This window comes from Neoarius graeffei, chromosome 18 (genome assembly GCF_027579695.1).
Source record: "Neoarius graeffei isolate fNeoGra1 chromosome 18, fNeoGra1.pri, whole genome shotgun sequence".
NCBI lineage: Eukaryota > Metazoa > Chordata > Actinopteri > Siluriformes > Ariidae > Neoarius > Neoarius graeffei.
The window spans coordinates 3,079,035-3,205,000 of record NC_083586.1 but is presented as its reverse complement, the minus strand read 5'-3'; the positions used below and the strand labels follow the sequence as shown (position 1 = coordinate 3,205,000).

Genomic DNA, 125,966 nt, shown 5'->3' with positions numbered 1-125,966 from the left:
GTTCAGTATTTCTATTTGTGGAGTAAAGCTATGGAACAGTTTGAATGTGGAGCTCATGAAATGTACAACTATAAACCAGTTCAAAAAAAGGTATAAGGAACAGATCTTTATGAGGTATAGGGAGGAGGAATTACAATAACATGCTATTGATAATATAAGTGTATATATGTGGGTATGGGTACATTCGGATATATTATATAAAAAGTGAGTATTTTTGTGTATATATACAACCCCGATTCCAAAAAAGTTGGGACAAAGTACAAATTGTAAATAAAAATGGAATGCAATAATTTACAAATCTCAAAAACTGATATTGTATTCACAATAGAACATAGACAACATATCAAATGTCGAAAGTGAGACATTTTGAAATTTCATGCCAAATACTGACTCATTTGAAATTTCATGACAGCAATACATCTCAAAAAAGTTGGGGCAGGGGCAATAAGAGGCTGGAAAAGTTAAAGGTGCAAAAAAGGAACAGCTGGAGGACCAAATTGCAACTCATTAGGTCAATTGGAAATAGGTCATTAAAATGACTGGGTATAAAAAGAGCATCTTGGAGTGGCAGCGGCTCTCAGTAGTAAAGATGGGAAGAGGATCACTAATCCCCCTAATTCTGCGCCGACAAATAGTGGAGCAATATCAGAAAGGAGTTCGACAGTGTAAAATTGCAAAGAGTTTGAACATATCATCATCTCCAGTGCATATCATCATCAAAAGATTCAGAGAATCTGGAAGAATCTCTGTGCGTAAGGGTCAAGGCCGGAAAACCATACTGGGTGCCCGTGATCTTCGGGCCCTTAGACGGCACTGCATCACATACAGGCATGCTTCTGTATTGGAAATCACAAAATGGGCTCAGGAATATTTCCAGAGAACATTATCTGTGAACACAATTCACCGTGCCATCCGCCGTTGCCAGCTAAAACTCTATAGTTCAAAGAAGAAGCCGTATCTAAACATGATCTAGAAGCGCAGACATCTTCTCTGGGCCAAGGCTCATTTAAAATGGACTGTGGCAAAGTGGAAAACTGTTCTGTGGTCAGACGAATAAAAATTTGAAGTTCTTTATGGAAATCAGGGACGCCGTGTCATTCGGACAAAAGAGAAGAAGGACAACCCAAGTTGTTATCAGCGCTCAGTTCAGAAGCCTGCATCTCTGATGGTATGGGGTTGCATTAGTGCGTGTGGCATGGGCAGCTTACACATCTGGAAAGACACCATCAATGCTGAAAGGTATATCCAGGTTCTAGAGCAACATACGCTCCCATCCAGACGACATCTCTTTCAGGGAAGACCTTGCATTTTCCAACATGACAATACCAAACCACATACTGCATCAATTACAGCAGGGGTCATCAAACTATGGCCCGTGGGCCGACTCCGGCCCGCCACCCCCCTTTGACCAGTCCCCCAGCCTCTCTGCCCCCCACCACTTGAACCGACCCTATGAGGCAATCCCCAAAAGTAGTCATGGCCTATTTTTTTTAAATTGCTTTTTGGCAAATAATAACATGTCTGCATCTTGTATTTTGTTGATTTTATCCATTAAAATTGATATTTAGTTATAAAATGAACTATTCATATTTTCCGAATTTTCGTCATATGCTCGCAATCAAGCAGTGACAGGCAGCGCACACGCAGAGAACTGTCAGTGTTCAGGACAGCAAAATGGCTAGCGGTAAGCAAAAAGCTGACAGAGAGTGCAGAGTTTTTAAAGAACAGTGGACCACCTGATTATTTTTTTCATTCAGTGTAAGGACCATGCAGTTTGTCTTGTATGTAAAGAAAGTGTGTCGATTTTCAAAGAATATAATCTGCGTCATCACTACAAAACCCGCCACAAAGAGTATGCTAGTTTGCGAGGGCAAACAAGAGAAGACAGGATTTGGAGGATGAAATGCGGACTGGCTGCACAACAGAATGTATTCCTTCGCCAAACCCAGATCAACCAGGCTGATGTCCGAGCTAGCTATAAGGTAGCTCACCTACTAGCTGCCCATGGAAAACCGTTTACTGATGGGGACTTTGTTAAAGTACGCATGCTTGCTGTGGCCAAGGAGGTGTGTCCCAACAAGAAGGATGTGCTCAACGCGGTGAGTCTCTCCGCACCTACTATGACCAGGCGAACCGAAGATTTGGGGGACAACGTGTATGACCAGCTGAATGAGAGAGCGTCAGAATTCAAGTTTTTTGCTTTGGCCATGGATGAGAGCAATGACGTGCAGGACACGATCACAGCAGTTGTGATCTATTGATCTATTGCTCATATTATTATAATTTCACTGGTTTTTTTAAATGTATTTATTTTATAGGCCTATTTATTTGACCTTTATTAAGTGCTGCACACAATTATTATTAATATTATTAATAATATCAACAGGCCTACCTACAATTTATAATTTTTCACTCACCTTTGCCAGTGTCAATCACCTCAACTAGGCAGATGTTTCTTACCTTGACAGCTTTGATGTTATTTTTATTAGAAAATAAATAAATGGAATATCTGTGGTATTTCAAATTAAAACAAAGTGTGAAGACTCGATTACTACTTTTGCAAACCACTAGTAAAGATAAACAAATATGTGCCAGGAATCAAGTGTTGATATAGTAGTGGGGATATAGTAGTATGGATATAGTAGTGGGGATATAGTAGTGGGGATGGCTGTGCCAGGCTAGTAATCTCTACTACACAATGAGGCCTGCTGGTGGTCATATTTGTCTGGGTCATACAATTCTATGTTATATAGCTGACCCAACCCCGGCCCCCCATCACAGTCAGGAAAGACAATGTGGCCCCCAGAGAAAAAAGTTTGGTGACCCCTGAATTACAGCATCATGGCTGTGTAGAAGAAGAGTCCGGATACTGAATTAGCCAGCTTGCAGTCCAGATCTTTCACCCATAGAAAACATTTGGCGCATCATAAAATGGAAGATATGACAAAAAAGACCTAAGACAGTTGAGCAACTAGAATCCTACATTAGACAAGAATGGGTTAACATTCCTATCCCTAAACTTGAGCAACTTGTCTCCTCGGTCCCCAGACGTTTACAGACTGTTGTAAAGAGAAAAGGGGATGCCTCACAGTAAACATGGCATTGTCCCAACTTTGAGAGGAAAAATCAAACTCTTGGTCAGGTTTACTTTATAACCAGAAATCCTACCAAAATCTGATATTATTTGTAGTACTTCAGGTAAGGAGTTATTTGGAGTAGAAAGAAAAAACATTGAGTCATCGGTATGCATTGAAACCTTATATATACAGTCACCTCTTTTTACCCCGTGATTAAAGGAGATCTCCTAATAGCAATAGCAAGTGGCTCAATGCCAATGTCAAAGAGCAGGGGGGATAGGGGACACCCCTGCCTGGTGCCTCTACAAATGGGGAAGTAGTCTGACAGTACCTTATCAGTTCGCACAGCTGCCTGAGGGGCAGCATAAATTATTTTAACCCAAGCTTGAAATATAGGGCCAAACCCAAACTTATCCAATACCTTATACAAATAATTGTGTTCAATGCGGTCAAACGCTTTCTGTGCATCTTATGAAATAAGTACTTCTGGGACAGGGGATGTATCAGAGGAATAGAGTAAATTAAACAATCTCCGCAAATTGCTAAATAAATGTCTACCCACCACAAATCCTGTCTGATCTATATGTATAAATTTGGGCAAAACAGATTCAAGTCTAGAGGCCAGTATTTTTGTAAGTATTTTATAGTCACATCCTAGTAAACTTACTGGTCTGTAAGATCCACACTGTAAAGGATCCTTAAGTAATACAGATATTATAGCATGGGTCATTGTGGGAGGGGTGTGTACACTTTTTATATCCACTGTATGAGTTTTATTTATATGTGTACACACACACATGAGGGTAAGTCAAAAAGTTCTAAGACAAATGAAAAAAATCTTTATTTATGAAAGTAAAGCTATTTCTCTACATATCCTCCATTTAAGTCTTCTTCTGCAAGCGATGTTTCCATGGGCGAATTCCTTCTTTGTATTCCTTTTTTGAATTCTTTTGAAATTATAGCATCTGTCTTAGAACTTCACTTACCCTCATATATAGTATATTAAGTTATATTAATTTTATTTTATGTTTCTTTATAGGGCACTCTTTAATTGGGGCCCAGGTCTGTTGTGTGACCCCCACCATAATTTTGTTTCTTATTTTACTTTTTGAAAGTTTAATAAAACAAAACAAACCATGAAGACCACTGATGCTTTGTTATTGTTCAAAGAAATAGGCCAAGACATTTTTCATAAAAGGAGAGATACGGTGGTGCTTGAAAGTTTGTGAACCCTTTAGAATTTTCTCTATTTCTGCATAAATATGACCTAAAACAACATCAGGCTTGTACAGTTATATGGGGGCTAACACCATCTGGGCCTGCTGATTTTCCTGCATGGAGTCTCTTCAGCTGTCTTCTCACTTGCTCCTCGCTGATGATCGGTGTGGAGGTGGGGGAGGGATGAAGATGTTTCTGGGGGCGGGGTACTCAGCCAGGGGTCTGTTGAGGAGGTGCGACCGAGATTCTGAAATGGAGATGAGGTTGGGCAAGAAGAGGCGGGGGAGGGGCGAGAATGTGAAGTGTGTGGTTGTAGCCATCCCGCAGAAGAGTGGTGGTGGTGGGTTGGGGTCACGCCATCAAATCTGTTGAAATAAAGATTCAGCTCATTTGCCGTTTCCACATTGCCATCCTCTCCTTCATTGCTGGTTGGCTTGTAACCAGCGATGGTCTTCATTCCACTCCACACCTCTCTACACCGGTGGGTAGACAGCAGGTGTGTTATGCTGCATGAGCAGCAGTTCAAATAGTTGCAGTCTGCTGGCTTTATGTGCCTCAGAGGAGTCTTCTTTATTATTCCGCCCATGTTGTGCTATGCATCAGTTCCACTGGAAGCAAACAGCCCCAGAGAATTTTAGCTTCTAGCAGAAAAAAAAACCCAGCACAGACATGTTCAGAACAACCAAATGGGTCCAGACATGAAACATTACACTTTTTAAAATGACATTATAATTGTTATTTGTAGAAATGTGTGAGGATTTGGTTGGGAAAGGCGTCCTCCACCCTGAAACTCCACTCCAGTCCAGGTGGTGGCGCTAACGCGTCCAGTAGCTGCTTCTCCAACCGACAGAAAACACTGGAGAAGAAAAAGAAGAGGGAAAAAGAAAAAAACCGCTGCTTCCGTGAACCGCATCAGCCCCTCGGTTTATAAAAATAAAAGCACGTTATTGTGTCTGGCTCTGAGGATTTAAAACCCTGAGGTAAGTTAAACTGAAGGTGTGTGGTCGAATCCCAAATACAGTTCCACTTCCTTGTTTTGGTGAACTCCGTTCAGTATGAAATAATGCCGTGTGCACCCTAGATAGTGCACTATTTATCCACTCAGGAGAGAGCTGTAGTTTGGCTAACCTGTTTAGTTGTATGTTTAAAGTATTTAAATAATCTTCACTTAAAGCTCACGTTATTTTTTTCTAAATTGCAACTTCCAACTTTTATTTCTCAAAATTCCGACTTGATTCCTCACAGGCTTTTCCCCCCTCTTTTTTATTTATTTTATTTTAAATATTTTAAAGCCAATCAGGCAGCCTCACCCCCTCTGCAGTGTATTAAGCAGAAAGCTTTACACATTGAAAATGAAGATGGATGAAATCATAGGGGACTGTTTTAGGCATGGTTTCCCCAACCGAGAAATCTTGTTACTGGAAGAAGCGTATGGTGTTGAGCTCTAAGCCTCTGATCCCTGGAGAGAGAGAGAGAGAACTCTGTCTAACGATGAGCTCTGGCAGCAACGAAACTTCTTACTTTAACTCAAGGCTAAAGGCCCAACTCGCAAAGCTCTGTGTTCTGTTTCCGCGCTGGTTTTATTCTTAAAGTTAAAGTGCCCAGGAGTGATTTGTGTCTCCACTGCTCTGATGCTTCTTTCAGGAGGTTGGTCTGCTCGCTGCGATTCTTCATCCGCCATGCTGTCTTCTGTTCACAAAACCAAAAAAAAGTTGCATCTGTAAGAAGTGTAGATTGTTGGCTGAGGGTAATCCTAATCGCGTCATAACTGATCATGATTTAGCTGAGTTCATGTGGAGAGTTTGGCCAACATTATTACCTCTGCTGAGGAGGTTGTGCATTCAGTGCAGTTTATTGTCCAATACATTGACTTTATTTGTATAATCCTTTTAACAATAGGCATTATCACAAACCAGCTTGACAGAAAAATACAGATTTTAATTATATGACTTAATTAGCACCCTGGTATAATGATGACACTCGCACTTTAAAACAGACCACTCGAAAATTGGAATGTAAATGGCATCAAACAAAATTGGTAGCCTTCAAATTCGCGTGGAAGGAGAGCTTCCTGAAGTATAGAAAAGCTCTTAGTGCTGCGAGATCAACATATCTCTCCTCCCTAATAGAAGATAACAAAAATAATCCTAGATTCCTATTTAATACTGTAGCAAAATTAACCAGGAATAAGTCCACTATAGACGCATGCACACCTGCAGTATGTAGTAGCAACGACTTTTAATGAATTTTTTTCAACGACAAAATTGAAAATATCTGACAAAAAAAATTCTAACTACTAATTTAAGGTCAGGCAATTTAAGTAGCCCTGTAGTTAACAATATAACTATTATATCAGCAATTAGAATGTTTTACTCCCCTTATACAGGGCTCGACATTAACGGTTGTCCGCTTGTCCGGGACAAGTGATACTTTATGGCTACGTTCACACTGCAGGCTGAAGTGACTCAAATCCGATCTTTTCGCCCATATGTGACCTGTATCCGATCTTATATTGACAATATGAACGACACAGATCCGATTTTTTCAAATCCGACCCAGGCCGTTTGGATATGTGGTCCTAATTCCGATTCCTATCCGCTCTTTTCATATGCGACTTCAGTCTGAACCGCCAGGTCGCATTCATCCGACTTACACGTCATCAACAAGCCACAAACGTCACTATTCTGCGCTGAAGTAGGCGGCGGGTCTCTCAAAAAAAGTTACAACAACATGGCGCATGACATCAATGCGAGGGACGCTTCGGGCTGTGAAGGTTCTGAATCTTCTCAATGGAAGGACGCAGAGGTTAGGGAGCTGATTTCCATTTGGGGGGATACAGCTATTCAAGCTAGATTGGATGGGTCATACCGCAACCGGGCGGTTTTACTTCCGTAAACAGTGGCCATGCTCACTGAGTGTGACATCGCCGTATCCTGCAATGCGCATGCGGAACACTTTTAGGTCGCTTTTCGTTCATACTGAGGATCACATACAAGTCGCATATATTTGTTAATGTGAACGACCTCACAAAAAAATCGGATTTCACAAAAAAATCGGAATTGAGCATTAAGCCTTGCAGTGTGAATGTAGCGTATGTCGGACAAGTTCAGGGTTCTCCACGGATTGAAAATATAGGGGGGTGGGGGTCAATCGGATGACCTTGAAACAAATTTACATAAATTTACATAAATTTACATATTTCATTTGCATAAAACTTGCATAAAATACTCTCAAATAGTAATCATTTAGAATAGAGGAATCAATTGGACTGGTACAAAACACATCATACATCAAACATTACACACTTACACATCATATTCAGACACATTGTTTGAAATGGAACTGGAAAAAATATTTTTTTTTATTTATCAAACTACAAAAAAAGAACAGAAAAGTACAGAAAAGTTTTTGTATTAACTATATTCACACTGCTCCACAAAAGCTGACATTGTTTGAAATGGAAATGTAATTGCAGGCACCACTGGGGAAAAATAATTTTTTTTAGAGAATAAAGTACATTGAAAAGATGTTTTAACTATATTTACACTGCTCCATGGCTATATTTACACTGCTCCATCCATGTTCACCAGTTAACAGTCTAAGAAGATAAAAAAGAAAAATGACATTGTAATTTAAACTCATTCATACAGACTCAAGCAAAATGCATTGTAATAGTTACACAGCCTAACATGATCTCTAAAGCCTAGGTTACAACCGGACGTACAATTTTTTGGCCGTGCGATTTTTTTGGTGTTTCCCAAATCGCTGCGTTTTTTTTTTTTTTTTTTTGTTCATGGAGAAAGACGCGCATTGGCCGTAAGTTTGTCTTGCAACCTGAAAAAAAACGTAAGCGCCCGTAGAGTTTGTTTGACATGACAAAGAACCTCTGCGGCCAGTCTACGGCTCGAAAATCAGCACGTCACATGCGCGCCCTCCGTGCGTTACACGCGCGCCCTCCGTGCGTTTTTTGCACGTAGACCGGCTGTAGGAGCACGTACGGCCGGTTGTGACCAAGGCTTGAAATATGGTTGCACAAAATGCTTTGATATTTGAAAGAAACTAACTCAAAATTACCTGCTTTCCTCTTTTCCTAAACATCCACTTCGAAGGTGATCTTCCTGTTCCTAATGCCTGCCCATAGTTTTGCAGCTTTGTGAAAATCAAACTCCTCTGGTGGAGGCCCCTGGATTGGAACGTGCAGCAACGTGCGCAAGAACAATGTGTCAAAAACGCCGAAGTGTGAAACGCTTTTCTTAGACTATAATCGTCAGACTGACTAAACTAATTGCTGGTAAATGAGTTTCACACTCGGGTGTTGTCGCGTTGTCGGTACTCCAACAGAGAAAGGCTATCTGTCACAAAGAAAACAAAGGGACGTTTCTTCCTTTTGTAAAGGGGTGGCAGAAATTAAACGGGGACGGGAATCACAGAAAGGGGGACGGCCCGCACCTCTAAAACCCCTCGTAGAGAACCCTGAAGTTCATCGTCTCAGTTACTTGTCCGATCGGACAAGTGCCAAAATACGCCGATATTCGGGTTACATATCAAATTTCAGTTTATTCACACAATTAATTGTATGAATAAACTCGACATATTGTTTTGATGAATCGCCGGATGTTTCTCTTCGGAAAGAGTGATGTGCGCATGCGCAATATTCCACTCGTGAAACCAACCAATACCGCTTTGTGTATTTGAGCTGAAAAGTAAACAGTCGTTTACCAGACCCTCCAGGATTTCGCGATGTTGCGATTTTCAACTTCAACGCAAATTCAACCAATCCCCGTGAATTCAGGGCGGTGTTGCAATTATATCCAATCACCGCAACTTTCCCACAAATTTGACCAATCGTTGGCGTTGTCTTGAGGTGACATCGACAAACTACCTTCCGCCTTACTTCCGTGTTTCCGTTCAAGAGAAGCAGCATGTGTGAGTCAGTGTTTATATAGGCTTAAATTCTGTTACTGAAAGTGTTATGTTTACAGTGAAAGACTGTGCGCACTTTATTTTTTTACTTAATACAATAAATTAATGGATGCCAACATTTTTGCCAAAATGGTATTTTATTTTCCATTGTTTAGGCAGCTTCAGCATCATACTGTGAGATTCTGTTCAAATTGTTTTTTTTTTTCTTCGATGAAGCCTGAGCCATTTATTTTATTAGTTTATAATTATTGTTTAATTTAGTCTTCAGGAGAGACTGCCTGCACACAGTACTAGTATTAAGGTTTTTTTTTTTCCTTACATGAAAGCTGAGGCATTTATATTATATTTTAAGGTAACTTCATGTTGTGCTGTGAGGTTCTCTGCACTTTAACTTTTGAACCAGCAGGTGCATTTGGATAAGTAAAGCCTATTTTTCTGCATTTTTGTAGTCCTGGTAATCTTTTATATTGGTAAAGTTGTTTATAGGACCATTTCTCAGTGTCTGTTTTTTTTAATCAATAGTTTTTCAGTAATAACTTAATATTTAACATATCACTCAATTTTAATCACAAAAAGAGAAAATCGCAACAATTTCTTGCAACTTTCACTTCCTCCCGCAATGTAATCGCAACAAAAACCTAAAAAACACCGCAACTTTCATCGCAACCATTAAATACCATACAGGAGTCACAATGAATAATTAGACAACAACAATTAATCAGTGGAGGATATATATTCAAAGTTAATAATTTAAAAATGAAAATATACTGTATAATTTTAATTTTCTGGTTTTCAATTTCTCATAAATTAATGATTGATTGAGTCCAATTTTTTTCTGCAGTGAATAGATTGTGTAAAAGTAATTCTGGTGAAATTAGTTTATTACAAATAGTTTTTTTTGTTTTTGTTTTTTTCTCAAATTTTTCTTTGGACAAGTCAACTTCACATTCGCACAAGTAAATTTCCTTTCAACTTGCCCGACAGGACAAGTGGTTTCAAAAGTTAATGTAGAGCCCTGCCTTACACCCCTTTTCCACCAAATCAGTTCCAGGGCTAGTGCTGGTTCACAACTCGTTCAACTTGCGAGCCAGCTGAGAACCAGTTTGCTTTTCCATAGCTCAGGGTGCTAAGGGGAGCCATGTCCGTTACGTCGCTGTATACATCAGTTACGTCGCTGCATTTGCATAAACCTTGGTGCGAATATTGAAGCAACAACAACATGGAGAAGAAGAAGCAGCAACAACAATAATGGATGACTTCGCGTTTGTACAGCTGCTGCTTCTCGTTGCTTAAAAATGGCGACCTTTCGTGGTCTTGCTATTGTTGTTGGTCTTAACAACTCCGAGGAGCAGTAGAGGTTCAGCATCTCGATCCCAGGACCGACATGTAACTCAGAGGGACAGGTTTTGGGGGGAGGGAGAGAAAACACAGGTTGTTAGGTATGCCCAATGTCACCTGACTAAGTGTAGGCAACAGGTGTCAATGTCTAAAAATGACACAAGTATTAAGTCTGTGTGGTAGGCTCGCAGAGAGGAGAGTCCTGACATCAGGCATAATACACAGCAATGGCATGTTAATCTGGTTAAAAAATATCATGACCTGCTCTGGCTGGATGCTTGATTGGGTGATGGGAGCACACTCCTCAGCAATGAGACAGTTGGACTTATAGATCAGAGTGAGTGCAGGCAGATGCAGATGGGACCCTTAGGGCTGGCCAAGACAATTCAGTTACATTTCACTGGGTCTGGGACATGCGACAGAATGTCTGACTGCTGATTCCCTGCAGGCTACGAGAGCCAGTCGAGGTCTCCACCAAAAGATTTGGGCCATTTTCAAAACATTGTACCAATTACGGTAAAGAAATGAAGAAAAAAATTTTGTCACTCTTTCTTTCTATAAATGTACAAAAAGATTGCCGATTGATTAAAATCAAGTCCTATTAATCAGCAAAGCTAGATTCCTATTTTTTATAAAAAAATTAATTTTTCTGAAATTGTGGCTTTCTTTACTGTTACCATACCAAAAAAGCTTTTATTATATTTCATCTGGTACACAATGACTTAAAATATTTTAAATTCAATTCTATTTGCCTATTTGGCCCGGAAATCTAGAGAAAAACAGACATTTATGCCTGATTTTCTCTTTACCGTTACTAGTTTCTTTACCGTTACTAGGAATGGTAATGGTAAAGAAAGTATATGGTAACGGTAAAGAGGTGTCTCATTTTCTTACAACACAGCATGACAGTTATGCTTTCAAATAATTGCTCATATTTCATCACTCAAACTTAATCAGCAACTACAAATAGTTTCTATTTGATCACTGATGTCTATAAGATGATCTGTGCATCACGGTAAAGAAAGTATATTTGTGTGACATGAGTAACTAATGAAATGTTTTGCTCACCTTTCAGCCTCCACTACCTCAAAAAAATTCAAAATGGAGTCCCAACATCCTGGCACTTCAGGATGTCGAACAGCTCCCTCTTTAGCAAGCACTAGGAACTAATTATTTTCAAAAATGTTTTTGGGTAACGGTAAAGAAACTAAAGTAACACAACAATATTTTTTGAATTTATAAAAAAAAATCAGATAATGTACTCAATGCTTTTGTTTAAACACTTAGTTATTTTTGTGAAAAATAAAATTTACTCCTGAGTAAGTTCAAGAATGTAAGATATATTTATGAATAATTAGTTTTTGCATTGATAACGGTAAAGAAAAATTATAACATAAATCACTCATTTTTCTTATTAAATAAGATAAAAACTTCAGTATGAAAATTTAGAGGTTTTTATTGTCTATGCAGTTATGTGAATCATTTTTCAATTAAACCCCTCTGTTCTGATGAGAAACTGAAAAATAAGTGAAGACGACTACTTTACCGTAATAGGTACATTTTTTTTTTTTTTTAAATGGCCCATTTCCTGTTAACTCCATGTAACTCAGAGGGACAGATTTGGGGGGAAGGGGGAGAGAAAACACAGGTTGTTAAGTATGCCCAATGTCACCTGAATAAGTAGGAACAGTATACTGTACATATTGCACTGAGTACAAGCACTGAAGTAAATGAACTGCTTCTAAAAATAATAAATTCTTCTGGTTCGTGGTTGGCTATGTACCCAAATCCTTTAAACTTGCAGTTATCAAACCCCTGATTAAAAAAACCTGGCACTGATCCCTGTCAGCTGTCCAATTACTGGCCAATATCAAACCTCCCCTTTATCTCCAACAGCCTAGAAAAAGCTGTGGCCCAGCAGTTATGCTCATATTTACATAGGAATAACGTCCATGAAATGTATCGGTCAGAATTTAGACCTCATCATAGCACTGAGACAGCTCTGGTTAAAGTAGTAAATCAGGGTTTCTCAAACTTCTTTGCTCTGGGGCCCAGTAATGTTAGGCCTTGGTGCCTACGCCTCTGTGCACCCCCTGACCCCCCCCCCCCCCCCCCCCCCCCCATACACACACATCGTGTGCACCTCCATAGATGGATGAATAGATACATACATACATAGTTTATTATTATTATTATTATTATTCATTTTATTTTTTTTGTTAGTAGTACTTGTTACAAGTAGCAGGCTTATACCAGCATAACAATATTTTGGCTAAATAAGACCTAACAGGAGTGCATTGGCAGAATTGTAGAAAACTGCCAAATGACCAGTAACTGTCCAAAGATATGCCATAATAATAATTTATTATTATTAATATTAGTAGTAGTAGGCCTATTATTATTATTATTATTATTATTGTTGTTTAGGCCTAAACTATTATTAAACAAGGGAAACTAACAGAAGTGCTTTGGCTTTGAGATTATTGCCAAATTACAAATTATATGTAGGCCCAATAATTTGACATTATTATTACCATTTGCGTAAGAACCATTAAACCAAGATTTTTTTTTTTTTACTTTTGTGTTTGAGATTTTTTTTTAAACTACATCTTTGAACTTGAAGCACTGCCAAACAGTGCCTCAATAACATATACACACTTATAAAAAGGTCTACCAGAAACATGGGACCTCAAACCGAGAACCCTAAAGACCCACTGTAGCCCTAATACTGACTGATTACACAGTCCCAGTATGAAGAAGGGTGAACTGAACGTAGGCTACGTGCTGACTTTTAACCTCAAATGACAGGCCCAGTCACCCACAGAGATTTGGTAAAAGAAAAGTCAGCATTCTAATGCGAAGGATGTGCCTGCTTTCTCACCACTAACAGGTCGAAACAAGGAAGACGGTGACAAGGCCACTCGGAGCGTGTTTTCTGAGTTGAGCCTGTTTCGGTATTTTGTCTTTGTGGCTGTCAAATGTGAAAATGCGGTCTCGCAGAGGTATGTTGAATGGAAAGGCATCAGTGTTTTCACTGCCATCTCACTCAGCTGGGGATATTCATCACAGCATGACAGCCAGAATTCAGACAGAGAAAGTCGACCAAATCTCGACTGCAGACCAGCATCGCACGAAAGCTCCAGAAGTTTATCCTGCACCACAGGTGGCAGAGCGCTTGTTTCTGGGTTGGTGAACGGATCTCTTACCCATTGCTTTTCCGTGAGATGGGATTTTGAGGGGAAGTATGAGTCAACATGATGCAGTGTTTCGGTAAGGTGTTGCGCGATCACTGCCGGCACCTGCCCCAAATCCACACCATCAGCCAGAGACGACAGACAGCCGAACATGTCAAACACACCTCTATTAACTCTGTAGGTCCAGACTGAGAGCTTCTTTTTGAAAGCCATGATTTTATCATTGGCTTGAAAAATGTCACACGCTTGGCCTTGTATCGACAGGTTTAGCATATTGAAATGGTCCAGGATGTCAGAAAGATAAGCTACCTTTATAAGCCAAGACTGATCTCGCAGGTGATGGGCAAGATTGGACCGTTTATTAGTCAAGAATGCCTCAACCCGTACACTCTTCACCACTTTACCCCGTGACAGCCAATGAACCACAGAGTGCAAGAGCAGATGAACATGATCTGCACCTATCTCATCACACAGAGCTGTAAATAGATGGGAATTTGTCGGATTGGCCTTAATGAAGTTCACTATTTTGACCACTTGATTTAAAACTTCATGAAGCTCTGTGGACAGGTGTTTAGAGGCAAGTACCTCTCGATGAATAACACAGTGCGTTGCCTGCACTGATGGTGAAACGGCTTTTACCCGAGCAACAACTCTGTTGTGCCTGCCAGTTATAGCTGCTGCCCCATCTGTGCAGACACTGACGCAACGCCCCCATATCAACCCATGCCCAGAGATGTACCCATCAAGCATACGGAATATTTCTTCAGTGGTTGTGGTCCCTGGAAGCACCTTACAAAACAAAAAATCCTCATGAAACCTGCCCTCATGAGCATATCTGATGTAGACCAGAAGCATAGCCAAGTTCGAGAGATCTGTGGTCTCATCCAATTGAATGGCAAACCAGTCAGATGACTTCGCTCTTTCTAAAATTTGCATTTCGATGTCTGCCGCCATATCATCAATTCGACGACGGATTGTGTCATTTGACAGAGGAATCTCTTTTACTCTGGCTGCAGCAGCCGGACCCAACACCTCACTACAAGCAGTAACAATTCAATTCTCTGTATGTCCTGCACATATGGCATTATTGATAATAAAGTTGACTTGAACTTAACAATCGAAGGCATAATTAGCTTCTCCTCAGTTGTGAAGGGTGCCTGACATTTGGAAATGTGGTGTGAAATCATGTATGATGCCTTTTGTTAGCTTTTCATTCTCGGTCAAATTACTTTTCAGCACTTTAGTTTGGATGGCCAATTCATCACGTTTACTTCTGAAAAAATCCTCTGATTTATCCTTGAGATGCGAATGTTTAGTTTCCAAACGCTGGCGTAATTTGGATGGCTTCATAGCATCGTTGCTGAGCATGGTTTGGCAGATAACACAGATTGGTTTCAGGGGACAACTATCACTTGAAATAAAGCCGAATTGTATGTATGAAGGGTCATTATTGCGAGTGAATGGGCGATGTTTTTTTGCCTCTGGCTCATATTATGTATCTGCACTGTCAGATGGACGCTTTTCCAAAGAAAGAGTCAAGAGTAGTTTGCTTTGAACATGCCATGATATTGCTCTCATAAAGCGTGTGTGCGTGAATGACTGGACTTGGGACAGAATGAATGAATAAGTGCAAATGTGCAACCTCGCGCGGGCGGGAACGCTTAACATTCTAGAATGGGGGGAGGGACTTGTGCTACGTGGCACACAGTGACAAACACTGAGAGCAGAGCCAGCCAATTGCTCTTCTACATAATCTGATTGACAGTGACCAGTAGTTTGAAATTATAATACTGACTACTAGTGCAGAGGCAGGCTTGCGGACCAACGGTAATCATCTCACGGACCGGTACCGGTCCACGGCCCATAGATTGAGAAACATCGTAGTAAGTGACCTACTGTTGGTGTCTGATCAGGGCTGTGTCTTGCTGCTTGTGTTACTTGACCTTAGTGCAGCATTTGATACCATTGATCATTCCTTTCTTTTGGATAGACTAGCAAATGTTGTGGGAGTTAAGGGAATGGCCCTCTCCTGGCTCAGGTCTTATTTAACTGATCACTGTCGGTGTGTTGATGTAAATAGTGATTTTTCTAGACATACTGAGGTAAAGTTTGGTGTTCCACAAGGTGCTGTCTTAGGCCCACTGCTTTTTTCTCTATGCATGTTATTTCTGGGTGATATTATTCGTAACCATGGTATTAGTTTCCACTGTTATGCTGATGACACACAGTTGTATGTTTCTGCAAAATCAGATGAGACACCAGCTTAATAGAATTGAGGAATGTGTAAAGGACATTAGACACTGCATTGTTCTCCACGGACTCTTTTAAAGTGGCGCACCGCCACGTTATAATTCTGGCCCGCCACCCTTCCTGTGGCCAAAAAAAAAGAGAGTAACTTATCTAGATCTATCCTTGCGTTACACTACACCGCACTACATTACACTATACTGACACATAGTAACGTTGGAAGCTACAAGCTGCAGCTAGCCAGCAGCTAAATAGCTTTGCTGGTGTACACGCAGGTTGTTTGTAGCGTTATCGTCTTTTCTGACCATACACAGTTACAGTAATCATATAACAGTGCACACACACACACACACACACACACACTGGTTAAGTTCAGGTCTTTTATTTTATGTATCTGTGATTGTGTAGGCGAAAGCTGCATTTTCCCGCTGCTTCACTGTGTTTGTTTACTGCAGGACTTCCAGGTTCCTGGGTCAAAGGACCCGAACTACGGAGGCCGGGGTGGCTTTGTAGTGCCAGTCTCGGGCACGCGTACCAGCTCTTGCATGGATTGTAGTAGTTCCACCCAATTAACATTTAATTATGTGTATTGTAAAAAATGTATGCATTTATTGTAATTGGGTGTTTTGTTTATGAATTATAGAGATTATTGGCTGCGCTTAGACCTGAAATTATGTAAATGTATGATTTATGCAATGTTGGTAATATAAAGTAATTGATATCTTCCAGTGGGTGGGGACAGGCCACTATATCTAGCCCTCTGAAAGGAGGTGGACAAGTTGGGTCATGGTGCTGTCTGTTATGTAGTAGTCCTGTAATGTGCATGTCATCAGGCGGTGCAAACATAGTGCAATACAGTATTCTGTTTTGTAGACAGTTTTTTAAATTTTTTTTAAATAATTACTTGAACTTTTATTATTATAACTTTTGTGTTAAATTTCTGCTGCTACTTTGGGAACCCGGTAGGGTTGTGCCGATGGACGATATCATCGCCCATCGTCATTTATGACTAACCATCGCGATGGATAGTAACCATCGCGATGCCACGCCCCTTTTTTGTCAGAAACATGCACTGACCTTATTTAGGCCTGTTGACCTAAAAATTTAGCAGGATTGCACGGTAAATGATCAAATCACGAATATAACTAATATGCATTAGAGTTTAAGTAGTCAGACATGACAATTAAAATACTGTGTGGCTACAAATAGGACTAATTAGCCTATTATTATATTATTATTATTATTATTATTCTATTATTAATAGGCTATTATTATTTATATCTTTAGGCTATACCTTGCCTTCATTTTTTTTCTACATGTCTGTATTAATGTTAAATATTTGAGCAAATAGAATAAGCCTGGTCGTAGTGTGTCGGTAAACATGCTCATTGTCAACTGTATGACGTTCAACTTCAGCGAAAGCATTAACTTTGCAGTGCAAAATGAATAGGCATGAAGGTGTTTCTTTAAACACGTTTATTAAAAGTTGAACAACAAATCAAGGTCAAGATAACGGAAGGTATACACGAAATGCTGCCACAACGACAGAACTTTTAAATGGCTATGCCATTTTTACTGCAAAAGCTTTAAAAGACATCGTCATGCAGTTCACTATATCACAGCAGAACAATAAAGAACCAGAGAACATGGGTATAAGAGCAAGCAAAATAATAAAACAAACAGAAAACATGGCTTCCCGAAACGCGCAAAAAATGTAATAACTTAAAAGGTTAAGAGAGCCGTGTATTCCAACATGTTTAAATTTCAATGTTTCTGGCCAAAAAACTAACATGTTAACCTTCTCTGGCTTTAATAAGCTGCGGATTGGGGTGACTACACTACCCGCGGTGCTGAAAACTCTTTCTGACGGCGTGCTGGTAGCGCATATGCACAGACATTTTCTTGAGATGTTTGCCATTAACGGAAACCTGCACTGATTATTTTTCCACCATATCAGTGGATCCTCTTCCCCATCGATTGCACTTTCCTGCAGGTAGATGGCCATTTCTGCTTCAGCTCTTTGCTAGTCAGTGAGCGTGGATTCTCTGGCTCCCCTCTTCCCTAAAAGGCTCCCCAAAGACGCCTTCTTTTTTTGGGGCACTGCCGCGGCGCTTTCTCCCGTTTCCTCTTCTCCGCCTTGTGCCGGGCCGGGTGTTGCACTTGAATGAATGATTTCTGCCACGACCTCTTCAATCAGCTCACATTTTGTACAGCAAAGTGCTTGGGGGCTCATGTGGTCGCCTCTGTACCTGGGGTCAAGCAGTGTGGCTTTACGCAGCATCCTCTGAATGGTGTCATCATATCTGCGTTCCATCTGCTCCAGGACAACACGCTTCAGGTTGGCTGTCAATTCGGAATCATCATCACATTTCTCCAGCACACTTTCTAAATGGCCCAGCATGGGTACCAGGGAGGACACAGTTACATAGTTTTCCCCAGAAAGAATATCTGAAATCCGCCACTGGCTTCAGCGCCTTGTTCACCGATTCTAGAACACTTGTGTCCTGCCATGTCAGCTGGGGCAGTGGGCGGCGGCTTTTGTCTTCAGCAAGCACACGTTTGATGGCTTGTGCTTGCTCCAGTATTCTTTCCACCATTTGCTGTTTTGAGCCCCATTGTGTGGCACAATCCTGTCAGTAAAGACACAGGCCTAGTTATCCACTTTAAGTTAGCCTAATGTCAATAAGCTGCACATTAAATGATAAAATAATCTAGCCTATATTTGGCCCTGAATATGCTAATTATTTTAAAAGCTATATAATAATTTAAATACTATTTAGTTGTTAGAACTGTTTAAAATATTACCGTGATCAATGAATGCTCAGGGAGGTTCATTTCCACCTGCGCTTTCCGAAGCTCATTTCGCCGTAGCCAGCTGTGGGAAAAGGCAGCGTTGACAGCTCAGCAAACTCCAAAAGCGTGGTCTGTGCTCGCCTTCTGTTGCGCCAGGGATTTGTTAATGGCCAGGTTCAGGTTGTGGCCAAAGCAACTCAGCCATTGCCATTTCAACTGCCGGATGGCAGCAACGATATTCGCCCCATTGTCAGTGGTTATGCAGGCGATCCTTTTCTCCTGTATGTTCCACTCCATGATCGTGCTGCGCAGAGCATCCTCCAAATTGTCCGCCGAATGCGTCCCTGGCATGAAGCTGGTCTGTAGACATTTGGACTGCATTCTCCACTCTTGGTTGACATAATGTGCGGTCACTGACATGTATGGCATCGTTGCAGCTGGACCACATGTCAGTTGTCAAGGCCAAATATTCCACCTGACCCAGCTCGGTTGCAATGCCACTTCTTATCTCATTGAAAAGACTGGGTACAGCCGTATTAGAAAAATATTTGCGACCTGGCAACTCGTACTGCCTGTCAAACGTGTGTAGCATGGCCTTGAAAGTGGGCTTCTCCACCGTGTTGAACGATACCATTTCTTTGGCCAGGTAGCGAGTCACAACACCTGTCAGCTCCCTCCACCTGTCACTGTCAGTTTTATATTTAGTGCTTTTCGCAAACATCCCAGATATGGTCGGTTGCGGTTTTTTGCAAGGCCCTGTATGCACGGACACATTGAGGGTCGCATATTGTTCAGGATGGTGAACACGCAGGTGATCGCGCAAATTTGTTGTCTGTCCATCTTTGACACGGACCACAGATGCGCAAATCTTGCAGACACATTTGTTTATGTCCTTTGGTTGCCCACGCTCATCTGGTTCAAAACCAAAGAAATTCCAAATGGGCGAAGTCGTGCCCTTCTTTCCAACCAACTCCTGCGTCATAGTAGGCTGCCAGCTGTTCAAGTGAAATGAAACGAGCCTTTCTAACAAAATTGGAAGCTTTTAATCGTTAACATTAAAATTTCAAACGGAATGGAACGACAGCTTTTTATCACGCGCAGCGCGCCAAAGCCCAGGAAGAGTATTGATTAGTAAAATAAAGTATATAGTTTTTAAAATGTATTACCATTAAATTATCGTTATTAGTAGATTATTTTTATGTAGGCCTAATTATTTATTTAGTGTTACAGTTAAGTAAATAAATATATATAGTATGGGATAGTGACATTCTCAGTGCACGGGCCATTCAAAGGCAATGGAAGGGTTTTTTTTTCCTTACACATTAAAGCCCGGGAAGTCTGTAGTATCAATACCAAGTAGCTTATATACTACTGTTATTTTATAATTATTAATTATGTTTTTATATAGTATTAAATTTGGTCATGAATTCCGCAAATCACTCAAACCCCCCCCCCCCCCCCCCCAATCCTCAGACGATATCATCGTCCATCGCATTGTTTCACTGTAAACATCGTCATCTGCCAATTAAGGAGACATCGCCCAACCCTAGAACCCGGACCCAATAAAACATCTTGTATTAAAAGTTCTATCTTTGGCCGTTGTCCATCATTGTCACATTTAAGAACCTACGTGACACAGATATACGAGGGCATTCTACAGTTAAAACGATAGAAATTTTACAGGTGCATCAGTCTCAACTGAAATGTCACTGTAATGAGTCTCATATTGACAAAGATATGTACAGTAAGTGTGTTAATTTTTTGTAAAATGATTTTAACAATGATTTGCCATTTCCTATCCATTTATTGGCCAGTTTCACTGTCAAAAAGCCCAGTCCATCAGCTTCAGGGGGGCAAACCCCCGCCTCCACCTTTTTATTTTTGAAAAGTGGAGAACCCTGCACTGGATGCTTATTAATTTCCTTCTGCTTAAAGGGGAACTGAAGGCAATTTTTTTTTAATTATCAAAGTTCTATTTCTCATATTGTAAAATGCATTTCTGACAGCTATTTTGTCACTGCTATAGCAAGTTATGAGTTTGAAATATGCCATGTAATATATCAGTCCATATGTCAAAGCAACGGCTGTAAACGAGATTCACTGAGACCTGTGCGAAACTTTGTGGGATGGAAGTAAAACGTCCAGCGGAAATCAAAGTGACCAACATCTGCCAATGTTGTCAAAAGACGTGCTCCCTCCTTCGAATGCTGACATAATCAAGCCGGAAGTTTTCCCTGTGTCCGAAATCGCTCCTTACTCACTTTATAGGACACTATATAGTGGGGACGCCATTTTGTAGTGCTGTCTGAAATCTTAGTGACGACTGTGTGGGAAATGCGCTCGGTATAAAATGTATTTATCACAAAAAACATGCATGTATTTATTATTTTGAAAACCCACCAGCCACCTGATCTGGCACGTTTTAATTGTTTGACAGTAATGAGGTAAATACCAGTGCGACGGACTAGTCCTTATCCTGTTGTCTTTCCAACTCTTCGCAGTTGGTTCGAAGTCATATGGAATAATCTCTGTGTCACGTATGCGAGGGAGGCGGATGTATGTGCAGAAGTATACAGTTTAATAAAGTGCAGGGGGGAAAAAAAACAATCCAAAATGACAGACATAACGACTCCGGGACCTTCAGGATCCAAAGTGTCATCGCCTGGTCTGCAGGCAACGCTAGCAACTGAATGAACTTAATGAGCACTGTTAGACACGTTATAAAATACAACAGGAATGATGTGGATGATATTGACGGAAGATACCGTTCAACAGAATAAGTGAGTTTTCTTGGTGTCTTTCTAGTTCAGAAAGTTTAGTCAGTCAGCAGCACAGCTAGGCTCGGACCTGGCACTATGTTGATGTTGCTAACATTTGCACCCGGCAGCGAAAGTTCATAAAATGGATAACGGAAAGTTCATAAAAATTGATAACGGTAATGGATAACGGAAAGTTTTTATGATCCATCCTGATGCCCTATGTCTGGTTGGAGTCTCATCACATCGCTCCTGTAGAGGATGGCTCCATACAGACAGTTGAAAGTCACACTTGGAAGATGTTCTGGACACTTATAGTAATGCTTTTATGGCTGAGGACTACAGTTGACCTGCTAACTTTAGGACTGCAGTTGTCATGAACAGTTTTGCACTCCTATCAATGAAGAGTTTATAACATCAACGAAACAGACTTCATGTTAAAACTGTCATCACGTTGTCTGTTATCACCCAACTGAGGATGGTTTCCCTTTTGAGTCTGGTTCCTCTCGGGGTTTCTTCATGTCATCTGAGGGAGTTTTTCCTTGCCACTGTCGCAACAGGCTTGCTCATTAGGGATAAAATTAGCTCATGTTTAAAGTCATTAAAATTCTGTAAAGCTGCTTTGCGACAATGTCTCTTGTTAAAAGCACTATAAAAATAAACTTGACTTAATAAATGTATCCCTAATGAGCCAACCTGGGGCAACGGTGGCAAGGAAAAACTCCGACATGACATGAGGAAGAAACGTCAAAAGGGAACAACTCCTTATTTGGGTGATGACAGATTGCATGATTATAAATAACTCGCTGCTAAAAGTGTGTCCTATATGGTCAAAAAATGCCATTGTATAACCAGGAAATTCATTTGAGTTTTAACATGAAGTCTATTTTGTTGTCGTTATCAACTGTTCATTGATGGACACTTGAGTGCAAAGCTGTTCATGACAACTACAGTCCTAAAGTGTATGTTTTGACTGTCCATATGGATCCATCCTGCATAGGAGAACAGTGATGAGAACCTCAGCTAGAAGTAGGTCATCAGGATGGCTCAGGGGCTGTACATATGGGGTCATCCTTGCAGATGTGAAGTGATGAGAACTCCAGCCAGAAGCAGGGCATCAGGATGGATCAGGCAGGTCCAAAGAGCAGGAGAGGTCAGCATCACTGGTATCCCAGGAGTGACATGTAACTCGACAGAGAGAGAATGAGAGAGGCAAATTGTTAGGTTTGCCCGTTGTCACCTAATGGTTAAAGCATATACGCAGAGCCATGGCCTCATTTTTGTTTATAAATGCCTTGAGACCTCAAGAATGGCACAGGAATAGTTTTAAGCATCAACAATAAATGTAATATAGTAATTTTTACAATTAAAGTGATTTATATAGGTAGTGGTCTGAGTGAATGACCTTGACATCCATAACGTCACAACAGGAAGCAGGGCTCTACATTAACTTTTGAAACCACTTGTCCTGTCGGGCAAGTTGAAAGGAAATTTACTTGTCCGAATGTGAAGTTGACTTGTCTGAAGAAAAATTTGAAAAAACCCACAAAAACTATTTGTAATAAACTAATTTCACCAGAATTACTTTAACACAATCTATTCACTGCAGAAAAAAAATTGGACTCCATCAATCATTAATTTATTTATGAGAAATTGAAAACCAGAAAATTAAAATTACAGTATATTTTCAATTTTAAATTATTAACTTTGAATATACATCTTCCACTGATTAATTGTTGTTGTCTAATTATTCATTGTGGCTCCTGTATGGTATTTAATGGTTGCGATCAAAGTTTTGGTGTTTTTTAGGTTTTTGTTGCGATTACATTGCGGGAGGAAGTGAAAGTTGCAAGGAATTGTTGCGAATTTCTCTTTTTGTGATTAAAATTGAGTGATATGTTAAATATTAAGTTATTACTGAAAAACTATTGATTAAAAAACAAGACACTGAGAAATGGTCCTATAAACAACTTTACCAATATAAAAGATTACCAGGACTACAAAAATGCAGAAAAATAGGCTTTACTTATCCAAATGCACCTGTTGGTTCAAAAGTTAAAGTGCAGAGAACCTCACAGCACAACATGAAGTTACCTTAAAATATAATATAAATGCTGCAGCTTTCATGTAAGAAAAAAAAAACTATTAATACTAGTACTGTGTGCAGGCAGTCTCTCCTGAAGACTAAATTAAACAATAATTATAAACTAATAAAATAAATGGCTCAGGCTTCATAGAAGAAAAAAAAACAATTTGAACAGAATCTCACAGTATGATGCTGAAGCTGCCTAAACAATGGAAAATAAAATACCATTTTGGCAAAAATGTTGGCATCCATTAATTTCTTGTATTAAGTAAAAAAATAATGTGAAGTGCACACAGTCCTTCACTGTAAACATAACACACTTTCAGTAACAGAATTTAAGCCTATATAAACACTGACTCGCACATGCTGCTTCTCTTGAACAGAAACACGGAAGTAAGGCGGAAGGTAGTTTGTCGACATCACCTCAAGACGACGCCAACGATTGGTCAAATTTGCGGGAAAGTTGTGGTGATTGGATATAATTGCAACACCGCCCTGAATTCACGGGGATTGGTTGAATTTGCGTTGAAGTTGCAAATCGCAACATCGCAAAATCCTGGAGGGTCTGGTTAACGACCGTTTACTTTTCAGCTCAAATACACGAAGCGGTATTGGCCGGTTTCTCGAGCGGAATATTGCGCATGTGCACATCGCTCTTTCTGAAGAGAAACATCCGGCGATTCATCAAAACAATATGTCGAGTGAGATGCTTCGGAAATCGTGTGAATAAACTGATAAATTTGGTATGTAACCTGAATATCGGCGTATTTTGGCACTTGTCCGATCGGACAAGTAACTGAGACGATGAACTTGTCCGACATAAAGGATCACTTGTCCCGGACAAGCGGACAACAGTTAATGTCGAGCCCTGAGGAAGTCTATCAGTCTCGTCACCATTTCCTCTATACTAAAACACAGAGCTGACTGCAACTCCGATCCTCCATTTTGAGCTAATTTATTGCCATGCCACATAGATATGTTGCTGGCTGGTGCAGCAGTATGACAGAAGCTGGATTTACGTTACATTCATGGCCGAAGAATGTTCAAACTGCAAAGATTTGGAGGCGTTTTGTGAGTTGTTCATGGGCACATTGGGCACCTACTCAGTGGTCTCTCCACTGCACATTTTACTGAAGACTCGTACGAAACCTCTGATCTGTTGAGGAGCATTGGCTATAAGCCCGTATTGAAAGAGGCTGCAGTAGGGCTGAACGATCTATCGTTTTCGACCGAAAATCGCAATCTCAGACAACACGATTTTGGGATCGTCAAAGCCGCGTTTTTTCTCAGTGCTCCTAAACTGACCCATGTTTTGTTTCATCAATAATTTCACACATGTATGCTCTGCGTATTGCCCCAGCATGGTGTAAAAACACTCTGTGTCACAGCCTCTCTGTCTCTGCTTGCAGCGTGCGGGTGGGGGAGGGGCTGCTCTCTCTCTCTCTCACACACACACACACACACAGGAGGGAGGGGCTGCTCGCTCTCTCTCTCTCTCTCTCTCTCTCACACACACACACACACACACACACACACACACACAGGAGGGAGGGGCTGCTCGCTCTCTCTCTCTCTCTCTCTCTCTCTCTCTCTCTCTCACACACACACACACACACACTCACACACACACACACACACACACACACACACACATATATATCTACATACACACACACACACACACAGGAGGGAGGGGCTGTTCCCTCTCAGAGAGACTCAGGTTTGTAGCTTCATGGCAAATCTCACATTCACACAGTACAGTGCAGCTCCTGCAATAGCGACTACTGCGCGCATTGCATCTCATCTCATTATCTCTAGCCGCTTTATCCTTCTACAGGGTCGCAGGCAAGCTGGAGCCTATCCCAGCTGACTCACTCTCACAATTTCCCATAGGGGAATTGTTGGCTGTAGTTATAATTTATAATGCTTATGTACATTCTTTTACAAAAGTGCAATATTTTGATGCTGCTGAGCCATTGATCAACCTTTTTTTATGTCTGATATGTTGTAGATGGGAAAAGTAAAAGAAGCAAAAGTTTACTTAAGAAAGATGGCTCTCTATTTTTATTTTAAGTTATTATAACTTGTTCCTCAGGCACTCAATGTTAATAAACAGGCCTACATTTGAAATCTGTTGACCTCAGTTTTCATTCTTGCATTAGCTTTATGGAATTAATTGTATTAATTAATTTGCACTGAAACTCGATTTAAAGAAAAAAATCGTGGTCGAAATCGCAATATCTGCCAGAAAAATCGCAATTCAAATTTTTCTTAAAATCGTTCAGCCCTAGGGTGCAGTATCAACAATTAAAGAAAACTACAAGAAAAGGAAAGTATTTATTTATTTTTAAAGGAAAGTGAGTTCAGTTGCACCAGACGGAACGGGAAGGAACATATCGCTCGGACAGTGACCTCCCTGCAGTTGTTGCTAAAACCGGTGACATCCCGTTCTGTCCTGGGTTTTAGTAATTGCCTGAGCTGAGCAGTAATGGCGGAATACACAGTATGAAGAAAACAGTGAATGAGTGGAGAAGCCATCTTATTTCTAAACTGGATATTGCTGCCATCTCACCCTTACGTGGAAGAATTGAATGAACAGAGAACTGAACGAACAACTGAAAGTCAGATTGTTTCAAAAACAATCGGTCACAAGATCGGCCTTCAAGAAGTGAGAACACAGACGGGTAAGGTCCGACTCTCATCTGGATTAAAAAAACAACACGTTTATGGGCAATTCCATGTAAATGTCAACCTCACCATGCGAAAATAAAGCAACATGTAATACATCAAAACCACTCCCAGAGATCTCACCTAGGCCTGTATTTTACAGATGTGAATAAGTTGAACCAATTTGTAACCAACCTAATATGTCACTGTCAGTCTTTCTTTCTTATAATGTAAAACCCAAGCTAAAACCAACTTTGATCATGTACAATTCTATATTATTGCCACAAGCCACAGAAATGTATGATAAAATCCACAAAACAGCAAAACAATAGCCATCCTAAATATTAAAGAACTTTGATAGTTTTAGCTGATATTTAGAGAGTTTTTCAAAGGGTTATGGTGGTTAAATTGCTGATTTTCTAAACATATGCCATGTCTATTTCAGACGCGTCACATCCATAACGCTGACTTTTCCTTCCGAAACTCTGCATGAAATACAAAATATTTTAAACAAAGATTTTTTAATATTCACCTTGGACCCCCCTATCAAATGGACATCTCCATTTCGACATTAGGTTTACAATTTCAGAGTTTGATAAAAATGTACAGTCACCCAAGAAAAGTGATACTTTTTCTGTCACATCCATAACGCATCTTTTATTGGTGTTTTCTGGCATGCCCTAGATGTACTATGGGAATTGTTCTTGTTCTATCACTTCTCCAGTATGGTACAGCCTTAAAATATGCAACACCTGTTTAAATACTGGGAGACAATAAAACATGCCCTGGGTCATTTGTTGCCATTTGGAGTTCAAGTGTCACGTCCATAACGCTGGAATTGCTCTTATCTGCATTTAGATTAATACATGTAACTTGTGTGTTTAGATTCCCGGTATAAGATTTAATTTGCTTCAGAATGTGATTGTCTCAGTTCATCTGATTACTTAATGAGCCTTTTACGTTTTATCAGTGAAAATGCATGCATGTACATGTATGTTGCATAAGTTATAACACCCATCCTGTTTTAATGAGTCAACCCACAATTAGTGAAGTCAAATCAGTCTTAGTTGAGCAAGTCGGTAACGCTATTTCTTACTTTCACCATAAATCTTTATTTATATGACTTTGGTCTATAGCTGTCAAAGGCCCTGGCCTTAAAACCGGTTACCGCAGTGATGTCATGCACTCAGACATTCTAGCTCAGCGGGGCAGCTCGAATGCCAAATTTGTGGTCGAATTTCTCTCTCAGAAATATAAATTTTTTTATTCCCATTTATGCAGCATACAAGAGTCAAGGATGGAGATGCTATCCGCTCCGAAATTTATTTAAAAATAAAGGTTCTGCGTATCTCCTTTAAGAAAAGTGTACGTCATGTTCTGAGTGTAAGCAGGGACTCCGTCAAGACCAACTATAACAGCATAGCATACTTGCCAACCCTCCCGATTTCGGCGGGAGCCTCCCGATTTTAGCCTCCGACTCCCGATCATATTTGTTAAAAACTGGATAATCTCCCGGTTTGGGGAAATCCCTAGCGCCAAGTTAAAAATACTCCCGATTATGTCCATTGAGAATCGTATGAGAAACACTGCTGACGTCAACTGATTTTTAACCAATCAACGAACTGAATGACAGTCACTTCCGTAATGTAGGATTCACCCAGGCTGTCTGACATTTTTTACAAGCAGTCATTCATCATGGCCACTAAACCCAATACCAAACGGCAAAAATATGAATGCAAATCCCAGGTTGCATGGGAGAATGAATTTCCATGGATAAGCAAATGTTCGACCAGCCAGTTACACATTTTAAGGTAAAGATACCTTAAATCAGAATATAATGGACATTTGAGTGTGAAATTAAACTAGTCTTCCGTAGCATTTCAGAAACAAACTGTACAACTTCTAAAGTGTTTAGTGAAATTTTGCAGGACAGAGAATGTGTTGGGTGAGTGTATTTGAATAGTGTGGGAGTGTCTTAGTGCTATTTTGAATTTATGTTTGAAAGTTTTAAGTGAAAGTTTACAAGTGAATTATCTGGAAAGGGATTGATTTTGATCGAGTTTTGAGGTTTTAAGTGAAAGATTACTAGTGAGTGTATTTTGGTCGTACTAAAATTTTGCATTGGAGTTAATTTCTTTGTGGAGTATATTTTGATAGTATGGTAGTATTTATAGTGCCATTTTTAAATTTTGTTTTAAAACTTTCAAAGTTTGCAAATGAGCAAATTCCTTTGATGCATTCCGATAGGATTTTGATAGGATTTCTAGTGCTTTTCAAAAATTCTGTTGGAAAGTGTTTAGTGAGAGAGATGCATTTTAGTCGTACTAAGACAGTGCAGTATTTATTTAATTGAGTTGTTAATCTCATCTCATCTCATCTCATTATCTCTAGCCGCTTTATCCTTCTACAGGGTCGCAGGCAAGCTGGAGCCTATCCCAGCTGACTACGGGCGAAAGGCGGGGTACACCCTGGACAAGTCGCCAGGTCATCACAGGGCTGACACATAGACACAGACAACCATTCACACTCACATTCACACCTACGCTCAATTTAGAGTCACCAGTTAACCTAACCTGCATGTCTTTGGACTGTGGGGGAAACCGGAGCACCCGGAGGAAACCCACGCGGACACGGGGAGAACATGCAAACTCCACACAGAAAGGCCCTCGCCGGCCACGGGGCTCGAACCCAGGACCTTCTTGCTGTGAGGCGACAGCGCTAACCACTACACCACCGTGCCGCCCCTGAGTTGTTAATATTTTGGTTAAATCTTATTAAAATTATTTAATTTATATGAGTGATTCCACGCTTATGGGTACTGAAATGGGGACATGAACTTATTTTTAAAAATTCACCTAAAACCATTTCTTTTTTTACCATCAGGTCACAAAACATGTAATCTTTAATGAATGATATGTTAAAAGATAACTTTAATTTTCTGAGATGTAATAAAAACATATTTATATGCCAAAGTCAAGCCTATGAGTTCCAAAATGATGTCTGTTACATTACTTCTGTTACGATTGTCCATCTCGCGTCTGTTACAAATTAATTACAATCTAGCTATATACCATGTTAATCTTATTGAAAGAATGTGTATGTTTATTCTACTACACATGTTTATTAATTATATTTGCTAAAACATCACCTTCCTATGTTTCAAAAAGCCAACCAGTCTTTTTACATTTTTGTATCAGGCAATGTCATTCTATTGGTGTCAAACATCATTAAAAAAAGCTGATGTAGATTGCTACGTTAAAAAAACCCTCACTGTTATATTCTAATATATCATTACTTTATCTATACATAATAAAATACAGTTATAAAATAATTCTACATTGTTAAAATTGAGAATCTATATGTCCACAACACTTCTGTTACGTTCTGACTTTGGCATATAAATATGTTTTTATTACATCTCAGAAAATTAAAGTTATCTTTTAACATATCATTCATTAAAGATTACATGTTTTGTGACCTGATGGTAAAAAAAAGAAATGGTTTTAGGTGAATTTTTAAAAATAAGTTCATGTCCCCATTTCAGTACCCATAAGCGTGGAATCACTCATGTATGATGATATTAGTTCTCTGTATTTTTACATGAGCTTACAGAAGGAAAACACATTTGATGCAATCCAATAATACTTTCATTCACTGTGACTATTTTAAGAAATGATAAACATTCTTCTAAAGCATCGCTTGTGTTATTTTCTGTGGGTCTCTGTATGGATACAATATTCAGGCAGGAGATTTTTCAGCTCAAAATCTGATTTAAGCAGACTTCCCTTTCATTGTTATTATATTAAAATTCAAGACGAGCATTATTTCAGATTTTTCACTCTGAGATCTCTCATGCCTGATACATGAATCCCGTAACCTATAGTAATTGATAGAACAATATCAACAATTCAGAAACTCTGTATACATTTCAAATGGTTTGCAATTAATTGGGATCCACTCTTTTTGTTTCAACCGCGCATCATACCCTCATCCAATTGAAAATGTCTTTCACGCACTTTTCTCCCCCATGAGAATTTTGAAAAGTTGGCAAGTATGGCATAACTAAAAGGGAAAGCCAGAAAGTAACATGAACACGACGGAGCCCTGGGACATAAAGCAGCAGCCACTACACCATCAACAAACCTGAGTGAACGTGCGAGAGTGGGGTGGGGTGACAGTATCCATACATCTCAGTTTACCAAAACACCCTGAGGACCTTCCAGACCTACTCCTTTACCTCATAAAAAACCTATTAACAAAAGGCTTGACTAAAAAGATGCGTTTTCAGCCGAGACTTAAACACTGAGACTGTGTCTGAGTCCGGAACACTACTTGGAAGGCTGTTCCATATTTGTGGGGCTTTGTAAGAAAAGGCTCTGCCCCTGATGTATCCTTCACTATATGAGGTACCAGCAGATATCCTGCAGCTTTTTATCCAAGTCAGCGTGATGGGTCATAAAGGACCAGAAGTTTGCTCAGGTACTGTGGTGCGAGATCATTCAGTGCTTTTTAAGTCAATAGTAGTATTTTATAATCAATATGAAATTTGATTGGGAGCCAGTGCAGTGTGGATAAGATAGGGGTGATGGGGTCGTATCTTCTAGTTCTAGTAAGGGCTCTTGCTGCTGCATTTTGAACTAACTGGAGGTTGTTTATGCTCCAGCTGGAACATCCAGACAGTAAGGCATGGCAGATTCCACAGAAATTGTTCTCATTAGATAAGTTTTCTTGAAAAGCCTTAAAAAAAAATCTCTCACAGTTCAGGGGGGAATGACAAAGTCCTACTGCTCCATTATACCTAATGCTTTTATTTTATTTTTATATGGGCATACTTTGGTTTGAATTAGAATCTTTTTATTATTTTTTAAGTAAATCAAATTTATTTACTTTAATCACCAAACCCGAAATTAGAAACCGCACAGAGATAAAATCATTTGAAAAATGCAGTAAATTTGATGTCTCTCAAAGATAGCTACTATACACATTAATAAGTAGCAAAAAGTAAAAAAAAAAAAAAAAAGATATGCTTGCTTTCTGTCCTCAAGTTGCAAGTTTTCCGTCCATGTAACATTAGCACGATGGTCGAACTTTTTTTTTTTGCATGTAGTCCTAAGTACAGGCACTTCTGTCTTGTCAGAGTTAAGCAGAAGGAAGTTAATAAGTATCCAGTGTCTAATGTCCTTTATGTATTCCTCAGTTTTATTAAGTTGTTGTCTTATCTAGCTTTGCAGAAACATACAATTGTGTGTCATTAGCATAACAGTGGAAGCTAATATCATGCTTATGGATAATATTACCCAGAAGTAACGAAAATAAAGCAGTGGACCCAAGACAGAACCTTGTGGAACACCAGACTTTACCTCAGTACGTCTATAAATATCACCATTTATATCAACATACTGATAACGATCAGTTAAATAAGAGCTGAGCCAGGAGAGGGCCATTCCCTTAACTCTCACAACATTTTCTGCAATGATACACTCAAACTTTAGTTTGATATGCATCACGATACTGACACCCCAGTTCGATTAATTTTGGTATGATACAAGCAGATCTGGTTTTTGCGGTTTTTTAAATTCATAACAAACTTAACAATTAATAATAATTATTTAAATACATCACATGACAATGTCAAATAAGATATTTACAAGACTAGACAAAAGTCAGTAGTGGTAACGACATGAACGCGTCATGAAGTCTCCCTTGCTTTGGTCTAGATTTTAGAACAGTACAGATGCCACATTACAGTGCAGGGGTGGCCAAAAGAAATGCAGAATGTCGCCATGCACAGACTACATCAGGTATTTTCATGTTTTTTGCTAAGAACACAAACATTGCAACATTCTAACTTGAGAGACAAGCTCTCTGTGCAGTTACAATGTCCCCAGCTGTAGAGAACACTCTTTCACTGGCAACACTGGTTGCTGGTACACCTAAGGTTTTCTTTGCAAATTGCGAGAGGATTGGGTATTTCCCCTGCACAGACATAGCTCTCCACCAAGCAAGGGGGTCTGAATCTAATTTAAGAAGCTCTTCTCCTTTCTAATTCTTAATTTCAGATTCAACTTGGTCAAACAGGCTCTTGGCAGGTTCCACTTTTGTCACAAAAAATCATCAAATAAATCAAGAAGAGCACTGTTACTGTCTTTCTTTTTTAATCTTTGCAAGTGGTTCATCACTTTTCTCTTCTTCAAGGGCTGGGGTAGCAGGTAGTGCAGCATGGTTTCTCTCCTCAGTAGAAGTTCCTGGTTTTTTCTTTACAGTTACATTCTGAAATGTTCAGAAAATCCTTGGAAGTTTTTTTTTTTTTTTTTTTCAATGCTTCTGGACAGCACAGACTGAGAATAGTCAGTAAAATGATTTTAGTGGTAAATAATGCACATACCTTTGAGTTACATGGTCCACTGCTTCCATTGCAAGAGCATGGAAGCATCATGTCCGGCGGCATCATCCAGGTAGGGAAGGCTTTTAAAGTGAGGGTCAAGAACAGATGCCTGAAGAAGGAACTTCAATACAGAGATCCTGTGTACTTATCATAAAAACAGGAAATTAATTAAACAGATTTCCCAGTCATAAAGATCACAAATGGAATTCTTTGTAATTTTTACAGTCTTACCATTATCATGTGACATTATTTGCTAATTAAAGACCAAGACTTACCTTGGTCTGAGAGCTGAACTTACAGTGGTGCTTGAAAGTTTGTGAACCCTTTAGAATTTTCTCTATTTCTGCATAAATATGACCTAAACATCATATTTTCACACAAGTCCTAAAAGTAGATAAAGAGAACCCAGTTAAACAAATGAGACAAAAATATTATACTTGGCCATTTATTTATTGAGGAAAATGATCCAATATTACATATCTGTGAGTGGCAAAAGTATGTGAACCTCTAGGATTAGCAGTTAATTTGAAGGTGAAATTAGAGTCAGGTGTTTCCAATCAATGGGATGACAATCAGGTGTGGGTGGGCACCCTGTTTTATTTAAAGAACAGGGATCTATCAAAGTCTGATCTTCACAACACATGTTTGTGGAAGTGTATCATGGCACGAACAAAGGAGATTTCTGAGGACCTCAGAAAAAGCGTTGTTGATGCTCATCTGGCTGGAAAAGGTTACGAAACTATCTCTAAAGAGTCTGGACTCCTCCAATCCACAGATAGATTGTGTACAAATGGAGGAAATTCAAGACCACTGTTATCCTCCCCAAGAGTGGTTGACCAACAAAGATCACTCCAAGAGCAAGGCGTGTAATAGTCGGTGAGGTCACAAAGGACCCCAGGGTAACTTCTAAGCAACTGAAGGCCTCTCTCACATTGGCAATGTTAATGTTCATGAATCCACCATCAGGAGAACATTGAACAACAATGGTGTGCATGGCAGGGTTGCAAGGAGAAAGCCACTGCTCTCCAAAAAGAACATTTACTGCTCGTCTGCAGTTTGCTAAAGATCATGTGGACAAGCCAGAAGGCTATTGGAAAAATGTTTTGTGGAAGGATGAAACCAAAATAGAACTTTTTGGTTTAAATGAGAAGCGTTATGTTTGGAGAAAGGAAAACACTGCATTCCAACATAAGAACCGTATCCCATCTGTGAAACATGGTGGTGGTAGTAGTATCATGGTTTGGGCCTGTTTTGCCACATCTGGGCCAAGACGGCTTGCCATCATTGATGGAACAATGAATTCTGAATTATACCAGCGAATTCTAAAGGAAAACGTCAGGACATCTGTCCATGAACTGAATCTCGAGACGGTAGGTCATGCAGCAAGACAATGACCCTAAGCGCACAAGTCGTTCTACCAAAGAATGGTTAAAGAAGAACAAAGTTCATGTTTTGGAATGGCCAAGTCAAAGTCCTGACCTTAATCCAATTGAATTGTTGTGGAAGGATCTGAAGCGAGCAGTTCATGTGAGGAAACCCACCAACATCCCAGAGTTGAAGCTGTTCTGTACAGAGGAATGGGCTAAAATTCCTCCAAGCCGGTGTGCAGGATTGATCAACAGTTACTGGAAATGTTTAGTTGCAGTTATTGCTGCACAAGGGGGTCATGCCAGATACTGAAAGCAAAGGTTCACATACTTTTGCCACTCACAGATATGTAATATTGGATCATTTTCCTCAATAAGTAAATGACCAAGTATAATTTTGTCTCATTTGTTTACCTGGGTTCTGTTTATCTACTTTTAGAACTTGTGTGAAAATCTGATGTTTTAGGTCATATTTATGCAGAAAATATAGAAAATTCTAAAGGGTTTACAAACTTTCAATCACCACTGTATGGCTGTTTTGACTTCGTGACAGTAGTATGTTGTTAGTTGGTACAGTTTCAAGTTGCCTCAGGAGCATTTCCTTAAGGGGATGCATCTGACTACACATCATGTTGATGACTGTCTTGAGAGGTTTGAGAATTTTCAGAAGTTCTTCAATGTTTTGGATATGCTCATTCTTAACCTCAATTAGGACAGCAAACACAGCAGCCTGCTGTTCCAAATATCTCTCAAAAGTAGAGTTCCATCTAGTAGAGACATCAATAAGTAACTTGTGCTGAGGGAGCTCAAGCTTCTTTTGCATCAGTAAAAGACTGCTGGTAGCTGATGTACTCTTAAGAAAAAAAAATTAATCATGCATCAGACCCTGCCCAAAAGTCTGTCCACTTGTGGCACTTTTAATTCAATTTTTTTTCAATTCAATGCCTTTATTGTCATTATGTCAAGTACAACGAAATTATGCTGCTACTCCAACTCGGTACTCAATACCATCAATAAATAGTAAAATAAATAAAACATTAAAACAATGAAAAACAACAACATCTATACAAAATGCAATCAAGAATAAAAAGTACAACGTGATGAGTCCATAAGTGAGAGGGTGGCTTTCATTTCTGTTTGTTTAGGTATTTTATGGCATATGGGAAGAAACTGTTTATGAATCTAGTGGTTTCATCTGTCCAAAGAATGTTCTTCCAGAACTGTGCTGGCTTGTTTAGATGTTTTTTTAGCAAAGTCCAATCTAGCCTTTTTATTCTTGAGGCTTATGAGTGGCTTGCACCATGCACTGAACCCTCTGTATTTACTTTCATGCAGTCTTCTCTTTATGGTAGATTTGGATATTGATACGCCTACCTCCTGGAGAGTGTTGTTCACTTGGTTGGCTGTTGTGAAGGGGTTTCTCTTCACCATGGAAATTATTCTGCGATCATCCACCACTGTTGACTTCTGTTGGCGTCCAGGTCTTTTTGCATTGATGAGTTCACCAGTGCTTTCTTTCTTTCTCAGGATGTACCAAACTGTAGATTTTGCCACTCCTAATATTGTAACAATTTCTCGGATGGGTTTTTTCTGTTTTCGCAGCTTAAGGATGGCTTGTTTCACCTGCATGGAGAGCTCCTTTGACCGCATATTTTCTTCACAGCAAACTCTTCCAAATGCAAGCACCGCACCTCAAATCAACTCCAGGCCTTTTATCTGCTTAATTGAGAATGACATAACGAAGGAATTTCCCACACCTGCCCATGAAATAGCCTTTGAGTCAATTGTCCAATTGCTTTTGGTCCCTTTAAAAACAGGGTGGCACATGTTAAGGAGCTGAAACTCCTAAACCCTTCATCCAATTTTAATGTGGATACCCTCAAATGAAAGCTGAAAGTCAACTTGAATATGTTTCAGTAAACAGGTAAAAAAAAAAAATTGTCAGTGTCCAAATATATATGGACCTAACTGTATATTTATCTGTGGGATAATTCACTGCAGAGGGTGTGGTTTACTAGTTGAGACACAAAAGCATGTCTTTCCATTCATTGAATGGACTTACCACTAGCTTTTATTATTACAAGAATGATTATAGTTACTATATGACTATAGCTACAGTGGTGCTTGAAAGTTTGTGAACCCTTTAGAATTTTCTATACTTCTGCATAAATATGACCTAAAACAACATCAGATTTTCACACAAGTTCTAAAAGTAGATAAAGAGAACCCAGTTAAACAAATGAGACAAAAATATTATATTTGGTCATTTATTTATTGAGGAAAATGATCCAATATTCAGGGCTCGAAATTTTTATATATATATATATATATATATATATATATATATATATATATATTTTTTTTTTTTTTTTCCCACCAGCCAGCCGGACTAGTTACCTTCCGAAATTTGTTCATGTATGAATTTTACTTCTGTCAAAAATAACACAAAAGAGAGTAGTTACCATTGTTCATGACTAATGTGCATTTATTTCAAGGCCTGAGTATTTTGATACTGTTTGTTTCTGCACGCTTTACAAACTGGCATTTGCTGTTCCACGTCCTCCTCGCGATATCCAAAAAAATGCCGGATGACCGACCCCTTACTAGTTCTTTTAGGAACCAATTCATCCGCTTCCATTTTTAATTTGTCGCTGAAATTGACAGAGCTTACACGGTAGCCTATGCAACACTAGTGATTGCACGAACTGAGTCAGCGCTGTAAACCGAAACTAGAAAATCTTCCCACGAGTTCCTTTCAGCACCTAGATGTCGCCCGGGATTGGTTGGCGAGTGCGTGACGTTATTGTTTTTCTTTCCCTTAGGCAGCCTCTCACGTTACAGCCTGAGGGACAGGGAGAAAACCACCGGAAAAGGTTTTAAACAAACACAAAACAAACGCAAGTCGGCAGATGACCATAAAATACTCGATAGTTACGATACAATAATTATATGTATCTCACACAGAACTTTCAGAGATATATCGCACAGCCCTAGTCTGAATCTTCGCTTCATATATATTTTTTATTTTCGACTAGCCAGCCGGGCTGGCTAGTGACAGGAATTACCCGCCAAATGACAAATTAAGTCGCCTCGGGCGACCGGACCACCGCGAATTTCGAGCCCTGCATCTGTGAGTGGCAAAAGTATGTGAACCTCTAGGATTAGCAGTTCATTTGAAGGTGAAACTAGTCAGGTGTTTTCAATCAGTGGGATGACAATCAGGTGTGAGTGGGCACCCTGTTTTATTTAAAGAACAGGGATCTATCAAAGTCTGATCTTCACAACACATGGTTGTGGAAGTGTATCATGGCACGAACAAAGGAGATTTCTGAGGACCTCAGAAAAAGCGTTGTTGATCCTCATCAGGCTGGAAAAGGTTACAAAACCATCTCTAAAGAGTTTGGACTCCACCAATCCACAGTTAGACAGATTGTGTACAAATGGAGGAAATTCAAGACCATTGTTACCCTCCTCAGGAGTGGTCGACCAACAAAGATCACTCCAAGAGCAAGGCATGTAATAGTCGACGTGGTCACAAAGGACTTCAGGGTCTAAGCAACTGAAGGCCTCTCTCACATTGGCTAATGTTCATGAGTCCACCATCAGGAGAACACTGAACAACAATGGTGTACATGGCAGGGTTGCAAGGAGAAAGCCACTGCTCTCCAAAAAGAACATTGCTGCTCATCTGCAGTTTGCTAAAGATCACGTGGACAAGCCAGAAGGCTATAGAGATCTTGCATGTGACGTCACAGCCGATCCAGATTGTAACAGACGCCATCTTGTCGGTCAAATGCCATATTTCCGCCTTCTGCTTCTACTTCTACCTTTTCTTCTGGAAAACCCTACTATATACAATTCTACTACAACGGCTGCGGCTACAAGCTCTCCCTACCTGTGCACGTTTTTTATGTTTTTTGTGTGTATTTTTGCGTGTTGTTCGTCTGTACCGGACTTCAATATCCACTACAACCGTATGGACTTACTGGACATTGGTTTCCAGCAGAAAATGACGGTTTGTAGCGATTTCCATCGCATGCACAACATTCCGGACGAGATAGCGAGACCAGCGGGGTCTCCGTGGATTGTTATCGGGTCTGGCAGGCGAAGGAGGCGGCGTCGGGAGAGGAAGCAAAAGCGAGGCTGCAGAGCTGGCCTGTTGACTAAGCTCAGAAAACAGCCACTCAAATCTCCACTGCCAAGCCTCTATCTCTCCAACGCCAGATCCATGGTAAACAAGACGGACGATTTGGAATTACAGCTGGAATTACCTTATTCTATTCTATAATCGGCTGGTCAGTGCTATACTAGATACTACTGATATATCTAGTATCAGTACTAGTAATACTTAAGTGACTTACCCGTCCAACGAGGATTGTTATTTTCTTGTTTACAAGATGCCACATCTGAGGGCGGCTGACAAATCCTGAATTTCTGTAAAGATAACTGTCCAGAGATTTATAAGCACGCAGTGCTTCACCACTGAACAGCGAGGGAAAGTTAATGAGGTAATTATACACGTCTGGGTATTCCACCTCTGGCAGTTCCATATCCACTGACACGGTTGTGAAAACTACGTCCGGTAAGCCATAAAGGTCACTAATCTGTAGGGCGTTTATTTTAGACATATATCTAGTTATCTGTTCATTAGAAAAATGAGCCGTGTAGTCCGTCGGTTGAAATTTATCCATTTTGTACACGAGTGCAGCAGTATTCAGCGGTGTTTTTTACCGACAAGATGGCGGCTGTGTACTTTCCGGTCACATGACTGCAAGATCTCTATAGGAAAAATGTTTTGTGGACGGATGAGACCAAAATATAACTAAAGGAAAATGTCAGGACATCTGTCCATGAACTGAATCTCAAGAGACGGTGGGTCATGCAGCAAGATGATTATCCTAAGCACACAAGTCGTTCTACCAAAGAATGGTTAAAGAAGAACAAAGTTCATGTTTTGGAATGGCCAAGTCAAAGTCCTGACCTTAATCCAATCGAAATGTTGTGGAAGGACCTGAAGCGAGCAGTTCATGTGAGGAAACCCACCAACATCCCAGAGTTGAAGCTGTTCTGTACGGAGGAACGGGCTAAAATTCCTCTAAGCCGGTGTGCAGGACTGATCAACAGTTACCGCAAACGTTTAGTTGCAGTTATTGCTGCACAAGGGGGTCACACCAGATACTGAAAGCAAAGGTTCACTTTTTTTTTTTTTACCACTTAGATATGTAATATTGAATCATCTTCCTCAATAAATAAATGACAAAGTATTATTTTGTCTCATTTGTTTAACTGAGTTCTTTTTATCTATTTTTAGGACTTGTGTGAAAATCTGATGATGTTTTAGTTCATATTTATGCAGAAATAATTCTAAAGGGTTCACAAACTTTCAAGCACCACTGTACAACTGGAATGTGCTGATTCTGTAAGCGTTTGTAATTATTCTTCTATCCACTATTAGATAAAATTAAAATAAAATCTTACAATATTGTTGGAAGTCTAGAGCAAGATATTTTATTTTACAAATAATACTTCAGATATTTTTCAACAGTAACAAGCATCAGGGGCATAGCTAGGGGGTCCTGGGGTGCCCGTGCCCCCCCCCCCAATATGTCGGACTGTGCATTTTTTTCAATAGCCACATAAGAATATTAGAAAAGCGCTCACTGTAATTTTCTAACTTTTTTTGACTAGATTGTCACCTCAGCCTCATCAGGGTTTCTATAACCTTGTATGGACTTCCTGTGGTTTCGGCGCGAAAACCCAGTTTGTCAGTGTGTGTGCGGAAGAGGCGGCTAGAAGTGCAGATATGTTAAATGATACACAGTGCGATATGAGTATAAAGTGCATGAAATGCACGCAACAGGCAAACAGTCCGAAACAGCAGGCAAAGTCGTAATCGAAGAAACCGGCAGGGGTGCGGACAAAATATCCAAGGCAAAACTACAAGATCAAGGGACAAGAAACAGGAGTCGAAAAACCAGGAGGTCAACAAGGACAGGGACAGGAAATAAGGCTCTGTAAGGCACACTAGACGCGGCGTAATACTTTGCATCATCCTTGCATGGGTGCAGTCCTTAAATAGCCCAAACATAGTTCATTGATTTGATTAAAGACAGGTGTTCTTTAACGGCGCACGTGCTGGACCTCATTGGGTGCGCCTTCAGGTGCACGAGCAAAGACACACAGGACTGAAACAGTTCTGCGCAAATGCAACACGATTGCACTAGAAAGCAAGGTCAAGCTGCCAGTGTAGCTGCAGTCTTTTTAGTTGCAAATTATGAGTATTTCTTCTTGTGTTAATTCGCCATGTCAAAACAAGTGAAACTTTCCTCCTCCTTTCGATGTGAAAAGAGGTAAGCAATTTGTTATATATTTTTTTCCATCAAAGTTGCATTTTGTGGCTTCGCAGCTAAGTTTTAATGTGCCGTTTCTAGAACGCATCAAGAAAACTTGGAAGAAACAGCAATAATGGAAGAGCCGGTTTCTATGCTACCTAAAACTAGTAATGTTAATTATTTTTTGTTACATAATGAACTCAGGCTGCCAGTCAGTGTGTGCTGCCCCCCCCCAAAAAAAAACAAAAAAACAAACACACGCCTTTGAAAAATCCTAGCTACGCCCCTGAGCATAACTGTATAAATGTGCAAATAGCTGTGTACCTAGATGTCTTTGGGGTTGCTGAGACATGCAGGGATGGGAACACAGTCTAGCCCACAGTTCAGGTAGTAGTTCTTTGAGAGTAAATGCTTTGGCTTTCACAACATTCTGTTCCCAAAAGCAGATGTCGGGGGAAAAGTCTTTACACAAAGATGATCTTGCTTTTGTAGTGTTTTTTTTTTTTAAACTGTTCTGTGTCAGGACTCTTCAGGAAAAAGAAGGTATATTCCAACATGTAGCTAACACTAGGCCACAAATCTGCACCGTCACTCCGGTCGTTTTGAGGAATTTTTTACGATCACAGGGGAGGTGAGGATGCTGGTTAATATGTCTTGTTTTTTTGGTAACGTAGTCACTCGAAAATCATTTTTGTGCTTAAAGAAGCTGACCGTAGATGTGCCCAAACGGGCCTAACTCGCTAAAATATTTCTGCCCAAATGTCTTGGTTGGGCAAATCGGGCATTCTGGCAATGCCTGGCGTTGAGGCTTGCTTATGGTATGCTCACTTCGTTTCCACGAAGGTAAGAATTAAAAAAAATAATAATTTCAGAGCTGGAGCAAGGTGCTCATTCTTATTCAGTGAAATGAACATGAGTAACACCGCAGCTCTGCACAGCCTTACCTTCACCAAGACTTAAAAAAGTGCATTTACATTCAGGAATCCTTCAGTGCACGTTGTGCATGTACTTGGGACCTGGTCATTATGGGAAACACCTGATACTGATTTTAGCACAATCGGCGCACGCATATAGACCCCTTGCAGTGATGTCACATTTACATTAGCAACCTTCGCTACCCTATACCTGGGGGACAAGCAAACTTTGTTCACATGCTGAAGCTAAGCGAAGGTGTCCGGTGTCTGTTGCTGTTGTCTGAAGAAAACTACAGCTAAAAAAGCTTTACTACTGGATTACTTAAGCAATCTTGGTCAGAAAGAAGTGAAGGATAGATATACATGGAAATTAGACCTTGTTAGAGGTTATGATTTGTACAAAATTCCTCGAAATGACCTGGAGTGATCATGTAGATTTGAGGCAGTGTGTTAGCTACATGTTGGAATATTAACACCCCCCCCCCCCTCTAAAAAAGAGTCCTGACACAGAATAACAGTTTAAAACGCTACAAAAGCAAGAAAACTTTCTTTGTGGAAAGAATTTTTCCTGACATCAGCTTTTGGGAATCGAATGCTGCGAAAGCTAAAGGCAGATTCTACTGTAACTGGATCCATTAACCACATACCCACAAAATAAGATATTTTTCTTGTCCTTTTTTCAGTGAGGTAATATTTTCAAGATTGAAAATATGGTATTTGGTCTTCTAAAACAGCACGTCATTTAAAAATACACTGAGTATATCAATAAAAGATTTTTAAAAAATAAAGTTCTATTTCTTTGACATATCTGACAGACATAACTCCCATTTTAAAAATCACTTTCATTATCCCTGTTGCTATCGTCAGTGAATTTCTGTCAGATGACCTGACGATAGACTCAGCCATTATGGATCTTTGGTAGTTATCATGTGGAAGCAGGCTTTATAATTTTTGGGTGTCAACAGATAGAGTTGAAATAGATTAACAGTGAAAAAACTATTTCGTTCACGAGAGAAGCCCGCAGTTATTTTTAAAAAATGCTATCGTCAGTCTGTCAGTCTAATGCACCTGACGATAGCAAAATTCAAGCCCTCACCACGCACATGTTGACTGACGCAAAGAGGAAATTCTACTGCGCATGATTTTTGTGACGGCAGACATTTACTTCCGGGCAAGACTTGGAGTTCTGACAGCTAGATTTCATCAAATAAATCAAGGTAAGATTTTCAGTCAGCTATCCTGACGGTAGAAATTTTTGACGATAGAAACATTGAGAATATATTTGTGCATTCATATTTACATTTTTCTGGAGGAAAACTATCGTAAGTTGAGATAAATCAGAGCCACTTGCGACCCTTTCAGCCGACAGGCCATTTCAATGTGGTGTTTCCCCGCGAAAGTGACACAGTCATGTCTATCGTCACTGTTCTGACAATTATTGTTGATATTTCAATTTTGAAAATAAGTTTTATCTTTTTTATTTCAATATTTTATATTATTATTTGGTTCTAGTGATGAGGTATTTAATATTATTACTAAATTTGTCAGGTTGATAATGTAAGAAACAGTTTTGTTGCTATTGTCATCTAGAGTGTCTGTCAGAATATGATGGTAGATGTTAGTTTGTCGGTCAGATTTTGATGATAGAAACCGATGTGTTTCTATTGTCATTTAGCATGTCTGTCATGTCAGGCTTTTATTAATTAGTTACCAGGACTACTGTCCTAAAATTTACTGTGAATGTCCAAGACCCCAAATGCTACTAGAAAAACTTAATAGAATGATCAAAATAATCAATTCAGCAGTTTAATGAGATGGGACTTAACTGGCCTCTGTTATGGTAGAATCTGCTTAAAGCATTTACTCTCAAAGGACTCCGACCTGAACTGTGGGTTAAGTGGTATTCTGGCTCTCCATGTCTCAGCAACCCCAAGGACATCTAGTTCCAGAGCCATTTGCACTCTGTAATTTATACAGTGATTTTACTTATTGTTAAAACAATATCTGAAGTGTTACTTGTAAAATAACAGAATATCTTGCTCTCGACTTTTAAACAATGTTGTAATATTTTATTTTAATTTTATCTAATAGTGGATGGTACAATAATTACAAACGCTAACAGACTCTGCACATTCCAATTGTAGCTATAGTCATAGTAACTATAATCACCCTTTCAGTAATAATTTCAATGAACGGTTAAAGTTTCGTTCTCTATTCAAAAGGCACAACTGAGTCACACAGGTTGATCAGTGTGTAACGGACAGTAACAATTTTATCCAAAATAGTTTTGACCTGCCTTAGTCGATTTATTTCCATTTCACATGCATGCAGCCTGTGTGTGTAAAATACTCGAACTGTAAGTTCATTACTACACTCTGATTCCATGGTGACATTTTGCCCAGCACTGGGTTCCTCTGATAACAGAGACAAAGTTTCAGCGCTCTCTGCTCTTAATCTTTTCTGTTCTTTCAGGATATATTGCACGTGTCACTCCTTGTTTTGTGGGGTTTTTATATTTTATTTTCATTCATTCATACCGAGTTATATCAGAGTTGTTTGAAACCAATCTGGGTTTTCTGTGTTGAATAAAGAATCTGCTTCACCTATAAGAAAATCAAATACTTTCATGAAGAAGTTAACTCGAATGTGAGCAGAAAGAATAAACCGAGATTCTTAAGCAAACTATTCCATACTCGCTTCCATCTTTCTCATCTCATTATCTCTAGCCGCTTTATCCTGTTCTACAGGGTCGCAGGCAAGCTGGAGCCTATCCCAGCTGTCTACGGGCGAAAGGCGGGGTTCACCCTGGACAAGTCGCCAGGTCATCACAGGGCTGACACACAGACACAGACAACCATTCACACTCACATTCACACCTACGCTCAATTTAGAGTCACCAGTTAACCTAACCTGCATGTCTTTGGACTGTGGGGGAAACCGGAGCACCCGGAGGAAACCCACACGGACACGTGGAGAACATGCAAACTCCTCACAGAAAGGCCCTCGCCGGCCACGGCGCTCGAACCCAGGTCGAAGGTCGAACCCAGACCTTCTTGCTGTGAGGCGACCACGCTAACCACTACGCTACCGTGCTGCCCGCTTCCAACTTTTTATTTTTTTAAATACATTTTAAATACAATCATGAATTTCTCTGGAGTTTTCAGGCTTAGCTCCTCTTGTTGTATTCTCTTTAACCAGTCATTTCTTCATTGTTCTTGAAGCATTTGCTTCTCTTTAACATTTATCTTAATGGCAGGGAGATGGTAATATCCTTTATCTATTTCTCTACTTGAACAACCAAAAACGGTGCAAAAATGAACCATATTGAAGACAGATTAAGCTTTGCTTACATGAAAAATGATGTCTGTCTGATCCCCAGGTGAAATTATCACGTAATGCGTGACGTCATACGCAAGGGGTCAATAAAGATACAAAGGCTTTGTGAAGTACTCTCATCACAGTCATGTTTGTTTGTAGCCATGTTTATGACTCCGTTTTTAGTTTCATTTTTGTGAATATCACACCTGCTAAGGCCCCGGTCACACCGCCCGAACTTTGCTGGAGCGTTCCTGGAGCGGTGAAAAAAATTCATCACCGCTCGTAACCGTTCACCACCGTTTAACAAAAGTTGGCCCCCATTAAAGCAACGCCGTATACGCTCGGCCACCGCTGATGTTTCTCGAGGGGCCCTCCTACCGCTCCGAAAGTTTTGAGCTGCACAAAATATTGCGAGCGGTGAGGAGGGGGCAATTTTCCACCCTGGCAAAGTTCACCCCCGCTCCACCAACGCCCAGTCAAAGTTTGGCACCGCTAGCCGCAAGTTCGTGGACGCTTGGGTCCGCTAGGCCAACGCAGAAATCTTGAACGCTGGACCATCGCTGCTTCGCCAGCGTTGCCCGGGCGGCGATTAAACGTTGCACAAACTTCGGTGGAGCGGTTGTAAGCGTTTTATGAGCAGACACAGGGTTGCTGGAACGGTGTCGGGCGTTGAAGCAGCTATCCATGGCGGCGATGAACTTTGGTTTGGCGTTGGTATAGAGGTGTCGGAGCGGGACCAGAATTTGGCTATAAATACGGGAGAAATGGACCAGGAGCTCATTTGGAATCGAGCTGCCGTTGAGTTCAGACCTCATCTATATCGAATTTGCTCAAAGTTACAGTAAAACTGTATCACCATGGATGCTGAGACTTGCTATGATTGGTGCTAAACCAACTTTATACCCCCGCCGAGCCAAAGCCCGCATGCGCAGAACGCTGCTATACCAACGCTCAACCAACGCTAAAGCAACGCCGGCTTCAGCGGTGCACCGCTAAGCCAACGCCCGTGTTTTCGATTTTTTTTCCCCATTTTGTGCGCGGTGACGAGCGTTGTCGAAATTCGGCCCCCCCTCCCTACCATTCAAGGAACGCTCCAGCAAAGTTCGGGCGGTGTGACCGGGGCCTAATAAACAGTTCCTGCACTTAGGCCCGTCTACTACCGCATACCTGACCGAATACTTCACAAAATCTCTGTGAAAATTGAAATGGTTGTGCTCAAATCAGCATCAGGTGGTTTCCCATAATGACTGTTTTCAGCCTTGTCTCTTGCATACAGAGATTTCTCCAGTAGTGTGACCGTAGCTTAATGAGGCGGATGTGACATCGGATGCAACTCAGCAGTTGTACCCTACTACAAGTAAAAATTGACTTCAACTTGGGAGGGAATTTGCAGCCCACTAGATGGCGCTTTGCGGCTCACTAATGGGCCAAGGCCCAGTGGTTGAGAAACACTACTATAGGTGATGTGATCCCCAGACTCTTGGCAATTTACATTGAGGAACGCTATTCTTAAATTGTGGCATTGTTTACCCACACAGTCTTTCACAGAACAGTGAACCCCTCCCCATCTTTACTTCTAAGAGACTCTGCCTCTCTGGGATGCTCTTTTTATACTCAATCATCTCACTGACCTGTTGCCAGTTAACCAGATAATATATATTTTTTTAGCATTACACAACTTTTTCAGTCTTTTGTTGCCCCGTCCCAACTTTTTTGAAATGTGTTGCTGACATCAAATTCAAAATCAAAGTATATTTTTCAAAAAACAATAAAATTTCTCAGTTTCACCAATTTTTTTTTAAAATGTTGTCTTTGTACTGTTTTAAATAAAATATAGGCTTTCCATGATTTGCAAATCTTCACATTCTCTTTTTGTTTTACACAGCGTCACAACTTTTTAAAATTTATTTTTATTTATTTATTTTTTGCAATTGGGATTGTAATTAGCTGAATTGACAGGGTAGACTTATTTTTTTGGCTACATGTGTTCATATAAAGAACTTCAAATGCTTGGAATTTTTGTTCAGGTTTTTGTATGATGCCTAGATTATCACTATAAATAACTGTGACGCCTTCTCAACCAGTTAGATGAGGCTAATGCATATAGCTGAGGATGATATAGCTTCATTTAAATGCTCTGTACTCATTTGGTTTGATCTACATTTCTATTAAATATAGTACATTAAACTCCTGATCAGTAATAATTCCATTAACAATTAGTCTCATGCTGTAGTACTACACTGATAATAGTGTTAGTTATATCATTACTTGTATGGTGGTAATTAATGACTACTTAAAGCAGATATGTAGAACCTTTATTTTTAAATAAATTTCTGAGTGGATAGTATCTCCATCCTTGACTCTTGTATGCTGCATAAATGGGAATTACAAATATATATTTTTGAGAATTAAAATTGATTGCAAAGTTGGCATTTGAGCTGCCCCGCTGAGCCAGCCAGCCCTGAGTGCGTGACATCACTGCGGGAACCAGTGAAGACTGATTTGACTTCATTGATTGTGGGTTGACTCTCATTAAAACAGGATGGGTGTTATAACTTATGCAACATACATGTACATGCATGCATTTTCACTGATAAAACGTAAAAGGCTAATTAGCCTTTGAACTGAGACAATGACATTCTGAAACAAATTAAATAATCTTATACCAGTAACTTAAACACACAATACAAGTTACATGTATTAATCTAAATGCAGGTAAACAAGTGTTTTTTTTTTTTTTTTTTTTTTTTTAAATCCAAATGAGAGACGGAGCTTACCCGTCTGTGTTCTCGCTTCTTGAAGGCCGATCGCTTTGAAACAATCTGACTTTCAGTTGTTCGTTCAGTTCTCCATTCATTCAGTTCTTCCATGTAAGGGCGAGATGGCAGCAATATGCAGTTTAGAAATAAGATGGCTGGTCCACTCATTGACTTTTCATACTGTGTAGTCCGCCATTACTGCTGGGCTCAGGCAATTACTAAAACCCGGGACGGAACGGGACATCACCGGTTTCAGCAACAACTGCAGGGAGGTCACTGCCCGAGCGATATGTCACATCCCATTCCATCCCGGGTTTTAGCAACAACCCTCTGCTCACTCCGGGAGGACTGGTGCAACTGAACTTTGCTTTTTAAAATAAATAAAATAAATACTTGTAGTTTTCTTTTTCTTTAATTGTTGATACTGCACCCTCTTTCAATACGGGCTTATAGCCAGCGCTCCTCAACAGATCAGAGGTTTCGTACGAGTCCTCAGTAAAATGTGCAGAGCAGAGGAGAGAATTAGAGGCGTAGTCGCCCAATGTGCCCGTGAACAACTACACAAAACGTGTCCAAATCTTTGCAGTTTGAACATTCTTGGACTATGAATGCAACGTAAATCCACCTTCTGTTGTGTTGCTGGTGGGTGCACCAACGCATCTATGCGGCATGGCGATAAATTAGCTCAAAATGGAGGATCGGAGTTGCAGTCAACTCCTGCGTTTTAGTCTAGCGGAAATGGTGATGAGACCGATAGACTTCCTGCTGTGACGTTATGGACGTCAAGGTCATTCACTCAGACCGCTACCTATATAAATCACTTTAATCATAAAAATTACGATAATAGATTTATTATTAAAGCTTAAAACTATACTCAAGGCATTTATAAATGAAAGTGAGGCCATGGCTCTGCGTATATGCTTTAATAATGACATAAAATCAAAAGAAAATATTAACAGTCTTGTTTTAAACATCACTATAAGATTGTTTTAAAATATGTAGTAATATAATATGAGCAATAACGTTTAAAGTGCAGGTCATTTTCAGCAAAAACATGAAGAATAATTATATTTAATATCTCATCTCATTATCTCTAGCCGCTTTATCCTGTTCTACAGGGTCGCAGGCAAGCTGGAGCCTATCCCAGCTGACTACGGGTGAAAGGCGGGGTTCACCCTGGACAAGTTGCCAGGTCATCACTGGGCTGACACATAGACACAGGCAACCATTCACATTCACACCTACGGTCAATTTAGAGTCACCAGTTAACCTGCAAAAAGAAAAATATATTATACAGACAATTCTTAAAGCATCGAACTATAGAGGCAGAGGAAAAATATAAAAAAATATATAAAAATAAATTAACTAATATTATGAGGATATGTAAGAAAGACTATTAGAATAAATTAGTGGAGAAAAATAAAAACAACATTAAAGTGCTGATGACACGAACATGACTCTATGCAATTTCTTAAATAAACTATACAACATGGCAAACGTTAGATTTCTGTTATAATTACGTGAAAAGAAGCTGTTGCGCAAATATCCCACTTTTAATTGCACAGCGCAAGAAAACTGGGTCCGTGGCTCGCGGCCATGTTGTGACGTCAGCGGGAGAACACGCTGCGGTTCACTGGCTGTTCTACTCTGGTTCTATTCAATGGAAATGGCGCATGAAAACGCCGGTGAACTCTCTAGTGCTAGCTCTTCCTCTTCTGGGAGTCTAGAATTGCGTTGATCTCTTCCGAATAGAATCTATGATAGCCTACCCTCTTTACCCTTTGCCTCTCGTTGCTAGGCAGCAGTTACATGAAAGCCGCAAGCTTTCACAAGCAAATACATGACTATCACGCCGACTTTATGATTACATTTATGATCATCATGTAGAATCTATAGCTCTGCGTACCTTTATCTTATGTCGTTTCACAACACATGTTCTGACAGGAGGACTGTCTTTGGATCCTGCATAGCTATTAGTAGACCCCCTCCGGAATACTGGCAGTGTTGCCAGATTGGGAGGAATCCCGCCAAGTTGAGCGGTTTCAAGTGCATTTTGGTGGGGTTTGAACATATTTTGGGCTGGAAAACATCAGCAGTATCTGTTGCCAGATATTGCTGACGTTTTCCAGCCCAAAATATGTTCAAAACCCACCAAAATGCACTTGAAACCGCTCAACTGGGCGGGAAACCTCCGAATCTGGCAACTCTGTGTAGGCACTGCTGATGGTAGTAACACACGTTTCTGCTGAATTGAACACCCAAGAGATTCTTTTAAGCTGGGAAGGGTGTCAAAACAATCCAAATCGAAGTGTTCAGAGCACAGGATGGATGTTGGTGAGGGCTCCCACTTGTCACGAGTGCGCCTGACTTGCTTCACCCACTTCGCATGCAGCTCGGGATCTCTGGGAAACTTGAATAAACTTACCCCATCCTTGTAGGTTTTGGAGCAAAAGCCGGCAACACAACGCGAAGGCATAATAACTAATATAATATAATAATACTAATAATGACAAACTGAACACCTGTCGCATCAACAACAAACTGGTAAGTGAGGAGGAAGATTCTTTCGCTGACGTCATATAGCTCCTCCTCCTCTTTCATCTCCTGGGTGCTGCAGCCCCGTCAAATTTGCCCAAATAGCCGCGTTTTTTTTATCATAACTTGTAAAATAGGCGCCTTCGTGAATTAATATATGGATCATCGGGAATTACTTTTTATGTTATAAAACATCGCCAAAGATGTCAAAACGTGTCATCAGCACTTTAAAGGTATATGGACTGTACTAAATGGCATTGTGAGAAATGGATCCAAAACTACAAATTACCCGGAGTACTACACTGAAAATGATAAGACCATAAATAATATGGAGGATGTGGTGAATGGTTTTAACCAATTCTTTGTAAATGTGGGACCAGATTTAGCGGCAAAAATAAAGGATCCCGAGACAACACAATGTGGGGACATAGAAGATATGGGGGACAGAAATCCAAGTACAATTTTTCTAACTGCAACTGATGATGAAGAAATTATGCAAATTGTAAGAAAATGTAAAAACAAAACCTCTGCAGACTGGAATGATATAGGCATGTTAACAGTAAAGACAGTTATTGAGGGAATTGTGAAACCACTCACCCACATCTGCAATTTATCTTTTCAATCAGGTACATTTCCAGACAAAATGAAAATTGCAAAAGTGATACCATTGTTTAAAACCGGAGATAGACACCATTTCACAAACTACAGGCCTGTTTCTTTACTCCCCCAATTCTCCAAAATACTCAAACTTTTTTCAGATAGACTGGACAAATTCATTGAAAAACACAACCTCCTTACAGACAGTCAATATGGATTCAGAACGGACAGATCAACATCGATGGAACTAATAGAGGAAATCACAAACTGTATAGACAATAAAAAAAAAAAGCAATTGGAGTATTTGTGGACCTAAAAAAAAAAAAAAAGCATTCGATACCGTTGATTACAGTATATTATAGGGGTGGCACGGTTCACAAAAGTCGCGGTTTGGTACGTATTGCGGTTTGAGGTCTGCGGTTCGGTACGTATTGCGTTTTTTTTTTTTTTTTTTTTAATCTTAAGTACTCTGTATTTGGGCATATAGCCTACTATTTACCTTAAGTAAACATAGTTTAGGATACAGCATTTAAGAGAGGTTAAAATTATAGTTACAATGAAATAATCATGCACAAACTGAGTTTGAGTTGACATAAGCACATTTTATGAACAATCTCTGATGAAAAGCCAGGTAGTATTTTGAAACAGCAAGAGGGAAGACATGGATGATTTCAACAGCTTTTTTATTTACTACAGTATTTATACAAAGTGTCAGGAGTGTTTGCTGCCATGTTGTGGCATCTAGAGGAACCAGGTGTCTTTTGTCACATACAGAGTTTTCATAATTGGAAGAAATAAAAATGAGTTCTTAAAGCTTACTTTTGAACAGATGTGTGTGTTAAAACTTAAACTTTTATGTGGCGACCAACCAACCAACCACCTATATACAAAAACCGAATCAAAAACTCTTCTAATCCCTGAGAGTGAGGATGTATTTTTTCACTTGAAATTAAAGTGCAGTGTTTTGAAACATATGGCTGGATTTCTTATCTAATCTTAAAGTGCCACTATATTCTTAGAACGATTTATAACAAAATACACACACAGCCAATATAAAATATTGCAATAAAACCAATCACTGCACTGTTTAAAACAAACCTCCCCTCCCCTCGCCGGAAAAAAAAAAAATCTAGTTCGCCCATTATCCTGTGTCATTCTGAGATGCGCAGATAGACAGTAAAGGGAATTCGGAATTCCCCTGTTCGCGCGAAAGAGAACCACGTGGTTTCATACGGGCATTCGGCTTTTTTTTTGGCGAACGTCTTAAATAGGGGTACCGCGGTTTATACGCGTATTGCACCGCAACAGGCGTATCGTACAGTTCGTTTTTTTTCCCATAACCGTGCCAAGCCTAGTATATTATTAAGTTAACTAGAAAAGTGTGGTGTTAGGGGAGTTGGGTGGAGCTGGCTGTCAAGCTATCTAAGAAACAGGCAACAGTTTGTGCAGATAGGTGACCATAAATCTGATTTCATGAACATTACATGCGGGGTACAACGGGTCAATATTAGGTCCAAAATTATTCATATTATATATCAATGACATATGTAGAGTTTCGCAAGTACTGAAATTTTTGTTTGCAGACGACACCAATATTTTTTTTATTCCGGTGAGAATTTGCAGTGGACTTTGGAGACGATCACAACTGAAATAAACTAAAACTATGGTTTGACAAAAATAAATTATTATTAAATCTAAGCAAAACAAATCATGTTGTTTGGGAGACACAAAATGGATTGTAATGTAGAATTGATAATAGACAATACTAAGATAGAAATGGTACAGGAAATTAAATTTCTTGGTGTGATTTTGGATCATAAAGTCTGCTGGAAACCTCATGTAGGATACATACGAGCAAAACTGGCAAAGTGCTCAGCAATACTGTGGAAAACAAAACATTCTTGATTGTAAATCTTCGCATACTCTATATTACTCGTTATTTTTGCCATATCTGACTTACTGTGTCGAAGTCTGGGGAAACACCTACAAAACCACTCTGCAGCCGATATGTACAATACAGAAAAGAGCAATAAGGACAATAAACAAAACAGGATACAGAGATCACACAAACTCACTATTCATAAAATCACACATGTTGAAATTTATGGATCTGGTCAAATTCAGAACAGCACAAATAATGTACAAAGCAAGAAATAATCTATTGCCAAAAAATATACAAGCAATGTTTAGTGAGAGAGAGGGGGGATATAATCTAAGGGGAGACCTAAATTTTAAAAAACCAAAGGTTCGAACAAATATAAAAAGCATGTGCGTATCGAGCTGTGGGGTGACTTTATGGAACAGACTGGAGACAGAAATAAAACAAAGTGCAAATATAAATCTGTTAAAAAAGGTACAAAAGATATTTTTAAACAAGTACATGGAAGAGGAAATATGTTAACGGAGGCTGATGAGGGATAAATCTATAAATAGAATAGGGTTGATTTGTTATATTAGAACTAACTTGGTATATGGTATACATTTATATTTACAGGGATATGTATGTAGTGTATATATTTATTTTTGTAAAATATATTTATATAGATATTTATGTAGTGTGTATATATTGTATATACAACCCCGATTCCAAAAAAGTTGGGATAAAGTACAAATTGTAAATAAAAACGGAATGCAATGATGTGGGAGTTTAAAAATTCCATCTTTTATTCAGAATAGAACATAGATGACATATCAAATGTTTAAACTGAGAAAATGCATCATTTAAAGAGAAAAATTAGGTGATTTTTAAATTTCATGACAACAACACATCTCAAAAAAGTTGGGACAAGGCCATGTTTACCACTGTGAGACATCCCCTTTTCTCTTTACAACAGTCTGTAAACGTCTGGGGACTGAGGAGACAAGTTGCTCAAGTTTAGGGATAGGAATGTTAACCCATTCTTGTCTAATGTAGGATTCTAGTTGCTCAACTGTCTTAGGTCTTTTTTGTCGTATCTTGCGTTTTATGATGCGCCAAATGTTTTCTATGGGTGAAAGATCTGGACTGCAGGCTGGCCAGTTCAGTACCTGGACCCTTCTTCTACGCAACCATGATGCTGTAATTGATGCAGTATGTGGTTTGGCATTGTCATGTTGGAAAATGCAAGGTCTTCCCTGAAAGAGACGTCATCTGGATGGGAGCATATGTTGCTGTAGAACCTGGATATACCTTTCAGCATTGATGGTGTCTTTCCAGATGTGTAAGCTGCCCATGCCACACGCACTAATGCAACCCCATACCATCAGAGATGCAGGCTTCTGAACTGAGCACTGACAACAACTTGGGTCGTCCTTCTCCTCTTTAGTCCGAATGACACGGCGTCCCTGATTTCCATAAAGAACTTCAAATTTTGATTCGTCTGACCACAGAACAGTTTTCCACTTTTCCACAGTCCATTTTAAATGAGCCTTGGCCCAGAGAAGATGTCTGCGCTTCTGGATCGTGTTTAGATATGGCTTCTTCTTTGAACTATAGAGTTTTAGCTGGCAATGGCGGATGGTACGGTGAATTGTGTTCACATATAATGTTCTCTGGAAATATTCCAGAGCCCATTTTGTGATTTCCAATACAGAAGCATGCCTGTATGTGATGCAGTGCTGTCTAAGGGCCCGAAGATCACGGGCACCCAGTATGGTTTTCCGGCCTTGACCCTTACGCCCAGAGATTCTTCCAGATTCTCTGAATCTTTTGATGATCTGCACTGTAGATGATATGTTCAAACTCTGCAATTTTACACTGTCGAACTCCTTTCTGATATTGCTCCACTCTTTGTCGGTGCAGAATTAGGGGGATTGGTGATCCTCTTCCCATCTTTACTTCTGAGAGCCGCTGCTACTCCAAGATGCTCTTTTTATACCCAGTCATGTTAATGACCTATTGCCCATGGAGCACTTGCATGTGACGTCACAGCCGATCCAGATTGTGACAGACGCCATCTTGTCGGTCAAACGCCATATTTCCGCCTTCTACTTCATTCTGGTTCTACTTCTACCTTTTCTTCTGGAAAACCCTACTATATACAATTCTATTACAACGGCTGCAGCTACAAGCTCTCCCTACCTGTGTACGTTTTTTATGTGTATTTTTGCGTGTTGTTCATCTGTACCGGACTTCAGTATCCACTACAACCGTATGGACTTACTGGACATTGGTTTCCAGCAGAAAATGACGGTTTGTAGCGATTTCCATCGCATGCACAACATTCTGGACGAGATAGCGAGACCAGCGGGGTCTCCGTGGATTGTTATCGGAAGCAAAGCGAAGGAGGCGGCGCCGGGAGCGGAAGCAAAAGCGAGGCTGTAGAGCTGGCCTGTTGACTAAGCTCAGAAAACAACCACTCAAATCTCCACTGCTAAGCCTTTACCTCTCCAACGCCAGATCCATGGCAAACAAGATGGACAATTTGGAATTACAGCTGGAATTACCTTATTCTATTTTATAATCGGCTGGTCAGTGCTATACTCAATACTTAAGTGACTTACCCATCCAATGAGGATTGTTATTTTCTTGTTTACAAGATGCCACATCTGAGTCGCTGACAAATCCTGAATTTCTGTAAAGATAACTGTCCAGAGATTTATAAGCACGCAGTGCTTCACCACTGAACAGCGAGGGAAAGTTAATGAGGTAATTATACACGTCCGGGTATTCCGCTGGCAGTTCAATATCCACTGACACGGTCGTGAAAACTACGTCCGGTAAGCCATAAGGGTCACTAATCTGTAGATCGTTTATTTTAGACATATCTAGTTATCTGTTCATTAGAAAAATGAGCCGTGTTGTCCGTCGGTTGAAATTGATCCATTCTGTACACGAGTGCAGCAGTATTCAGCTGTGTTTTTTACCGACAAGATGGCGGCTGTGTACTTTCCGGTCACGTGACTGCAAGATCTCTATTGACCTAATGAGTTGCAATTTGGTCCTCCAGCTGTTCCTTTTTTGTACCTTTAACTTTTCCAGCCTCTTATTGCCCCGTCCCAACTTTTTTGAGATGTGTTGCTGTCATGAAATTTCAAATGAGCCAATATTTGGCATGAAATTTCAAAATGTCTCACTTTCGACATTAGTCTATGTTCTATTGTGAATACAATATCAGTTTTTGAGATTTGTAAATTATTGCATTCCGTTTTTATTTACAATTTGTACTTTGTCCCAACTTTTTTGGAATCGGGGTTGTAGTGTGTGTGTGTGTATATATATATATATATATATATATATATATATATATATATATATATATATATATAATTTTTTTTGTAATTATATATTTATATAGATATTCATGAAGTGTATATATGGTATGTATCTTTATAGGTGTATTAATGTAGTTAGGATTTCGGGGTAGTTAAAAAGGGGTGGGAAATTAAAAAAGTATTGTACTTCTTCCCACTCCTTTTTCGAACAATGTGCGGTGTTTTGTAATGTCTTAGCTCTTTATTATTTTGTTTTTTTAATTTCTTGTTTTCTTTCTTTTGCGTGTAAAATAGTTTTTTTATACATGTTCGAAAATAAATAAACATTCATTCATTCATTCAACCTAACCTGCATGTCTTTGGACTGTGGGGGAAACCGGAGCACCCGGAGGAAACCCACACGGACACGGGGAGAACATGCAAACTCCGCACAGAAAGGCCCTCGCCGGCCACGGGGCTCGAACCCGGACCTTCTTGCTGTGAGGTGACAGCGCTAACCACTACACCACCATGCCGCCCTATATTTAATATAACTTTTAAATCATGCAGTCTCTCAGAGTTGGTGCACTTGTGGGTCTGAAATGTTACTGAATAAGTAAATGTCTGTCCACACTGTGAGCAGTGAATCGGCTTCTCTCCTGTGAGAATGTGCTGGTGTTTTTGGAGTTTACTGTGAGAGGAACTCTGTCCACACTGTGGGTAGTGATGCGTGTTGGAGCCAGTATTAACCGTTTGTGTGTGTGCACCCTCTACAGGCCTGGAGGGTATTGTGTTCAGGGGGATGATAAATACCTGGCCAGGAAAGGACCAGGTGTGGCTGATTGGAGGCAACAGTTCCTTATGTCTGTGGTGGGGTTTACATTAGACCGTATCAGCGGATCATCAGATTAATTTTTTTAAAACGATTAGCGTGCACACAGCAACGCCAATACACGATTCGCGTGCACACAGCAACGCCAATACACGGATACGCTCGGCTCCGCAGGCATCCTGCGCTCCAAATCACTCCGCCCTGACAGCGAGTGCCCTCTGGAGGGTGCGCACTCCGGCCCTGCGCAGCTCACAGAGCGCACGAGTGAAGTGCACAAGCAATGATTCGGGACTGAGCCGCTGTGTGTGTGATCCTAGTGCATATCGGGTATGCGCGTCACTTACCACTTGCAGGTGGAAGGATGGCAAGCCTAAAGACAATCATAACTACACAATGGGCAGTATTTGCATCAGTATTTGCAGTATTTTTATACTCTTTAATGAAAGGTGATACAAGGCGGAAGTCCGCGCTGTTTTTCAGCAGTCGCGTCACATGACCAACGCCAGCGAATCAGGAAGGTGGATGTCACAGTGACGTTGTCCAATGACGACGCCAGCTAGAGCTCAGCACAGCGTATCCGCGTATTCTCAATGTTTACACAGCACCGGAGCTGACACGATCTGGATTGAATACGTGGACCCTGGCGGATTCCCGTTTCCCGGCGTTTCCAGGCGTTTTAATGTAAACAGACAGTGCATCCGCGAAGAAAACGAGACAGATACGGTCTAATGTAAACTTGGCCTGTCTCCTGCTGTTTACTCTCTTGTAGGGGTGTAATGATGCATGTACCGTATTTTCCGGACTATACATCGCTCCGGAGTTTAAGTCGCATCAGCCAAAAAATGCATTATGAAGACGAAAAAAATATATATACGTCGCACCGGACTACAAGTCGCACTTTTTTGAAGGGTTATTCTATCCATAGGATCTGTGATTGTATCTGATAAGCGGTGCGTGGTTACTGCGCGACTGCATTGTTTATTTAATAAACGAACAGCTGAGCAGTGATAACGCGCCCTTTGCCCTGTAAGTAGCCTAGTCTGATTATTTTAAATATCTACTACTATCTTTAATACTATCACTATCGTTATTACTAATAGCCTATATTATTATTATAACTAATATTAGTAGCCTATTACTGATGCATTAATCAGTTTGCTTTTAGAATATTTTTACCGGTAGGGCTTATTATCGCCCCATGGCTCTTTCATCTTTGTTATTAAAGCTGTAGTCATCATCGAGGAGTGTCATTCTTCATTTATGTCGAATTTTATTTCATCAAATCAGAAAAAAAAGTGCGACTTATAGTCCGAAAAATACGGTATTCGTACCGGCCTGTTTCGGTTCAGGATGGTGCAGATGTGTACCAAATGCCATCTTTAACGTAATTTAACTGTAATGCATAATATGAATTCAATAAGTTTGAAGTTCTTCATATTAATTGTCCAGGTTTTTGTGTTATGCCTAGATAATCATTATAAATAACGCTGCCGCCTCCTCTGCCAGTTAGGTGAGGCTGGTGTATATAACTGTTTCCAGGAGGACTAGGTTCCTTTAATGCTACAGACTCATTTGGTTTAATCCATGTTTCTGTTAAACACAGTACATTAAACTGCTGATCTGTAATAAGTTCATTAACAGTTAGTGCTTCAGACATGAGAGCTAATATTTAATAATTCTAATAGTTCTTCTTTAGATCAAAGGTGCTGGCAGCGGCTGTACAGTCAGTATGATTTAATTTTATATTGATTAGATTACTAGAACAAACTCTGAGTATTTAAACTTTTTTGTATAGCTTGGGGAACAGATACAGTCTTGATGTAGTGGACCCTGAGTGACGACTCTGTGCAGGTAGCAGACAGTCGGTTTAGCCTGTTCGTCTGCTCCCTGGCCTTGGCTCTGGATTGTCACAGATTAACTAGGCCTTTTCTATGAGCGATGCTGCGAGAAATGAGAGCAGCACCTTCCCGAGTGGGATGGATACCGTCCCGCCCTAACAGATTTGTTGTTTGATCTTTAGCTGTGTGAGGACATGAAAACCAAGACATCCACGGCTGGAGGGACGTCAGAGGTCCGTGTGAAGAAAGAGGAGACACTGGAGCTGAAAATCTACAACCATAGAGACGACCTCGACAACCCACCTGAAGGTCTCTCTGTTAAAGTGGAAGATCCTGACAATAAAGACTACCTCTGTAAGACATCAGGCCACTCTGGTGCTCAGTAACACTCACTGTTTGTTTATTCTTTACACCAGGGGTGCCCACAATATTTTGATTCGCGAGCTACTTTTAAAATGACCATGTTAATATGATCTACTCGGACTAGGTTGTTACCACTACTAGGCCTACTATGACTACTAGTACTGCTACTACTACTACTAATAATAATAATAATAACAATAATGACACTTGTTTTGATTTATAAACATTCATATGCAATTTGTTTAATAATATGCAAACATGCATACAAAAAGGTGACTGAAATTTACATTCAAATTATGTTAAATGCATAAGCTTTGTACTCCTAAACGTATTTTTGTTCAAATCACTGTTAACTTTTATAAACCGCAAACTACTAATAAGTAAACATGAAACAAGCCCACTGTAAAAAAAAAAAAAAAAAAAAGGGCTATGTTTAGAAAAAAAAGTTAAATGCATCCAGACGGGCATTGTAAACCCCAAAACATTTTTGTTCACATCAATTGACTTTTGTATAGCCTGCTAGACAGAGATTTGACATTTACAACAATTTTATATAAAAACATTTTTCCTGCTTTTATATTTTTTTTATTTTTTATTTTTAACCGTGGAACTTAGCAACAGCACAACATTAATACATAGCATACTGATGTAGGCCCTAAATCAGATCTTAATCCGATGATGATCGGCACTGGAGGGAGTCAGAGAGGGCTGCATAGTCCGGACAGTAGCGGCTGGTAGCGAGCCTCAAGCAGGCCTCGAGATGATCGTCGGACATACTGGAGCGGTATTTAGACTTAATGATCTTCATATGCGAAAAGGCCGACTCGCACAAATAAGTGGAGCCGAACAATGCGGTTAAGGAGGTGGCACATTGCCGCATGTTCGGGTACTTCGCCTCCGTGAGTAAATTCCAAAACGGCCCATGCGCCCTGGACTTCAACTCGATGTCAGACTGCAGCATCAGCATCTCGTCTTGCACGGCAGACGTGTTCAGCTGAAACAGTGCCGCAACTTTTGAGGCGAGGGAATCCACCTCAGTATCTTCCCCGAATGGGTGGCACATGAATGTAGCTAGTGGCTCGAGCAAAGCAAAGTCTTGAAATCGCTTCTCAAACTCTGACTGGAGAATTTCAATCTGCTCAGTGTAGCGTGCACTGTTAAGTTGCGCAAACGCCCTCCCTTGCATCTCCAGCTCCGAGGCGAGGTTTCGGAAGTTTCTTAAATCACAGCGCTGCATCTTTGAAACCAGCAGTTTCATTTTACTGGTTGTCATGGTAACCTAATGTAACATTTTTTTTGACGCAGCGCTTGGCTGACATTTCGCTTCAGGGAAAAAGCGAATTTGTTTACATGTAAAAATGACCACGACATTTTTTTTTTTTTAAATTTCATAACAAATATATTAATATTTACATATCAATCATGAGATCTACCATCCCTGCCTTCGAGATCGACCGGTCGATCGCGATCGACGTAGTGGGCACCCAGGCAGTTTACACTACATGCTATCTGGTGCACTAAAAGTGCAATACAGTACATTTGGGATGTAGCCTCAGTCTCGGATTATTTAATCGACACATTGTGACAAATTGATATTTTTATTGATACACTATAAGCAATTCACATTTTAATATGGTAGCAAGGATTTATTTATTTACTTATTTAAAATACATTAGACTACGTTCAGACTGCACCCTGAAACGACCCATATCCGATTTTTTTGCCCATATGCGACCTGTATCCGATTTGTTATTGACAATCTGAACGACACAGATCTGATTTTTTTCACATGCGACCCAGGCCGCTTGGATATGTGGTCCTAATTCCGATGCATATCCGTTATTTTCACATGCGACTGCAGTCTGACCGGACAGGTCGCATTAATGCGACCTACACGTCATCAACAAGAGACAAACGTCACTATTCTGTGTTGGCTAATCCCGCCTCTTTGGTGGAAAACAACAACATTTGTACAGTTTTCAGAATTTAAATAGACTTTTATAGAATTGATCAAGCTAATGGTGGATTTGGTAGGGACCTGGATGTTGATCTGTTAGCCTGATTAAATAAAACAGTTTCTATAACTGATTTATAACTTAAACCATCCTGTATTACAAGATTATAAGATTGTTCTGGAAATTTCCAGTAATTTGACACCTTCGGTCTCATTAGTCTGCTGCCCACATTAATCAGATTATTGTGTGAGTTCCGCCGCCGCCACAAAAACCACATCGCCAGGTCTCGCCTCATCTCCATCGCAAACTGCACTGGTGTTTCTGCACCTTGAGCCAGCGCTGAGAGAAGTTGCAGAATTCAGCTGGCTATAAACAATCTAAATAAATATTTATAAAAATGTAGAAAAAGTTTATTAATATGACGAAATAAATATGTGCAAATTATTAAGCCTGAATTAAGAGTTTGGTAATACAGCGGCCGTATCCCAAATGACTGCCTACTGAAGCTTGAGTGCACTATATAGAGTTTAAAAATCCATTACTTCCTAGTAACATGTAGTGCACTTATATAGAAATTAGAGAGACATTTAGGAGTCAACCCTCGTTACCAGGCTACACGTTTTCATTTCAGTTCAGAAACAAAAACACACACGAGACCTCACACTTTAACACTAACCAGATAATTAAACAAACAAAAAAAGAAATCATTAAACTTGAAGAGTGCGCTTTTTTTTGTTTACGTATTACGTAGATGTGCTTATTATGTGTCAATTTGCTCATGCGGGACACTTTTGGGTCGTTTTCCGTTCATATTGGAGATCGCATACAAGTCTCATATAATTGGTAATGCGAACGGCCTAACAAAAAAATCGGATTTCACAACAAATCGGATATGGGTCGTTTCAGGTTGCAGTCTGAACGTAGTGTTAGTCACTTACAAATTGATGTTAACCTGAATAAAAAAGTGTGGAGTAACACATGATGGGTCATGCTGTTAGATAAAAATCTATGCCAGGGGATATAGAAACGAGTTCCGTCCTTCCAGTCACGTTTTCGTTTCCAGGCTATATCTTTTTAAAACTACTGAAAATCTTCATGAAACTTTGTATACATATCAAGCAACATGTGAGGTGGTCCCTTTTGCTATTTTGGATTTTTGAAAAAAAGTATTTTTCAGATTTTTACATTAAAAAAAAAATAGATTTTGACTTGGGTTTGAAGAGCAATGTTTGTTTCTGGAGCATGTATCCAAAACTATTCATGATGCAGATTTGAAACTTGGTATACATGTTAACAAGATGATGTAGATGTGCCTTTTCAGCTTAAGAAATTTAAATTTTTCATGTTACCATGGAAAAAATTTTTAGACTTAGTCTCTCAAGTTAGTCTTAGGGGTAGGTTTTGTTTCCGGAACAGAACTTGAAAACTGAGTGGTATGATCTTAAAAGTTGGTATATGTGTTGATTTAAGTAATGTTTTATTAAGTATTAGGTAGTGCCTTTTGATACTAAGAAAATGTGAGAAATTTTAATTTTTAGCTCACCTGGATCAAAGATCCGGTAGGCTTATGCCATGAGCTGCTGAGGTCAGTGTAAAGAGGCAGGGTTTGTTTCCTGCAGCAGAACTTGAAAAATGTGATGCATAATATCTTGAAACTTGGTATGTAGTTGGTATATACAGTGGTGCTTGAAAGTTTGTGAACCCTTTAGAATTTTCTCTATTTCTGCATAAATATGACCTAAAACAACATCAGATTTTCACACAAGTCCAGAAAATAGATAAAGAGAACCCAGTTAAACAAATGAGACAAAAATATTATACTTGGCCATTTATTTATTGAGAAAAATGATCCAATATTACATATCTGTGAGTGGCAAAAGTATGTGAACCTCTAGGATTAGCAGTTAATTTGAAGGTGAAATTAGTCAGGTGTTTTCAATCAATTGGATGACAATCAGGTGTGAGTGGGCACCCTGTTTTATTTAAAGAACAGGGATCTATCAAAGTCTGATTTTCACAACACATGTTTGTGGAAGTATATCATGGCACAAACAAAGGAGATTTCTGAGGACCTCAGAAAAAGCGTTGTTGATGCTCATCAGGCTGGAAAAAGTTACAAAACCGTCTCCTAAAGAGTTTGGACTCCTCCAATCCACAGTCAGACGCATTGTGTACAAATTGAGGAAATTCAAGACCATTGTTACCCTCCCCAGGAGTGGTCGACCAACAAAGATCACTCCAAGAGCAAGGCATGTAATAGTTGACGAGGTCACAAAGGACCCCTGGGTAACTTCTAAGCAACTGAAGGCCATTGGCTAATGTTCATGAGTCCACCATCAGGAGAACACTGAACAACAATGGTGTGCATGACAGGGTTGCAAGGAGAAAGCCACTGCTCTCCAAAAAGAACATTGCTGCTCATCTGCAGTTTGCTAAAGATCACGTGGACAAGCCAGAAGGCTATTAGCAAAATGTTTTGTGGAAGGATGAGACTAAAATAGAACTTTTTGGTTTAAATGAGAAGTGTTATGTTTGGAGAAAGGAAAACACTGCATTCCAGCATAAGAACCTTACCCCATCTGTGAAAAATGGTGGTGGTAGTATCATGGTTTGGGCCTGTTTTGCTGCATCTGGGCCAGGACGGCTTGCCATCATTTGATGGAACAATGAATTCTGAATTATACCAGCGAATTCTAAAGGAAAATGTCAGGACATCTGTCCATGAACTGAATCTCAAGAGAAGGTGGGGCATGTAGCAAGACAACGACCCTAAGCACACAAGTCGTTCTACCAAAGAATGGTTAAATAAGAATAAAGTTAATGTTTTGGAATGGCCAAGTCAAAGTCCTGACCTTAATCCAACCAAAATGTTGTGGAAGGACCTGAAGCGAGCAGTTCATGTGAGGAAACCCACCAACATCCCGGAGTTGAAGCTGTTCTGTATGGAGGAACGGGCTAAAATTCCTCCAAGCCGGTGTGCAGGACTGATCAACAGTTACCAGAAACGTTTAGTTGCAGTTATTGCTGCACAAGGGGGTCACACCAGATACTGAAAGCAAAGGTTCACATATTTTTGCCACTCACAGATATGTAATATTGGATCATTTTCCTCAATAAATAAATGACCAAGTATAATATTTTTGTCTCATTTGTTTAACTGGGTTCTCTTTATCCACTTTTAGGACTTGTGTGAAAATCTGATGATGTTTTAGGTCATATTTATGCAGAAATATAGACAATGCTAAAGGGTTCACAAACTTTCAAGCACCACTGTAGGGTGGGGGATATACTGTAGATGACTCTTCTCTTGTTTATTTTCATATGACAGCAAGGCCCAAAGTGTATTATTCCCCTCATACCACAGTGATTTGCTTACAATTACAATTTTTAATTTATGAATGAATGATACATTGCATGTTTTATTTGTTTCTGTTTACATCGAATGTCATTCTCTCCAGCTGAAAATATTCTGAGACAAAAAAAAAATGTGGGATGTTGTGTGACTGAGAAACCAGAAAGCACAAACTCCTCTGTCCTGAAGACGCCTCCATCTTGGGAAACTTACTGATACCTGGGTCCCCTTCCATAAATGCTAAATAAACGTGTCTTAACATCTTCACCACATTAGAAGACTATAGTTTTTTTTTTTCCCACCCATTTTCTCCCCATTGTGGTCACCTGCTAGTATCCATCCACCAGCCAGGTCTCTTCTAACCATGTGAGTGAAGGCTAACACATGCTTCCTCCAAGATATGTAAAGCCATCAACCTCCTCTTTTCCAAATGCAGCTCATGCTGCGTCACAGGATAGCAAAACGCACCCGGAGGACAGTGCCATGTGCTCTCTTTCCCACATGCATGAGCTCACAGAAGACCCCAGTCGGCTGTGATTAATAGGGGACAGAGAGTATGCCCCTGGAATGGGATGCTCAATCAGCACAGATGGGTGTGATGGACAGGAGTCCAAATATCTGTATACAGGTTTAGGGGCATCACAGTGGCGCACCTCCAGGGTCCTGGATTCGATTCTCAGCTTGGGTTGCTGTCTGTATGAAGTTTTGCAAGTTCTCCCCCGTCAGTGTAGAAACCCTACACTTCCTTCCTCTGGGTCCACTCGTTTCTCATCTCATCTCATTATCTCTAGCCGCTTTATCCTGTTCTACAGGGTCGCAGGCAAGCTGGAGCCTATCCCAGCTGACTACGGGCAAAAGGCGGGGTACACCCTGGACAAGTCGCCAGGTCATCACAGGGCTGACACATAGGTGGGGTTTACATTAGACCGTATCAGCGGATCATCAGATTAACGTTTTTAAAACGATTAGTGTGCACACAGCAACACCAATACACGGATACGCTCGGCTCCGCAGGCATCCTGCGCTCCAAATCACTCCTCCCTGAACAGCGAGTGCCCTCTGGAGGGTGTGCACTCCGGCCCTGCGCAGCTCACAGAGCGCGCGAGTATAGCGCACAAGCAGTGATTTGGGACTGAGCCGCTGTGTGTGTGATCTCAGTGCATATCACTTACCACTTGCAAGTGGAAGGATGGCAAGCCTAAAGACAATCATAACTACACAATGGGCAGTATTTGCATCAGTATTTGCAGTATTTTCATACTTTTATACTCTTTAATGAAAGGTGATACAAGGCGGAAGTCCACGCCGTTTTTCAGCAGTCGCGTCACATGACCAACGCCAGCGAATCAGGAAGGTGGATGTCACAGTGACGTTGTCCAATGACGACGCCAGCTAGAGCTCAGCACAGCGTATCCGCGTATTCTCAATGTTTACACAGCACCGGACCAGACACGATCTGGACTGAATACGTGGACCCTGGCGGATTCCCGTTTCCCGGCGTTTCCAGGCGGTTTAATGTAAACGGACAGTGCATCCGCGAAGAAAACGAGACAGATACGGTCTAATGTAAACTTGGCCATAGACACAGACAACCATTCACACTCTCATTCACACCTACGGTCAATTTAGAGTCACCAGTTAACCTAACCTGCATGTCTTTGGACTGTGGGGGAAACCGGAGCACTCGGAGGAAACCCACACGGACATGGGGAGAACATGCAAACTCCACACAGAAAGGCCCTTGCCGGCCACGGGGCTCGAACGCGGACCTTCTTGCTGTGAGGCGACAGCGCTAACCACTACACCACCGTGCCACCCCCACTGGTTTCTCCTTCAGCAAATTGGTTATGCTTAAATTGCCACTAGGTGTGAAATTTTTTTCATTATTATTTTTTTAAATTAAATATGAATTCTAGATGTATGGCATTGGAAAAATGCCTAGGCCTAGAAATACCAGAATTGTCAGCAAGCTCAGAGATGTGCGTTGGACTATTTTATTTATTTACTTACTGTGTGGACAGTTATTTTTGTTTGTACCTGCATGTGATTTTCATAACAAATTTGGGATATTCTGTTTCCCAAAAGATAAGCAAGTTCTTTGAAAACAACCATGACCCTGACCAGGCAGGTCCTAAGAATGCTGTAAATGCATCACATAGTGCCACAGTCATGCTAATGAACATTGGTTTATTTTGCCCTGCAAGCTTCTGACCACTTGTTTGTGCCCACAAGGAAATAAAAACAATCCGTACTTGTGTACCTTGTGTGTACTCCTGTGAGATCTCAGTCCTGACGGACATCTCTAGTCTCAACCAGATGCTCAGTGAAACTTACTGGCAAGCTTTCTTAGGATAATTTTTATACAGGACTAATGTACTGTGTGTGTGGTCTTAGATACATACACACATTTGGGCCTCATTTCTTCCTGTTGTGTTTTCTCTACTCCCAGACTGCGAATTTTGCAAATCCTTCTTCCTCAACAAATGTGAGGTTCATGGACCGCCCCTGTTCATCCCAGATACTTCTGTTCCCATGGGAGTCCCTGACCGAGCCAGACAAACTCTTCCTCCTGGACTAGAAATCCAGAAGTCCAGTATTCCTGATACAAGCCTGGGAGTGTTTAATAAGGGGCAGACTGTTCCAGTAGGTGCACACTTCGGCCCCTGCCAGGGAGAGCCGGTGAACCGAGAGGAAGCCAAGAACAGTGGAGACTCCTCGGTTGTGAGTTTGTCATAAATTTATTATGAAGATTGTATATTTTTAAGAAACACAAAATATGATGACTAGATGAAAGTAGCTCCAATTAATATCAATTTCTTCTTGTCACTGATATGTGGACGAGTGGTGTAAATCACAAGTTTGATCACAATGCGATCCTACATCGATTCTTTTAGCCAGTGTGGTGGAAATTCACCTGTTAATAATAGAAATATGAGTAACACCTGAATAATGCTCAAGCAAATGTATTTATTTATTGTATAATTTAATGAAAGTCCCATAAAATCACAAGCCCAGGTAGTCACTAACATAGGTCCTCCCATATCTACTTCTAGGCATGTTCAGCTTCCTGTCTTACACAAGATATTAGTCATAATCATAGCTTCCATCAACATTTTGTAATAGTCTGTTTTCCCAACTGCAGCTGAGAAAAACTGTCCCAAGTTTTCCTTGACTCTGCCGCATCCACGACAACCCGGTAGCAGCTTCTCACACGCGCGCAAAAACAAAGAACTTATTCACACTTGGAGCTTGTTTCTTTTCTAAATGTCAAGGCTAAACAGAAAAGCATGACACTACAGGATTTGAACATCTATTGTTAGTTATAATTAATGCTAAAGTTAATATAAAACTTCTTACCACACCAATGATCTGATGATTTTCGATGCCACACAATTTGCCACTATGAGAGTTGGTTTGATGCTGGGGTATGCAATTGGTATGACTTTTTAGGCAATCGGTTTCATTTCCATGAATTCACAAGTGCAAATAAAAGTCAAAAAGTTTGAAGACAGATGTTATAATCTCATCTCATCTCATTATCTCAAGCCGCTTTATCCTTCTACAGGGTCGCAGGCAAGCTGGAGCCCATCCCAGCTGACTACGGGCGAAAGGCGGGGTACACCCTGGACAAGTCGCCAGGTCATCACAGGGCTGACACATAGACACAGACAACCATTCACACTCACATTCACACCTACGCTCAATTTAGAGTCACCAGTTAACCTAACCTGCATGTCTTTGGACTGTGGGGGAAACCGGAGCACCCGGAGGAAACCCACGCGGACACGGGGAGAACATGCAAACTCCGCACAGAAAGGCCCTCGCCGGCACCGGGGCTCGAACCCAGGACCTTCTTGCTGTGAGGCGACAGCGCTAACCACTACACCACCGTGCCGCCCTACAGATGTTATAATTTCAAAAGGAATTCAAAAAAGGACTACAAAGAAGGAATTCTCCAATGAAAACATCGCTTGCAGAAGTGTTTAGACTTAAATGGAAGATATGTAGAGAAATGGCTTTATTTTCATAAATAAAGATTTTTTTCATTTGTCTTAGAATTTTTGACTTGCCCTCGTATAATTTCAACATCAGTTTGGTGAGGGTTGATTTGAATATGTACAGTGGTACTTGAAAGTTTGTGAACCCTTTAGAATTTTCTATATTTCTGCATAATTATGACCTAAAACATCAGATTTTCACACAAATCCTAAAAGTAGATAAAGAGAACCCAGTTAAACAAATGAGACAAAAATATTGTACTTGGTCTTTTATTTATTGAGGAAAATGATCCAATATTACATATCTGTGAGCGTGGGTTTCCTCCGGGTGCTCCGGTTTCCCCCACAGTCCAAAGACATGCAGGTTAGGTTAACTGGTGACTCTAAATTGACCATAGGTGTGAATGTGAGTGTGAATGGTTCTGTGTCTGTTACCCCTTTTCCACCAAATCAGTTCCAGGGCTGGTTTGGGGCCAGTGCTGGTGCTGGTTCACAACTTGTTCAACTTGCGAGCCAGCTGAGAACCAGCTTGCTTTTCCATAGCTCGCGGTGCTAAGGGAAGCCACGTCAGTTACGTCGCTGTATACGTCAGTTACGTCGTTGTATACGTCAGTTACGTCGCTACATTTGCATAAACCTTGGCGCGAATATTGAAGCAAAAACAACACGGAAGAAGCAGCAGCAACAACAATAATAATAATAATGGATGACTTCACGTTTGTACAGCTGCTGCTTCTCGTCGCTTAAAAATGGCGATCTTTCGCGGTCTTATTGTTGTTGGTCTTAACAACTCCGTCCCCCCGCTGACGTAAGCGGTTCTTTCCTCTGGCCCAGCAGAGAGTTGGTGCTAGCCTGGAACCGGTTTTTCTGGCCCCAGAGCCAGTTCTTTGTCAGTGGAAACAGAAAACCCGGTTCCAAACTAAGCACTGGCCCCGAACCAGCCCTGGAACTGCTTTGGTGGAAAAGGGGCATGTGTCAGCCCTGTGATGATCTGGCGACTTGTCCAGGGTGTACCCTGCCTTTCGCCCATAGTCAGCTGGGATAGGCTCCAGCTTGCCTGCGACCCTGTAGAACAGGATAAAGCAGCTAGAGATAATGAGATGAGACATATCTGTGAGTAGGAAAAGTGTGTGAACCTCTAGGATTAGCAGTTCATTTGAAGGTGAAATTAGAGTCAGGTGTTTACAATCAATGGGATGACAATCAGATGTGAGTGGGCACCCTGTTTTATTTAAAGAATAGGGATCTATCAAAGTCTGATCTTCACAACACATGTTTGTGGAAGTGTATCATGGCACGAACAAAGGAGATTTCTGAGGACCTCAGAAAAAGCGCTGTTGATGCTCATCAGGCTGGAAAAGTTTACAAAACCATCTCCTAAAGAGTTTGAACTCCACCAATCCACAGTCAGATAGATTATGTACAAATTGAGGAAATTCAAGACCATTGTTACCCTCCCCAGGAGTGGTCGGCCAACAAAGATCACTCCAAGAGCAAGGTGTGTAATTGTCGGCGAGGTCACAAAGGACCCCAGGGTGACTTCTAAGCAACCGAAGGCCTCTCTCACATTAGCCAATGTTAATGTTCATGAGTCTACCATCAGGAGAACACTTGAACAACAATGGTGTGCATGGCAGGGTTGCAAGGAGAAAGCCACTGCTGTCCAAAAAGAACATTGCTGCTTGTTTGCAGCTTGCTAAAGATCATGTGGACAAGCCAGAAGGCTATTAGCAAAATGTTTTGTGGATGGATGAGACCAAAATAGAACTTTTTGGTTTAAATGAGAAGCGTTATGTTTGGAGAAAGGAAAACACTGCATTCCAGCATAAGAACCTTATACCATCTGTGAAACATGGTGGTGGTAGTATCATGGTTTGGGCCTGTTTTGCTGCATCTGGCCCCGGATGGCTTGCCATCATTGATGGAACAATGAATTCTGAATTATACCTGCGAATTCTAAAGGAAAACGTCAGGACATCTGTCCATGAACTGAATCTCAAGAGAAGGTGGGTCATGCAGCAAGACAATGACCCTAAGCACACAAGTCATTCTACCAAAGAATGGTTAAAGAACAATAAAGTTCATGTTTTGGAATGGCCAAGTCAATGTCCTGACTTTAATCCAATCTAAGGCTACATCCACACGACAATGGCAACGAGATGTTATTTAAAAATATATCGCGTCCAAATGGGCAACAATCAGTAAAATATCAGGTCCATATGGCAACGCAACGCTTGCTGAAAACGATGCAATACACATGCCACACCTCTAGGGGCGCTGTAAGATGGTCCCTTCGGAGACACCAGAACAGTAGAAGTAGTAAGGACGCATGCGCATAAACTATTATGTGCGAGACTTCATATTAGCCACAAAGTCAGGAAAATCTGTTCGTAAAATTACATTATAATGACCAAATACAGTGAAAAGTATTTTTCCAGTCTCACCTGTGAAAGGTAATCCCATGTGATCTCGTTTGGACGGCAAACCTGTTGGTACAGTTAAACGCAGCTAATCTTTATTCTCCGCTTTGACCTATCCAATATGGCGGCGAGGATGACGTATGATTCTACGCGGAAGGCGGCGTCTTTAATGGTCCGGAATAAATTGAATGCTACACGTTGATGGATTAATTTGCTCCTCTACGCCCTTTTTGAGGAATGTATTGTCGGACTTAAACCAACATCTGAAGAGGTGAGATCGCTCCTTTTTTTCCCTATTTTTGCTGGTGGGATTGACTCTGCCCTAAGGGCAGAGTCTCTCTCTCTCTCTCTTTCTCTCTCTCTCTCTCTCTCTCTCACTTTGCACCATTACACAATAAATATTCACAGTGAAAATATTTTGTAAGCGCGTTTCATGAACCAAGTTATAGGATTTGTTGACAACTCGAGTTCGTTACACTTCTACTCGGCGTGAAGCACATGTGGTTGTGACGTCATCGTAAACAAATCCGTTCTACTCATCCAGACGACTTCACAACGGCAACGTTGCCAGATCTTTCCACTCTGGAACCCGTTCTCAAAAAGATTGCGTTTTGTGCACCCAAAACGCCGGTGCCGTGTGGACGCCAGGCCTAAACGACAAGCAATTGTATCGGAGTCACCTGAATCCTTTGCCGTGTGGACAGGGCCTATATGTTGTGGGAAGAACCTGAACTGAGCAGTTCATGTGGGGAAACCCACCAACATCCCAGAGTTGAAGCTGTTCTGTACGTAGGAATGGGCTAAAATTCCTCCAAGCCGGTGTGCAGGACTGATCAGCAGTTACCGGAAACATTTAGTTGCAGTTATTGCTGCACAGGGGGGTCACACCAGATACTGAAAGCAAAGGTTCACATACTTTTGCCACTCACAGATTTGTAATATTGGATAATTTTCCTCAAAAATAAATAACCAAGTATAATATTTTTCTCTCATTTGTTTAACAGGTTTTTCTTTATCTACTTTTAGGACTTGTGTGAAAATCTGATGATGTTTTAGGTCATATTTATGCAGACATGTAGAAAATTCTAAAGGGTTCACAAACATTCAAGCACCACTGTATGGTATATACCTGGTGTGCTATGAGACAAAGTGTGCTGTGGAATTTTGAGCAACCCCATGTGTTTTTAGACAGGCTCATGAAATAATATATATTTTTAAATACAACAATGACTCTGCTTTTTAATTAAAAAGGGTTGTAATCACTTCATCTCATCTCATTATCTCTAGCCGCTTTATCCTGTTCTACAGGGTCGCAGGCAAGCTGGAGCCTATCCCAGCTGACTATGGGCGAGGGGCAGGGTACACCCTGGACAAGTCGCCAGGTCATCCCAGGGCTGACACATAGACACGGACAACCATTCACGTTCACACCTATGGTGAATTTAGAGTCACCAGTTAACCTAACCTGCATGTCTTTGGACTGTGGGGGAAACCGGAGCACCCGGAGGAAGCCCACATGGACACGTGGAGAACATGCAAACTCCACAGAGAAAGGCCCTTGCTGGCCACGGAGCTCGAACCCGAACCTTCTTACTGTGAGGCAACAACGCTAACCACTACACCACCCGTTGTAATCACTTATTTAGAAATTTTACATTTTTTAAAACTAAATGGCCTTTAATCCCATTCTCAGTTTGATTTTGAAAATAATTTTAGGTCCAGGGAGGAGGATTATTGTTGTCGTGACCAGAAAAGGCAGTCACCCTAGATGTTGCCAGTTCCACTGAGCCTTGCCAGAGTGCAAAGGCTCATGGGACTGTTAATATTTAAGCTTAGAGAGTATTAGGAGCTAAATAGCAATGGGCCACCTTGACCAAGACTCCTGCAGTAATTGATCACCTTTGGCCAGTATTTCTGATGGACATGCATCTTGGAGTAAAATAAAACATCTCCTTGAACCATGTTATGTACAGACCACAGGATATCACGAGAAGTCAACCAGTCCCTATCCCAGTCCACCGTCCCTCCCTGCCTGAAGTCCTCTCGATAGTTCCACTGCCAAAAGCAGACCATCAGCAGCAGCCTGAATGACCACTGTCCAGTGGCACTTACTGCTGTCATCATGAAGTGCTTTGAGAAACTGGTCTGAACTCCTCATCGCAAGCTTCCCACCCATGTTAGACAGACACCAGTATGCTTGCAGAGCTAACAGGTCCCACAACTTTCCACACTGCCCTTACTCACCTTGAGCAACAGGAGAACTATGTTGGGCTGCTCTTTGTGAACTTTACCTCAGCATTCAACACCATTCTCCTTCACAGACTGGTGTCCAAGCTGACAGACCTGGGACTGTCTCAATCCATCTGCCTTTGGATAAAGGACTTCCTGTCTGATTGCTCCCAAAGGGTCAGAGTAGGCACCCCCACATCTCAGCCTTAGCACTGGCTTCCCACAGGGCTGTGTGCTGAACCCCCTACTCTTCACCCTCTTCACTTACGACTGCATCCCGCTCACTCCAGTAATGACATTGTCAAATTTGCGGATGATACTACCATAGTGGGGCTCATCTCTGGGGGGAAGGAGTCTGCTTATCAGGATGACGTGGACCAGCTGTCTGGGTGGTGCAGAGACAACAACCTGGTCCTCAACACTACCAAAGCCAAGGAGCTGCTCATAGACTTCAGGAAAAAGAAAACGGACATTCAGCCTATTCTCATCAGTGGGGAATGTGTAGAGAGGATCTTGGACTTCCGGTTCCTGGGGGTGCACATGGAGGAGGACCTGACCTGGAGCACCAACACCACGCAAGTGATAAATAAGGCACAGCAGAGACTTCCTGAGGATCCTCAGGAAGAACCACCTCACTCAAAAACTGCTTGTGTCCTTCTACCATTGCACCACAGAGAGCATACTTACATACTGCATCAGTGTGTGGTTTGCTAACTGCATAGCAGTAGAGAGGAAAGTGCTCCAGAAGGTCATCACCACCGCCCAGATAATCATCGGATGCCCTGTCCCCTGCCTGGAAGAGCTTTACAGTTCCTGCTGCCTCAAAAGAACCCAGGGTATATTAAAAGATCCGTCCCACCCCAGATATTCTCTCTTTGAACTGATGCCCTTGGGCAGACAGTTCAGGTCAATTAAGAGATGGACAAATAGACCTCTTGCGCATGACGTCACGCATCCCATGATAATTTCACCTGGGGGTCAGCCAGGCACCGTCTTTTGTGTAAGTAAGGCTTAACCTGTCTTCGAAATGGTTAATTTTTGTGCTGTTTTTAGGGCCTGAGCACTGAGGTGCACTGTAGGTGCAAAGCCCTATTGTTTTCGGCATGTTGTTTTTTTCTTCTAATTTTTTTTTCTCTGCAGGAAAACTTGTTTTTGAGGCACTTGCGATGCTTAAACTCATGAATTTTGGCACACTGATCAAATGTGCATAAGATCACAATGTTGCACTGAGCAAGGGACTGGGCGTGGCCCCAAAGCTCTATAGTGCCCCCAAGAACAAGCTATGGTTGAGATGAAGTTGCTCGGATCAGCAGGAGATTTGGTGTGATCAATACTCTTGTGGTAAAGGACAAATTTCACTTGGGTGTATATGACTCCGCCCAACAGGAAGTCAGCCATGCTGGATGGAATGAGGGATTTTGAAATGTTCCGGCGCTGTTCTGAGGGGCTTACAGTGGCCAAAAACTCATGGAATGTTGCATGTTTGTCCTGTGATACAATTTGAGGTGATTATTGAAAATTCGTGTAGGTGGGTTTCATTAACTCCATAGTGCCACCTAGTTAAACAAAGCTAGAATTGACACGGGCTGAAACGATTATTCGAGTAACTCAAATAATTCAATTACAAAAAATGTTCGAGGCAAATTCTTTGCCTCGAGGCTTCGTTTAATTCATGTCACCAAAGTCCGTCTATTTTAAATGTCTCTGCTATCGTATTACTCCCGCTTTGTAGACGACTGCGCAGCTCCGGTATCATTGTTTCACACAGACTGTAATAATTGACGCGCATTTCAAAGATTTAAGGCGGCACGATTTAATTTGCTCTCTGGCAGTGGCGGAAAACGAAGATACCGGTGTGCGTAAAAGGCAGAAAATTTCTAAAGTGTGGGACCATTTTACGCTTCGTAAGGCGTACAACGTAGTGCAGTGTGTACACTGTAAAACGGACCTGGCCTACCATAATAGTACTTCGTCACTGCTGCAGCACCTGAACCAAAAGCATCCTCACATGAACTGCACTTCTCCAAGCGGACTGGGAGCCTCTACAAGGTAACGTATTTTTACGATTGCTAACTGATATGAACACTCGCTTGTTAGAACATTAGTACAGTATTTGTAATTATTTGTAGCCTGTGTTATGAGTCGATAGTGATGAGGCATGATAAGTAACGAGAGCAAATGCCCCAAAATCTCACTCGTAATTCATCCCTCTTCATCTCTCCCTCCCGCGCGTGTACGCACGCACAGAGGTTACATCTCAAAACACACCTTCCCCATACATAAAGTAGTAATAATAAAATGCTACAGATGGACGAATCTACATTCATTCGTATATAGATTTACTTTTGGGCGAGTTTATAGCATTTGTTGTACAAATCAATGTTTTTTTTTGTTTTTTTTTTTCCCCCCCACAGTACATCACAACAGCGCATGGACAGCTTCGTTCGTTCAGGCCCCCATACACTGTGGAAGAAGCTGCAGTTTTTACCAACAGCATTTTAAATATGCTCATCACAGACATGTGCCCACTGTCCATGGTGGAGGACACAGGATTTAAGAATATGATCAAAGCTTTCAATCCCAAATACACCATTCCCTCAAGAACATATTTCACAAATATGATGGAGGAAAAGTACTCAGAAATAACATACATTAAAGAGTGTTCTTCAGGAGACAGACTGTGTTGCACTGACAACAGACACTTGGATGAGTGTGGCCACAGAGGCTTATCTGGGGGTCACATGTCATTTTTTTGGGAGATGATTGGGAAATGAAGTCCCTCTCCCTTACTACAATGCCTCTAGAGGAGAGGCATACAGCCACAAACATTGCAGATTGGCTGGAGGAGGCTGCTACCAAATTTCACATTCCTTTTGAAAAGGTGAAGGCAGTTGTCCATGACAATGGGGCCAATGTAGTGGCAGCTGCTAGAATTCTGAAAGAGAGACACAGATGGGCCTCTGTTAGATGTGCAGGGCACACACTGAATTTGGTTGTGTAGAATACACTGAAAAATAACAAAACCATCTCAAGTTGTGTGGCCTCTGCGAGATGCCTGGTGGAGCACTTTAAAAAGAGTGAACTGGCCTGAACAAAACTTAAAGAAAAGCAGCAGCAAATGGGAGTGCAACAGCACATGTTGGTACAGGATGTCAGTACTCGGTGGAACAGTACACTTCATATGCTATCCAGGCTCCTTGAACAGAGATGGCCAGTGGCTGCAGCTCTTTCCGATCCTGCAGTCAACCCACGGGGAAAGCATCACTATTTGGATCTGAAGCTGGAGCAGGGGATCTTGACTGAAGAACTGACTCAGATTCCTGAACCTTTCAAGGGGGCTACAGTGTTCCTGAGTGGGGAACAATATGTGACCCTGTCTGCGCTTCCTCAGCTGGTACAGACCCTCAGGAAATCCACCCTGAGTTCAGCTTTTGAAACTGCACCAGTGAGGGCATGTCAAGTTTATTTGTATAGCACTTTTAACAATAAGCATTGTCGCAAAGCAGCTTTACAGAATTTGAACGACTTAAAACATGAGCTAATTTTGTCCCTAATCTATCCCCAATGAGCAAGCCTGTGGCGACGGTGGCAAGGAAAACTCCCTCAAACGACATGAGGAAGAAACCTTGAGAGGAACCAGACTCAAAAAGGAACCCATCCTCATTTGGGCAACAACAGACAGCATGACTATAACATTAACAGTTTTAACATGACAGTTTCGTTGATGATGTAACTCTTCATTGATGGAAACTTGAGTGCAAAACTGTTCATGACAACTGCAGTCCTAAAGTTAGCAAGTCAACTGTAGTCCTCAGCCATAAAAGCATTACTGTAAGAGTCCAGAGCGTCCTCCAGGTGGAACTTTCAACTGTCCTCATGGGGCCGTCCTCCACAGGAGCGATGCGATAAAACTCCAACCAGACACAGGGCACCAGGATGGATCAAGCAGGTCTGGGGGGCAGAAGAGGTCAGCATCTCAATCTCAGGACCAACATGTAACTCAGAGGGACAGATGGGGGGGGGGGGGGAGAAAACACAGGTTGTTAGGTATGCCCTAAAAATGACACAAGTATTAAGTCTGTGTGGTAGGCTCACAGAGACGAGAGTCTTGACATCGGGCATAATACACAACAATGGCATGTTAATATGGTTAAAAAATATCATGACCTGCTCTGGCTGGATGCTTGATTGGGTGATGGGAGCACACTCCTCAGCAGTGATGGGATGCAGATGGGACCCTTAGGGCTGGCCAAGACAATTCAGTTACATTTCACCGGGTCTGGGACATGCGACAGACTGTCTGACTGCCGATTCCCTGCAGGCTACGATAGCCAGTTGAGGTCTCCACCAAAAGATTTCCTGTTGACTCCATGTAACTCAGAGGGACAGATTTGGGGGGAGGGATTGTTAGGGTTGTTAGGTATGCCCAACGTCACCTGAATAAGTAGGAACAGTATACATATTGCACTGAGTACAAGCAGGGACTCTGGCAACTAACTATGACAGCATAACTAAAAGGGGAGAGCCAGAAGGTAACACAGGCATGAGGGAGCCCCGGGACATAAAGCAGCCAGCCACTACACCGTCAACAAACTCGAGTGAGCAAGCGAGTGGGGACTGACAGCATCCAAACATCCCAGTTTACCAAAACACTCTGTCTGAGAACCCTCCAGATCTACACCTTTACCTCATAAACACCATTAACACAAGGCTTGACTAAACAGATATGTTTTCAGCCTAGACTTAAACACTGAGACTGTGTCTGATTCCCGAACATTACTTGGAAGGCTGTTCCATAACTGTGGAGCTTTGTAAGAAAAGGCTCTGCCCCCTGATGTAGCCTTCACTATACGAGGTACCAGCAAATAGCCTGCACCTTTTGATCCAAGTAGGTGTGGCGGGTCATAGAGGAACAGAAGTTCACTCAGGTACTGTGGTGCGAGACCATTTAGTGCTTTAAAGGTCAATAGTAGTATTTTTATAATCAATACGAAATTTGATTGGGAGCCAATGCAGTGTGGATAAGACAGGCGTGATGTGGTCATATTTTCTAGTTCTAGTAAGGACTCTTGCTGCTGCATTTTGAAGTAACTGGAGCTTGTTTATGCACTTATTGGAACATCCAGACAGTAAGGCATTACAATAATCCAACCTGGAGGTAACGAAAGCATGAACTAGTTTTTCCGCATCATGTAATGACATTAAATTTCTTATCTTAGCAATATTTCTGAGATGAAAGAAAGCTATCCGGGTAATGTTATCAATGTGAGTATTGAATGAAAGACTGGGGTCAATAATCACTCTGAGGTCTTTTACTGCTGCACGTGAAGAAACAGGAAGGCCATCCAGAGTCACTGTGTAATCAGAAAACTTGCTTCTAGCTGTATATGGTCCTAGTACAAGTACTTCAGTCTTGTCAGAGTTAAGCAGAAGGAAGTTAATAAGCATCCAGTGTCTGTCCTTAACACATTCCTCAGTTCTATAAAGCTGGTGTCTCTCATCAGGTTTTGCAGAAACATACAACTGTGTGTCATCAGCATAACAGTGGAAACTAATACAATGTTTACAAATATCATCACTCAGAGGTAACATATAGAGAAAAAAGCAGTGGACCCAAGACAGAACCTTGTGGAACACCAAACTTTACTGCAGTACGTCTAGAAATATCACCATTTATATCAACATACTGATAACGATCAGTTAAATAAGAGCTGAGCCAGGAGAGGGCCATTTCCTTAACTCCCACAACATTTCCTAGTCTATCCAGAAGAATGGAATGATCAGTCAGACCCTCCAGGATTTTGCGATGTTGCGATTTGCAAATTCAACCAATCCCCGCGAATTCAGGGCGGTGTTGCAATTATATCCAATCACTGCAACTTTCCCGCAAATTTGACCAATCGTTGGCGTCGTCTTGAGGTGACGTCGACAAACTACCTTCCGCTTTACTTCCAGTGTTGCCAGATTGGGTGGTTTCAAGTGCATTTTGGCGGGTTTTGAACATATTTTGGGCTGGAAAATGTCAGCAGTATCTGGCAACACTGCTTACTTCCGTGTTTCCGTTCAAGAGAAGCAGCATGTGCGAGACAGTGTTTATATAGGCTTAAATTCTGTTACTGAAAGTGTGTTATGTTTACAGTGAAGGACTGTGTGCACTTTACATTATTTTTTTACTTAATACAATAAATTAATGGATGCCAACATGGTATTTTATTTTCCATTGTTTAGGCAGCTTCAGCATCATACTGTGAGATTCTGTTCAAATTGTTTGTTTTTTTTCTTCGATGAAGCCTGAGCCATTTATTTTATTAGTTTATAATTATTGTTTAATTTAGTCTTCAGGAGAGACTGCCTGCACACAGTACTAGTATTAATAGTTTTTTTTCTTACATGAAAGCTGAGGCATTTATATTATATTTTAAGGTAACTTCATGTTGTGCTGTGAGGTTCTCTGCACTTTAACTTTTGAACCAACAGGTGCATTTGGATAAGTAAAGCCTATTTTTCTGCATTTTTGTAGTCCTGGTAATCTTTTATATTGGTAAAGTTGTTTATAGGACCATTTCTCAGTGTCCTTTTTTTTAATCAATAGTTTTTCAGTAATAATATTTAACATATCACTCAATTTTAATCACAAAAAGAGAAAATCGCAACAATTCCTTGCAACTTTCACTTCCTCCCGCAATGTAATCGCAACAAAAACATAAACACTGCAACTTTCATCGCAATTTTTTGGAACCCCCCCCGCAACATCAGACATTTTAGCCCGCAACAATCACAAAAAAGGACTGCGAAATCCTGGGGGGACTGATCAATGGTATCAAATGCTGCACTAAGGTCAAGCAACACAAGTAGTGAGACACAGCCCTGATCAGACGCCAACAGGAGGTCGTTTACTACTTTAACCAAAGCTATTTCTGTGCTGTGATTAGGTCTAAATCCTGACTGATACATTTCATGGATGTTATTCCTATGTAAATATGAGCATAACTGCTGTGCCACAGCTTTTTCAAGGATCTTGGAGTTATCTCCAAGTTATCTCTTGGAGTTATCTCCAACCTTTATAGGGGAGGTTTGATATTGGCCTATAATTGGACAGCTGACAGGGATCAAGGTAAGGTTTTTTTAAAGCCGAGGTCACAACCGGACGTACGATTTTTTTGGCCGTGCAATTTTTGGAGTTTCCCAAATCGCTGCATTTATTTATTTATTTATTTATTTATTTATTTATTTTTGTTCGTGGAGAAAGACGCACGTTGGCTGTAAGTTTGTCTTGCAACCTGAAAAAAATGTAAACGCCCGTAGAGTTTGTTTGACATGACAAAGAACCTCTGCGGCTGGTCTGTGGCCAGTCTACGGCTTAAAAATCAGCACGTTACACGCGCGCCCTCCGTGCGTTTCTTGCGTTTTTTGCACGTAGACCGGCCGTAGGAGCACGTATGGCCAGTTGTGACCTAGGCTTAATCAGGGGTTTGATAAGTGCTAGTTTAAAGGATTTGGGTACATAGCCAATCGTAAGAGAAAAATTTATTATTTTTAGAAGTGGTTCAATTACTTCAGGTATTATCTGTTTGAATAGACGTGTAGGTAAGGGATCTAGTATGCAAGGTGAGACTTTTGATGCCGAGATTAATGAAAGTAATTCAGTTTCTTTAAGGGGAGTAAAACATTCTAACTGATGATCTGATACAGTTATATAGTTAACTACAAGGTCACTTTCATTGTCTGACCTTAAATTAGTAGTTTAAATTTTTTGTCGGATATTCTCAATTTTGTCAATAAAAAAAAAATCATGAAATCGTTACTATTATATACTGCAGGTGTGCATGTGTCTATAGTGGACTTATTCCTGGTTAATTTTGCTACAGTATTAAATAGGAATCTAGGATTATTTTTGTTATCTTCTATTATGGAGGAGAGATATGTTGATCTCGCAGCACTAAGAGCTTTTCTATACTTCAAGAAGCTCTCCTTCCATGCTAATTTGAACACTACCAATTTTGTTTGATGCCATTTACGTTCCAATTTTTGAGTGATCGGTTTTAATGTGCGAGTGTCATCATTATACCAGGGTGTTAATTTTTTGTCTCTGACCATTTTCCTTTTTAGAGGAGCTACATTATCTAAGGTATGGCGGAATGTTGACTCTAAGCATTCAGTTGCCTGGTCAAGTTCTGCAGGGGCTGACAGTGACCCAATCAAAGTTGATAACTCTGGGAGATCATTTATAAAGCTCTGTGCAGTAGTTGACGTGAATGTACGTTTAATACAGTAGCGTGGTGAGGTGCATATATTATTACTCAGACATAATTTGAATGAGATGAGATAATGATCTGAGATAACTTCAGACTGTGGAAGTATGACTATATTGTCTACGTTTAATCTGAATGTTAGTATTAGATCAAGGGTGTGACCACCATTATGGGTCGGTCCTATGACATTCTGCTTAATCCCTACTGAATCTAAAATGGCCACAAACGCTGTTTTCAGAGGTCTTCTGGGTTATCGAAGTGAATATTAAAATCTCCGACAACTAAAGCTTTGTCTAAGGAAATAACCAGATCTGAGATAAAATCTGCAAATTCAGAAAGAAACTCAGAACATGGCCCCGGGGGCCTGTAAATAATAAGCAATGGAATTAACTGGGTAGACTTATTTTTCAAGGCTACATACATTTATACGAGTATGAAGAACTTCAGATGTATTCAATTTATAACCAGGTTTTTGTGTTACACCTAGATAATCATTATAAATAACCGCAACGCCTCCTCCTCTGCCAGTTTGACGAGGCTGGTGTATATAACTGTATCCAGGAGGACTCGCTTCATTTAATGCTATATATTCATTTGGCTTAATCCATGTTTCAGTTAAACAAAGTACATTAAACTCCTGATCAGTAATGAGTTCATTAACCATTAGTGCTTTAGATGTAAGAGATCTAATATTTAATAGCCCCGCCTTTAGATCAAAGGTGCTGGCAGCAGCTGTACAGTCAGTATGATCTAATTTTATATTGATTAGGTTACTGGAGCAAACTCTCTGAAAATTTCTACCTTTTTGTTGAGCTCGGGGAGCAGACACAGTCTTGATGTAGTGGACCCTGAGTGATGACTCTGTGCAGCTAGCAGACAGTCAGTTTAGCCTGTTCGTCTGCTCCCTGGCCTTGGCTCTAGATTGTCAGAAATTAACTAGGCCTGTTCTGAGACTATGACCTATGCTGCAGGAAATGAGAGCAGCACCTTCCCGAGTGGGATGGATGCCATCCCACCCTAACAGGCCAGCAGTGCCCTCAAAATTAGCCCAATTATCTATTAAAGCCCACACTGTTTTCAGAGCACCACCTAGACAGCCAGCAGTTCAGCGACCATAACCTCTGCTGTAAGCTACATCGCCACGCCGCATTGGGATGGGGCCAGAGCATACTACAGCATCGGACATCGCCTTCGCTAATTTAAACACCTCTACAAAGTTACTCTTAGTAACCTCAGAATGACGAAGGCGTATATCATTAGCTCCTGCATGGATAACTATCTTTGAGAACCTGTGCTTGCCTAGGACCCTAAGATTACCTGCTATGTCGGGCTCCCTGGCTCCCGGTATACACCTGACTAAAGCTGCTGGTGCCCCTAAAGGCTGAGCTAATTTCACATGCCGTATGATAGAGTCCCCTATAACCAGAGCTATTTCAGGTTTCTCAGCAGGTGCATCACTAAGGAGAGCAAACCTGTTCGACATGTGACGCGGAGAGGAGTGGTGCTCCCGTGGGCGAGCCTCAGCGGTAGCTTTGGCTCTATGCTTATGCCACCTAGTCGTCACCCATTCGCCCCACTGTAAGGGCTCTAATGCCGGAGTTGGGGGATTACTAACTCCACCTAGGGCATCCAGACTTTCTCCTACAGAAACTACACTGTTCTCACGCGCACTAACCTTCTCTAAAGCCTGGACACGCGCTTCTAGCACTGGAATCTTCTCCGTCAGAGAGCTAACTAATAATTTCAGGGTCTTGCAGCTGAACAGATCACTGACAGGTGGGAAGACCTATTTGTATTTAAACCTATGGACCCTAACACTGCCCTCCTTGCTGCTGCCTTGGACCCCCGGTTCAGAAAACTTAAGTTCTTGCCTTCTGAAGAATCATTTAAGGTCCAAAGCACAATTCAAACAATGGCACTAACTGTCAAAGGCAAGAAAGACAGTCTAATGAGCGGGGAAATGAATCCACCACCAACATAGAAGAAGACCACCCAGCGACTCAAGTCCAGGGATCATCTCTCAATGTTCTCGGATCATCATCAGACTCCAATAGCAGTGATGAAGAGGATGATGAGAAGCAAAATCAAGAGGTGCAGAGGGAGGTGTTACAATATTTTGGTGAACATCCTCTCTCCAAAAAAGAGGATCCACTGCCATGGTGGAGAGCAAATGCAGCAAGATATCCAACTCTGGCTAAGCTTGCAAAGTCTTTTCTGAGTATTCCAGCCATCTCAGCGCCCTCAGAGCGTTTGTTCTCTGCTGCTGGGAGCATTGCCTCAGAGCGTAGGGCAAGCCTTACTTCTGGCCATGTCAGTATACTGACTTTTTTGCATTGTAACCACCATTTACTCTTTTAAAGGCTTGCACATGCATTGCACACACATGCACTAAGACAAATTTCTCTCTCTCTCTCTCTCTCTCTCTCTCTCTCTCTCTCTCTCTCTCTCTCATATGCATTGCTCTAAGACAAGCACTCACTATCTTGCACAAAGACAAACATTCTACTCTACCTACCTACCTACCTCATCTGGATACAATTGGAAAATGAACTGTACTGTTTAAGTTGGATTATTAGTAATACTTGAATTATTATTTTTTTTGCTATTTTGTACCTTTTATACTTTTTATTTATTCTCAGATGGGCTATTGCACGGGGTACACCCCTTTTTCCATTTTTATTAAGATAAAACTAAAGACAAATAGGTTGTATTTCATAGGTTTTTTTTCCATGTACATCATAAATGTTTCACAGAAATGTTGATTAAATGGGCTTAGTTCTGGAGCCAATAAGCCAAAGGTTTTAAGCTTTGATCTAATAAGTGTTGAGTTTGAATAAAAACTTTTTTTGGGGGGAGGAATAACAGCCAATTGCTTGCTCATTTTAAGAGGCCTTTCATGTTGCATAACACACTATTGATATAATTGTTTAAAAACACAAGTGTAATTTATCCGATTACTCGATTAATCGATGAAAAAATCGACAGAATACTCGATTCCAAAAATATTCGATAGCTGCAGCCCTAATTGACACCTTGTACATATTCAAAAACTCATGAAATCTGGGACACACATCTGTCATGGGCACCCCTACTCTGCCGTAGGGGCTTGACCCCAGGTGTGTCTGGGCAACTCCATAGCGCCCACATATGTTATTGGTATACAGTTTCACCTATCCATGTCAAATTTGGTAGATAGATGAAATAAATAGATGAACAAAATTGCCTATACATTGCATCAGCCATATTCAACAGTAAGGGAGATTTTTGGTTTTGTGCGTTTTGACACGTGATACGCTTTAACAAGCTCCTCCTCGGTGGTTTGGTGGATCCATGCCATATTTGGCATACGTCATTTCAAGATGTTGATGTTAAATTGTGAAGGGATTTGTGATATGTCGCAAAATGTTGAAATGGCGAACCAATAAATGTATATGTTACGCCATGCAAGCAGGAAGTGAGTCATAAATTCACCATGCATTGCCTGATGCAGCTCAAACTTCAGAGGTTATAGGCTATCATTGTTCTGGAGATACCCACATGCCCAAAGACATCCTCTGGTATTGCGCCACCATTTGGACATGGACAACAATGACTCCATTGCCAAAACACCTGTTACATTTTGATGTACTCTTCCTAGGCAGTTTGTTGGATTCATGCCATGTTTTTGGTATACGTCATGTCAAGATGTTGCTGATTAAGTTGCGAAGGGATTTGCAATACCTGGCAAAATGTTGAAATGGCGAGCCAATAAATTTATGCCGCACAAACAGGAAGCATGTCAAAAATTCACCATGCATTGCCTGATATGGCTAAAAATTCACAGGTTACAGGATACGATGGTTCTGATCTCCACGTGCCCAATTTGACCCTGTGGTATAGCGGCACCATGTGGACATGGACAATAATGATTCCATTGCCTAAAAACTTTGACTCATGAAATATGGCGCTCACATCAGTCCTGGCCATCGCTACTCAGGGATAGAGGTTTGACCCCGGGTGTTTCCGTTGGACTCCATAGCGCCCCCACATGTCATTTAGACTTCTGCCCGGTATATAGATTCACCTATCAGTGTCAAAAATGGTAGGTGTGTGGGGTGCCCCAAGATGAACAAAACTGAAATGCACATTGTTTGTCAATTGACTTGTGACAGGATTTGTGATATCTTGCAGGATGTTGAAATGGTGAACCAGTAAATTTGTATGTTTTGACATGTAAACAGGAAGTATGTCATAAATTCACCATGCATTGCCTGATAGAGCTAAAGCCTCACAGGTTATAGGTTATAAGACATTAGGGTTCTGACAATATCCCCATGCCCAAAGTGAGCCTCTTGTGTAACACCACCATTTGGACTTGGACAGTAATGATTCCATTGCTGAAAAACTCTGACTCCTGAAACTTGGTACACACATCAGTGCTGGCACCTGTTACTCAGGGATAGAGGCTTGGCCCCAGGTGTAATGCCGTATTGTTTTTGGCATGTTCTCGTGTGCGAGGGCCTTTTATCGCTGTTAGTGGCTATATTTGTTATTTTTCTTCAAAACTTTGCCATTTTGGAGGTGATTTCCATGGGCAAAAACTCATGAAATTTGGTTCACACATCAGTCATGCGGGCGGCACAGTGGTGTAGTGGTTAGCCCTGTCGCCTCACAGCAAGAAGGTCCGGGTTCGATCCCCGTGGCCGGCGAGGGCCTTTCTGTGTGGAGTTAGCATGTTCTCCCCGTGTCCGCGTGGGTTTCCTCCGGGTGCTCCGGTTTCCCCCACAGTCCAAAGACATGCAGGTTAGGTTAACTGGTGACTCTAAATTGACCGTAGGTGTGAATGTGAGTGTGAATGGTTGTCTGTGTCTGTGTGTCAGCCCTGTGATGACCTGGCGACTTGTCCAGGGTGTACCCCGCCTTTCGCCCGTAGTCAGCTGGGATAGGCTCCAGCTTGCCTGCGACCGTGTAGAACAGGATAAAGCGGCTACAGATAATGAGATGAGACATCAGTCATGCACACCGCTACTCGGCAATAGGGGCTTGACCCCCAGGTATCTCCGGGGGACTCCATAGCGCCCCCATATGTCTTTGAGACACCTCCCTGGTATATAGCTCCACCTATCTATGTTAAATTTGGTAGGTGTGTGGACTGCCCCTAGACCAGGGGTCTGCAACCCTAGGCACGCGTGCCACAACTGGTACGCCGAGGAATTTCCAGTGGCACACTGACGATGATACACAAACCTAATTATTCAACACATTAAAAACGTTCAAATGTCATCTTGAACTGTCATTGGCTGTTGCATGGCGAGCCTGCTCTTTTAGCATGACTACACAACAATATAGCGCCCCCTCCCAGTGTTGCCAGATACTGCTGACGTTTTCCAGCCCAAAATATGTTCAAAACCCACCAAAATGCACTTAAAACCGCCCAATCTGGCAACACTGCCCCCTCCCCATATTTCTCACGAGATGGGCCCACTTGATGCAGCAGTTGTGCTAAGATGGCAAAGAAGCCGACAGTTTGGGCTTTCCTCTCCTCGTGGACCAAAGAATATGGGTTCGTTTCTCAGAGGGACCGTGCTGTGTGCACGTTGTGTTTTGAAAGTGTTGTGTGTCGAACATCCAGTGTTAAACGTCATTTCGAGGCAAAGCACGAAAAGACTTTCAAAGATCAGGCAGATAGGGACGAATCAATCTCACGCGCAGTGTGCGGATATGGGAAGCAAGCCCACACTTTAACAGTCTTTGCCTCAGCTAAAAACAATGCCACTGAAGCTAGCTATATAATTTCTCACTGCATAGCTAAACATGGAAAGCCATTCACAGACAGTGAATACATTAAGGAGGCCTTTCTCTCCGGCTCGGATAGTCTTTTTGAGGGGCTACCAAATAAAGAGACAATAAAATCAAGAATAAAAGACATGCCTGTATCAGTCAGAACTGTTGAGCGACAAATTGGTGAAATGGCAGAAAACGTAAGGGTGCAGCAAACAACTGGCATAAAAGATGCAGCAGTATTTAGCATTGCGCTTGACGAAAGCGTAGATGTGAATGATGTGGCACGTTTGGCAGTGATGGCAAGATATTGTGATGTGACTGTGAGAGAGGAGCTCTGCTGTTTAAAGCCAATGAATCCTGCTGGGCATCTTTACCCGAAAAGTTCAACTGTCTTTGCAATATCGCACTGGCTTTGTCAGTGTTCGGATCAACGTATCTGTGTGAACAGATATTTTCGCACATGAAGAATGTACTTTGCCCCTCCCGAAGTTGTCTGACAACAGGCCAATCGGAAGCATGCGTCCAACTCAAAGTGACAATTACCATCCCCACATCTCGGAGCTAAGTAAGGGGAAGCAGGGCCAGGGATCACACTGACTGATAGGCAAAACATTTATTTTGTAACAAGGCTACTTCAAATTTGCAGTTTATTGTTAAGCCACTTTATGTACGTAGGCTACTTGTCAATGTTCTCTGACACTCATTATTTAATTTTTTTTCTGTAGTTTTATTATTCATCAGTTCCATTTCCATTAGGCTGCTACATCTTTATTATGAATAGCTTGGGCCTGTTACCTACTGAAAGATTTTGAATGTTATTTTGTGAATTTGTATAAGCTGCTTGCAATGTTGTTATCCAATGTGTGTGGGGGGGGTGTTCTTAAACCTTGTGTGTGAGGTTAATGGCATAAAACAAGTGCAATGGTGTTTTACATTTGCTCAATGCATTAAATATCCATATCCGTCTAAAATGTGTGTTGTCTAAGTACACTTAGTTAACAACACCTATTTGAATGACACACTAACAAGAAAATTTCAAATTGGCACTACATGGCAAAAAGGTTGCCGACCCCTGCCCTAGACGAACAAAATTGCAATATTCATTGCATCAGTCATACTCAGCAGGAAGTGAGATATTTTTAGTTTTGTGCATTTTGACAGGTTACATTTTAATGTACTCCTCCTAGGGGGTTTGTTGGATCCATGCCATATTTGGTAGACGTCATGTCAAGATATCGCTGATGTTAAATTGCAAAGGGATTTGCGATATTTTGCAAGGTGTTGAAATGGCGAACCAATAAATTTATATGATGCACTATGCAAACAGAAAGTGTCATAAAGTCACCATGCATTGCCTGATACAGCTTAAACTTCACAGATTATAGGATATCATGTTTCTGAAGATCTCCACATGCCCAAAGTCATCCTCTGGTATAGCACCACTGTTTGGACATGGACAGTAATGATTCCATTGCCAAAAAACTCAGTCATGAAATTTGGTACACACACCAATCCTGGCAACAACTACTCATGGATAGAGGCTTGAACCCAGGTGTGTCCAGGGGACTCCATAGCGCCCCCACATGTCATTGAGACTTTTGCCCAGTATAGTTTCACCTATCCACGTCAGAATTGGTAGGTGTGTCTGGTGCCCCAAGATAAACAAACCTGAAATGTAAATTTGCTAAAACAATGGACTTGCGACAGGATTTGCGATATGTTGCATGATGTTGAAATGGCGAGCCGATATGTTTTACCATGCAAACAAGAAGTGTATCATAAATTCACCATGCATTGCCTGATATGGCTAAAACTTCACGTTGTAAGCCATACTGGTTCTGATGACATCCACATGCTCAAAGTGACCCTCTGGTATAGTGGCACCATTTGGACCTGGACAGTAATTACTCCACTGGCGACCCCCGTGGGGACCCGGGGTAGAATAGGTCCCTAGCACCCCCTTGCTGATCGTAAGAGGCGACAAATGGGGCGACTTGTTTGCCGCAAGTTGCTACCCGTGTCAGTGGAGGACGAATGCCTGGTACTTGAGAAATGTGGCTGGCTGCGGCTCCCACAAGTCCAACACAGTGCTTTGGCTCCTACTTCACTTAGACAGGAGGTTGGAAGGGCCTGATCCAATCAATCGGCTTGTCAAAGTCTTTTATTTTTCCTTAAAGACTTTGGCTGAGGGTCAATCGAGTGATATGAACATTTTTGTTTAAATTGCTCGAGTATACCATTCCTGTATCCTTGATGCATATCTGGAGGAGAACCGCGGCTCTGTGCATCCCCTAGTTGGGCTCCGAGGTGGGTGAGGAGCAGAGATGATTAATTTTTATCCACAAATATGGCTACTAATCAACCCAATAAGAGAAGATTCATGGATCAAGACTTAGGTGACAGCTCTGAAATGGCATTGATATACCCCCCTAAAATAAATAACTGGCCCAAATTTATAGTTCTGGAATCTGTAACACCAGACATGCCCCTCGCTAAGTTGTCCCCTTTTGGGATTCAGAAAGGAATCTCAGGAACAGCGGGGGCTGTTAAAGATGTTAAGAAACTGCGATCTGGTCAGATTTTAGTCGAATGTTCAAGAAAGTCTCATGCAGACAATTTATTACACTGTAATAGTTTAGCAGGAGTACCTATGCGGACCTTCCCTCACCTCCATCTGAATAGCTGCAAAGGAGTAATCCGCACTAGAGACCTCCATGATCTGGAAGAAGCTGACATAGCTACTGAATTGAAAGAGCAAGGCGTGACTCATGTAAGGAGAATTACCTTGAAAAGGGATGATAAAATCATAAAAACTGGTACCTACATCTTGACCTTCAATCTACATGACCATCCTGAAAGAATCCTAATCGGATACTTAAGTGTGCAGGTGGATAAATACATCCCTAACCCTTTGAGATGTTTCAATTGCCAAAAATTTGGCCATGGCTCTGCTAGATGCAAAAATAAATCAGTTTGCTGTACTTGTGGAGATGATGGGCATGAACTAATCTGTACAAGACCACAAAAATGCTGTAACTGCCAAGGGAATCATCCAGCCTCATCAAAGGACTGCCCTGTATGGATTAAAGAGAAAGAAATTCAAAGGATAAGGGTCATTAAGAAAATAAGCTATCCACAGGCAAGGAAACAGGTGGAAGGATCTTCCTTGTACAAGTTCCAGCAATCTTTTGCTTCTATTGTGAAACCCCCTATGAAGTCAACTGAATGTCAAACAGACTTTACCTGGCTGAACAAAGATAAGCCGCAATTGATTTAGTGGAAACAACATCTTCAACTTCCAATAAAAACAAAAACATGAATTCCCAGTCTTCTGCCAGTCAAACGTCTGTCATGATTGAATCTTCTCAACCATCAAAAGAGAAAAAGAAATAGACAAATACTACTTCTCAGTCTAAATCAAGTCAAGAAAATAGGAATGGAAACTATAAGGATGTGGAAATGAAGGAACCCTCAACCCCTTGCAGCTGAAGCTCCTCCCCCAAAAGTAGGAGCAAGGGCCCTGTTCCTGTTCTACCCACATGACAATAGTTAGCCACATTTATTCAATGGAACTGCCGTGGTTTTAAAGCAAACTTCTCTGAACTGCAGCGATTAGCTGCTTTTTTCAATCCTCTTGTCTTCCGCCTTCAAGAAACTCACCTATCGCCTAATAATATTATGTCCTTAAAAAATTATACAATGTTTAATGCCTATGGCCCAAATGTTCATCGTCCTTCAGGTGGGGCAGCTGTCCTGGTACGGAATGACATAATTCACAGCCACCTTGTAATTACTACTCATCTGCAAGTGGTGGCAGTCCGTATAACACTTCATAAAGTAGTTACTTTGTGCTCCGTCTATATTCCTCCTGATGTCACTGTAACTTTGCACGACCTGGATGACTTAACTGACCAACTGCCTACCCCATACCTCCTCTTAGGGGACTTTAATGCACATAGCCCTGCATGGGGTGGGAATCATTCAAATGCTAAAGGAAAGACTTTGGAAGATTTTATCTCTAAAAATGACTTATGCCTGTGGAATGATGGATCTTTTACCTATTTACATCCAGGCCATGGTACTTACTCAGCAATTGATTTATCAATATGTGATCCTGACATCTTGCTTGACTTCTCTTGGCGACCCTTGGATGACCTTTGTGGGAGCGATCATTTCCCCTTGATCATGACATCTACTGAAGCGGATATACAGTTAAGACCTCCTAGATGGCAGCTTAAAAAAGCTAACTGGAATGGCTTCAAACACCTTTGTGACACCCAACTTGGTCATTTACCCCAAAATATCGAAAATCCTGTTGAGCACTTCACTGAAACATTGATAGCAATTGCGGAGGAAACTGTCCCTAAGACCTCAGGAAAGCCCCACCGTAAGTCCAACCCATGGTTTAATGACAACTGCAAAAAGGCCATTGACTCCCGGAAGAAAGCAGAGAGAATTTTTAACAAACATCCAACAACAGAAAATCTCACCAGATTGAAAATCTGCCGAGCTCAAGCATGTAGTACTATCAGTGAGTCTAAAGCACAAAGCTGGAGACAATATGTTTCCAGTCTTACATCTGATGCATCCTCAAAAAAGGTGTGGAGTTTTATTAAAAAGATGAAGGCAAAAAGTGGAACCTCAAGTTCAGCACTTGAAATGTCAAGAAGGTCTTCTGACAACAAAGCAGCACATTGTTGATAAACTTGCTGAAACGTTTGAAAAGAACTCCTCTGTGGAAAACTGTCGACCTGAATTTCAAGCTTTGTGCAGGAAAGAGGAGGGAAAGGACTTGAATTTCCTGTCAGATAATTCAGAACCGTACAATCAGCCTTTCTCAATGGATGAACTTCTCTGCTCCATAAGAAACTCCCATGATACTGCAGTGGGCCCTGATGCAATTCACTATCAGTTCTTAAAAAACCTGCCATCCAGTGCATTAGCCCATCTCCTGACAATATTTAATGCGCTCTGGGAATCAGGAAATGTTCCACCATCTTGGCAAAAAGCATTTATTATCCCCATTCCCAAACCAGGCAAAGATCACACTGACCCCACAAACTACCGTCCAATAGCCTTAACTAGTTGTTTATGCAAAACCATGGAAAGGATGGTGAATAATAGGCTAGTTTGGATGCTTGAAACAGCAGGACATTTGACTGAATATCAATGTGGCTTCAGGAAGGGGAAGAGTACAGTGGACCACCTTATTCGACTGGAGTCCTTTATACGTGATGGATTCATCAGAAAAGAACGTGGTAGCATTTTTTTTTTTTACCTTGAAAAAGCCTATGATACAACGTGGAAATATGGTATTCTAAAGGATCTGTACTGTATGGGATTCAGAGGCCATCTGCCTATTTTTATCTCAAACGTTTTGTCCAACAGACGTTTCCAGGTCCAACTGGGTACTACTTTTTCAACTCCACATTTTCAAGAGCTAGGAGTCCCTCAAGGCAGCATTCTCTCTGTCACCCTATTCAGTGTCAAAATCAATAGCATTGTACAAGCAATTAGCCCACATTTGTTTTGCAGCCTTTATATCGATGACCTCTGTATCTGCTTCAGAGGAAAATATACGAGTACAATTGAGAGACAACTCCAATTATGCATAAACAAGATCAGTACTTGGTCGATTCAAAATGGCTTCAAGTTTTCTAAATCTAAAACTGTCTGTACTCATTTTTGTCAACTTAGATCATTACATCATGATCCTCTGCTCTACATGGATGGTGCACCAATCCAAGTGGTGAAAGAAGTTAAATTTCTTGGGCTTACTTTTGATAACAACAAATTATCCTTCATTCCACACATTAAATGTCTCAAGAAGAGATGCTTTAAAACTTTGGATATTTTAAAAGTTCTATCAAAGACAAAGTGGGGAGCAGAGTGGACTGTGCTGCTGCGTCTTTATAGAGCACTTGTGAGGTCCCGTTTGGACTATGAGAGCATTGTCTACGGATCAGCAAGGAAATCATACATTCAGACGCTGGACACTGTGCATCATCAAGGCTTAAGACTGGTCTTGGGAGCCTTCAGAACCTCACCAGTTCGGAGCCTGTATGTGGAGGCAAGAGAACCCCCCCCCCCTTCAGTTAAGGCGCCTAAAACTTGCTCTACAGTATGTAATCAAACTCAAAGCAAACAAAAATAATCCTGCTTACAGTGCTGTCTTTCACCCCCAGTTTTTGCAGTTTTATGAAGCTAAACCTAGGTCTATCAGACCTTTTGGAATACGCATACAACCCTTCCTGGAGGATTTGAACATTGATCTGGACAGTCTGCAATCTTCACATGTTTGTTCCACTCCCCCTTGGACCTTGAGACAACCTGTAATTGTGCAGGACCCAAGTCACAGAAAGAAATCTAGCACACATCCAAACGAGTACCAGAGTTGTTTCCTTGATGTAAGACAGCGCTTCCCTTTGCACATCACAATCTATACTGATGGCTCAAAAACGGATACTTGTGTGTCGTCAGTGATGGTAGTCGCTTCTAACCAGTGTGGAATATGTATCCCAAACCTGTGCTTTATTTTTACAGCCGAAGCCCAAGCCTTGCTCTTGGGCCTTGAATACATAGAGTCCAATCAACAAAAATCTTTAATTTGCACAGACTCTAGGTCATGCCTTCAGGCATTGGAGTTTTTAAAGACTGATCACCCCCTGATTACCAAAATACTTGAAAAAGTAGATCAACTAACTAAACTTAACATGGATATTATTTTTTGCTGGGTCCCTGGTCACGTGGGCCTGAGTGGTAATGAAAAGGCAGACAGTGCTGCTAAAGGAGCCCTGAATGAAGACATTTCTCAATGCCAAATCCCTGTCTCTGACATTAAACCTGTGCTTTGTTCTTACATAAGTGATATATGGCAAGCCGAATGGGATGAATGTGCTGGAAATAAGCTGCATGACATATGTAATACAGTGAAACAAGTGATAACCCAGTCATTTTCATGCAGACATGATCAAGTTGTGTATACAAGGTGTAGAATTGGACATTCTAGACTCACCCATGTTTTTTTATTAACTGGAGGAGAACCTCCCCTTTGTGATCTTTGTGGTAGTCTCTTATCAATTAAGCATATTTTATCTTGCTCTGCCCTTAGAGTAAAAAGACAAATTTTTTAAAGATGACACTATATTTGATATTTTTAATAAGGTCCCACCTTTAAAGGTTTTAAACTTTTTAAAGTGTATTGATGTGAACAAACTTATTTAATGTATTTATTTATTTGATTGTTGGTTTTGAATATGTTAAGTTAAATTTATTACCTGTATTTGTCATGAAATAGCCACAGCTGCTTAACTGGCAATAAACGAAAACAAACAAACAAACTCCACTGGCGAAAAATTAAAACTCATGAAATTTGGTACACACCTAAATCCTGGCCATCACTATTCAGGGATGGAAGCATGGCACCAGTTGTGTCCGGGGGACTCCATAGTGCCCCATACGTCATTGAGACTCATGAGATTTGATAGGTGTGTGGAGTGCCCCTAGATGAACAAAATTGCAATATACAATGCATCAGCCATACTCAACAGGAAGTGACTTATTTTTGGTTTTGTGCATTTTGACATGTTAGAATTTTGACATGCTCATCCAAGGCAGTTTGCTGTGTTCATGCCATATTTGGTGTACAGGATGTCAAGATGTTGCTGATGTTAAATTGCAAAGGGATTTGTGATATCTTACAAGATGGTGTAGTGGTTAGCATGGTCGCCTCACAGCAAGAAGGTTCCGGGTTCGAACCCAGCAGCCGGCGAGGGCCTTTCTGTGTGGAGTTTAGATTTCCTCCTCATGTCTGCGTGGGTTTCCTCCGGGTGCTCCGGTTTCCCCCACAATCCAAAGACATGCAGTCAGGTTGACGTGAGGTGCCCTTGAGCAAGGTACCTGACCCCTGACTGCTCCCCGGGCGCTCTGGTGTGGCTGCCCACTGCTCTGAGTGTGTGTGTGTTTTCACTGCTTCAGATGGGTTAAATGCAGAGGATGAATTTCACTGTGCTTGAAGTGTGCATGTGACAAAGGTTTCTTCTTCTTTAAGATGTTGAAATGGCTAAACAATAAATTTGTGTTCCGTCATGTAAACAGAAAGTGTGTCATAAATTCACCATGCATTGTCTGATATAGCTCAAACTTCACAGGTTATAGGATATAATGATTCTTATGATGGGCACATGCCCAAACTGACCCTCTGGTATAGCGCCACCATTTGCACATGGACAGTAATGACTCCACTGCCAAAAAATTAATCACCAGTGGTGCATACATCAGATACCCAGGCTTTTGTTTCACATCTCAGTGCATTGTTTGATGAGCAAATGTAACTGGTCGCAGAACCGGAGATGCAAGGGCCCCTCATTGCCACTTGCAGCTATATTTTCTTCTCCTCCTCCTCTTTATTTATTTATTCATTTTTTTTCCCTCTGCGGAAGAACTCGTTTTTGAGGCACTTGTGATGCTCGAAAACTCGTGCGTAAAATCACATAGTTACACTGATCAAGGGACTAGGCATGGTCCCAAAGCTCTATAGCGCCCCCGAGAACAAGCTATGGTTCATAGAACCATAAATGAAGTTGCTCGGATCGGCATGAGATTTGGTGTGATCCATACTCTGTGTGATACAGGACAAAGTTCACTTAGTTGTATATGACTCCGCCCAACATGAAGTCAGCCATGTTGGATGGAATGTGGGATTTTTAAATTTTCCCGCGCTGTTTTGAGGGGCTTATGATGGGTAAGAACTCATGAAATTTTGCACATTTGTCCTATAATACGATTTGAGTGAATATGGTAAATTAGGGGCAGCATGGTGGTGTAGTGGTTAGTGCTGTCGCCTCACAGCAAGAAGGTCCGCGTTCGAGCCCCATGGCTGGCAAGGGCCTTTCTGTGCGGAGTTTGCATGTTCTCCCCGTGTCCGCGTGGGTTTCCTCCGGATGCTCCGGTTTCCCCCACAGTCCAAAGACATGCAGGTTAGGTTAACTGGTGACTCTAAATTGAGCGTAGGTGTGAATGTGAGTGTGAATGGTTGTCTGTGTCTGTGTCAGCCCTGTGATGACCTGGCGACTTGTCCAGGGTGTACCCCGCCTTTCGCCCGTAGTCAGCTGGGATAGGCTCCAGCTTGCCTGCGACCCTGTAGAAGGATAAAGCAGCTAGAGATAATGAGATGAGGTTTATTGATTTTATTTATTTATTTATTTATTTTTAATAAGCAGATGTTGCACTGGTAGGATGGCATCCAATTTCAGTGTACAATGTGCAGTGACAGATATATTCAAAAGTGGAGATTTCTGTCTCATGATTCCTCCTTCCAAACACACTTGCCACATTAGTTCACTCCCCATCAACATGCTCCGAGGATCTGTCGCACAATCACGGTCGTCTTCTTTTACACTTTGAGTTGAGAGGGATTTCTTTCACAGATACCCTAACTTGCAAGAGAACAGATAGGGGTTCCATTGACAGTATTTATTAAAAAAAAAAAAAAAAGACAGAATAACTACAGTGGTGCTTGAAAGTTTGTGAACCCTTTAGAATTTTCTATATTTCTGCATAAATATGCCCTAAAACAACAACAGATTTTCACACAAGTCCTAAAAGTAGATAAAGAGAACCCAGTTAAACAAATGAGACAACAATATTATACTTGGTCATTTTATTTGTTGAGAAAAATGATCCAATTACATATCTGTGAGTGGCAAAAGTATACGAACCTTTGCTTTCAGTATCTGGTGTGACCCCCTTGTGCAGGAATAACTGCAACTAAACGTTTCTGGTAACTGTTGATCGGTCCTGCACACTGGCTTGGAGGAATTTTAGCCCATTCCTCCATACAGAACAGCTTCAACTCTGGGATGTTGGTGGGTTTCCTTACATGAACTGCTCACTTCAGGTCCTTCCACAACATTTCGGTTGGATAAAGGTCAGGACATTGACCTGGCCATTCCAAAACATTCACTTTATTCTCTTTTCTTTGGTAGAACTACTTGTGTGCTTAGGATCGTTGTCTTGCTGCATGACCCACCTTCTCTTGAGATTCAGTTCATGGACAGATGTCCTGACATTTTCCTTTAGAATTTGCTGGTATAATTCAGAATTCATTGTTCCATCAATGATGGCAAGCCATCCTAGCCCAGATGCAGCAAAACAGGCCCAAACCATGATACTACCACCACCATGTTTCACAGATGGGATAAGGTTCTTATGCTGGAATGCAGTGTTTTCCTTTCTCCAAACATAACGCTTCTCATTTAAACCAAAAAATTCTATTTTGGTCTCATCCGACCACAAAACATTTTCCAATAGCCTTCTGGCTTGTCCACATGATCTTTAGCAAACTGCAAATGAGCAGCAGTGTTCTTTTTGACGAGCAGTGGCTTTCTCCTTGCAACCCTGCCATACACACCATTTGTTGTTCAAGTGTTCTCCTGATGGTGGATTCATGAACATTAACATTAGCCAATGTGAGAGAGGTCTTCAGTTGCTTAGAAGTTACCCAGGGGTCCTTTGTGACCTCGCCGACTATTACATGCCTTGCTCTTGGAGTGATCTTTGTTGGTTGACCACTCCTGGGGAGGGTAACAATGGTCTTGAATTTCCTCAGTTTGTACATAATCTGTCTGACTGTGGATTGGTGGAGTCCAAACTCTTTAGAGATGGTTTTGTAACCTTTTCCAGCCTGATGAGCATCAACAGTGCTTTTTCTGAGGTCCTCAGAAATCTCCTTTGTTCGTGCCATGATACACTTCCACAAACGTGTTGTGAAGATCAGACTTTGATAGATCCCTGTTCTTTAAAAAAAAACAGGGTTCCCACTCACACCTGATTGTCATCCCATTGATTGAAAACACCTGACTCTAATTTCACCTTCAAATTAACTGCTAATCCTAGAGGTTCACGTACTTTTCCCACTCACAGATATGTAATATTGGATCATTTTCCTCAATAAATAAATAAATGACCAAGTATAATATTTTTGTTTAACTTGTTTAACTGGGTTCTTCTTATGTACTTTTAGGACTTGTGTGAAATTCTGATGACGTTTTAGGTAATATTTATGTAGAAATATAGAAAATTCTAAAGGGTTTACCACTGTATGTTTCCCTCAGGATTTTGTGAAACTATGGTCAGTGGACCTCACTTGGGGGCATGCTCCCTTGTAAGATAATTTTGTTTATTTTAAAGTTAAATGTATCAAACTGGTGCACTTTGAGAGCAAAATTAAGAGTTTAGCTTGATGAAGAACTTGCTCAAAACAATTTTGTGCTTTAGTAATTTAAGCATAAACATACTGGTTGTAATGCCACAGCAAAAAGGCCACACCTGCAAATCATGGTTAATGAGTTTAACAGTTCATAAACGGTTAAAAAATGACTAGAGCATACATTTCAGCCCTCAAAGGAAGGAAGCAGAAGTGGTTACCTGTGTTTAATTGGTTCTTTTTTTTTTTTTTAGAAAATATTGAATAGAGAACATACAGACTAATTTCAATTTAGCCAAAAATAAACCTATTTTGAACTTTGGTTAGAGCATGTGCTTGTATTTTGAATGACGAATACATGCTACCAGATGTGTTAGCAGCTTTTCTTACTCAAATAAGCTAAACCTCTACAAATTCAACAGCTCGTTGTTTTAAAGCAAGGAGATGAGAGTCTGACACTCTGCTGTTAATGTTCCCTAACTAAGCTAAAGTTTGAATGTTAATTATCAATGCAAACTTCTGCATTGATGTTATCTGTTTGCTGTCTTAAATTGATAACCATGGTATTGTGTTGGGACTTGTGGATGACTGTAGTAGATACTGTAAAGTTAATGTTATCAGTCTCAAATCAAATGGTGGTGTGTTCTGAAAATGCTTCCGCCACCATGGTCTAGGTAACTCATGGAAAACACTGTAATGAGCGTTGCCTCACGTTTTTAATATATTATAAAATTACCTGTCTGATTTACCTATCTGTTTAATAATTGACAGTCTGTTGTCATACAATCTGGGTCAAACCTTGCGAATGACCTTCTAGCCCATCATAATATGTGTAACATTCATAATCGATAACCGACTTTAATTTGGTGTGCCTTGATGTTCTGGTTTGACCTTTGATGTGCTTCAGCCCCAGCAAGCTTGAAAACCTCTGGTACATATGACAGTCAGTTATGGTTGGGCAAGTTCCAGCAGTTTTAAATGAAGATGCAGCCTAGCCTATAGCTATGTTTTAATGTCCATCTTAAGCTTTTCATTCTGCTCCTCGAAAATAGCATTGTGGGCCAATTCAGGATGCTGATGGCCAATAGGGCTGGGTATCACCAGATACCTCACGATACGATACTATGGCGATATTTTGCCCACGATAACGATATTATCACGGTACAGCGATTCTGCGATAATCGATATATTGCAAGAAATTTCAACCACATCACAATATCTGTGTCACTGAAGAAAATCAGAATTTATTGACCACTGTAAAATTACATTTCACATACATAACTACACACTCTTGCCAGACATATATTTGTCTCTATTCCACTGCTGGCAAAACCAAGAGTTGCTTCACTACAACATACAGAAAATTCCCATTTCTGTGCTAGTATTATCAACTTTTCTGTAAGCATGGACACATCAGTGCTGCTTAACAAGCAGAATCAAATTGTTTTATGAAAACTTAAAACTTGCACTGCAGACTGCACATACATTTCAGTGCTAACACTAATATCAATTTGTTCTTTGTAAACTTGAGAACATATACCGGAGAACATTTAACTTGTGCTTATTTTGCAGGAACAACACACTGTCTGAAACACATTGAAAAGTGCAGTGGGCATCTTAATTTAATTGGAGCGAAACAGGTTTTGCAAAGTGCATTCTCTTTGTCCGGCTCACTGTTTTTTTTTTTCTCCTTTCCTTTGGAATCCAAAGTGCCTCCAAACATCTGCCTTAAAGTTCGGCGGCGTCTCTAGGTTTATGTTAACAGCCATGCTTGCCTGTTTTTTTTCCTCACTGCAACCGCCGGGGAAAAAAGAGAAGACGAAGAGTGCCTTGCAGTGAGGTAGTGGCACAGCGACACCTCGCGGAGCGGAGGTGCGGAAGTCGTACTGGATTTACAACCCGTCTGAAACATGATTTTATTATTTGAAAAAATATCGATATTCAAATTTTGAGTATCGATATTGAATTGGAAGACAAAGTATCGCGATATATCGCCGTATCGATATTTTTGCACAACCCTAATGGCCAAACAGTATGTTGATTTTTTTTTTTTTTTTTTTTAATTTACATTTGTAAGCCTATGTCTCTAATGCCTGCTTTTTTTTTTTTTCCTCAAATTTTTGGCCCCTCCTTTAATTTTTGACCTTTTTTTTGTTCATGGATTTTGTTTCATTGCTACGCACTGTTTTTGCATTAGAGTAGAATGTTAATGCACATTAACTAACATGGTTGTGATTTGACCAGTGAGAACACACGCATGCTGCCACATGATCCTGAAATGACAGGCCCACAGAGAGGGCTGGTAAAAAGACAGCAAAACAAAATCTCTGTTCATTATGCCCTGGCCAATAAAGCGTTCCAAGGTTGTCAAGATTAAATCATCTTTAAGAAGATTTAATCTTTTATTCTTTAAATTAAAAATGAACACTACTAAACTGAACTAAAACAACATTAGCTCCCAAACACTTAGGGTAAATAAATATTACTTGTACAAATCCAAAATATTTTGTATAAAACCCATTTAGTGACAGAACTGACTTTTAAAGTTGTGCATTTTTGTAGCTTTCTGTTTAGAGACCAAAACACACGGGACAGATGTGTATCAGAGAGGTCTGATTCACAGCACAGCTTTGCCATGTCAGACTTAAAGCCTTTTATAAGAAACCTTTCCTTTGCCTAAATTCTGATAAAGCCTTGCCTGCATTTTCCTATAGTTACTAAATTCATCTCAGAGCTTGTTGGCTGTTTTGTGAATCTTAAGATACAGTCAAGTACCTTTTAATTCAGCCTTCATGAGGCTTAATAATATTGGCATGAGCCATCTTTCTTGTTTCTGTAAACCTCATTTAAAGGCATAGATTGATTTTAGTAAAGAAAATATAAATGTGGTATTTTTCTCCAGGTATACAGGAGCATGCAGTGTGAAGAATACATTGATGCCAAAAGAGAGATGCATGTGAATTGGATGAGGTGAGAAATACACCAGCTCTTGGGCCGTTTAGTGATTTTGATTTTACAGTTCCTCATTTGTTGGAAGAACTTTATCTTCTTGCTGTCACTGATATCTCTGCCATGCTTTCTCCAAGTCTCTGATTTTTACCTTTTCTGGAATGTTGCCTCACTCTTTTAGGTATGTGAATTGTGCCCGTAATGAAGAAGAACAGAATCTTGTGGCATTTCGGTATCGAGGGGGAATTCTGTATCGTTGCTGTCGACCCATTAACCCAGGACAGGAGCTCTTGGTGTGGTATGAAGAGGAGCACACCAAAGAACTCAGTCCTGCACCAACAGGAACAACCAGACAGCAAGGTGTTACTTTTGTCTAAGAGGTTATAGAGGTTATTTTCGGCATTATCTTGTGACATTTCTGAGCCTAACAGTGTTTCTGGAATGAAAGCTGTTGTACAATGCAATCTGCAGTAACCAGAGCACTCCCCCAGAGGACTCATTTTGGCATGTTCCACCAACCAGGTAGGTTTTCTCTATCATATGACAGTAACCAACCAGAGAGGGTAAAGTCACCCCACTGCAATATCCTGCTATTGTGAAACTGACTATATAGTAAACCACAAAATACTGTTGCAGTTTTATTCATCAGGCACAATTTAACCAGAAGTAGCGTAAAATGCGTGGCCTGTGGATCCCAAGTGGTACAGCAGAAAACTGTTGCCCCAATCATCCTCCCCATAATCCAGATATTGCCACTTTCAAATCCTGATGATGCCACCGTCATCTGTGGTTGGGAGCTCAAGAGAGCAAAATTGTCTGGGCTCTCAGGGAGGTAGAGATGGTATGCTGTCTCTTCCCTGCCCTGTCAGTTATACTAGCCAGTCATGGGTGTGTGTGTGAGAGCACATATTAATAGAGATTGAGTGGATTGGGTTTTCCTCCGAGTGTGCTTTCTCCCCCCTGACATTGTATGAGTAAAATATGCAGTCAGCTGGTCAACTGGTATTACTTATCTCAGAGGAAGCACGTGATGGCCCTCCCTGGTTGGTAGATGTTATGTGATACTGGAGAGCAGTCTGATGGGTGGGAATTGACCATGGCTAAATTAGGGAGAAGACTGGAGAGAAATCAAGGAGGAAAAAAAAGGCCCTGTCACAGAAAACACACAATATCGGATAATGCTGTCAGACCTCCCCATATTACAGAAACAGGGACAGAAACATTATAGTACTGTAATATGTCCCTAATGTGGGTGGAGTACAGAAGCATGGCAGGGAGGAACTGATGTTCTCACACACTTTATTTTTACTATTTTCGTTGCTTTTCAGCTTCATTCACTCACTCGCTGCTCACACACAGACACGCGTCTTCTGGTCGGGAAAATGCCCTTCTCTTCGCTCTCCCTCCTTTTCTAACCTCCACTGTCACTGCAACAAACACACACAACATTAATTGACAACAGGTGCATTGACTTTGCCACTCACCTTCCCTGGCCCCACCCTCCATTCACAAACTGACGCTAGGCCACGCCCCCACTGTCACATAACCCCCGACAGGATAGGAATTCCGTCACCATCATCTGCGCCTGTGGACTACCTCAAATTTAAAAGGCTAGAGGGCGAGATACCAACAGGTGATCCACGCATTGGCGTGGTTCATGATGTACAGCACGGGATGTTCCTCGCCCTCCACCTCCTGGGACAAAACAGCCCCCAGCCCTCTGTCCAATGCGTCCATCTGCAAAATAAAAGGGAGAGAGAAGTCAAGGGAGTGTAAAAGTGGCCCCCCACACAGTGCAGCTTTTACCTTGGTTGAAAGCCTGTTGGCACTGTTCCATCCACTGGACCAGATCTGGTACTCCCTTTTTAGTGAGATCAGTCAGCAGGCTGGTGATGTCCGAATAATTAGGTATGAACCTATGATAGTAGCCAGCCAGCCCCAGAAACGGCCTCACTCCCTTTTCAGTCTTGGGCAGGCCGCAATCGCTGCAGTTTTGTCAATTTGGGGATGCACCTGCCCATGACCTCAAGTGGAAACCCAGATACCATACTTCCACTCGCCGAATTGCACACATTTTCAGGTTAGCTCTGAGCCTCACACATCTCCGCAAGTCTAGGACGGCCCTAAAGTGTTCAAGGTGCCGCTGCCAATCATTGCTGTATACATATCATAATGTCATCAAGGTACATTGCTGCATATGCGGCATGGGGACGGAGGATCTTGTCCATGAGCCACTGGAATGTAGCAGGAGCCCCAAATAACCCAAAAGAAATCATGACAAACTGGTGTAATCCAAATGGTGTGGAAAAGGCCGTTTTCTCTCTGTATAGAAGAGTCAAGGGGATCTACCAATATCCTTTTGTTAAATCCAGTGTTGAATAAAAGCGAGCAGCACCTAACTGATCGAGCAACTTATCAATGCGAGGCATTGGGTATGCGTCGAATTTAGACACCGTGTTGACTTTTCTGTAGTCTACACAGAACCGGACCGACCTATCAGTCTTGGGTACCAGGCCCACCGGGCTGCTCCAGTCATTGTGTGACTCCTTGATTATGCCTATGTTGAGCATGGCCTTGAGTTCATCCCAAACCACCTTTTTCTGTGTTCGGGTAAGGGTGGCTATGCACCGCCACCCCTGGGGACCATCTCAATGTGGTGTTCTATGAGGTGGGTGCGGCCGGGAAGGGGCAAGAACACGTTGGATAACTCTTTGCAACTTGGCAACCTCTGTGAGTTGGGCCAGTGAGAGGTGGTCTCCACAAGGGACCGGAGTAGTTTGGGTTGTTGGTTTTACCTCCAATCCCAGCTTCTCTGGAAGTACCAATGCCAACGCCACAGGGACCCCCTCATTCCAATGTTTTAAGTGGTTGAAGTGGTATATTTGCAGAGCCCTGCCCCGATCCATTCGCTTCACCTCATAGTCAACGTCCCCGATTTGCCGTGTGATCTCGAAGGGCCCTTGCCATTTGGCAACTAATTTGGAGCTTGAAGTGGGCAATAACACGAGTACTTTTGTTTCCCGAAGTGAACTCCCTAAGGTTCCTGGGTTAAATGTGTGAGGGTGTGGAGCTTTGCGTGCAGGTCGAGAACGTACTGAATTTCGTTCTTGCTGGTTGAAGGTCCCTCCTCCCAATTTTCCTGTAGCACATCCAAAATGCTGCATGGCTTTTGCCCATATAATAATTCAAATGGTGAAAACCCCATGGAGGCTTGTGAGACTTCTCGTACTGCAAATAACAGGGGCTGGAGCCATTTATCCCAATTACATGCATCTTCGCTTACAAACTTCCAAACCCTACTAAATCATCTGTTTGTGGGTGATGGATGCTGGTGTGGATAGATTTAATTCCCTACAGCTCACGAAGTGTGTGTGACATAAACATAGTGCCTTGGTCTGTCAGGATTTCTTTAGGAATCCTGACCCAGGAGAAAACACAGAAGAGTGCTTCCACAACATTGCATGCCTCTGCACACAGTGCGGAGCATGGCCTGCTTCTGGATATCATGTTGCATAGTCCACCAGAACTAAAATAAAGCAATATACTTGTACTGACTGATCTAATGGCCTGACGAGATCCATACCAATTCTCTCGAATGGGGTCTTGATTAGAGGGAGCAGGCGCAAAGGCACTTTTGGAGTGGCCATAAGATTTACTAATTGGCATTCATGGCATGCCGCACACCACCAACGAACGTCCCCGCAAACCTCTGGCCAATAGAACGCACCATTATTCGGTCGGGTGCATCAGTTGCCCTCACTTTCATAAAATCTGATGCATTTTTGTTTGGGTGTTCCTTTTCACCAATAAAGACATCCTGTAAAATGTTTTGACCATATTCAAAAGTCTAATGGTGGCACCATGAGGTTCATTTTTTGCCAAAAAACGCTTATTTTATGTTTTCGCATAAGGTTTGAATCACAATGTTGGACTCCATTTATTGATTTCTTGTGACCCAGAGATCATGTTAAGAACCTTTGCAAGGGATTGAGAAGCATTAATGTGATTCATAATACATTTGTATTGTTTAAAAGTAGTTGAACAATGATTCAGTGAACAGCTAAAACTCAAACTGTGCTTGATAATATATTCAGAATATGTTCTAAAAATGTGTATCTAAGATATTTGATATACTCTATAAGGTGCCATAATGTTCCATGAAAAGTGATCGAAATTTTGTCATAAAAGTCATAAAATAGCAGCTTTTTCATAACTTTGAGCTCCTGGTGCCACCATTAAACTTTTGAATTTTGTCAAAATATTTCACCCAGTGTGTTTTCTTACCAAAAGGAACATAAAAACAAAAATGCATCATGATCGGAGGAACTTTTCATTTTTAGGGGGCAACTGATGCACCCTATTATTCGGGGTAGTTTTATATCCTGTCCTAGGTGTCCAGCCATGGGATTAAACTGAGCCACAGGGAACACAAGTTCCCTATGGCTCTTAGGGATTAACAACTGGTGTTATCTGTTCACCAGTTTGAGTGTCCTGTGTCACTTGATACAGCCTGTCCTTAATAGTGAAATACAGGAAGGAGGGTGTCACATTTGACCATCCATTACTTTCACTTGGTCAAACGCATGACGCAAATTCTTGTCTCGCGACTGCTCTAATTGGAAATCCTCAAGGGAATCCCCGAGAGAGGGAGGAGGGGCTAGCTGCTCCTTACTCTTTGCATCGCACTGATGTAGACAGTTCTGTGACAGCTTCCCCAGTCAATGCCACACCGGGATCCCCCCATGACGTAGGACGCAGGACCCACCCCTTATTGTGTGTTCTATTAAATTTCTGAATCCCGGCCAATCAGTCCCCAAAATCAGAGGGTGGGTGAGACGAGGATTAACTGCCATCTTTATGCTTTTGTCCCTGAAATAGAATATGGATCGGCAGTAGAGGATAATTATGAACATCCCCATGCATGCACACAACCTTCACTGCTTGTGCTGTCCCCAATGCCTCACCTTACACCAGGCTTTGGTGGATTGAGGTCTGATGTATCCCCTTGGACACTTCCCGGTATACGATACGCTCTGGCCCGATAGGGGGCAGTCTCTGGCGCATAGGGGATCCAGATCACAACTCCCACCTCCATTGTGGAGCACTGATTCTGGAGATGTCCCAGCTCCCCGCAGTGCCAGCATACCAGCCCAGACTTTCCCTCTGCACCGGTGTTATGGGCATCACTCACCTGGGGTGGAGAAGAGACAGACTTGGAAGAAGAACACGGGAGACACCATGGGTGCGGTGGGCCGGCTGGAGGGGAGCCGCCCCCCATCTCCGCAGTGGGGGGATGGGAAGAGGAGGGAGGGGGGAAGGAGAGAGAAAAAGAGAAAAGGCCTGCTGCTGGAACCACTGCCAGATGGTCCTCTGCCAACTCGATGGCTTGACCCAGTAACACCGGGTGATGACACTGGACCCACTCCGCCGTTCCTTCCAGAAGACCCGCAGTGAAGTGCTCCAGTGTCACCAGGTCGATGATCCCCTCAGCATCATAGTTGTTTGCCCTCTGCCACTGCCAGCAGGCATCCTGGAGCTGTTGGCCAAATGCAAACGGCTGGCCGACTTTCTCCAATGTCAGCGTCCAGAAGCACTGACGATGTTCCGGGGCGTGGCTGACACACTGCAGGATGGCTCACTTCAGGTCCACGTATATGAGCCAACTGTTGGCAGGGAGCTGCTGCACCTTGCCAGTCAGTAGTGGAAGTAGGCATGCCGCTTGATTGGCCACCCCCATGCTTCGGCAGCTTGCTCGAAGAGAGCGATGAAGGCCTGTGGATCATCATGTGAGCCCATCTTCGTGAGGGTGAGGTGGGGAGGGTCTGCCGTGGTGGCAATCCAGGCCCCCGCCAAGATGAGCAGAACGCCTGGCGATCTTCCTGCTGGGCCAGCATCAAGTATTCAAAGCATTGCTCTTGTTCCTTCCAGAAGGTGGTCAGCACTTGATGCTGGTTCTGCTGGGTGGTAACAAGGGCATGGATGAGATCCTTAAATGGGGAGGACTGCATGTGGTGATTCCCTTCCATACTCCTGGCTTTTGGCACCACTATAGTATGTCCCTGATGTGGTTGGAGTACAGAAGCATGGCAGGAGGGAGCTGATGTTCACACACACTATTTTTACTATTTACCTTGCTTTTCAGCTTCATTCGCTCACTTGCTCATACACAAACACATTTGTTCTGGTCGGGAGAGCTCCCTTCTCTTCGCGCTCTTCCATCATGCTGATGTTAGAAAAGGAGGGATCCTTTTCTAACCTCCACCGTCACTGCAACAAATACGCGCACAACATTTGACAACAGGTGCATTGACTTTGCCACTCACCTTCCCTGGCCATGCCCCTGCTGCCACAAATACATTCAGTGCAATCCAACCAGCTGGCTGAAGAGAAGATAGTTGAACACACATGCAGCATACCTGAACCAAGCGAAGTTGTTAATTGGCTAATGCACATGTCAGTCAAACCCATCAACCATTATACAAATCAATTGGAACACACTTGCTTTATTTCAGGAGTATATGTGATGATGCTTATATTATCAAGCAGTTTAACAAGCAATAACATTTTTTAGTATTTTTATGGAATTCAGTGATTCCACAAGTCATGCCATGGAGAAATAATGTTTTAATTATGTTTATTTTTAGCTCCTCAAACTCTTGTAGCTGAAGAACTTCAACATGTTAAGGGACAAATAGCATCAGATGAATGAATAATTAAACAGATGGAAGTTTGGTTGCTTTATTACTACAAACCACACCGTGGCATTCTTCAAATACTGCAGTAAGGAAATTCCTATACTACTGCAGAACTACTTGAATGCCATCTGAATCGTTGCAGTCTGTCCCTTTTTTATACGTCTACATTTTTATTTAATTAAATGACTAATGTCTTAATTTCTGGATGTTGGCTTTCTTTCTTTCATCAGTTACATTAATATGATTCAACTGGGTTTCACAAAATCCCACAATTTTTAATTTCATTAAATTTGTGTTATTTAAATTAATGTGTTTTTAAACTTGACAACCCAATCCATATGAAAAATACAGACTTTCTTGTGTAAATGCTACTAGAAACCATTTGCAAATAAATCTATTCATATGCAGCATGATAAATAAGGCCCATTTTTGGATCTTTGAATGCAAGGGCTGAGTTTCCTTCACAATCCTGGACAAGCTGTAAATAAGGCAAGGCTTGCCATTACCGTAACTAGACTTGACATTAGATCAAACAGAAACCAACAACTCCCCCTTGGTTGCTCAGACCCACGGGGCTATGGCCAATGCTGTGCATAGCTGCTGTTCTAGTACCTTTATTGAATCTACAGTACCAGTACTCCTAGTTAGAGACTGCTGTATGTTAGTCCTCAAACTTTTTTGTGTCAGTCTTGATTCATGTAGAATCTTGAATGTTTGAGGTTCAGTAAAAATGCTCCCTTACATTGGGTTAGTGTTATATTTTATAATCTTGTTGCATTTCATGTTCAATTTCTGATTTTTGTCCTTTCACTTCTCCAGAAGTAAAGAAGACTTTGCTGCAGGTCTTTTCCTGCTCCACATGTCCTCGTTCCTATGCATCTCAAATTTACCTTGACAAACACATCCAGAGATGCCACTATGAAGAGTATGCGAGAATGCAGGAATCAGGAGAGATTAAATATGAGCTTCAGATCCCCTCCAAATGCTCCAGTAGTCAGCCAACATCATCTGATGCTCTCAGTTTTGACACTTCTCATAATGATATACAGAAGGAAATTCACCACTGCTCAGACTGTGGAAAGAGTTTTGATCATCAGAATGTACTCAAGACACACCAGTGCAGTCACACAGGTGAGAAGCTATATCACTGCTCACAGTGTGGGAAGAGTTTTACTCATCAGAGTACTCTCCAAAAACACCAGCGCATTCACACAGGAGAGAAGCCGTATCACTGCTCACAGTGTGGAAAGAGTTTTACTCAGCAGAGTAATCTCCAAACACACCAGCGCATTCACACAGGAGAGAAGCCGTATCACTGCTCACAGTGTGGGAAGAGTTTTACTTATCAGAGTCATCTCCAACAACACCAGCGCATTCACACAGGAGAGAAACCGTATCACTGCTCACAGTGTGGGAAGAGTTTTACTTATCAGAGTCATCTCCAACAACACCAGCACATTCACACAGGAGAGAAGCCGTTTCACTGCTCACAGTGTGGGAAGAGTTTTACTTATCAGAGTCATCTCCGACGACACCAGCGCATTCACACAGGAGAGAAGCCGTATCACTGCTCACAGTGTGGGAAGAGTTTTACTTATCAGAGTCATCTCCAACAACACCAGCGCATTCACACAGGAGAGAAGCCGTATCACTGCTCACAGTGTGGAAAGAGTTTTACTAGTCAGAGTAATCTCCAAACACACCAGCGCATTCACACAGGAGAGAAACCGTATCACTGCTCACAGTGTGGGAAGAGTTTTACTCATCAGTGTTCTCTCCAAAAACACCAGCGCATTCACACAGGAGAGAAGCCGTATCACTGCTCACAGTGTGGGAAGAGTTTTACTAGTCAGAGTGCTCTCCAAGAACACCAGCGCATTCACACAGGAGAGAAACCGTATCACTGCTCACAGTGTGGGAAGAGTTTTACTCAGCAGAGTAATCTCCAAAAACACCAGCGCATTCACACAGGAGAGAAGCCGTATCACTGCTCACTGTGTGGGAAGAGTTTTACTCATCAGAGTGCTCTCCAACAACACCAGCGCCTTCACTCAGGAGAGAAGCCGCATCACTGCTCACAGTGTGTGAAGAGTTTTACTTATCAGAGTCATCTCCAACAACACCAGCGCATTCACACAGGAGAGAAACCGTATCACTGCTCACAGTGTGGGAAGAGTTTTACTCAGCAGAGTAATCTCCAAACACACCAGCGCATTCACACAGGAGAGAAGCCGTATCACTGCTCACAGTGTGGGAAGAGTTTTACTCATCAGTGTTCTCTCCAAAAACACCAGCGCATTCACACAGGAGAGAAGCCGTATCACTGCTCACAGTGTGGAAAGAGTTTTACTCAGCAGAGTGCTCTCCAACGACACCAGCGCATTCACACAGGAGAGAAGCCGTATCACTGCTCACAGTGTGGGAAGAGTTTTACTTATCAGAGTCATCTCCAACAACACCAGCGCATTCACACAGGAGAGAAGCCGTATCACTGCTCACAGTGTGGAAAGAGTTTTACTAGTCAGAGTAATCTCCAAAAACACCAGCGCATTCACACAGGAGAGAAGCCGCATCACTGATCAGTCTGGAAAGATGTTTACTTATTCAGTTACATTTATAAAACCTACAAGTGCACCAACTTGTAGACATTGCATGATTTTAAATTTGTCAAATTAAATATGGTTATTATTACAGTTTTGGCTGAAAATGACCTGTACTTTGAACTTTATTGTTCATGTTATATGACTGTTTTAAAATACGTAACCTTATAGTGATGTTTAAAACAAGACTATTATTTTTTTTCTTTTGATCTTAAGTAGTCATTAATTACCACCATACAAGTGACAATTAAACTGCACCACTATTATCAATGTAATACTGTAGCATGAGACTGATTGTTAATGGAATTTGTACTGATCAGGAGTTTAATGTACTATAACAGAACTGCGCTGTGCACATTGTTTGATCAGAGACTTTTCCTCACGAACGCTGAAGTTCAGACCAAGAATTCTCTGCTTTCCATGGAAACGACCCACGTGCTCCGGTGGACTCAGAAGTTTTGGAACATCTCCATAATCTTGCATATAAGCAAGATACAGGAAGTAAGACTGGCATTTTTGGGCAAAAAGACTAGTCTTAGGAATTAGCTTTATGAAGTAGTGTGAATTTAAACTCAGGAACGGTTTAATTGTGTACACTGTAGACACTCAGGGTGTTGAATTAATTATTCTATTTTGTTCTCTCAGTTTTAATAGATAGGCCGTGTATGCTTTTGCTATCCTTTCTAACACTTTTAATTTCATCATTACACATATTTTGACCTCATCAAGATTTCAGTAGATTTAGTAATGTTATAAGCTAGTGGGTTAGCTACCACGGCTAATCCCATTGTCTCAGAACACAAGGTAAATCCTAACCTCCCCCACATCTCAGATAACATTCCAAGTCTGAGTTAGCACACACACAGACACACGCTCGCACACACATGCTCATCAAGTGTATGACCATATCATATTTGAATGTATTTAAACTACTATTACCCATTTTTATCATTGTTATAATAAATTCAATTAATTGTTAAACTGTGTCTGTGTTGCTTCTATATATTCTTTGAAGTCATCCAATCTCAAAGAATTCCAAGGTGTATATGAGTTATGTAATACGGTAAGTGATCCATTATTGCTGCATTAGTAGTGATCATAATAATTTGGAATATACCATAATTTAGCTGTTTGATAATTTATTATTAAGCACCAAAATTAAAGGTATTATTCAATGAGACTGATTTGATTTAATGAGACTGATTTAATGAGATTGATCACTTAAGACCAATTACATCTACACTTATAGTCTGAAGCTCCCTCAGACCATTACCTCATCTCTTTTGAAATGTCTTAATATATGCACCTTGCATGCCATTGCATCAAAAGTACATTCACATCAACTACTGCATAAAGTTTTATCAGTAGTCTCCTAGAGTTATCAATTTGATTGGATCCCCGTTAGACCCCACAGAACTTGATCAGCCAACTGAATGCTTACAGTCAATGTTCTGCGTTACTTTAGATAATGTAGCTCAACTTAAAAGAAAATAATTCAGGAGAAAATAAAACCTAGCACCCTGGTATAACAATCACACATGCACCTTAAAACACAAAATTGATAGTATTCCATTTAGCATGGAAGGAGAGCCTCTGGAACTACAAAGACAAGCTTTTAATGCTGCTAGATCAACAACTCTCTCCACCCTAATAGAAGATAACAAAAATAATTAAAATTTTTATGTAATATTTAAGTATTACATAAAAATTTAAGATTTTGCTAAAGCAAAATAAACTAGAAATAAGACCACCACAGAAATTGATTTTATATGCACATATGTAATCATGACCATACACACACCTTAAGTAATCACAAATGTACTCTGATTCATATAACCACACGTACAGATTTCTTTTTATGCTGATTAAATACTAATTCAAAGCGGAGTGTGTTAATTTTCAGTAAAGAATAAATGAAGTTAATTCTCTTAATTCATAAACCAATTTATTATTACTTTTATCATAATTACAGTAATATATAGATTTAGGCACTGCCTAAAAGCGGAGCTCCCATCTGTTTCTGGGTTGTAGAATTTTCTTATAGCCAGTCTCTTTTGTTTTATTTCTTTACTGGCTAGCACTGGCCACTGGGGGGGGATGACTGGTAATTACAACCCCGATCCCAAAAAAGTTGGGACAAAGTACAAATTGTAAATAAAAACGGAATGCAATGATGTGGAAGTTTAAAAATTCCATATTTTATTCAGAATAGAACATAGATGACGTATCAAATGTTTAAACTGAGAAAATGTATCATTTAAAGAGAAAAATTAGGTGATTTTTAAATTTCATGACAACACATCTCAAAGAAGTTGGGACAAGGCCATGTTTCCCACTGTGAGACATCCCCTTTTCTCTTTACAACAGTCTGTAAACGTCTGGGGACTGAGGAGACAAATTGCTCAAGTTTAGGGATAGGAATGTTAACCCATTCTTGTCTAATGTAGGATTCTAGTTGCTCAACTGTCTTAGGCCTTTTTTGTCATATCTTCTATTTTATGATGCGCCAAATGTTTTCTATGGGTGAAAGATCTGGACTGCAGGCTGGCCAGTTCAATACCCGGATCCTCCTCCTACACAGCCATGATGCTGTAATTGATGCAGGATGTGGTTTGGCATTGTCATGTTGGAAAATGCAAGGTCTTCCCTGAAAGAGACGTCATCTGGATGGGAGCATATGTTGCTCTAGAACCTGGATATACCTTTGATGGTGTCTTTCCATATGTGTAAGCTGCCCATGCCACACGCACTAATGCAACCCATACCATCAGAGATGCAGGCTTCTGAACTGAGCGCTGATAACAACTTGGGTTGTCCTTCTCCTCTTTAGTCTGAATGACACGGCGTCCCTGATTTCCATAAAGAACTTCAAATTTTGATTCGTCTGACCACAGAACAGTTTTCCACTTTGCCACAGTCCATTTTAAATGAGCCTTGGCCCAGAGAAGACGTCTGCGCTTCTGGGTCATGTTTAGATACGGCTTCTTCTTTGAACTATAGAGTTTTAGCTGGCAATGGCGGATGGCACGGTGAATTGTGTTCACAGATAATGTTCTCTGGAAATATTCCTGAGCCCATTTTGTGATTTCCAATACAGAAGCATGCCTATATGTGATGCAGTGTCGTCTAAGAGCCCGAAGATCACGGGCACCCAGTATGGTTTTCCGGCCTTGACCCTTACGCACAGAGATTCTTCCAGATTCTCTGAATCTTTTGATAATATTATGCACTGTAGATGATATGTTCAAACTCTTTGCAATTTTACACTGTCGAACGCCTTTCTGATATTGCTCCACTATTTGTCTGCGCAGAATTGGGGGGATTGGTGATCCTCTTCCCATCTTTACTTCTGAGAGCCGCTGCCACTCCAAGATGCTCTTTTTATACCCAGTCATGTTAATGACTTATTGTCAATTGACCTAATGAGTTGCAATTTGGTCCTCCAGCTGTTCCTTTTTTGTACCTTTTAACTTTTCCAGCCTCTTATTGCCCCTGTCCCAACTTTTTTGAGATGTGTTGCTGTCATGAAATTTCAAATGAGCCAATATTTGGCATGAAATTTCAAAATGTCTCACTTCCAATATTTGATATGTTGTCTATGTTCTATTGTGAATACAATATCAGTTTTTGAGATTTGCAAATTATTGCATTCCGTTTTTATTTACAATTTGTTCTTTGTCCCAACTTTTTTGGAATCGGGGTTGTACTAACACTGACCACTAGGCGGTGTGTATGACTTGTAATTACTAACACTGGCCACTAGGCGGTGTGTATGAGTGGTGGTACACGTACATGGACAAACCACAAAAAATCGACTCGATGGGTTTACCATTAAGGACCTCGCGGGAGCTCCGCTAAAATACAGCAGAGACATTGAGAGAGTTTATACTGAAGGTTGTTTTCTGTTAAATCACAGGCCTATTCAAAAAGTGTAATCTTATAGTGTGGGAGACTGGCCAAGGACACGAGTGTTGCGCTAGTTTCCACCTGCGGCCTGTATTAGTCTTTAACTTGATTTGTCCCCAGCCAATTTGAATCATTTATTGTACACGCTGAATGCTGTATACCATCTCTTATCGTGTGGTTTGATTCTTTCTGAATGGACCATTTATACTGTAAATTTTGGCTCAGTTGATGCAAAATATGAGAGGTGTGAGGTGTATTGCCCAATAGAAAATGTTGAAGTGGTATAACGGGACATGTTAGCCAATGAAATTATTTGTATACACCTGTGTTTTTTCTTTGAGACAGTATAAAATGAGAGCTTTGTAATTTTGACTCTGTTCACTCTGCAGACCGAATACAGCTTTTATTATTTGATATAATAAAAGTCTAAACCTTTCTGCAACCTCTTGGACTTTGAATTATTTTTTGCTTGGAGAGTTAGAGAGTTGCCACAACAAAACATGCATGCCTTCAATATGTACATAATAGCGATGACTTAAGTTTTTTCAGTGGAAAAAATTGAAAATATCAGGCAAAAAAAATCAAACTATTAATTTGAAACTAGGCAATTTGATAAGTATCCCTGTAGAGAACAATAGAACTACATCAGAGCAATGATTTTTGTTTTACACCCTTTAGAGAGACCGAACTAATTTCACTTATTTGCTCATCAAAATCTTCAACTTGTATACATGTCTGTATGATTCTTCAATCAGATAACTGTAAGAGAAACCTCTAATCAACACTTCAGAATGCTTAGTAGGGTGCATCAGTTGCCCTCACTTTCATAAAATCTGATGCATTTTTGTTTGGGTGTTCCTTTTCACCAATAAAGACATCCTGTAAAATTTTTTGACCATATTCAAAAGTCTAATGGTGGCACCATGAGGTTCATTTTTTGCCAAAAAACGTTTGTTTTCGCATAAGGTTTAAATCACAATGTTGGACTCCATTTATTGATTTCTTGTGACCCAGAGATCATGTTAAGAACCTTTGCAAAGGATTGGGAAGCATTAACGTGATTCATAATACATTTGTATTGTTTAAAAGTAGTTGAACAATGATTCAATGAACAGTTAAAACTCAAACTGTGCTTGATAATTGTGGCAGTTCGGTTGAGTGGGTGGAGCACAGAGGACGGCAGGACAGAGATCAGGTTTGCGTACAGGCTTTATTGCCACACTTTTCAGTCTAACAATAACTTTTCCCAATAGAGAGAGAGAGAGACACACACACACAGCGTCTCGTCCGGGGATGAGCCTCCCTCTGCTCTCACTCTCCCTCCTTAAATAGGGTGCGGTTTACTGGGGAGAGAACACACAAAACGTAGGTTAATCACACTCAGGTGAAACGATTCTGCCACTTACCTTCCCCAACTCCGCCCTCCTGTCACAGACCGGCGCTTGACCATGCCCCCGCTGCCACAATAATATATTTAGAATATGTACTAAAAATGTGTATCTAAGATATTTGGTACTGTATATTCTATAAGGTGCCATAATGTTTCATGAAAAGTGATCAAAATTTTGTCATAAAAGTCATAAAATAGCAGCTTTTTCCATAACTTTGAGCTTCTGGTGCCACCATTAAACTTTTGAATTTTGTCAAAATATTTCACCCAGTGTGTTTTCTTACCAAAAGGAACATAAAAACAAAAATGCATCATGATCGGAGGAACGTTTTCATTTTTAGGGGGCAACTGATGCACCCTAATGCTTAGCAGTTGTCTTTTCAGTTATTTATTATAGTAGATCTTATAAAACAGGAAAAGGAAAGAAGACGACGACACCACCTCAGGTGATGCCGAGAGTGCACACTCGTCTTAGTGGTTGTTATCTATTATACTCTAAAGGCATTCGCTCACTGCTCATGTCTGCACGTGATTGGCTCGAGGCTTGCTAATGAAGCTAAACATTGGTTCTTTGTTAGGGCATGCATCTGGTGTGCTCTGAGATGCGCAGCGGATGTGTGGTTAGGCATAATGTAACATGAAACATAAGCACGGCAGCCTGCTTATCACCAGCCAAGGACACGGAAAGGCGATTACAGCTTGTGGGAAAACAACTTTTCTCAGTACACTATGCCACTTGAGCTCAACACACAAACACAGAGAATAGGAATGTTCATTCACTAAATTTCCTTCACATTTCCCCCTTTTTATCATCCAGGATAATAATTGTGAAAGGAAAGAAATGTACACAATTTCAGTGGTAAGAGTTCCTGGAGAGATTCGACTTAACACGTCATTGAGTGTACAGGGATAATGCTAAGGCTGTTTTGTAAGACATAGACGTCTTAAGTTAATGCTAGCAAGCTATATATGGTACATAGATCAGGAAACAATAGAACAGAAAACAACCACAAATAAGAGTGTTTTAAGCTAGGGCTAATTTCATATCAGCTGTGCTGACGTCGTCAAACAGTGGGTTATAGTCTTCGTGTGGGTTTGGAGGCCAGTCAGGCAAGTCGTCTGGGTCTATTTTCACCATCTGGTAACCAATATTTGTCAGCTGCCTCTAAAACAGACATACAACATGGACAAAAATCAGGGAGCAAACATAGCATCACAATCACTAAGCCCAGGACCAGTATGGTGGATGGAATCAGAGTCTTCCATCCACTGAACCAATGCCACCAACTGTCTTTGACTCTGTGTCAGCCTGGGTTCCCTGTATCGACCACCACACGAATCCTCCCGTGAGCACCAGCAGGATCAGGATGCTCAGGCCCACGACTGGGACCTAGCTTATAATGATTTACCCCCTTCATCTTATGTTAACTATGTGTCCGAGTTAACCTGTGCCCTTCTTGATGTGCATTGGTGCTCAGAGGGCGGGCACGCCCCATCAGCCCTTGTCCCACCTCACCAGGACTTGGAGGAAACTCAAAATCCTAAGACTTGTCTATCGGCTAGACACTGAAATACTCTTCCTTATTGAGGGTGCGTGCGTGATTGATGTGATACTCGCGCTGTTCCATGCAGTGATGCCTTTCTTCCTCGCACGCTTTAGTCAGCGCCCAGATCCTTCAGGCCTTCCTCTTCCTCCTGCTCAGTCAGTTCAGGAACCCTCCTGCAGTGGCTAAGCGTGGATCCACGTCACTCTGCCTGTGACCTTCACTGCCGTTGGGGTCGTGAGCAGGACCTGGAATGGGCCATTCCACCGTGGCTTGTTCCACTTGGTTCGTCGGAATTCCTTCACCACTATCCAATCCCCTGGTTGTAGATCGTGCAGAGGTCCCTCAGCAGGCTTGGGAAGTGCTCCTTTCACCTGTTTGTGGATAGATTTCAAAGCAGAGGACAGTGTTGCACAGTAATTCAACATTGCATCATCACACAGTGTGGTGTCCAGCAGTGTTCCTTGGGCTGGCCCTATCTCTGTGTTGGGTACTCGTCCAAACAGAATTTCGAATGGGCTTAACCCATGTTTAGGCCTAGTTTGCATCCTCATTTGTGAGAGTAGTACAGGGAGGACCTTTGTCTATTTTAGCCCTGTTTCTGCACAAGCTTTGCTTAGTTTATTTTTAAGGGACCCATTTTCTCTATCAACTGCTCCCGCACTGGCAGGATGGTAGGCACAATGTTGGTTCAGGTCTATCCCTAGGAATGCTCCTATTTTCTTTAGGGCTGCATTAACAAAGGGCGTTCCATTGTCAATTGAGATTTTGCTAGGCATACCCCACCTAGAAATTATGTCTCTCAGGAGTGCTTTGACTACTGCCTCTGAGTCTTGTTTAGCTGTGGGGAATACTTCAACCCATTTTGAAAACATGTCAACTATTACCAGGCAACACCTTTTCCCTTCACTAGGTGTCAGTTCAATGAAGTCCATTTGGAGATGATCAAACGGTTTGTCTTGTATTGGGTGTGCTGCTTGAGTTAGTTTGATATCTTGACCTGCATTATGTTGTGCACACATCAATCATTGCTTGCAAAATTTTGCAGCATAATTTGAAAACCCCTTTGTGAACCATCTCTTTGTTACTTCTGCTACCATCCCCCCTTTTGACACATGGGTGAGCCCATGTGCCAATTTTGCATAGAAAGGGACGGCCTGAGGGACAAACCCAGACCGAGTTTGGAAAGATACAGCTGGCCAGTGTCCAGACTTGTCTCTCATCCTGGGTGGCAGTGCTCTGAAGGTCTGCTCGCTGTAAACAGGGGGTGGAAACCTGAGGAAATGCAAGGTTAGAGGGTGAACTGGAAGCTGAGGCTGCACACTTAGCTGCTGCGTCCGCCCTGGCATTTCCTTGAGACACAAGATCAGTAGTATTAGTATGTGTTAGGGTTTTGCTGGGATTCGAACCCAGGTCATTGGTGTGATAATCCAGCAAACCCCCACTAGGCCACCAGGGGGATGACTCAAGTGCAGAGGCGTGAGGCGAAAGTAGAGTATCAAAAAAAGTTTATTTACACTATATACAATCCAATGGGAAAAAACAAAAAGAAAATCCAAAAGCTCAGAAGATAAACCAAAATAAAAATATCCAAAGGTAAAATGTCCAAAAACAAAAGGAAAGGCAAAATGCTGAACGCTCAGAAGGTCAAAAAGGTACAAAGTCCAAAGAAAGCAAAAATATCAAAAACACAAGGGCACAGGCAAGATATGTGGGACAGAGGAAACTAGCACTAGACAGCATAGCATAAAGACTCCGTGACAAGGGAACAAACAGAGGAGTATTTATACACAAACTAATTAAGGAACAGGGCGGGGCAGGAAACAGGCAATCAAGACCAGCACAAAACACAGTGGTGGCCTCTAGAGGCCAAAACAAACATGACAAGATAAACATAACAGCGGCCTCTAGAGGCCAAAACAGTCCCAGTCCTAACAGGACCCCCCCCCCCCCCCCCAGGAGCGTCTTCTGACGTTCCCAGGGCGATCCGGATGGGCCGAATGGAAGTCCCGACAAAGTCCTTTATCTAAAATGTCCTGGGCGGGGACCCAACAGCGTTCCTCAGGGCCATAGCCCTCCCAGTCTACCAGATATTGAAGCCTGCCACGGATCCAGCGGGAGTCAAGCAGGCGATGCACAGTGAACACAGTCTGACCCTGGAAGATGCGGGGGGGTGGGGGATTCCTAGGGGCAGGGGCATATGTGGATGTCAGTACAGGCTGCAACAGGGAAACATGGAATGTGGGGTTGATCCTCAGAGTCTGGGGCAACTGGAGCCGGTAGGCGACAGGGTTCACCCTGCGCACCACCTTGAAGGGGCCAATGTAGCGAGGAGCAAGCTTGCGGTTCTCCACCCACAGCGGAAGGTCCTTGGTGGACAGCCAAACCTGCTGCCCAGGGCAGAAAGCGTGGGCAGGTCTTCTATGGCGGTTGGCCTGAGTCTGGTTGGTTCTGGAGGTCTGGATGAAAGTCCTCCTGACCTTGCTCCAGGTCTTGCGACACCGTCTCACATATTGGTTGACCGAGGGCACCCCTGTGTCCTCCTCCTGGTCCGGGAACAGAGGTGGCTGGAACCCGAATTGGCACTGGAATGGTGACAGCTTGGTGGCCGATGACTGCAGGGTGTTGTGGGCATACTCTGCCCATGGCAGCCAGGTGCTCCACAATGTCGGGTTATCCATGGCCAGGCCTCGCAGGGTGGTTTCCAGGTCCTGGTTGAGCCTCTCCGTCTGGCCATTGGACTGTGGGTGGAACCCAGAGGAGAGGCTGGCAGTGGCTCCGATGAGCTTGCAAAGCCTGTGCCACACTTGGGAGGAGAACTGGGGCCCCCGGTCAGAGACGATATCCTGTGGGAGACCAAAGACTCGGAAGAAATGATTGAACATTAGTTTAGCTGTTTCAAGGGCAGAAGGTTGCTTGCACAGTGGTATAAAGTGGCAGGCCTTGGAGAATCTGTCAACTATGACCAAAATGACAGTGTTACCTTGTGACTCAGGGAGACCCGTGATGAAGTCGACTGCCACGTGGGACCAGGGACGCCGGGGAATGGTCAGAGGATGCAGGAGGCCCTGGGGATGCTATCGTGGGTTCTTGCTTCTGGTGCACACCTCGCAGGAAAGGACGAATGACCTTACTTCCTTTTCCATGCTTGGCCACCAGAAGCGTCTTCTCAAAAAGTCCAGGGTCCTTCAAGCTCCTGGGTGGGCGGTGAGAGGGGACGAGTGACCCCACTGGAGAACCTTGGCCCGGGCTTGATGTGGGACGTACAAGAGGCCCAGTGGCCCCGTCCCAGGACCGGGGTCCTGGCGTTGGGCTCGTCGGACGGCATCCTCAATACCCCAGCGGACAGGGGCCACAATCCGGGACACAGGGATAATAGGCCCAACTTTGCTCTCCCTGTTGGTGGGAGTGAACAGCCTGGAAAGCGCGTCAGGTTTGGTGTTTTTGGAGCCGGGGCGGTATGATAGGGTAAAGTCGAACCGACTGAAAAACAAGGCCCACCTAGCCTGTCATGGATTGAGTCTCTTTGCTTGCTGGAGGTACTCCAGGTTCTTGTGGTCCGTCCAGACCAGGGGTGCCCAAATTGATCCATAAAGGGCCATGTGGCTGCAGGTTTTCATTCCAGCCATGCAGCAGCACCCTGATTTGGCTTATTCAATCAACTGACACACCCACCCTTTAATCAAGGGTGGGTGTGGCTGCAAGTATTTGACTGTGTGAAGACAGTTCAGTTGATTGAATGAGCCAAATCAGGTGTGCTGCTGCATGGCTGGAATGAAAACCTGCAGCCACATGGCCCTTTATGGATCAATTTGGGCACCCCTGGTCCAGACCAAAAATGGATGTTGCGCTCCCTCCAGCCAGTGCCTCCACTCCTCAAGGGCCAGTTTAATTGCTAGCAGTTCTCGATCCCCCACGTCATACCGGGACTCTGCAGAACTCAGGCGGTGGGAGAAGTATGCACAGGGGTGCAACCTTCCTTCTGAGTGTTGAGAGAGGACCGCACTGACGCCGCTGTCCGAGGTGTCTACCTCGACGATGAAGGGTTGTGAAGGGTCCGGGAGGACCAGAATGGGTGCCGTGCAGAAGCGGTGCTTGAGGTCTTTGAATGCCTTTTCCGCCTGAGGAGACCAGACATACGATCCACCTGTCCCTTTGGTGAGGTCCGATATGGGCGCTGCTACAGAACTAAAGTTCCTGATAAACTTGTGGTAGAAGTTTGCAAATCCTAAGAACCGCTGAACCTCTTTGACGGACTTGGGGGTGGGCCAGTCCCGGACGGCCAGGGTCTTGGCTGGATCCATCTGGAGTTGGCCTGTCCGTACAATAAAACCCAGAAAGGAGACCTCGGGAACATGAAATTCGCATTTCTGGGCCTTAGCGAACAGATTGTTCTGTAGCAGCCTCTGGAGAACCTGGCGGACATGGTGGCGGTGCTCCTGGACAGTTTTGGATAAGATTAGGATGTCGTCGAGGTAGACAAAAACGTACTGGTTAATCATGTCCCTCAAGACGTCGTTGATTAGGGCCTGAAAAACAGCTGGTGCATTGGTGAGTCCGAAGGGCATCACCTGGTACTCGTAGTGCCCAGACGGGGTGTTAAAGGCAGTCTTCCACTCGTCTCCCTGTCGGATACGGATGAGGTGGTATGCATTCCGTAAGTCCAATTTGGTGAAGATAGTGGCGCCTTGGAGCAGATCGAACGCTGTGGACATCAGCCGAAGGGGATATCGGTTGTGTACAGTGATCTTGTTCAGACCCCTGTAATCAATACATGGCCGGAGCCCCCCATCCTTCTTGCCGACAAAGAAGAAGCCGGCACCAGCGGGTGAGGTGGAGGGTCAAATGAACCCAGAGGCCAAGGCGTCCTTGATGTACTCCTCCATGGCCTTGCGTTCTGGCTGAGAGAGGGAAAACAGTCTGCCACGAGGAGGGGTAGTCCCAGGGAGCAAGTCGATGGCACAGTCGTAGGCACGGTGCGGAGGAAGAACGGCGGCCCTGCTCTTGCTGAAAACTTCCTTGAGATCCCAGTACTCTGTGGGAACTTGCGATAACTCAGTGAGATCAGAAGGCTCGGCAGGAGACACAGGAGAGCTAGAGAGCAGACAAGAGGCATAGCAAGCAGGACCCCACTCCACAACCTGGCTAGTGACCCAGTCTATACGAGGGTTGTGGCGGGTAAGCCAAGGAAGACCTAGAATAACTGGGAACTCTGGTGAAGGAATCAGGTGCAGGGATATTTCTTCCTTGTGACCTTGAGACTGGAGGAAGACTGGAGAAGTTACTTGGGTGACTCTTCCGTCACCTAAGGCTTGGCCATCCAGGGCAGACACAGACAGTGGGACTTCAAGAGAAGCAGTCGGGACATTGATACTTTGGGCGAAGTGAACATCCATAAAGTTTCCAGCCACCCCGGAGTCTAACAAGGCTTGACAAGAGTGGACGGACTCACCCCAGGAGATGGAGACCGGAATGTAGACTCCTTGGCCAGGGAGTTCAGGAGAGAGGGTAGGCCCCGTCACAACCCTCCCTCGGCTGGACGGGGCGGTCCTTTTCCCGAGAGCTCGGGACATGATGCTCGGAAATGGCCAGTAGATGCAGCACTTGTCCCTCCTTCTGCGCTCCCTCTCAGCTGCAGAGAGATGAGTATGGCCAACTTGCATGGGCTCTGGACAGTCACTGGAGGAGGTAGACGGGCTCCAGGTCGAGGCAGTGAGGCCGGGGAAGCTCAGGACTCGGCGGCGCTCTCTAATCCTGTTGTCAAGACGAGTAGAATGTGAGATCAGAGTTTCGAGGTCACTTTGGCATCCGATAGAGGCCAGGCCATCTTTGATGGGGTCAGACAGACCATGGTGGAAGGCTGAAATCCACTGACTGCTGCGAGCGTCCGGAACAAGATGGCGTAGTCTGCAACGCTTCCTCCTTGTCGGATGGACATAAGCTTTCTGGCTGCGTCTTTACTGGTGTCTGCCTGATCGAAGACGCGAAGCATCTCCTCTATAAACAGCTTGAAGTCAGAACACTCAGATCCCTGTCTCTGCCAGATAGCAGTTGCCCAAGCTTGTGCCTTACCAGCTAACAAGGTTATCATAAAGGCAATCTTGCGGCGATCCGTAGTGTCAGTGGTAGGCTGGAGCTCAAAGGTGAGTTGGCACTGGGTAAGAAACTCCCGGCACTCACCATGCTTGCCGTCATATCTCTGTGGCGCAGGAAGGCTGGGTTCGCGAGGTGAAGGAGGCAGCGTGGCAGGAGGCACTGGAGGGGGAGCAGATGGAGTCTTTCTGTTAGGGTTTTGCTGGGATTCGAACCCAGGTCGTTGGTGTGATGATTATCACACCAAACCCCCACTAGGCCACCAGGGGGATGACTCAAGTGCAGAGGCGTGAGGCGAAAGTAGAGTATCAAAAAAAGTTTATTTACACTATATACAATCCAATGGGAAAAAACAAAAAGAAAATCCAAAAGCTCAGAAGATAAACCAAAATAAAAATATCCAAAGGTAAAATGTCCAAAAACAAAAGGAAAGGCAAAATTCTGAACTCTCAGAAGGTCAAAAAGGTACAAAGTCCAAAGAAAGCAAAAATATCAAAAACACAAGGGCACAGACAAGATACGTGGGACAGAGGAAACTAGCACTAGACAGCATAGCATAAAGACTCTGTGACAAGGGAACAAACAGAGGGGTATTTATACACAAACTAATTAAGGAACAGGGCGGGGCAGGAAACAGGCAATCAAGACAAGCACAAAACACAGTGGTGGCCTCTAGAGGCCAAAACAAACATGACAAGATAAACATAACAGCGGCCTCTAGAGGCCAAAACAGTCCCAGTCCTAACAGTATGGGCAGCACACTTACACACAGCAATGGCTCTAGGGAGTAGAATAGCATCCAACAACTCAGAGACCAGTTTATGATGTGCAATGGGAGATCCTGTGCTAGCGAGAAAATTTCTGTTTCCAAATGGTGCCAAAATCATGCACAACGCCATGTGTGTACCTGCTGTCCATAAAAATATTGACAGATTGCCCTGCAGCCAATTTGCATGCCTCGATAAGGGCACAGAGCTCTGCAGCTTGCGCTGACAGGTTTGAGGGCAGACACGATGCCTTGAGGACCTCGTGATCTGAGACTACGGCAAAACCTTCTTTGCTCTTTCCTGTCTCTGGGTCTCTGGAGGCTGAACCATCCACATAGAGGATCATGTCTGGATTTAATAAAAAGGGTTGCTCTTTACGTAAGTCTGCCCTGGGGGAACAAAAATCATTAGTGAGAGTGACACAGTCATGTGGTTCTCCATTGTCCTCTGTAGGGAGAAGAGAGGCAGGATTCAGAACAGTACAACATTTCACAATGATGTCAGGCATATCAAGTATGACAGTGTTATACTTTAACCATCTCTGTGTTGACAAATGTGACATCTTTTCTCCAACAGAAGCAGGGAGACAGCATGTGGGACCAAAAGGGTGAGGTTAGAATACCCCACAATATGGCATGAAGGGCAAAGGAGTTTTTGAACAGACTCAAAAACTCCTTTGTCACTCACACCATCAGACTGTACAACTCCTCTCCGGGGGGGAGGAGGGGTAACAAGAGGACAGAGGACGGGAAGGAGCAGTAGCCTAGCCTAACAATCAGAGGTGGAAAGTAACGAATTACATTACTCGCGTTACTGTACCTGAGTAGCTTTTTTGTGTACTTATACTTTTTCAAGTAATTTTTAAAGAGTGTACTTTTACTTAAGTATGTTTTCTTTTAAGTAGTGTACTTCGGTACATTTTACATCACAACCGTTACTGAGTAAAAAAAAATAAATAAAAAATAAAAAAAAAGGCTAAAACGGAGAAGGGGAAATGCGTTCTGGAAATGAATCACGGGAAGGACAGTTGTCGCGCGCGCGAGTCTCACACAGACTATGGCGGACATGCACCAGCGCTTTAAGGGGGGGGCTTTGGGGGGCTCAAGCCCCTGGGCCACAGCCAATCAGGGGCCTTGTAATATTAATAAAATAATAAACTGTCGGAATCGTGGGCCTACGTTAATGTACGGATAGAAATAAGGTTAGAAATAAATGAGCACACAGTAGTCTGCTGTAAGAGACATGGTGGATGTGGTTCGCGAAACGAACACTCACAACTGTACCAGAATAAAATGTAACAAAATGTAATGTCACGCATGAAAGCGCGCCAAAGACTGCAGACTACTGACTACTGAGACACAAATTTAGAGGCTTTGAAAGATGAAGCGTTCACATGTTATCGGGGCGCATAAAAGGAAAAAAAGAGAGAGATGCAGGTAATGATAGAATCGTTGCCTAAAGTCACAGATTTTTTTAAGGTAAGGATCACCAATCTGTTCAGAATATCAGCTTTTGAATACGTGTCGTGTGATTTGAGTTATAATCCTGTTTTTATTTATATATATATATATATATATATATATATATATATATATATATATATATATATATATATATATAAACTATGTAATAGCATATTTCGATGGGGATAATAAAATGTCTTAAACGGCATCTACTGAAGAAATTGATGAAAAGATTGTAGCCTATAATGTTCACAGTTCAGGCAGCAGACAGAGTAAGCATACTGAGGGGAATAGCAATACAAAGCTAGCGCAGATCCACATTTCTCGCTAGCTGTGTTGGGTGTGTTGTTAACCCGTGTGGATTTAAGTGAAATACTTGAGAAGTTCTGTGGTCAAGACAACGTTTTAAGGTAAGGACACTTAATTATTAATGTTTGCCCGCTGTGGTTTGTTGTTGACGAAAGGCCCACATGATTTTGCCTTATGCAGCTACTGCTAGCGTCATGCTTTGAACTAGGTTAAGCTCATTTGCACTAAAGGATGGGTTTATTGAAGGACTTTGATGTAGCTAGTTTCTTTTTAAAAAAATCGTATGCTCAAAACAGTGTGCCCGTGTTCATCATGTTTAACTTTTTTCTTGATGGAGTGCGTGAAATATTGTTGCAAGTGGTAT

The 125,966-nt window shown here is 41.7% G+C and overlaps 1 protein-coding gene across 8 annotated transcripts; it reads left to right on the top strand.

Moving 5' to 3' along the window:
• Positions 1-5,165: 5,165 nt before the first annotated feature.
• On the top strand, positions 5,166-111,111 carry LOC132865868 (zinc finger protein 883-like). Of its 8 annotated transcripts, XM_060898375.1 has the most exons (7): positions 5,166-5,275; positions 26,099-26,316; positions 58,531-58,702; positions 66,468-66,739; positions 100,789-100,856; positions 101,017-101,195; positions 108,350-111,111. In XM_060898375.1, the coding sequence occupies exons 3-7, from the start codon at positions 58,543-58,545 to the stop codon at positions 110,107-110,109; spliced, it is 2,439 nt and encodes an 812-aa protein (XP_060754358.1). In that variant the 5' UTR covers positions 5,166-5,275; positions 26,099-26,316; positions 58,531-58,542; the 3' UTR covers positions 110,110-111,111. The 8 variants fall into 8 exon arrangements, with proteins under 8 accessions (XP_060754358.1, XP_060754357.1, XP_060754360.1 ...); XM_060898374.1 differs by lacking the exon at positions 26,099-26,316; XM_060898377.1 differs by lacking the exons at positions 5,166-5,275; positions 26,099-26,316; positions 58,531-58,702 and adding an exon at positions 5,601-5,942.
• The last annotated feature ends 14,855 nt before the right edge of the window (positions 111,112-125,966 follow it).

Bases quoted from the DNA above. Each gene is read 5' to 3' on its own strand.
- LOC132865868 (XM_060898374.1), top strand. From the start codon at position 58,543: ATGAAAACCAAGACATCCACGGCTGGAGGGACGTCAGAGGTCCGTGTG. The intron at 58,703-66,467 runs GTAAGACATCAG...CTCTACTCCCAG, and splicing joins TGACAATAAAGACTACCTCT to ACTGCGAATTTTGCAAATCC. The intron at 100,857-101,016 runs GTGAGAAATACA...TCACTCTTTTAG, and splicing joins ATGCATGTGAATTGGATGAG to GTATGTGAATTGTGCCCGTA.